The sequence below is a fragment of the Marmota monax genome, unplaced genomic scaffold (genome assembly GCF_021218885.2).
Source record: "Marmota monax isolate L192 unplaced genomic scaffold, Marmota_monax_Labrador192_F-V1.1 WCK01_AAM20220418_F8-fsc00999, whole genome shotgun sequence".
Lineage (NCBI taxonomy): Eukaryota > Metazoa > Chordata > Mammalia > Rodentia > Sciuridae > Marmota > Marmota monax.
Genome location: NW_026692344.1, coordinates 1 through 110029, shown reverse-complemented (window position 1 = coordinate 110029; position 110029 = coordinate 1). Strand labels below are relative to the sequence as shown.

General features: G+C 51.7%; 5 protein-coding genes and 1 pseudogene across 5 annotated transcripts; 3 read left to right on the top strand and 3 right to left on the bottom strand.

The window, feature by feature from the left end:
- The first annotated feature begins 8715 nt into the window (after window positions 1–8715).
- On the top strand, window positions 8716–13615 carry LOC131424093 (dual specificity protein phosphatase 10-like; annotated as a pseudogene).
- A 5004-nt stretch (window positions 13616–18619) lies between these two features.
- On the top strand, window positions 18620–47912 carry LOC124090918 (nuclear pore membrane glycoprotein 210-like). The gene is made up of 27 exons (XM_058578489.1): window positions 18620–18665; window positions 19367–19512; window positions 19798–20019; window positions 21510–21683; window positions 22296–22488; window positions 22894–23000; window positions 23219–23323; window positions 23409–23510; window positions 30006–30134; window positions 31524–31651; window positions 31762–31926; window positions 33345–33390; window positions 33555–33734; window positions 35688–35768; window positions 37200–37358; window positions 38494–38585; window positions 39907–40081; window positions 41175–41350; window positions 41932–42152; window positions 42555–42661; window positions 44128–44251; window positions 44490–44636; window positions 44759–45162; window positions 45513–45729; window positions 46514–46609; window positions 46703–46786; window positions 47812–47912. Exons 1-27 carry the CDS (start codon window positions 18620–18622, stop codon window positions 47910–47912), a joined length of 3927 nt encoding a protein of 1308 aa, XP_058434472.1.
- A 9452-nt stretch (window positions 47913–57364) lies between these two features.
- LOC131424096 (uncharacterized) lies at window positions 57365–58226 on the bottom strand. The gene is made up of 2 exons (XM_058578488.1): window positions 57828–58226; window positions 57365–57736 (listed from the first exon to the last, which is right to left on the bottom strand). The coding sequence occupies exons 1-2, from the start codon at window positions 58224–58226 to the stop codon at window positions 57365–57367; spliced, it is 771 nt and encodes a 256-aa protein (XP_058434471.1).
- Window positions 58227–58723: 497 nt separating this feature from the next.
- LOC131424095 (basic proline-rich protein-like) lies at window positions 58724–60508 on the bottom strand. Its single transcript, XM_058578487.1, has 2 exons — window positions 59623–60508; window positions 58724–59493 (listed from the first exon to the last, which is right to left on the bottom strand). Exons 1-2 carry the CDS (start codon window positions 60506–60508, stop codon window positions 58724–58726), a joined length of 1656 nt encoding a protein of 551 aa, XP_058434470.1.
- Window positions 60509–60785: 277 nt separating this feature from the next.
- On the bottom strand, window positions 60786–63002 carry LOC131424094 (uncharacterized). Its single transcript, XM_058578486.1, has 3 exons — window positions 62882–63002; window positions 62053–62526; window positions 60786–61939 (listed from the first exon to the last, which is right to left on the bottom strand). The coding sequence occupies exons 1-3, from the start codon at window positions 63000–63002 to the stop codon at window positions 60786–60788; spliced, it is 1749 nt and encodes a 582-aa protein (XP_058434469.1).
- A 5226-nt stretch (window positions 63003–68228) lies between these two features.
- Window positions 68229–107689, top strand: LOC124090919 (transport and Golgi organization protein 1 homolog; the record flags this gene model as incomplete). The annotated part of the gene is given in 7 exon segments (XM_058578485.1): window positions 68229–68261; window positions 69589–69804; window positions 71553–71602; window positions 98836–98969; window positions 101865–101951; window positions 103789–104086; window positions 107538–107689. Coding segments are annotated over 6 exon segments (888 nt in total), but the record flags the coding sequence as incomplete, so codon positions are not given.
- Between the last annotated feature and the right edge of the window lie 2340 nt (window positions 107690–110029).

Genomic DNA, 110029 nt, shown 5'->3' with positions numbered 1-110029 from the left:
GAGAAGAAAAACTTGGAAGTGAATATTCAACTCTCTGTACCAAAGTAAGATGACTTTCTTCTTTTTTTCAATCCTGCCAAATATCACAAAACCTGGACATTATGAAGGAAAAAGAATATAAAGGTTTTTTTTTAGTTTTTTTCAATGTAGTAAGAAAAAGTGGGAGCAAGTAAGTATTTTCTTATGCAATATCTTAGAAGAGTCTTCAAATCTTGTATAAAATAAGTGGTTTTTATCTTGAAATTGCATATAGACACTGTCTTTTTCTTATTAGACTGCAAGTGCTCCTGAAACCCCTCTAATAAATAAGCACTGCCCAACTTTTTCGAGGTCCAATACTATTTCCAAACCATATGTTTCAAACATCCTGCCATCAGATGCACCCAAGAAGAGGCGTGCTCCATTGCCTCCAATGCCAGCATCTCAGAGTGCCCCTCAGGACCTTACAAACATACAGGAGAGGCCAGCTTCTTGTGTGGTGAAATCCACAAGTGTGGAGGAGACTGATAAGGTGGGTAGGTTTGTTTTGTTTTACAGGATGAGACAAGGTTACGTAACTTAGACCCCCAAGAAAGTTAGTAACAGTTATTAATATGTAATAACATGAATAAGTACTTAACTAAAATTGGTACTGGAAAAAGATTATATGTAGTTTGATTCAATGAAGAATAAGTTGCTATTTTATGGAGCTTTTTTTTTTCCCAAGCAAATAGCTGGTCTATAAACATTATGTCTTACTTAATGCATATATTACAGATGAAAATGCTTATTTTCCAATGAAAATGTTTTTAAACAACAGTCTTTGTGCTAATTCATGGGCTTCTAATTTGTATGTCTTCTTTACCTAATTTTGAGATTCTGCAGAGGAAATACTTGTGTCTACCTAAAATCAATACTAAATCAACATATTGTGATTACCTTTATGTGTTCTTATGTTCAAATCATTGTTCTATGTGTACGTTTTCCTTTAAGTTTTACTTTTATTCTTCTTCTTTATTGTCTTATTTTTACTCCCCTATTATTATTGGTTCCCTTTAATCCTAAATTTGGGAATCTATTAGCAAACAGCTTTTTATGACTAAGCAATCTGTACATTCTTGCTTTATTCATGTGGAAAGTAGATGATTTTTCAAGTAAATGTGATTGAACATAAGATGATGTATTATGTTGCTTGTAATCACACTATGATTTAAATGACTTTGAGAGCAATTTTTATTTTGAAGTATTCAAGACAACAGGTCGTCTTCTCATATCTGGTTGAAGGATTTTATTTCCTCCTCAGAAGTTTAGTAAATTCTAGCCTCAAGAAATGAACTCTTCCCATCACCTAATATGCATTTGGGTACTTTCTTAATTAAAAAAAAATCCCAGCAACTTGATTATAGTTTTTTTTTGTAAACTATCATGTGTGTCTTTAGAACATAGCAATTTGAATAGAAACACATCTTTAAAGAAATGCTTAATGAAGTTGTTACTTAGAAAATCAACTCTCTTATTTCTATTAAGATGTCTAATTTAATGTTTGTGGTATAAAATCTCATAAATCAGGAATTTTTTTCTGTGATGGAGTCATTTTTCTGACAAAGTTTTCCAAGGTTACTGCTTGGTAGTTGAGTGAAGCTTTGCAAAAAAGGTGATCGTTGAGTTCAGTCTTAAAATGAGTGTGGGAGTCCATCAGTCAGGTGGAGGACCCTGTCCAGAGATTCAGTTCCTGAATACAATAGCTTGCCTGGGTGTGTGCAAGGATCAGATTGAACCAGCAAGGAAATCTAGAACCAAGTCAGGGTCAGAGACTTCATTTTGTGCTTGTAGCTCCTTTGCATTTCTTCATAGCAAAAGCATTTTCAGGATTTTTTATACTTGTATTTACCCTAAAATTACATCCTAAGTATGTAAGTTATTATACTCTCAAGTAGTTACCAAAGCATCTTTTTCTGTATATAGAAGAACCATTTTTTATTTATTCATTACAAAAGTGCATGTATGCACACATGTGAATTCTTGGTTGCCTAGGCATCTTAGTGCCTTTTCCTTACATTCCTGGCCATATTTGATGTGAATAGTCACCCTTTGGTCCTGATTTTTTATCTTCTGCTGCATCTCACTGTGTACCTCCATACCTTGCACAGATCCAGGAGGAGTCAGTTTTTGTTGTTGTTGTTTTTTTTTAGATGGGGATTGAACCAATGATGCTTTATCACTGAGCAACATCAAAAGCCCTTTTATTTTTAATTTTGAGACAGAGTCTCGCTAAGTTGTTGAGGCTGGCTTTGGACTTGCAGTCTTCCTGCCTGAGTCCCTGGGATTACAGGTGTATACCATGGTACCCTGCTAGGAACCAACTTCTTATACTTTAACCACATCCTATTTTTATTTTCCTTGCTGTCACTCTTTTACCCATTGTCTGAATTGGAGATACCTGAATTCATGATTCACTATGTTCACTCTACTCTTTAAGAGGCAGCACATCTGTTCTTTTGTTAAATCCATGGGCTGATAATTTTCACTATGTGATTTTAATAGTGTCCCCCTATGTCCAGGTCTTAAATAAATGAAGTCATATTTAAAACTAGTGTTTTGTGGATGTACTTATGGGTGTAGAGATGAGAGCATCTTAATTTTAAGTTAGACCCAAATCCACTGGTGAGTATGCCAATGATGAGTCCAGAGAGAGGGCACTTAAGGTGAAGACAAAGCAAAGGTGATGTCATGCTGCTGCATGCAGCTAAGGAGCACCAGCAGCCAGCAGAAGCCATGGGATCATGGCCTTTCCAACACCTTGATTTCCTTGATTTCAGGTTTCTGGCCTTAGAAACCATGAAAGAAGAACTTTGGGTTGATCTAAGCTACTCAGTCATGGTAATTTGTTATAGCAGTTATAGGAAACCAATATATCAGTAACTCCAATTGTAACTCCAATCCTGGTATTCTTCTGGTTGTACCTTGACCTCACTGTTACTTAGTGACTCATTACACCTATAAATCAACATATTTAAAACCAAAATCATTTTTCCCTGCTAGACTGAAAAGCTAAAGATCATTTTTTACTTTTTTCCTTATTCTTTCACATCTACTTAGAAACCAATTCTTCACATAGTCACCCTTCATAATGTCTTCCATTTCCTTTGCTGAAGTCATTCCTAGGAAAATCCAGGCAGAGTAAGGTGAGAAATAGTATTGAACTTATCCTCAGGATGCTCTAAATGGAGCAAGCTGCCACAGTTCTATTTGTTAATTATCACTTCCCAGTTCAGAAACCTCAGTTTGCTGTGATTAATTTTCTGGGTCTCAAGTTTCTTTACAGACTGATCATAAGTTTTAAACTTTTAATCCTCATCATTTTCAGGATGCTTTTAACTCTGACCACAAGATTTGACTTATTGTCTCTCATGTGAAATCCTGCTTCCTTTCCTTTCATAATTGAATGGCCCGATTGCACTTACAAAAGTGCATGTATGCACACACGTGAATTCTTGGTTGCCTAGGCATCTCAGTGCCTTTTCCTTACATTCATTCCTACTATCCCATTCAGTGGATCCTGTTTTTTTTAACTTAAGAATTTTTTTTTCAGATTTTAGCATAGAATACTTTTTACTTTCTCTTAACATGTCTCCCTTGTGCCTTTTTATTTTTTATGTATATGTTTAGGTAGTATGTTCATATATTACATAATGCTAAAGATAAAAAGGGGAATACAGTGAAAATCATCCTTTTCTGCTTTGTCCTCAACTAAATTCTTCTGCCCAAGGGCAACCAATATTGACAGTTCAAGTCCCTTTCAAGAGCTAATGAATCTATGCAAATTCAAGTCAATACTCATACTACCTATTGTTCTTTTCCCATGGTCATGTGCTACCTATACCATGTTATTCCTCACTTTTGGTACTTAATGATTCATTTTGGATATCCTTATTAGAACATAAAGGGCTTCCCTTGTTTAAAGATTGAATAATATTACATTGATGGATATAACAGGATTTACTTACCCTGTCATCTAAAGATAAATATTAGGGTTAAATTGCTATTGTTCAAAGCTTAAAGCTCTGTTAAATTTTCCTTTTGTCCTCTTCCAGCTATAGGGCAGGAATTGTATTCTCCAGCAAAATCCTATAACACTGTAGGTATTCAAGAGAATTGGTGGTATAGTACAGAGAATTGACAAACATTAATAAGTAGAGCTTCCACGTATCCAAGTATATTATATACAATGAGAATTTGTCATATCACAAAATGTTAGTATTTATTTCAGTTTTGTATTTGTTGAATTTTCTGAAACACTTGGATAACATAGGTTGCTTATATTTAGTTTTATGGTAACTGGACCACATGGCTTTTAGCAATGTTTTCTTAGGCTTTTATAGAAAATCCAAAATTTTGACAACCTTATATTTAAAAATCAAGGATGAACACCTAAAACATTATATTATATATTACACTGTGCATATAAATATAATTAACCATTGGATTGACATTAGTTATATACAGACATTCAGAAAATTCAGCAAAGCATATCAATTACTTAGTTTACTGATTACTTGCTGAGGCTGGTCTTGAACTTGCAATCCTCCTGCCTCAGCCCCCTGAGTTACTAGGATTACAGATGCCACCACTCCTGGCTGAACTTTGAATTTTAACAAGTCACTATTTTATGTGATTGAAAGTATAGGCATGTTGGGGAAAATGTAACTGGAAGAAAAAATATTTGTACAAATCTGTTCTTAAGTATGCAAAGAATTTTAGATACACTTATATCCTATGATTTTCATTGTCTGTGATGCAAAATAAACTACAAGCGTGCACTGTTTAACAGAAGTACAGTGTTGTAATCTTTTCCATTTTTTTCTTCCAAACTATACTAAAGCAGAAAGCAAATGTTGGAAATATTTATGTTATATTAGAAATAAAAATGCTTACTTTGTATGAGTAAAGTGACAGAAAATAGAGTAAGAGAGATAAATACCAGTAATGTCTGACAGTGATTTATAATTAGCAGTTTTATCCATTTTGAGCTTTGAGTTCATTTTGGTGTTCTTTTAAAGTCACTAATACTATGTTTCCCACAGTCAAGGCTTACCAATAAGTTAGTTCATCTGTATCTTGAAAAAAATTGTTAAACACATCTCTTTTATATTTTTTTTGGCTGCCCGTATTTAATAATTTGCCTAATTCCTCTAAGGCATTTCTCAATATTGGCAAATTAAGATATTTGGATTGTGTTTTTGGAACTTATACTGAAATTATTCACATTACAGGCTGTTGATTTTCTGAGCTGATTTTGACAACTGATTGTGCAGTTTCCAAAAAAGATTCATAAAAGTTTAAAATTAGTAAAATAGTCTAAATTTTTCTTGGAATAGTTCTGTACCTAAAATTTTCCCCATTTAAGACTGTATTTTATAGAATATATATTTCACTGTCAATTTCATGTCCTTAAATTTTTCTGTACTTTTTCTCCATTATTTCAGGCTTCATGTCATTTTCCCTATAAAGGTGGATATATTCCTATCTACAAAAATGTTCATTTGAAAAGAAAAACTTTCCAATTAGAATTTTTCTGGCAGTTTTTAATGGAACTTTTGGAGCATTTTGTGGTTCTAATGATTCAAAATGTCAATTCTGTGACAAAATATAAAATATTTGACTCATTCTCTTATTTATGCAAACCATATCCCATGCATTAGTATAGAAAATGTATACAGTTATATATAGTAAGACCAAAATGTGTGAAACAGGAAGTCAGAATTGCAGTGACTTGACTCAAATTGAAAGTGACTTATAATTATGGAACTAAAACTAAGTTCAGAAATCTAGTTTCTGCACTGTATTCTTCTATTACATTAGAAGAAGAGGTAAAAGAGTTGAATTTGTGGATAATCTTGACTCAGAATTCATAGAACCTTTGGGAGAATTTTTCATTTGACATATTTGGTGTGTCTTTGCAGCTTAGAGCTATGTGTATACAACACCCACCAGCTTTTCCACTGACCACTAACATGGTATGCCATTTTCTTGGGATATTGAGTTGTGACTGAAAACACAGTCGGAATAATCTCTAGTGGATATTTCATTTTGTCTCCTTTAGCATTCTGCTACAAACACTCAAAGATTGAGCAAATGAGACTTTTGCCATCTAGTATTATGCAAGTGAAATTTAATACCTAGAGTATTCATTTTTAATAAGTAACTTAATTTTTTAAAATATGTGCTGTCTTCATCTTTTACTCACTTTTATATCAATGGCTTACAAGCAGATGATGTATGAGTAGGTATATATTTGTTTTCATTTTACTTAATTGATTTTAATCCTACTTTTCAACACCATTTTATATATGCTGAGATCATTTAAGGATCACAGCACCTTTTAACATAATTATTGTTACTTTTTATAGATGATGAGACTGAAGGTCACAGAGACAGTAAATGACACGTTTCTTGGTTCTGCCCCTAGTGTTGACCCCATAGTCCATTTTGGGGATCACCATTATGGTGAGCTATCTTCCAACATAAAAAACTTCTATGAACCTCCCTCTGGTTTAAAAAGATACACCTTCAGCACACTAGGTGATTGAATTCTGATCAGTGCAAAAGTACAGTTACTTAGAGACTATTGGGAGCGCATCCTGAAGGAAACAGGAGAATATATTCTAAATGGAAACTTGTGTATTACTTAAATAACTGGTAATTTAGGAAGTCTACTTTCTAGCTGTAAGTATTCCTGTGTTTGGAGCCTTTCCAATCTTTTGTATTAGGATATATATATATATATAGTATACATATCTAAATACACCCAGCTTTCTTGGCTACAGTCTAACCAAGAAATAAATACTTAAATGTTCTAATGTAAATACTCCATCTTTTCCTGCAAGAGAAGGATATGTTCAGTAGATACAGACCATCTTTTCCTCAAGACCAAGTACTCCTCCAGGTTTTCTTAGTAGTGATATTTTAGTCAACCCCAAAAAACTTCAAATTTGACTTTTAGTAACTTTCTTTGGCTGTTACCTTAGCTGACTGAAGCTCTTTTCTGAGAGTCTCTTTTTATAAAAACTGCCGCAGTCTGGCTGGGCACAAATGCCGCAGTCTGGCTGGGCACACAATCACGAGCCACCACACAGCTTGTAGATTCAAACAGCAACTCTTTATTCCCGAACTCACACCAGCCGTCTACAATCACGTTCTGGGGAAATCCACGTTCTCTGCCCAAATCCACGTTCTCTGCCCAAATCCACCTCCACTGGGCTTCTATCTCCAAAATATACTGTCTGAATCCCGTGAGAACTCAAGGGGAACTCAGCCAGCAGGATACACCCTATTCCCAGCAGGAATAATCTTAAACCTTAAACCTGGAACCTAAACTGGGAACGCCCTAAACACGATTATCTTAAAACCGGGAACACCCTAATCTGCCTTGGTCCTTGAGCAAGGTCACGTACATTCAATGTCACTGCAGCATGTCAGCAACATGGGGTACGCTGGCAAGGAAATTGTCATACCTACTTGGCTAATGGCTCCCAGCAAAAAACAACTAACCTCTTATGTATCCCATAGGACGACTGAAAATATAAAGCTATTTTTTAAATGCTATTACTGGTGTTACATCTCAAAATTTACATTTCTATTATTAATCTTGTGTTGATTATCTAATCTCACAATTCTTATTAATTCAGAACTCCTGCTTTTGGATCATCTTATACTAATTGTTACATTTATATTTTGTCTCTTTATTTAGCAGGTTTTCACTATTATAAGATGGAATCTAGTTATGACAGGCACAAGTTCTACCTCATATCAATTAGTAAGAATCATGTCTCTCCTAATGTCCTTGTTCTGTGGGTCTGTGTTTCAAACTGCAACTCTAGAAATGTACACCCATTTATACCAGTGTTTTGTAGAATGATTATACCGTATGTGCTTCCCAAGGTATCCATAGCTTTGCATTCCCTCAATTGTCTTCATAAATGCTATTTATTTATTCTCACAAGTTTTAAATTCCTTGTTCGTAGAAATATACATATTCTGTACAAAAATGCTAGCTTATTTTAGGATCTCCAGACTGATAAATATATGAATATGTGGGTATTCTGTATTTGAGTTATGGATATGTTCAGATGAATTTGTGAGTATAAAAATTCCTCTATTTTTAAAATTTCTATGCTGTCTGCTTTACTGTATTATGAAAGTCTTTAGCTCTTAAACACTATTGTCTGTGAAGTTCATATCATGACTGCTTTTAGCATGTAATAGGCGAGATCCATAAGTGACAGTGATTGAGAATATGGCCTGAGGTGGAAGTATTTTTATTATATACCTCATGAAAGCAATCAGTCAAAACATGAGAAACATGAAACTAAGGAGGAAGATCAAAGATGTCATTACTTGGTGTGCTTTTACTGCATTGTTACTAATAAACCAGGTCTGCAGTGAGAGTGATGCTTGAATAAGGCTAAACTGAAGTCAGTTTCTCAAGAAATAACATCTTTAGATTTTTAGACAAATATTTTAAAATGTAGTTTTAGCATTTAACAATCTCCTTGAGTTTCTCTGAATTTGTTAATACTATGAGAGATCAAGTGAAAGTTTCAGACCACAGAGGCTTTATAATCTACTCAAATCAGTAACAGTTAGTTTCTGGAATAGTACTCGCTCTTAAAAAAAATACTATGCAAGGGAAGAGGGAGGGAAGGGAGTGGAGGAGGTTGGAGGTTGGAGGTTGGAGGTTGGATCCTTTGCTCCCATCCAAAGGTGGGTGAGAGAAACCTGAGTCTATAGGGATATGCTGGCTGGCCGGCATGGTGGGTATTGCTCCTCTTCTTGCGTGTGTGGATTCTGCCTGTGACACTTTGGCTCTGTGTCAGAGAATGGTGAAGATTGTGTGTGGACGAATGATGGATGGCATTTTTCCGGGCAGCTCTTAAAGTTCGTTTTAAGTGAGCAGCTTGGGATTTGGTTTCTTTGCTGTGTGTATGTCTACTAGAAAGAGAGAAGCCAGAAGGGCTATGTTGTGCAGTGACCCTGTGCCTCCAGGGAGGAAGGAACTGTCCCTTTTCAGGCACCCTCTGAAGTAGACCCAGTGGGAAACACTTCCCAATGAGCCTGTCTCTGTTGAAGGGGGCACTGATGCCTCTATATGGAAGCCATACTCTCACCAAAAGCAGGGGTATCAGTTTGGGATTGAAATTGGTATAAATCAGCTGCTCCAAGTGAGAGGAGCTCTAGGGTACAAAGCCTGTGCCAAGGCAGGAGATGAAGAGGGAAGGAGACCCCCAGAGGTCCTTTCCTCAGAGGAAAGAGTGAGGCGAATGTGGGCAGGGGAGCAGTGGTGATGGATCTGCTAGGGTTGAGGCTTGCAGTCGTGGCTTTCTGGCTTGAGACTTCGTTTTAGGACACCAGTTTGTAGTAAAAGGGGGAAATGCAGACTGATAATAAGAGGCTAACAGGAAACATGTGGGGTTTTCATATGACTATGTTGTGCGTTTTCAAAGGACCTAATAGAATGGAAAGCAAGAACAGCTCCTAGTTAAAGAGACACTTATGGGGATAATTTCATTCTGATTTGCAGAAGGCTGACATCCGCCCTGATGTATATTTAGATGCTGTATATTTCTGTGAGCCATGCCAATGCTCTTGGTCATCTCTTTGCCTTTGCAGTGGGTAAAGGAATTAAGTGGAAAGCATGCAAGGGTGAACAGATGAGTTTTTTTCTCAGTTGCAGTATACTTCTGCCCAGGAGATGAGGCCCAGAATAGATGCCTCTTAAGAACCTTTCTTTCTGTCTTTAGCTTTTCTAATTCTTTATGCTTTTACCTTCTCTAAGGCTGAACTTTGATGTAGTCCAAGAAAGGTTGTTCATTAACATTTCCAATATTAAGGCTAATATAACCTTACACTCAGCAACCAAATAGACGGGGACCTCAGGTTTGCATCCTCTTTGAATTTATCTAAATGGGTTTGGAGCTTTGATAGTGGGATATAAAAGGGCACCTAGGACAACTTTGCTCAGAAATATGCAAAGACCTTTCTTCGGGATTGGATGAGACTGCCTTTTGTGTCATATGACTTTATTCTTTCTTTCCCCCTTCCCCTTCTTTACAGACTCTTGAGTTCTTCTTGAATTGCCGGTTTTCAGCCTCCTCATGCCTCCGTCTCCTTTAGACGACAGGGTAGTAGTGGCACTATCTAGGCCCGTCCGACCTCAGGATCTCAACCTTTGTTTAGACTCTAGCTATCTTGGCTCTGCCACCCCAGGCAGCAATAGACACCATCCTGTCATCGCCACCACAGTTGTGTCCCTCAAGGCTGCGAATCTGACGTATATGCCCTCATCCAGCGGCTCTGCCCGCTCCCTGAATTGTGGATGCAGCAGTGCCAGCTGCTGCACTGTGGCAACCTACGACAAGGACAATCAGGCCCAAACCCAAGCCATCGCTGCTGGCACTGCCACCACCGCCACGACCGCCATTGGAACCTCTACCACCTGCCCTGCTAACCAGATGGTCAACAGCAATGAGAATACAGGCTCTTTAAGTCCATCAGGTGGGGTGGGCAGCCCTGTGTCGGGGACCCCCAAGCAGCTATCCAGCATCAAAATAATCTACCCCAATGACCTGGCAAGGAAGATGACCAAATGCAGCAAGAGTCACCTGCCAAGCCAGGGACCTGTCATCATTGAGTACCCTTCATGGAGTACAACAAAAGTCACATCCAAGGAGCTGTTAACTGTGCCAATAAGATCAGCCGGCGGAGACTGCAGCAAGGCAAGATCACTGTTCTAGACTTGATTTCCTTTAGGGAAGGCAAGGACTCTTTCAAGAGGATCTTTTCCAAAGAAATTATAGTTTATGATGAGAATACCAATGAACCGCGCCGAGTGATGCCCTCCCAGCCGCTTCACATAGTCCTCAAGTCCCTGAAGAGAGAAGGCAAAGAACCTCTGGTGTTGAAAGGTAATGCCCCTGTTCTGTCCCAAGCACAGTCCCATTTAGCTGGGTTCACTTTGGGGTTTCTCTTAGCAGTGGCAGCCTTCTCCTTACCCTGGCTACCAGAGAACAAAACAGACTCTCTTCTTGTCTTCTCTGCCATGCCCTTTCTTTATTATTTTGGTATAGTGAGAAAAACCCAGCAGCACTGAGTTGGAAGTCAGAAGATCTGGGTGCTACCCTTGATTCGGCTTCTGATTTGCATTGTGCAAGTCATTTCACCTCTCTGAGACTGTTTTGTCATCCTTCTAAAAAGGGGCTTTATACCACCAGATGGTGTCTCAAGTCATGCCTGGTCTGGTGGCTTTCTGTTCCAGTCCATAACTAATTGGAAAGTTGCTGTCTCTCAGACCTAACCAATGCTGATGAAACAGAGGAAGCAACTCTGGTGCACTACAAGTAAACCTACAGGTACCAGCTCTTTTTGTGGGAGATTCTTCCTCTTTCTCACCTCTGATCAGCTTGACTTTTATATAGCTTATAAAATGACCTTCAAGAAGGGCAGAGATTTATTTGTAAAATGGAAGTGTAAATTCATCGAATACCTCCATTCCTTTGCCAAAGCTCCAAGGGGACAGAAAGATTTTTATGAAACACTTTCCAACTCATTGTACTTTTTTGGCTTCACCTGATAACAATTGGCATGGTGGTTCCTCCCAAGAGGGAGTAGTAGGTCACCTTGCCAGTACACTGAATGTAGAACAACTCTGAGGTTAGTGAAGCTGAGCCCCAAGAGGAGGAATTAATTGTCCACTCTTCTCTGAGCCCCTTCCATACAGTATTATCTAACCTAGCAGAGGAGCCCTGATCTTGTGTCCAGCCTAGTTGCAATTCTTTGCTCTCAGACACTGCACCTCGTTTCTCTTTGGCATCTTCTACTTGGTGACAGTAATGAGAAATAGTCATCCTTTTTCTTCTCTCTTCTTGTGTTTTGAGCCAAGGTACACAGTTTCTGGGTCACATCTCCAACCTGTCTCCGGAACTGTGTTGATCAAAGGTGTTGCTGGGTTCTTTTGAACACTTTGCATATTTAAATTGCAACAGGTGATTTAGGTGAACAAATTACTTATTTTAGCTTTGTGGGACAGCTCTGCCACCATTCTTCTTGTTTTCCACGAGAGGTTTTCAGCCTTTTGGTACGCAGTGTTCTTGGAAATATGGTCCTGAATTCCTTTGCTAGTAGTCCCCTCCCACACCCACTTAACACTTTATTCTCAAGTTTTTTCTCATTGGGCTCAGATATCACAAGGGCATATCTTTCAAGGTTTACTTGGAGTCACAAATACGTTCAGGCTTCCTCTGTGTAGCTCTGTATTTTGTTTTTGTATTCTTGTTTGGTTGACTTTTAGTATTTCCCAGTAGGTTTACCTTTCTTCTGTTCTCTCACCACAATCCTGGTTTGTCTTTTTCAGATGAGAAAATACCATCTACAAATTTCCTATTTCCCATTTGTAATAGTTTGTCTTGGGGAACAAAGACAAATGCTCTTGCTGGTCTCTTTTCTTTTATAGACATTCTTAATTTAAAAAAAAAAAGGCATGGTTTTGTGTCAGCGTGACCAGAGGAGAAATGCCAAGCAACAGAAAATAAGATGACCCTGAACTTGAACATGGGGATGATCAGGAGGAGTTGTAGATCTTACCCTGCATTTTTCAAGGGGCCTTGTTGGGTAGAAGGTTGGCTTGTCAATTACTGATAAATCAGTCTCTTGAGGGCGGCTGATGAAATGGGGTTCCTCTCCCCCTTTCCTGTGGATGCATCTGAGACTCCGGGCAGCCTGGGCTTGTTCCTCAATGTCTGAGAGCAAGGTTGCCTCAGTGGGGCGGGGCAGGACACGCTGCTGACCTCACCACCAGGCGCCCTGGGTGTCCGCAGCGGAGGGCTCATCATTTTCGGGTTGGTGAGACAGCACAGCGGTGAACTTGGAAGACGCTCTGGTGGTAGAGGTTGGATTATTTGTAATTTGGGGGGGGGGGATTTTTCTTCAAACACCTGGAAGTTTGGTTGAATTCACATAGTTCAGGAGCAAGTGGGTCTGTAATGTACTCTCTTTATTATTGTTTTGTTCATTTGATATCTTTTGATGGAATGGCCTAAAATTGGGACCCAAGATAAGAATGAGAGAAAGGGATGAATCCTCATTAGAATGTCCCTGTTGTCCTTTCATCTAGGCAAACCCGAGGTTAATATCAGAGCAGCATTGAGGTGAAGAAGGGGGTGGGCCTTTCTCAAAAGAAATGGTCAACAACTTCCCCCAGGTTCTTGAGTGGGCCAAGAAGACCATCCTGATGTGGCTTCTCTTCTGAGATTTATTTTAGGAATCCCCTTCCTCTGTGATTGTATTTCAGCAAGAGTAGTAGTGGTACCATTTTGGAATGAGGGATTTTTCCAGGGAGGATATGTGTGTGTTGGGGGGGGGGGGTAGTTAGAATATAAGGTAGAAACTTCTTTGTAGGTCTTGTAAGTTTATTTCCAGAGATTTCAGTGACCTCACCCCTGACAGGACGGAGGGGTGCACATGCTCCCAGTGCCCGTGTGGAGCCAGCAGGAGGTGGACATCCACGTCCCCATCACCCTCCACCCCAGCATCTTGACGTTCCCGTGGCAGCCCAAGACTGGCGCCTACCAGTACACCATCCAGGTACCTGGGCTTCCCGGGCATGTGGCCTCTGTCCGCTCTGTGACTTTTTTTGGTAACCAGAGATTGAACTTGGGGGTGCTTGGCCACTGAGCCCCATCCCCAGCCCTTTTATATCTTATTTAGAGACAGGGTCTCGCTGAGTTGCTGAGGGCCTCACTAGGTTGCTGAGGGGCTGGCCTCTAACTTTTGGTCCTCCTGCCTCAGCCTCCCCAGCTGCTGGGATTCCAGGTGCAACATGCCTGCTGTTCTGTACCCTTGGCGTTGCTCTCTGTGGTACTACCAAGTATCAGGGGCTGTGGTCCTGTGTTCCCTGAGGTCCCTGTCACTGCAGTGTTCTGGGTTGCCAGGGAAGCAGCCCACAGTGGACACTAGCTGGAGACCACAGTGAGCCCTGGAAGGGCCTCGAGTCCCACTCGGCAGTCACTTGTGTAAAACATGTGGAGCAGCATAAGTGCACCAGAGAGAACTTTGAGATTTTAAGGGAAAACTCTCTGCAACCCTGTCCACGCCAAGCGTCTGAACTCGCTGGCGTCCATGTTCCCTCAGGGCATGGCCTCGGAGGGGGCTCACACCCTGTGGTCAGCACAGTCCCAGGGCCTTGTGGGTCCCCTGGTGATGACAGGTGGCCTGTCTCTGCACCAGAATCTGTCCCTGCCCACCCAGACCTGGTGCCATCTTGGCCTCTGGGGTTCAGGATCCTAACCCCTGACCTGGCCACAGCGAGTCTGGCATTTGTCCCCAGCAGGGGGTCAGGACCTGGCCAGGGCCTGTGCTCATGTCTGGTCACAGAAGCAGCGTCTGCTGGTGACTCTGGGGCCAGGGCCAGGGCCAGGGTTCCGTGTTTGTGTCTTGCAGTCATGAGTTCCGTAGAGCATGAGGTCTGCAGAGCACAAACGTCCCCAGAGCACAGATGTCCCCAGAGCAGGAAGTCCCCAGCACACGAGGACCAGAAGGGAGATGGGAACAAGGGTTCAAGGGCCCATGGGCACCTCCAGCCCCCGATTTCCACGGGTCCGTGGATCTGTGTGTGTCCCTGTGTGGGGCAGAAGGGTGCGAGCAGGTGGCGTTCCCGGGGGTCGGTGGCACGCATGGGCAGGTGCAGGTGGGCTGGGAGAATGTGGTGGCCATGGCGTGACTCAGTGATATGTGGACATAGCGTGGACATGTCCCTGGCCAGCACGGCAGTGGGCACCTCATCCCCCACCTGCCACTTCCCAAGGCCGGCCGGTGACTGCATGCTCCCTGGTGGCTCTTCTCCCCAGGCCCACGGGGGCAGCGGGAACTTTAGCTGGTCTTCCTCCATCCACCTGGTGGCCACCGTCACCGTCAAGGGCGTGATGACCACAAGCAGTGACACGGGCCTCAGTGTGGTCTGGGCACAGGATGTCCAGAACCCTCTGCATTTCGGTGAGATGAAGGTGAGACCCCGGGATGGACAGTAGGCCAGGGGTGGCCGGGAGGCCAGGAGTGCCCAGTCTGCCCTGTGGGACCGCGACCTGGCACCCTCGCCCCAGCCGGAAGGGCCAGTGCCCCGGGGCTGGGGTCCTGGCGGGAGACCAGAGCACCCTGAGGACCTGGAGGGTCAGCCGGTCCAGAGAGGGCCACCCTGCCCTGGGCTGTTGGGTCACGGGGAGAGGCCCTGGGGCCCGAGACCCCAGAGCCATGCTGCGCCTGGGACTTTCTCCCTGACACGCAGGGCAGATGGCCATCCCTCTGCCCCCACGGCCTCTGCCCCCAGCCCCTCCTGACCACCGCTCTGAGCTCCCCTTCTTGACCCACTAACAGCAGAGGATACAGGCTGTGTCCCTGTGGTTGGGACATGGGTGGCAGGTCCTTCCGCCTCCTGCTGGGAACCACACACCCACTAGACAGCCCAGGCCATGTGTGGACACCTGGACAGAGGCCCTGGGGGGGCAGCCCCATTGTGCAGTGTGGTGTCCACTGTGGCCACTCACGGCCTCCCTCCTCCCTGCAGTTCCTGTGCCACCTGGAGCCCCAGGACAGCTCCTGGGCCAGGCAGGTGGTCCCCTCCTGGACACCCCCAGAGAGGGCTGGGCTGTCAGAGCCCCTCCTGGTCCTCGGGCTACTGGGGCTGGTGGCCCTGGGCTTGCCTGGCAGGAGACAGGAGGGACAGGTGAGCGAGCCAAGAAGCTGCAGGCAGTGAGTGGCCACTTTGGCCTCCCGCCCTGCCCCAGGCCACCTGAGCTGTCCGTCCAGGGTCGCCCCTCAGATCTGCCACTGCTGCCCACCAGCAGCTTCCCCATTAGTCGCCTGGTGGCCGATTTTTGCACAGGACCCAGAGTGTGGCGCCCTCTGCAGCCTCCCCAGCTCAGCCAGAGTGAAAATGGGGTCAGGCCCTGCCCATGGCCTTCTGGGCCTCCTCCCCCTGTGGCCACACTGTCCTTTCCATGGGGCGTTCAGGGGATTGAACCCAGGAGCCCTCAACCCCTGAGCCCCCGTCCCAGCCCTAGTTTGTAGTTTATTTAGAGACGGGGCCTCACTGAACTGCTTAGGGCCTCGCTGAGTGGCTAAGGCTGGCCTCCAACTTGCGATCCTCCTGCCTCAGCCTCCCGAGCCACTGGGATGACAGGGTGCACCACCACGTGTGGTCACACTGGCCTCCTTTGTGTGCCTACCAGGAGCTGAGCAGCTAAGTCCATCTCAGGACCGTCTCTTGGCCTGACTGTTCCCCAGGGAGACATTTCTCTACCTGGCAGGGCTGACGGGCTCATGTCTGTGCACCTCTCAGAGACCAATCCCCTTCCTAGTCAGCTCTGTGCTTGCATCCTCCGTGCCCAGCCTGGTTGTCCTCTGGTGTGTCCTCAGGGCCACCACAGCACACCTGGCACACTGAGCCACTGAGCCGCAGGCTGCTTCCTGCAGAGGCTGACAGCCCAGGCCTGGCCCTCCTGCAGGTGTATGTGATCGAGCCCAGCAGCATGGACTTCGCCCCATGCCGGGTGGAGGCTCGAGTGGGCCAGACCCTGGAGCTGCCCCTGAGGATCAACGGCCTCATGCCCAGTAGGGACAGCAAGGTGGTCACCCTCAGCGACTGCTCCCACTTCGACTTGGCGGTGGACGTGGAGAAGCGGGGCGTGTTCCAGCCCCTCCCGGGCGGGGCAGCTGGCCGGCGGGGCGGGGCCGAGGCAGCAGAGCGCCAGCCTGGGGTGGCCATGGCCGCGTCCTCATAAGCTGCGGTCTGTCTCAGCCTCATGGGCAGAGGTCCTGGCCAGTGCTGCCTGCCGTGGCCGGGTCTCCAGGCCTGGCTCTCACCCCAGGACGCTTGCGTCTTTAGGGGGATTCTGTTGAGACAGGAGTCCTGGGGTCAGGATTTCTCTCAGAAAGTTCCTGTAGGCTCCCAAGTGACTGCATGCAGGACTTTGTGTGGCCTTGGGGACGACTCAGTTGGCTTAAGGAATAGTTATCTTAGGCAGGGACTGCTGGTCAGTGCAGAGACATTCACAGGGATCTGTGGGACCCTGTCCCCGGTCCCTCCGCCTGCTGTGGCAGAGTTTCTTAAACTGGGTAAGTTTTGTCAACGACGGCCTTGTTTCTTCAGAAGCTCTTAACTGTGCGGTGACACATGCCTGTCATCCCAGCAGCTCAGGAGGCTGAGGCAGGAGGATCGCAAAGTGGAGGCCAGCCTCAGCCACTCATTGAGGCCCCAAGCAGCTCAGCGAGAACCTGTCTCTAAATAAAATACAGAATAGGGCTGGGGACGGGGCTCAGGGGTTAGGGCCCCTGTGTTCAGTCCCTGGCACCAAAAAAAAAAAGCATTTTTAACCAGTGTTGCCCTTGGTGACCTTGAGAGGCCTCTAAGTCCTGCCTGCTTCCCTCCTGAGCGCGTCCCCCACCGTGAGCTCAGGGCCCTGGCTGACCACTTCAGATGCAGGGAGACTTAGAAACACACATGGACACCTGCTGTGCCGCTGCAGCTGTCTCCCCTCTATCTGACCCTTTGTTCCCTGTGACTAGGGACACCCCTCCCCGCCCCATCCCTCCCACGCCCTGTCCCTGAGCACCATTATCCTGCTTCCCCTTTCTAGAAGTTCCACTGTTAGACGCCACAGAAGGGCGCTCTTGGGGGATTGATGTGTTAATTCGTCCTGTTCAGTCACTCTTGGTGATAGATGCCACTGTCACACTGTCACACTGAGAATGACATTGATGGGGATGTAGAGAAAATGCAGGGTCTGCAGCGCTTGCCCCTCTGAGGTCTCTGTGTCGGCTGTCGGCTGTCACCGGGCCTCTTTGGTTCCGCCTCTCAGTGTGACTGCACCCTCCAGTGTCTCCTTGGCCACACCAGGCCACACCAGGCCACCGGTGGGAATCCGGGACAAAAAGAAAACTGGCTTGTTCACACAGTGGATCAGCCAGTGAATGACGGGGGAGCAGAGAGTCCTTGGGACAAAAGAAAATAAAACAGGGACCCAAACTTGGAAGTGTGGCAAGAGCATTGGGTTCCAGGGGGCGCAGAGCTGCGGCTGCTGAGTCAAAAAGACTGAGAGCTCGACTCAGCAACTAAGTCCAGTACTTACAGAAACAGAAAAAGAACAGGCTAAACCCAGTGCCGTCTCGCAGAAGAAAAGCACTCAGATCAGATCAGAGGAGAGCCGGGCGCCAGGGCCCACGCCTCTCATCCCAGCGGCTCAGGAGGCTGAGGCAGGAGGATGGTGAGTTGGAGGCCAGCCTCAGCAATGGCCAGGCCCTACAGATCTCAGTGAGACTCTGGCTCTCATAAAATACAGAATAGGGCTGGGGATGTGCTCAGGGTCCAGGGCCCCTGAGCTCAATCCCTGTTCCTCCCCCAGCAAAAGAAAATAAGAGGAAATTAACGAAACCAAACGTTGGATCTTTTGAAGGATCAATAAAACTGAGACCCCTTTGGCTAGATCGTCTCAGATAAAGGACTGGTCGCTAAAATCAGGTGTGAGCCACAGGACGCCATTGCTACAGAGATAAACAGATCCATGAGAGTCTTTTTCCGGGGACATCATCGTCCATGGAGAAAACCCCCCGAGGTCCTAAAGAGGAGCCAAAGGACCAAAGTGAACCCAGCCGAGGGGCAGGAATGTGGACCGTCCAGGACCCGAGTGGGCCAAGCCCTCTTGGGAGAGGGCAGACGTGGCGGGCTGGTGACTGCTGTTTCCAGGCTGTGGAGCTGCAGGCCACAGCTCGTGACAGTGGTCGTGGCCAGGCTTTAGAGGCCCACGGGGTAAAACACCCGGCCTAGAAAAGGACCCTCGTGCCCATAGTGAAATGTCATTTTTGTGGGGTGTGGGTACCGGCCATGGGACTCAGGATACTAGACCCCTGAGCCCCCGTCCCAGCTTGCATTTCTTGTTTATTTAGAGACGGGGCCTCACTGAGCTGCTTAGGGCCTCGCTGAGTGGCTAAGGCTGGCCTCCAACTTGCGATCCTCCTGCCTCAGCCTCCCCAGCCCCTGGGATGACAGGCGTGGGCCACCACCCTGCTATCTTATGCTTCTTGACCTGAGTCTTAGCTACAGGCCATCTTAGGTCTGTGGGGTAAAGACAAGACCGTGAGTCGTTCCCTTAGGACAACTTGGTGGGTGACTTGTTTGATTCTTTGTCTGTTTTCGGGGTCGGGTGTCAGGCACTGAGTTACACCCCAGCCCCAAGGCTCTTAAGTTGGCATCAGCTGTGTGTCCAGCCAGGTGGCGGGGCCCTGAGCTAGCCATGTGCCCCTCCAGCTTCCCATGGTGACCGCAGTTCTCTCCTTGGCACAGGGCGGCTGCCCCAGGGGCCTGAGCACTGTGGTGGCGTCCGGGTGAAGGCCGAGGCTCGGGGCTCCACCACACTCCTGGTGAGCTACACGCATGGCCACGTCCACCTGAGCGCCAGCCTCACCATCACCGCCTACCTGCCCCTCAGGGTGAGCCGGCTGCCCTGGGCCACTGTGCCCACAGCTCCCTGGGGCTCTTCCCGCGGATGTCCCAATGGAGGCCAAGCCAAGGGTCCCTCAGAGGCCAGGGGGGAGCGAGGCTGGGTTCCCTCCAGAGCCCGCTGCGTCCTGGGGTCTCCCAGACACGGAGGGTTGCACGGGGGATTCAGGCACTGGGCTGTCCCCACAGAGAGGGCAAAGACGTGGCCCCGAGGCCCTGCCCCACCTGTCCCCTGCCCTGCCTGGGGAAGGCTGAGGCCCCCCTCTCCCTCCCAGGCCGTGGACCCGTCCTCCGTAGCTGTGGTCACCCTGGGCTCCTCAAAGGACATGCTGTTTGAAGGAGGCCCCCGGCCCTGGGTCCTGGAGCCTGCCAAGTTCTTCCGGAACCTCACCTCTGAGGACGGGGACAGCATCAGCTTGGCCCTCCTTGGCCCGCCCGCCTCCCGGAGTCACCAGCAGCACAGCATCTGCTCCACCTGCCAGGCCCTGGGCGAGCAGGTGAGTGGCTGCTGCTCAGGGCCTCCAGGTGGGGGACCTCGCAGAGATTGGGTGACCCTGGGGGTGCTGTCCTGCTGTGCCCACGTTGCAGAAGGGAAGTGAAGGCCAGGTGAGGGGACGGCGGTGTGCCCCGGGCAGGCTGAGTGGGGACCGAGGCCACCAGCTGTCCCAGAGACAGCCCCCGGGGGTCCCTCTCAGGGCCGCAGAATCCCCCACCCAGCCGGAGTCGGGGTCAGGGCAGAAAACCTGACGGTCCCAGAGTTGGGCCTCATGGGTGAGGAGGCTGTATACCAGGGGGGTCACCTGGGGCTCAGCACGCGGCACAGCCTGTGTTCCTGCCCCTGGGATCCCTGTTGGGGGGGGTACACCAGGGAGTGACCCCAGGGGCCCTCACCCACTGAGCCCTGTCCCAGCCTTGTCTTGTATTTTATTTAGAGTCAGGGTCTCACTGCGCTGCTCAGGGGCTCGCTGTTACTGAGGCTGGCCTCCACCTTGTGATCCTCCTGCCTCAGCCTCCTGAGTAGCTGGGATGACAGGCGTGGGTCACGTGGGTGCCTGGCTCTTCATATTTTTTTTTTTAAATGTGAAAATCGAGAAATATCAGAAGACTGAGTGGATGGTGTGGCCTGAGCCCCTGGGCTGGCCTGGCGGGTGGCGAGGTGCAGGTCCTCTGGTGCCTGGTACCTGCGCCCTCCAGCCAGGCAGAAGCTACGGGCTCTGCGCCCTTTGTCTTTCTGTGGGGTCCACCGCTCTGTTGCCAGGGTTCCCCAAAGAGGGCATGGAAAGTGAGCAGGAGGTCAGAGTGGACCCGGAGAGGCGGGGGTGTCCCCTGCACATTTAATAGTACAGAGGGCACCGGTGGAGTCCAGAGTCCCATGGGCAGCTCCCAGGATGCCCAGGACTACGCTTGTGTGACCAGATTAGTGCACAGAGAAGGAAGCCCAGGGGACCCACCCCCTCCTGCCTGGTGGCCCTACGGGGCACCTGGACCAGATCCGGGCCCTCTGCAGAGGGGTGTGGCATTGCAGTGGCCTAGGCGCCCATCCCGTAGGGCGTATGCACAGGGCCAGACCCCACCCCCGAGATCCCTCTTGGCCAGTGAGCAGGCAGCCAGGGCCCTGCAGGGTGACCCTCTGCACCCTCCTGTGTCCTGAGCAGCACCTCCCGTCCACCCCGAGGACAGGGTCTGTGAGCAGTGAGCGTGTCCCCTCCTCACATGTTGGGGACATCTGCATGTGCTGGGGCATCCTGGGGGCTCCTGGGTCCCGGAGGCCACAGTGCCCCGATCTCCTCGGGTCCCCTACAGAGGCCCTGGGATCCACAGCGTCCACAGCGCCCTGCACTGAGAAGGTGCAGCCGTGCCCCCTGGGTCCCCGGCCCTTGGCAGCCACTGGGCGTGGGTGTCCACATCACAGCCGTCCTGCAGAGCAGAGCACAGGAGGGGACGCGCCCTGGGGGACGTGCCCTGACTGCCATCCCCCCACCCCCAGGTCATCGCCCTCTCCGTGGGGAACCAGGCTGGCCTCACCAACCCTTTCCCCGCCGTGGAGCCTGCCGTGGTGAAGGTCGTCTGCGCCCCGCCATCCAGGATCAGCCTCACGCCTGTCCACACCGCTCCCCCGCTGGACCCGTCATATCCACGGCTGCAGCACGACAAGCAGGTGGTGCGTGGGAGAGGGGCTGAGGGAGGAGGCAGGCCTGGAGAGGTGGCCAGGGACTAGCAGAGCACAGTGCAGGTGGTGGGCAGGTTGGACTGCCTGCCTGTCATCCCCTGAGCTCACCTGGATCCCCGGGATGTGGCCCCGGCCAGGAGCCTTTGGACTCTGGTGTTGCCATGGGGGACAGGGAAGTCCCTGTTCCTGGCTGACTGTTTTGGCCTCTGCTCTTCATCCTCCTCTGCCTCCCTGGCCTCTACTGACCACTATTCTGCTCCTTAATTCCTTAGTACCAACTTTTTTTGGCTCTGGAGATCAAACCCAGGGGTGCTAACCCCTGAACCCCATCTCCAGCGCTCTTTGTATTTTATTTAGAGACAGGGTCTCACTGAGGTGCTCAGGGCCTTGCTGAGTTGGTGAGGCTGGCCTCCAACTTGCGATCCTCCTGCCTCAGCCTCCTGAGTGCAGGGTGCCTTGGTGGCCAGCAGCTGTAGAGTTTGGTGTTCAGCTCATCCCTTCCCCCATCAGGACCCCACAGGCAGCCCGCCAGCTTCAGGATAGACCATGTGGTCAGCCGTGGCTGTGCCCAGGCCTGGGTGTCCTGACCTCTGTTTCCTGTAGGTTCCCGTCTCCAGCCACCGCAACCCCCTGCTGGACCTCGCCGCCTATGACCAGCAGGGCCGCCAATTCGACAACTTCAGCTCCCTGGGCGTCCAGTGGGAATCCACCTGGCCCTTGCTGGCCAGCATCGAGCTGGACCTGCCCATGCAGCTGGTGTCCCGGGACGACGGGAGTGGCCAGAGGAAGTTTCACGGTGAGCCACGGCTGTGGGCCTGGAGCCCTGGACAGGAGGCTGGGGACCAGGGAAACCCCGACAGATGAGTGTCCCAAGCAGCGTGGCACCTGTCAGAGCCTCTGCCAGCTGGGGCGCCCCTTGGCCAGCTGGGGTCCCCTCGTCCAGCACCGAAGCTCGGGCAGCTCCCTGGGCTGCAGTCGTGCACTGGAGCTAGAGGTCCCAAGTGGGGAGTCCCCGGTGGCCCCTGTGTGTCCCCAGGCCCCTCAGCAGCCAAAGCTGGCCCGTCCCCTCCAGCCCTGCTCCCTGGGCCCCACTCAGGGTCTGGCGACTCCCGACTCCCCCCGACTTTCACACTGGGGCTTGCCATGATGGAGGGGTGGGTGACCACAGAGGCCCAACGTCGGTGTCCTCCTCTGGACCCAGGATTGCAAGCCATTGCTGTCCATGAGGCATCAGGGACCATCTCCATCTCTGCCACGGTGACCGGCTACCAGCTGTCCCACCTCAGTGCAGCCACAGTGAAGCCACTGGTATGTCCAGAGCCACCCGTGGGGGTGGACAGCTGCCCGCTGGGCACCGGGAACGGCTCCTCCCAGCTCTGGGGTCTGGGGCCTCATGGGAAGGTGGCTGCCCTGGGCCCAGTGTGTGTCCTGGACATCACGGGGGCCTGGGGCAATGCCAGGACTGGGATCCCGCCCCTGTCCCAGGGGTGGCCTATGGGTCTGATGGCCCTTCCCTGTCCCTGCAGCCTGGCCCACCTGCGCCCGTGTCCGCCTCGGTGGAGCTGGTCCTGGTGGAGGACGTGCGTGTGGATCCGGACATGGTGACCCTCTACAACCACCCTGATGTCCAGGTGGGTCCCCCGCCAGCCCCGCCCCGCCCGGGAGACCCTGGGCCCTGGCCCTGCCTGACCGCTGCCCCTGGCCTCTCGTCCCCAGGCAGAGTTGCACGTCAAGGAGGGCTCCGGCTACTTCTTCCTCAACACGAGCGCTGCCAACGTGGTCAGGGTGGCCTACCAGGAGGCCAGGGGCATCGCCACGGTGAGCGGGGCCTCGGCCGGCACGGGGTGGCTTCTTCAGTGGGCCGTCCCCTGGGCTTCGTGGCCGATCGTTTCCAAAGCTGGGACTGAGCAGCGCCAGTGCGTCTGGGTCACTCTGGGACCTTTGTCACTGCAGGGCCACCTGGGGATCTCTAGTCCGTGTCCACAGCTGCGTGCCCTGTCAGCAGTGGTGTCCCTCAGTGTCCTGCTGAGAGTGACACAGCCTCACACGGGCAGCACCTTAGCAGCCATCGTGCCTCTCGGACCCAGGACACACCTGCTGCTCCCTGTCCCCACGTCTCTGGGGTCCCTGCCACGGGCCACATCCCCAGCCCTTCGTGGTCCTTAGAGACAGGGTCCTCCTGAGTTTCCCAGCTGGCCTCGAACTTTCCATCCTCTGTCCCAGGCCTCCCAAGTCCTGAGGTGACAGGCAGGCGTCACCTGGGCCCGAACCTTCTCTAGAAGGAGCCCGTTTCCTGCTGAGTGAGTCAGACACAGGGCGGCCCAAGGGGACACAGCAGGGGTGTCCAGCCAGGCAGCGCCGCTGAGGGACAGCTGGCCGGTTGCCTCTGGGCCACTCGGAGCCCAGGCACTGCTCTCCCTGTTCTAAGGGACGGTTCCCACAAGGCGGCCACCATCAGGACCAGGCCACGGACCTCAAGGAGGCCAGGGTGGTCGCCTGGCGTGGGTGCTGGTGCAACTCCCGGGGCCCTGGCCCAGCGGTGGCACCTGCCTGGGGGCCACCTGCAGTCCCCCCGCCGGTCCCTGCCCTGGGCCTGGCCTAGGGAAGCAGGCGGCCCTCCTAGGCCAGCAGACGTCCAGACCCAGCCTGCGTCCAGGGCCTGAGCCGTCTGCCCGCGAGGTGGCCTCACCCACTGCCGCAGAGAGTCCATGGTGTCACCAGTGATCACATGTGTCACCCTGAGCGGTGTCCAGTGAGCCCCGGTCCGTTCACCTCCTGACCGTCTCAATGTGGGGGTCCCCAAGTCACGGCCTGTGGGCTGGGACAGGTACAAAGTGAGGGGCACTAGCCACTGTCAGGGACACACTTGGAAGTGTCAGCTAAGGGGACCTGGGTGTGACCTTGGTGCTAGGTGATGGGACGGAGGCAAGTCGAGGAGCAGGGAGGGCCTGGGGGCTGCACCGTGCCCCTGGCTGGTTCCTATCACTTGGTGACGTCTAGACCACAGTGCGACTCGGGTACCGTGGGCGTCGCCCCCTGAAGGTAGGACTTGGTGGATTTTGGTGTCCACACACAGGCCCGGCCACCACGACGGTCAGTGTCGAGAGTGTTGTCATTATCTCCAAAAGAAACCGGGGCCCTGTGGCCACCACCTTCCTGTCCTCACCCGCTCTCTCACGCGGCCCACTTCAGTGACCGTTCTCACTTCTGTCGTCCCTATACCCAGGAATGCAGTCCCCGAGTCTGCAGGGACTGTGGAAACCATCCAGGAACTTCCTGGCGGATTTCCCGAGTGGCTCAGCAACCCCGTTCCTGCGGTGGAGCCTAGGGAGGGCCCCGGCTCCTCATGTCCCCTACCTGCGTGAGGGCCCTGGCTGCCCCACATCCTTGTCAACACTTGTACTTATCAGACTTAAGTTCTAGCCATCTTTGGACAGTGGTTTTGCACTGCGGTGACCGTTGGCATCTGCCTGATGGCTGATGGTGTGGTGACTGTTCCTGTGCTCGTCACCCGTGTGTTTCTGTGGCTTTGTTAGACAAATGTCTGCTCAGATCCTGGGCCCATATTTCATCTTTTTTAAAAATATTTTTATTAGTTGTTGATGGATCTTTACTTATTCAGGGGCCGTGCTGGGAATCGAGCCAGTGCCTCCCACATACTGGGCCAGGCCCTGCGGCTCAGCCCCAGCCCCAGGTTTACTGTCACGCTTTCTTGATGACACCAGCCCTCTGTCTCCTGTTCCTTAGGTCATCTTTTGATTTTTTGGTAGCATCGTCTTGCGCTCACGGCTTTCATTTTGAGGGGTGCGGTGTCTCTGTTTCCTTGTGTCCTTGCTCCTGTGTTTGATGTGAGATCTAAGAATCTGTTAAAAATCGAGGTCGTGAAGATCCATGTTTTCTTCTAGACTTAAAATTCCAGCTCTTGCACTTCAGTCTTTGAAACAATACGCTGGGTTTGTGGGGTGAGGTAGGACTCCATTTTCTTTCTTTCTCTCTTTTTTTTTGGTACCAGGGATGGAACCCAGGGCCGCAGGCGTGCTAGGCAAGCGCTCTGCCACTGGGCCACATCGTCATTTAAAAAAAAATACTTAAGTATTTTTAAAAATTTTGAAAAAGAAAGGAAAAACCCCTCCCAGTCAGCCTGAAGATGTAGGCAGCTGGTGCCTGTCTCCGTTACGTCCGGAGGCTGAGGGGAGAGGCCACTGCAGAGCCCTAGCCGCCTCTCCCTGGAACATGCACTGGTCACTGGGCCATCCCTGTGTCTTCCCTTCTGTGGGATCTTGAGGGGAACAGTGTCCCCTTGCAGGCAGGACCCCAGGTGGGCCCACCCAGCCCTCTGGCAGAATAACCTGTGAGGCAGGCCCCCTGAGAACAGCTTTGTCCCCAGAAGTTCTCTGGAATAACCTCCTGCTCCTCCTCCCCCTCCTCCTCCTGCTCTTCCTCCTCCTGCTCCTCCTTCTCCTTCTCCTCCTCCTCCTCCTTCTCCTCCCCCTCCTCCTCCTGCTCCTCCTCCTGCTCCTCCTCCTCTTCCTCCTCCTCCTCCTCCTCCTCTTCCTCCTCCTCCCCCTCCCCCTCCTCCTCCTCCTCCTCCCCCTCCTCCCCCTCCTCCTCCTCCTCCTCCTCCTCCTTTTCCTTCTCCTCCTCCTGCTCCTTCTTCTCCACCTCCTCCTCCCCCTCCTCCTCCTCCTCCTGCTCCTCCTCCTCCTGCTCCTCCTCCTCCCCCTCCCCCTCCTCCAACTCCCCTCCCCCTCCTCCTCCTCTTCATCGTCCTCTTCCTCCTCTTCCTCCTGCCTCCTCCTCCTGCTCCTCCTCCTCCTCCTGCTCCCCCCCTCCTCCTCCTCCTGCTCCTCCTCCTCCTCCCCCTCCGCCTCCTCCTCCTCTTCGTCCTCTCCTCCTCCTCCTCCTCCTCCTGCAGGGACTCTCGAGGCTCTAGAGGGAAACTGGGCCCTGCCCTGTGGGCCTCTGTGGCCCTGGGAGGGATGTCCCCTTCAGTGCTGACCGTCTGAAGGTCCTCCCAGCCTCCTCCAGAGGACACTTCACACATTTCCTTGGTCTTCAGCTGCTAGTTCGGGGACCTGCTGGGTCTCACCCCTGCTGGGACACTTCCTCTTCCTCCTGGACACTGAGAATTCAGGGACAGCCCTTGGCCCCTGGAAGGGAGGCGTAGGGCCTGTTGTCCTGTGCTCGGGGCAGCCAGGCTGTGCAGGCCATGGCCAGCTCAGCCACTCGGCCCCGTGTCCAGCGGGCACACAGAGGGGCACTTCCCTGACATGAGCTCGGGTCCCTCTCCAACTGACATATCCTGGTGGGTCAAGATGAGCCCTCCAGCTGAGGCTGCGAGGTCACAGGAGCAGGGCCAAGCGTCCCCTGCCACCTGAGCGACTGCCACTTCTCACTGCTGTGTCCCTTCTGCGGGGCTGGCGTTCCTGTCAGGCCAAGGGCTCTGCTGGGTGTGGGATGACGTTGACAGGGCAGCAGAGGACACAGTGGTGCCTCTTGGTGTCTCCTAGGCCCTGGGAAGCAGTGCAGGGCCTGGTGCCACTGCTGCTGGGGACACAGTTTGGGGAGCAGGCAGGGAGCAGTGGCAGCAGCTGGGCCTGAGCTCAGGTGGCCCTACTTTTCTGTGACACTGGTCTGTGGACAGAGGGGCACATGCCCAGCACCCAGGCCAGGACTCCCCTCAGAGCCTGAGATTGTCACGCGAGCCGAGGTCGTCCTCTGGGCTGAGGGTGACTCCTGGGGCACAGGAAGAGACACAGTCCCCTCTGTCCCGCATGCTTGGCCCACCATGGAGCCTGCACAGGTTTTCAGGGAACAGGAGCCCGCGGCCGCGGAGAGGCAGAGATATCCCCGTGTCCTTGGTCTCTGCGAAGGCCACCTGTCGGGGGACTTTAAAGCAGGGTGGGGGCCTGGGGAGGAGGCGGGGGCTGGGATGGCAACTGGTTCTTCAGGGCAGCACTGCATTCGTCACCTGCAAACAGGTGACACAACTTTGCCCTGGGCTCCGTCTGCCAATGTCCTCGGGTGACACTCCAGCTCTTGGAATCCAGGGCTCACTCCAGGCCTGGCTTGTCCCCAGCTCTGTCCTTCCAGCTTGGCCGAGGAGCCCGGGACCCAGGCCATGAGAGGCAGGGGCTGTGGTCCTGGTAGGGTCAGGCGCAGGTCCCCACAGCCACCAGTTTGTCCCCAACGTGGCCTGTGAGGCCCCAGCGTCATCACAGAGGTGAAGGGAGCCAGGGCACCCCAGACACAGGGCAGGCCAGCCTCCAGAAGATGGCCACACGTCCACCCTCTGACAGCTGAGCGGAAGGGACAGTGACCTTCCCACTGTCCTTTTCTGCCTCTGTTTAAAATGTGCAAAAATTGAAGTTTCTCGTTCTTCTCTGCGGTTCCCAATGGGCTCTCCTTGGGGGGCAGATGTACCCACTGGCCTTTCCCACTGGCTGCCCATCCTTCCCCCCGACACCTCCGTCCTGGCTGCCACAGGCATCCCCCGACTCTTCTGGCACCAGGAGCCCCGACGGGGAGTACTTCCCGCATGAATGGGGGTGCACGGGTATTTTTCCGGAAGTTCCATGTCTTCACTAGGCAGGTTCAGACTTTGGACAGCCAGGCTGGCTCAAGGACCAGGTGTCTGTGCATCTGGAGAATCCCTCAGAGCCTCTGTCTGATGAGGGAGGTGCCCAGGGTCCAGGCTGTGCCAGGCACCAGGCCCAGCATAGGGTGGAGAGGCCAGGAGGGGAAGGAGGTGCTGAGTGGTGCTCTCCATTAAGGCTGTGTTAGAGACGGTGACAGGAGCCCCTGGGAGAAGTCAGCAAAGTAATGGAGGGGCCTCCCCTGTATGGGGTGGAGGCTGAGTTGGAGTCAGAAGGCACAGCTCAAGGGAGAAGAGCTTAGGGCCTCGCTTTGGCTGAGGCCAGCCTCCCACTCACCATCCTCCTTCCTCAGCCTCCCAAGCTGCTGGGATTACAGGCATGCACCACCATCCTGGCTGTATCCCAGACCTCCAAGGTGGACTATAAGGTCACACGGCAGGTAGGCGGGCAGGAGCCTGCTGACCGTGAGGACAGGAGAGAAGGTTGATGTGGCTGGGGCTTGATGGTTATGAGGGATGGTGCAGTGAGACTGTGGCCCTGCGAGTGTCGTATTGCTTAGGCGTGTATTTCAACTGAGTGGTTTTCAGCCAGGGCAGGCAGTGCCAAGGGGGGTTGCGGCCTTGGCCACCGCAGTCTCCAGTAGGACACGTTGAGGATTCGGGCTCAACCTCAGAGCACTGGAAAGCCGTGGACGTGTTTTAACCAGGGTGCGATATGATCTTGGCTGCTTGTCTCCTTTTGAGTCCAAAGCCTGATTTTTCCCCCTCCAGATTCTTAGTACTGAAAGTCCTCTTAGCAGATACTGACCTGTCGCTGTGCACATCGCCCTTCCCCTGAGTAGGGGATCCCAAAGAGCAGGAAGCAAAGTGAGCTAGAGACGGGCCGCAACCCCCCTTGGCCCTGCCCGCCCCAACCGAAAACCCCCAGGTGAAATACTCACCTAAGCACTATGACATGTTGCAGCTGGTCCATGTTCAGCTGAGAAACGTCCAGTGTGGGGATGCCCATCATCTGGCAGCACAAGAGAGAGACTGGGGTGCCATTTGTTAGGGGGGAGATTCTGTAGAAAGTGGGGTCCCTGGAAGGGGTTGGGAGAGAAGAGTTAAAATGGGGACATTGGCAGCTAAAAGTCCAGAAAACACCAGCTCAGGTTTGCTCCTTCACTTGGTGCGTTTGCTGTGGTCACTACCTCAAGCAAAGCCAGGGCGTAGAGATGGATGAGCCTCTAGGAGCATCTGCCTGAGTGACCTCTGGGGTCGGTCCCCAGGTTCTGTGACGCTGTGAGCTCTAATGGGGGTTTCTTAGAACTCACTTTTGAAAGCACCTGTCTCCTATTCTGCTGGCTCCTGGTTGGCAGCCTCGCCCCATTGAGTCACAGAAACAGACGGCCAGAACAGGACCTGGCCTCCTGGGGTTAAATCCTGACTCTGCCTTCAGGTTGCTGTGTGTCCCAAGGCCGCCCGCTGCCCCTCTCTGAGCAGCTTCCATTTTCCTCTCTTTGTAAAATGGACAAAGTTGAGATAGACGCTCTTTCTGAGATCCCCAGCACGGACATTTTACATCCCCAGCTCCTCTGCTGGCTGGCCATGGGGCCCACGGAAGTAGACAGAACACCCCTTGGGTTGTGGATGTCCTTGCCCACTGCCTCCAAGCACTGGTCTCAGGCAGCGGCACCCCAGAGATGGGGGCCTGACTCCACCCACACCACATCTTGCAGGTGCACCCTTTACTGCCAGGCTCGGCCACCGTCCTGATCCATGACCTGTGCCTGCCCTTCCTGGCCCCAGCCGAGGCCACCGTCTACATCTCAGACATCCACGAGCTGTATGTCCGCGTGGTTGACAAGGTCAGTGGACATGTCCCCTCAAAGCTGGCCTTCCCACTGCCCTTGGGCTGCTCTGAGCTCCCTGGCTGGGTGGGGAGGGGCAGCATCTCCACTGCTGTCCGGTTTCCTCATCCAGCCGACATCCGCGGGGCTCAGCCATAGACCCTGGCGAGGTCAGCTAAGCCAGCCTGGCCTGGGACCCGTGTCCTCCAGCACCCGCAGGTCACACAGCAGCCGGGCCCCCCATCCCGGGTGCAGCTGTGCTCCTCTGGAATTTCACCACCCTGGGGAGAGCTCAGGGCCTCCAATTGCTCTTGCAAAATGGTAAATAATAGATCTGGGTTTTCTTTGGCCTCATCAGGAAACTTTTTCTTTTTATTATTATTATTATATTTTTTTGGTACCAGGACTGATCCCAGGGGCACTCGACCCCTGAGCCCCGTCCCCAGCCCTTTTGGTATTTTATTGAGAGACAGGGCCTCACTGAGTTGCTTAGGGCCTCACTGTTGCTGAGGCTCACGATCCTCCTGCCTCAGCCTCCCGTGCCACTGGGATTACAGGCACCCAGCTCATCAGGAAATTTTTATGACTCCCAATATCAGAGGTAACCCATGCCAGGCTTCCAGGGGGTGCTGTCAGCCTCTTGTTTGACCCAGTGGGTGTAACGGTTGGTAATTAAAAGGCAAATATTCAGGCAGCTTAGGCTACTTACCTACAAAGTATCATTAGCTAAAGTGCTAACATTCCCGACCGGGTCTTAAATATTCCTCCCATAATGTGATTTCTCTGCTCATTTCCTTACTAGATTCCTTTTTTTTTGCTAAGCATTTCCAGCCCCCACTTGCTATTATGCACTGCCAGATGTGAACTGTTCAGTTGGTGAGCACTTATTGAGCTCCTGTTGAATGCATGATGGAGTTATAAGCTATATATATTTTTTTCTTTCTTTCTTTTTTTTGAATGAGCGTACCAGGGATTGGACTCAGGGAAACTCAGCCCCTTAGCCGCATCCCCAGCCCTATTTTGCATTTTATTTAGAGACAGGGCCTCACTGATTTGCTTAGGGCCTCACTGTTGCTGAGGCTGGCTTTGAACTCACGATCCTCCTGCCTCAGCCTTCCGAGCTGCTGGGATGACAGGCGTGGGCCACCTCGCCTGGACTAAGCTATACCTTATTTTCGGGGTTCTGTGGTTCATCCATTAAGAGTAGGGAGTGGAATTTTTGTCTCTTAGTGTCCCCAAGCCCTGTTGTATACAATAAGTACTTAATTGGTGTTCGTTTGTTGATTGACCTAGTCCAGAGAGAGGTCATCCTGGGCGACTCATCGCCAGCTCCTAGGGCATTGGTTTTGAGGTCACTGTCCCCACCTGAGGGAACTGGTCCTTCAAGCCTCTGTCCCCCCGACACAGGTGGAGATTGGAAAGATGGTCAAGGCCCACGTCCGAGTGCTGGACTTTTACAAGAAGTCTTTCCTGGCCAAGTACTTTGCCTTCATGGACCTCAAGCTGCGGGCGGCCTCCCAGATCATCACCCTGGTGTGAGTCCTCCCGGGGGTCAGGCGGGCTTCTCAGGGACAGTGCTGGACCGACTGCGCCCTCCTTGGCAGGTCTGACCCGGAGGTGGAACCCAGCGCCCCGTCTGTTTCAGGGCCCTGGACGAAGCCCTGGACAGCTGCACGGCTGCGTTCCTGGTCCATGGCATGGCCATCGGCCAGACCAGCCTGACCGCAAGCGTGACCGATACCGCCGGACAGAGGATCAGCTCGACCCCGCAGCAGATTGAAGTAAACCGGCCCTTCTCACGCCCTCTGGGGTCTGCCCCTGCTGGGGGAGGGTGTCTTCTTGGTGACAGGCTGGACGGTCCAGCAACAGCCCAGGAAGTCACCACGGAGAGGCCCTGTTAAAATGTGTGCCCGTCCTGGCTTCTGAGGAGAGGGTCTCCACCCGGCCCCGGGGCCGGGAGGCAGGTCTCAGTGCTGGAGAGAGGTGGCTGGGGGTTTTGCTTTTTGGTACCAGGGCTTAAACCCAGGGGCCCTCGACCACTGAGTCCTGTCCCCAGCCCTGTTTTGCATTTTATTTAGAGACAGGGTCTCACTGAGTTGCTCAGGGCCTCACTTTTGCTGAGGCTGGCCTCCAACTGGCGATCCTCCTGCCTCAGCCTCCCAAACCGCTGGGATGACAGGCGTGGGCCCCTGAGCCCAGCCTGAGTGTTTCTAATCTCCCTCTGTGACACAGGGGGTCTGTGTGGCCCTAAGGAGAGGCATGCCTAGTCACATGGCAAGGGGACGAGCAAGAGCTGTTCCCAGAGAGTGGCCCGTAGGGAAGTGGCAGATGCACTGTGTAGACCTGACCTGAGCCTCCGCCCAGGCGCCTGGGGGCTGAGCTCCTGCCATGGGGCTGTGCGGGCAGAGGGGTCACTGAGCCACCCGGAGCCACCCAGGGCCGGCCGCTCTGGGGAAGGCAGCCCTGAAGCCCCTGTCTCCGTGTGACGCTGGGCTCTGTCGGGTCCTTAGAGTCTTACTGCCAAGGCCACCGGGGCCAGGGCACCCTGTTGTTTGGACCCTCCAAGGGATTTGGCCCCGCAGGGGCCAGTGGGCTTTGTTGACCTGCGTCCAAAGCTGGCAGGGGCCATGCCTGCCTCCAGGGGACAGTGCAGAACTCCAGGGGACAGAGTAGGCTTCCAGGGGATGGTGCTGGCCTCCAGGGCACGGTCACCTTCCTCCCCCTGGCACAGCCCTGGGAGGCTGACCCTCCTACCATGGGCAGCATCCTGGCAGCTCCCATGGCCGCGGGGACTTGTGGGGCTGCCCAGGGGGTGGGGACCTGCCGTGTGGGGGGGTGCGCTGTGTCCCTTCTGCCTGCCCCTCGGCCCCTCTTTGAGCCTCAGAAATCTCGAGGATGCTGGAGTAGATGGCCTCTGGGCTCCTCACGTCCTCAGGGATCTGGAGGGACCTTGGGAGCCAGAGGTGGCAGACGGTGACGTGTGTGAGCCCCCAAGGGCTGTGTCCCCATCACAGGACCCGCCTTGGGCTCTGTAGGTCTGTCCTGGGCCAGAGGACGCGTGCCCTACCAAGGCCCCCACGGTCACCCATGGCTACCGGTCCACTGTCCATCATCGCCGCCCGACCTCTGCCCACCAGCTCCTGAGGCGTGGGCGCTGTGCCCCATGTGACCCACGTGACCGAGGCTCACCCGTCCTCTCCGGTGCCCTCAAGTCTTCCCCCCATTCAGGCTGATTCCCAGGAGGGTGACGCTGATCATCGGGGCCACGATGCAGGTAGGAGCCGAGGCCTGTCCCTCCCACTCATGTCCCCAGCGGGTCCCAGCGAGGAGGCCACCGCCCCGCCTCAGGACAAGCCCGCCTGTGGCCTCTGCTGGCCCGAGGGTGGACGTTCCTGACGCGTGTGCAGGTGCCCACGAAGCCACGCGTCTGCCCCGCAGGTCACCTCTGAGGGCGGTCCCCAGCTGCAGTCCCACATCCTCTTCTCCATCAGCAATGCCAGCGTGGCCACCGTGGGCAGCACAGGGCTGGTCCGTGGCCTGGCCGTGGGCAGCAGCACCATGTCGGGCGTCGTGCAAGCGGCGGACGCGGACACTGGCAAGGTCATCGTGGGCTCCCAGGTATCCCTGAGCCCGTGGTGGCCGGCACCAGCCACGCCTGGGGTGGGGAGCCCTGCGGGTTGGTGCCCTGGGTCCAGGCAGCCCCGTGTGGCCAGCGGTGCCAGGCACTCCTGGGGACCTGCCCCTGAACCTACTGTCCTTATGTGTCCCCTCCTGGGACAAACTGCCCATGTGGGCCCCGTCCCCGGGTGCCTCCTGCAGGCCGAGGCTCCCAGGTCTCCTGTGGCGGGCCAGGCCACCACCCCACCCCGTGCCCCCAGTGGGTGGACACTGTGCGGTCCTCTCCTCGGTCCTCAGCTCTGTGCCTCTGGCTCCCATTTGCATAGAGCCCCTGGAGTGACCAGCCAGTGGCCCTGTCCTCGTATGGCAGGTCTGGGATGTGGCCAGGCTCTTGGTCTTGCTGGCTCGTTCCCAGTGGGGTTTGATTATGTGCCAGGGACAGAGGAGGGGACACTGTGTGGGTGACAGTGTGCGTGCGCTCAGGGTCGTGCCCCAAGTGTGGCAGATTGAGAATCAGTCACGGGTGGCACCTCCAGGAGGGACCGTGAGCCACCTGCCACAGTCAGGTGTCCCCAAGCCTCTGCTGGGGGGACAGGCCTGATTGCTCCTCCTGGTCACCAGACAGCTGTCCCTGCTGGGCGGGCCTCCTGCCCCGCCTGCATGGGGGGCTCCAGGCCGGGGGTCAGCATCCGAGGTCCGCTGCCTTTCCCGGGGGTCGGGCACCTCCATCTCCTGGAGTGGAGGCCGGGTCATCTCCACGGCTGTGAGAGGCTCAGGGGTACCCCAGAGGCCCTGGTGCCCCTGGCATCCTTCGGCCGTGGTGACCCAGGCCCTCAGGTGCAGGTTGGGGTCCCGCTGCCGGCCACACTGAGCGCTGGGGGCTGAGGACAGCCCCGTGGGCACGCAGGGCCACCAGGGAGGAGGGCCTCTTCAGATCTCAGCCGGCGTCCCTCGCCCAGAAGCGGGTCCCCTCCGAGCAGCCCGAGCCCTCTGAGCTCAGGGCGTGTGATCCTGCTTCCCAGGCGGACTTTGATCCAACCATGAGTCCACTGATGGACTCCTCTGCCCGCAGCTTCAGTGCGGGCTTCCAAGCATCCGGGTGACCACAGAGGCTTTGTGAGCACCAGGGGACGCCCTCACCCTCTTCCGTGCCAGCAGACGCAGGGCAGCCCTGAGCGCCTGGAAACTTCCACGGGGTCCAGAGGCCCCGGGTGCCTTGCTGGCTTCTCTCTCTGGGGGGGACCCGGCTCCTCCTCTCTGGGGCCAGGCAGAGGACGACAGCCCTGTCCCCTCCCCTCTGCCCTTCTTCCCTGTGGCCTGGCCTTGCTGGCCCCCTTGCTCCCTGGACCCACATCCATGTCGAGCTGTGTCTGGTCAAAGCGTCCAGGACCAGCTGTCCAACCCCAGCTCAGAATCAGCACCCCAACCTGCTGGGTGGTCCTGCTGGGTGGCCCAGGCCTCTTAGTGGAAATGGACCAGAGAAGGAGGACCCGGGGCAGGTGGGAGAGTGAGTGCTTTTCAGGACCAGCTGAGTGCCAAGGATTGACAGCAGTCAGGAGGCACAGGGTCCCCTTGAGCCTGTCAGCAGGCCTGGAGGGGTTAGTAGCCTGAGCACAGCCCAGGTCAGCTGCGCAGGTCAGCAGGCCACTGAAGTGGGCATTTGGTCAGATCAACAGAAGCATGGAGATGAGAATGTGGGAGTATATGCAGTCTGTTCTCACCGCACCCTGTGGCTCCTGTGTGCCTGCCTGTGTCCTGAGTCAGGGAGAAGGACGAGCTGGATTTGGGGTTGAGTGGACCTAGAGACCTGTCCTGCGAGGGCCACCCGCTGAGAGAACAGGCCCCAGCAAGCCTGCCATGCTAACATGGGTCAGCTGTGCCGCTAGGCCTCGAGGCTCAGGGGCCAGATGGGGACTTTGAAGGGCCCGCAGCCTGAGCCCAGTCTCTTCCCAGGACCTGGTGGAGCTAGAGGTGGTGCAGCTGCGGGCGGTGAGGATCCGCGCACCCATCACGCGCATGAGGACGGGCACCCAGGTGAGGACCAGTCGGGATGGGGCTCCGTGTTCTGGTTCTGACGAAGCCATTGTGAGGGCACTTCCCTGGGCCAGAGCCACGTGTCCATGGTGCCCAGCTTAGGCTCGGTTCTGGGCCTGGAGTGGGGTGGGCATGCAACACAAGCATAGCGTCTCCCCTTGGGGTCCACCTGGCCTCCTCCCTGAGGGCGAGGCTGCCCATCCCCCACCTTGGGTAGCACCTGGATAGCAGGAGCCCCTACCCCGTGCACCTGTGAGGTTGGCCGGTGAGCGATGGACGTGGATACCCCAAGTCCTGTGCACAGCCAGGGCTGCTGTCCTTGGCACCCAGGAGGCCTGCTTCCCAGAGCCCCTGCCAATACCAAGACCTAAGAGTGCCCTCGTCCTTCATGTGAAGCGCCCCGTGGGTGCAGGGGCCTGTGTGTCCTCCCATGCACCTGGGGTTGTCCCCAATGTCCCCAGCATCCCCAGGGCGAGTCAGACAGTTCTCAGGCCTGTGCAGCTGGTTGTGGGTGTGGCTAGCACTGCGTGTCCCCAGTCTGCCACCTGGAGTCGGGCTGGGGGCCAGCTGGTGGCCGGCTCACCTACGCCTGCCCACAGGCTGAAGGAGCCGGGCTGCCAGTGTCCACGCCCCACAAGGCCTGGGAGGGTCAGCAGGAGGGTGCGGACCTCGGCAGCATGGGCTGAGTGGCCAGGGGTGTCCGCAGGCCTCCTGCAGCCCCAGGGGTCTTTCCAGAAATGGACCTGGCCATGCACAGCCCCTGGCAGGGAGGGACAGGCCGGTCCCCGGTGGTTGGACTATCTGGTGTTTGGTCATGGCTCCCAGAACCTATGTCCGGCCTGGGGTGGACATGGGCAGATAGGCAGAGCTCCAGGAGGAGGGTCCCCAGCCTGGGTGCGTGGGTGCTCACAGGCCCGGCTCTCTCACCGCCAGATGGCCGTCTATGTCACTGGGATCACCAACAACCAGAGCCCTTTCTCCTTTGCAAACGCCGTGCCAGGCCTGACCTTCCACTGGTCGGTCACCAAGCGCGACATCTTGGAGCTCCGCGGACAGCACCACTAGGTAGGGCCCAGTGTGCCTCCCGGAGGGCGGGCGGCCTCATCGCCCCGGGGGCCTGTCCCAGGGCAGGGGACACAGGGCCCGCTGCAGGACACACTGTGGCTTATCACAGACGTCCTGCAGTGGGCCCTGTGGGGGACCCCACAAAACCCAGCAGCCCCCACATAACACTCCCACGCACACACAGGGCTCCAGGCCCCGCTCAGTGACCCCGCGTCCCAGGCACCATGCAGAGTGGCCGGTGGCCTTGTGTGGGTGACTGCCGTCTGTGTGGCCCTGGGTCAGCAGATCTGACCCCGGCCGAGGGCAGTGGCCTTGGGGAAGAGGGTGCCCCCAGGCCTGTCCCTGAGCCCGCTCTCTGCCTTCCAGGCGTCCGTCCAGCTGCCCTCGCAGTACAACTTCGCCATGAGCCTGCTCGGCCGGGCGAAGGGCCGCACGGGGCTGAGGGTGGTGGTCAAGGCCCTGGACCCCTCAGCGGGACAGCTGCACGGCCTTGCCAAGGAGCTCTCGGACGAGATCCAGGTCCAGGTACTGACGGGACACAGCCGTGAGGGCAGCAGACAGCGCAGGGGCCTGGCCCAGAGCTCCTGGGCCCCTGGTGTGGGGGACCCTCGCTGCACTGAGGGGCTGCGCCTGCCTGGGGAGGACGGGCAGAGGGGGTGGTGTCACCCTGGGGGGAGCCCAAGGGTGGTGTCGCCAGACTGCATGGAGGGACTCTGCCGGTGGCAGGGTTGGCTGCAGATCTGAGCAGCAAAGGCCTGGTGACCGGGAACAGCCTGTGGGTTCCAGGAACAGCAGCTGGGCCTAGTTCAGGAGAGGGCGGGGCCTGCTCAGGGGAGGGTGGAGCCTGCTCAGGGGAGGGTGGAGTCTGCTCAGGGGAGGGCGGAGCCTGCTCAGGGGAGGGTGGAGTCTGCTCAGGGGAGGGCGGAGCCTGCTCAGGGGAGGGTGGAGCCTGCCCATGGGAAGGTGAGGCCTGCTCAGGGGAGGGCAGGGCCTGCTCAGGGGGAGGGTGGAGCCTGGCTCAGGGGAGGGTGGAGTCTGCTCAGGGGAGGGTGGGGCCTGGTTCAGGGGAGGGTGGAGCCTGCTCAGGGGAGGGTGGAGCCTACTCAGGGGAGGGCGGAGCCTGCTTAGGTGGTCAGGGGCCCTGCTTGTGGTCAGGGGTCAGGCCTTGGGTGGGGCCTCATGACACAGGACCAGCTGCCTGGAGGGCAGGGAGCCAGCTGCCCTATGTGGTCTGGAGAGGGAATGTAGGTGGTGGGCTCCCTAGGAGTCCTGCTGCCCCTGTGTCCTCCAGGAGCCCTCGAGCATGGCAGAGGGGAGGGAGCTGGATGGGCCACAGCAGAGAGAGAGGCTTGTTCTGAGATGGTGACAGGGACAGGATGTCTCAGTGGCGGGGGTCCCCTGAGCAGGACGCCGGGCCTGATCTCCCTGCTGTGGAGTCTCCTGTGACGGGGGCCGAGGCCGAGGCCGAGGGTGAAGCCGGGTGGCCCAGCTCCCACGGGGTGCAGACAGCTGCTGCTCCTGGGCTGGGCCACCAGCCCCATCGTGTCCCCAGCCATGGGGCAGATAGTCTGCAGTTGGTCTCGTCCTGGCCCCCAGCCCCCACTTGTGGATAAGGGGACTCAGGCGTGCCGTGGGAGACCCAGCTCACCCTCTTTCCCAGGTTTTCGAGAAGCTGTGGCTGCTGAACCCCGAGATAGAAGCAGAACAAATATTAATGTCCCCCAACTCGTTTATCAAGCTCCAGACAAACAGGTACGTGTCCCGGCTCCTGTTCACAGCAGGGCTGGGAGCTGCCCCCCCATGCCCATCTGGACACCACGGGGCCTTCTGGGCACTGGGCTGGACCTGGGCGGCCACTGCCCATCTCTGGCCTCCTCCGGGGCCGCCCGCCTACCGCAGTCTAGAAACATCTCCCACTCACGGGGGAAGCTCGGGGTTGAAAAGGGGAACAAGTTCCAACTTGGACTGTTAAATATTTCAAATGACTCAGAAGCGGAGCCCATGAATTAACCAGAGTGGCCTCACCTGGGACCAGGTCAAGTGCGCCTCGCAGCCTTGCCCAGACCCGCAAGGACAAAGCTGCCCTGTAATGAGGTCCCTGGGCAGTGGCCATGCACATTAACGTCTGAAAAGTGCACCTTTAAAGGTTCTGAGCAGGCGTGATTCCCACCTGACCCTCACAGGGACAGGGACACTTTTCCTAAGGAGCATTTGCGCTTAAGTGGCAGTTGCTAAGGGCCCGGGGGCCGAGTTCCATGTTTTATGAACGCACACCCAGGGAGTGTTCAGCCGGAAGTAACTCAGTGCCCAGCACTGTGCTAGGCCCCAGGAATGCAGGCAGAGGTGGATGGCACGAGGTGACATCAGGTGACAGCAGGCGTCCTGCAGGAGCCCACCAAGAAAGGGGCCACACGGCCAAGCCAGGGCTCAAGTAAGAGCTGCTGGCCCCCAGATTTAGGGGAGCCGCGGCCCAGATCACCTGGAGGGCTGGCCGCAGAGGAGAGGGCACAGGACACCACAGGACGTCCCCTGGCTCAGTGCCTGCTGACGCTGTCCGTGACCCCTCTCAGGGTCCAGTGAGCAGCCCCAGAAATAGGACGGGGCACTCGGCCTCCCCTTTCAGAGCTGACGAAACCGAGGCCAGAGAGAAGGCGGAGGAAGCTCTAGACCACCTCGGACCTGTCCCCACCTGGATCCTGTCCCCACCAGGGTCCTGTCCCCGCCCCAGTCCTGCCCCCGCCCCGCACTCTCCACCGCACCAGGCGGCCTGACCTCAGTGACCGTTAGCTGCAGAAGCCATCTTTACCCATAAATGACCGTGTCGCTGATGCAACCGTCCTCAGGGTCTGTCGCCCGCTGCCCGCTGACCCCACGGCCACTCTGAGGAGTGCGTGGCCATGTTGTCTTCAGAGCCACAGGCTTTCTGGCTTAGGTCTCCTGGGGGTGGCTGACGAGGCTGCCGACGGCGACAGCACACGCTGCACTGCAGGCAGATGGTCGATCTCGAGGCATCGACCAGGGCCGTCCCCCACCCCCGCAGCCATCTGCAGAAACAGATGTCTTCTTCCCCAAGGGACGGTGCCGCGGCTCTTTGCTACCGTGTCCTGGAGGGGCCTGAGAAGGTTCCCGTCGTGCATGCCGATGAGAGGGGCTTCCTGGTGTCCGGCTCTGTGATCGGGACGTCCACTGTCAAAGTGACCGCTCAGGAGCCTTTCGGGGCCAACCAGACCATCATCATTGCCGTGAAGGTGGGTGGCACTTGGCCCTGTTTTGGATAACAAAATCTAAAGCTCAGAGGCACGTTTTTCCTCTTTCTGGTGTAAAACTGGTTCACCCAGCCGGGGGCCTGCGGTGCACATCTGTGATCCCGGGAGCTCAGGAGGCTGAGGCAGGAGGATCGCCAGTTGGAGGCCAGCCTCAGCAACTTAGCAAGGCCCTGAGCGACTCAGGGAGACCCTATCTCTAAATAAAATACAAAAAGGGCTGGGGATGGGGCTCAGGGGTTAAGCACCTCTGGGTTCAGTTTCCCAGTACCAAAAAAAAAGAAAATGTGTTCACTCTCCAGCTGTAAACCGTGGGTAGGGATTTACGTAAGAGTCACCCAGGGACAAATCCTGGGCAGGTGTGTGGCTGTTGGAGCCAAAGACCCCAAGAGGTCACCGATTCTACCCACCTTGTTTCATAGATGGGAAACAAGTCCAATGAGGGCCTGGATCAGCCCGGGGGCCCAGGGCTGGTGCCCCGTCCCCCCGGCCCAAGGGTACACTGCCTGACGTGCCTGATCCCTAACGTGGCCACCCCTGGGAGTGGAGCCCCTGCGGGGGCCACCCAGGGAAGAGCGAGGTCGATCCTGGACCAAACACTGTGCACTTGCCGGGGACCCCCCACGATACTTTCAAGCTCATGAAAGTGGTTAAGTGCTCATCCTGTTTCAGCACGCACGTGCTGAGCGCTAACTATACCAGCCACTGCCTCCCGGGACTTTGCGGTGACTTTGGACTGGGGAGGGGTGGCTTTGTGACCAGGAGGTTTCTGCCTGGGATCCAGAGAGATTTGTTGAGTTGCGATTTATGGGACTCGGGTTCCTCCGTCACCTGGGGCTCCTCTCTGACCCAAGGGGCATTGTTCCTGCCTCACGTGCCCCAAGAGCCAGGTGACAGCCGGTGGTGCTTAAGCAACGAGCACAGCACTCTGGTCTCTCCAGGTCCTGATGTGGGTGTCCTGGGTGGCACCCGGGGGACTTGGCCTGCACGGTTGGTGGCGGGAACTGGGTCATAGGCCTGGCGCTCTGGAGGCCCGTCCCCGGCTCAAGGGTGTCATCATATTGCACCTGTCCTCCAGGTGTCCCCCATCTCCTACCTGAGGATGTCCATGAGCCTGGTCCTGCACACCCAGGACAAGGAGGCCCTGGTGGCCCTGCCTCTGGGGATGACCGTGACCTTCACCGTCCACTTCCATGACCACTTTGGAGATGTCTTCCACGCGCACAGTTCGGTCCTCAGCTTTGCCACCAACAGGTAGGGTGTGGGTGACACTGTTGTCACAGCCCCACCCGGGGTGCCCCTGGTTCCACCCGGTGTGGCGACAGGTGGGGACTTGGGCTCAGCCACCAACAGGACCCAGTGCTGTCCAATTCAAATCTGTTTTTATTTTGGGGTCACTCGTGGTTTCCCAGGGAGGGGCCACCTTGCCTGGCGGAGGGAGCAGACCGTCTCCAGGGTCTGGGGGAGCAGAGGGAGCATCCTGCCGGTGGTGACCACTGCAGCCTGGGCTTCCCACGGCCGGTGGCCGAGCTGGCAGAGTGGGGCCTTAGGAGACACGGGCACCAGCTGCCCTCTAAGCGCCAGCCGTTTAGCGCGCCCGTCACGCCACGTGGCAGGCACAGTGTCACCGGTGCACAGAGGGGACGTGGCGAGGCTGTCCCACAGCAGAGGCCTTCTCTGGGGGTCACTCTCCTCCTGGCCGCGGCTTCCCTTCTGGGTGTGGGGTGGCGGTGCTGGCCCTGGGTGGCCAGGGGCTGTGGCCTATGTCCTGCAAGGCGCGAGGAGGCCTGCGAAGCCCTGGGACTCCCTCCAGCTGAGCGCCTCCCTGTCCCCAGAGAGGACTTCGTGCAGGTCACCAAGGGCACCACCAACAACATCTGCGTACTGCGCACGGTCAGCGTGGGCCTGACGCTGCTGCGCGTGTGGGACCCCGAGCACCCCGGCCTCTCCGACTACGTGCCGCTGCCCGTCCTGCCGGCCATCGCTCCAGAGCTGCCCGGCACCGTGGTGGTCGGGGATGTCCTCTGCCTGGCCACTGCGCTCATGGGCCCCAAGGGTGAGAGTTCCAACCAGGGCGGTCTCGGGGTCACCGCGCCTGCCAGGGTGGGAGGGGGACCCTGGGGTGCCCTGAAGGGGTCAGGAAGGCCACCAGAGGGCCACATAGGCCATGTTGGCTTTGGAGATGTACCTGCCTGGTAGCAGGGCCACTCCCTAGTGGGCGCCTGGGGAGGGTGGCCCTGGGGACAGTTCCCCTGGTGACGGCACCCCTGGGGACGGTCTGCTGGGCAGCCACAGTCCATAGAGCAGGTGTGCCAGAAGGGGCCACCAGGACGTGGCCACGGAGGCGGGCAGGGAGGCTGAACCACAAGGCCCCTCGTGGGCAGGGGTCAGGAAGAGGTCATGGGCGGCCGGTCCTCTGTGGGGGGGGGGACGGGTGACATGGGGCCTCTCCTCCCAGGTGCCCCAGGAACCTGGAGCTCTTCAGCCGACAGCATCCTCCAGGTCGACCCCAAGACGGTGATGGCCGTGGCCCGGGACGCGGGGTCCGTGACGGTGCACTACGAGGTCCCCGGGCACCTGAGGACCTAAAAGGAGGTAGGGCAGTGGGCGCCGGGCCTGGCCCACCCTCCGCGGGCAGCGGCGCCCTGGCCTATGGCTGGGAACGCCTGTCCTTTAAACCAGTACCGTGTGTCCAGGGGTCGGCCAGGACCTGGGTCCCCAAACCTGCAGGTGCTCAGTCAGGTCCCTCACGTGCTACGGCACAGTGTGACCTGTGGCCTGTGCAGCCCTGCGTCCACTCTGAGTCGTCCCCGGGTGGCTGGTGACAGCAGGGAAGCACTGTGTGCCCTGTGACCATGCTGTGCTGTTCAGGGGGGACAAGACCCCCGGGCCTCCTCCCCAGAGGCCGCTCCTCTCAGGGGAATCTTAGAAAGACACGCAGGCCACCGAGGCCGCCTGAGTCACCGAGGCCACCTGAGCTGCCTGAGGCCACTGAGGCCACCTGAGGCCACCAAGGGAAGCTCAATGATGTGACGTCACCAACAGAGTGAAGCCACAAGGTCACCTTCAGAGCCTTCTAGAGGCAGCAACCCTTTGGCTCCGTGTTTCTGTCCGGCTGAGGACAGGTCAGCGTGGACCCCGGTGGCACATTAGTGCCATGCCTGGGTGGCCAAGGACTGGGCGTGTCCTGCCTCCTGGAAGGGCCCAGCAGGCAGGTCCCGGGGCGCAGGGCCCTGGGTGGCTGCTGGAAGGAGGGCTGCACGTCCTGGGCCTGGCCGGTCTCTGGTCAGATCCTGGAGGCGTGAGGTCTGGGCAGCTGGTCCCGCGGCTGAGCGCAGGTGGCCTCAGGGAGCAGGGCTGGGGTGACCCTGTCCACGTGGCTGACCAGGCGCCCACGGCCCTTCCTGAGGGGAGCCGGGGCAGGGGGTGGGCACCACAGTGGGGGTCACAGGGGGTCCAGGTGGGGTCGCACCTCCACGTGGGGCTGCCAGGAAACCTGGGGCCTCCTGTGTCCCCGAGGGTGGGCGGGACACGGGCTGGGCGCAGGGCTGGGGACGAGGCCCAGCCACAGGCATCAAGTGGGACACGGACTGGGGCGGAGCCAGGGCCAGGAGTGCTGTCCGGGGCTGTGGTGGTCAGCCCTGTCCAGCTGGCCCCTGGGGACCTGGAAGGAGGCAGTGCCTGGGCTCTGGGGTCAGTGTGGCCTCTGCCTGTGGCCTTCAGTGGGGGTTGATGACTCCGAGTAAAGGACAGGAGACTAAAGTGGGTCCTCTTTGCTGCGAGGTCAGGTCAGGAGCTCCTGACTGGTGTGTCATCTGGGTGTCACAGGTGCCATGAGGTCGAGAGGGGCGCAGGCCGGGTCATGAGGTCCAGCGGACTGAGTGTACGCTGTGCTGGCCGGGTGGACAGGCCTTGGTCCTGTTGTCACCTGGGGCCAGGTGTCCTCAGGCCGCAGGCTCAGGAGGGGTCACGGGGGGCCCAGCATGGATGGCCAGCGGGCGGCTCTTCACCAGCTGCCTCGCCCTCCACAGATCGTGGTCAGTGTCCCCCAGAGGATCGTGGCCCGGCGTGTCCACACAGCCCAGGCCAGCTTCCAGGAGGCCACAGCCTCCAGAGTGACCATCACCGTGGGAGACAGAAGCTCTAACCTGAGAGGTCCATGCCGTGGGGAGGTGGATCCCAGTGTCCCTGAACCCAGAGGCCACCCAGAGCCTAGGACCCCACGGCTGGGCAGGTGCTCTGCCTCCAAGCTGCGCCTGGCCAGCTGTTCCCACCCAGGGGACACTCTGCTCCTGGCCGACACCTTCGCCTCCCTGGGGCCCACCTGTCCCTTGCCTTGGGTGGCCGGGTGTGGTGGCCGCTGGCCAGGCCTCCTGACTCCGCCCGTCTGCAGGCGAGTGCTCCGCTGCCCAGGGGGCGGCCATCCCGGCTCTGGGGCCCGAGGCCCTCCTCAGCTGCCATCTTCGGTTCCAGCAAGACGTCTTCGACCTCCCAGTGACAGACGTGTTCTCGGCCGAGCCGGACTTCGACGTCACACTGGGTGAGCCAGGGCTGAGGGGCTCTGCCCACCGCCTTGGGCTGCCCAGTGGTCATGGCCTGGCTCACCACTGTCCAGCCTGGCCCAGGGCCCTCCTGGGAGTCCGTCCTGTGTGGTGCCACCAGGGCCAGGCCTCTGTCGCTTCTGGGCCCACAGGAGGCTGGCCTTCAGCCACCGCCGCACCCGCAGGACGGTGCAGGGTCAGGAGAGTCAGGGACAGGGTGGGGTGTCAGCGCAGGTAGGGGACAGGGACAAGCAGGACACCCCTGTCTCCGCAGGCCAGTACCTCTGCTCGGTCACCATGCACAGGCTGACCGACGGGCAGCTGAGGCACTTGAGCTCGAGGAGGACACCCCTGGTGGTCACAGCCTCGGTGGCCGGGGGCCAGACGTCTGTGGAGCAGGTGGGGGCCGAGGTGCCCTTCAGCCCTGGGCTCTACGCTGACCAGACTGAGATCCTCCTGAGCAACCACCTGTCCAGCCGCGAGGTCAAGGTCTTTGGGGCCGCGGAGATCCTGGACAGCTTGGAGGTGAGCGGAGGGGTCGGGGCGGACGCAGGGACCACAGTCGGACTTCACGTTGACTACCCGGGTGGTGACCGTCCCCAGCCCTTTTTATATTTTATTTACAGACAGGGTCTCGCTGAGTTGCTCAGGGCCTCACTAAGCTGCTGAGGCTGGCCTCCACCTTGCGATCCTCCTGCCTCAGCCTCCCGAGCTGCTGGGAGGACAGGCGTGGGCCACTGCACCTGGCTTGGTTTTGCAGAGTTTTTAAAAAATTTTATGTATTACTCGTTTGTTGGTTGGTTTGTCTGTCCATGTGCTGGGTCCCCCGGCCAGTGGCTCTGTGGAGCGTCCCTGCAGCCTGACGTCTCTCCCAGGTCAGGTCCGGGTCCCCCGCTGTGTTGGCCTTCGCGAAGGAGAAGAACCTGGGGCTGCCCAGTTTCATCACCTACACGGTCGGCTTCTCGGACCCCAGGGCGGGCAGCCAGGGCCCTCTGTCCACCGCCCTGACCTTCTCCAGCCCTGCCACTAACCAGGCCCTCACCATCCCGGTGACGGTGGCCCTGGTGCTGGATCGCTGTGGGGCTGGTCCTTGTGAGTGTCGGGACGGGACGTCACGGGAGGGACCTGGGGGGCAGGGGCAGGGACGGCCAGCGTGGTCTTGGGGGTCAGTGGAAACCTGTGGTCAGATGCAGACTTGGAGGGTCCTAAGTGCAGGGTGTCCCTCGAGGTGACAGTCACCTTTTTAGGGTACCGAGGACTGAACTCCGGCCCCTGCGACCCCCCCCCCAGTGTTTTATCCAGAGTCGGGGTCACTAGGTGCCTGGGCCCGCTGAGGCCCTTGGTGGGCCTGGGTCCCCGCAGTGGCCATGTGACCCCACAGGCCCTGGCTTCTTGTCCACCTGTGACCCCCCACGGCCCCCACTCCGGCCACAGCATCCTCCTCCCGGGGGGCCCTGGCCAGCGTCCTCCCCTCCTGGGACCCGCCCTCCTGAGCCATTTCTGGCTCCCAAACCCCTCGACCCTCTTGTCCCCGGACACCATTGCCAGAGCCGCCTGTCATGGGCAGCGTGACGATGGCTCGGCTTCCCACGGGTCTCGCCAGCTGGCCAGGCCTCGAGGCTGGACTCCTGGCCTCCTTGCCTCCCTGCCTCCTCAGCCACGAGGTGCGTCCTGGGCCGGCCCTGGGCCAGGTCACCACGGGAAACCTCCCACCTAGAGGGGACGCAGGGTGGACTCTGAGCGGGTCTCCTGCCCTGGTGGCCCTGCTGGACATCCTGGGGCCGGCAGACACTGGCAGGCCACCCTCCAGATGGGCGGGGCTGGCGGGGGCCTGGGGTGGCCCTGGCCTGGCCTTGCTGACGGTGTCCCCGCGCAGATGGGGCCGGTCTCTTCCATCACCTCCTGGACTCCTACCAGGCCCTGTTCTTCTCGCTCTTCACCCTGCTGGCCGGGACGGCCGTCACCGTCATAGGTGAGCCGGGGGGTGCCGTGGGGTGTCGCGGGGGTGCCGCCTGCCCTACCCTTGCTGACCGTACTGACCACGCTGACCCGCCTGCCCTCGCAGCCTACCACACGGTCTATGGGCCCCGGGAGCTCACTGGCCCCGTGGTCCTCACGCCCCGAGCCAGCCCTGGGCACAGTCCCCACTGTGAGTAGTCCCCGCCATGGGCAGACTGGGGGGTCCCTGAGCCCCAGGGCCGGGCTGTGGGGGTGTGGGGGACAGCCCCGGGCTCCTGCCCATGCTGGCCCAGGTGTCCACTCTGGGACTGCCTCGTGGGACCCAAGTCAGGCAGGGGGTCCGGGCAGTACTGAGGGGTCCCCCAGAGGGAGAAAGGGCAAAGCCTATTCCTTTGACAACCCCTCCGTCTCCGAGGGACCTGAGACCTGGTGGCCCTACAGGCCTGGTGACCCCACAGGCCTCCAGAGGCACATCCTTTTGGGAGCATCATCTAACGGGGTTGCAGTGCCCATCCTGTGCAGCTGTTCACGGCACCCCTTTCTGGGTCCAGGCTCCCCTTCGCCGCCCAGGGGCCCCCGTCCAGGCTTGGCCCTGGGCAGCTGCGGGTGGAGGCTGGGGAGTGGACTTTTTGAACGAGGGCAGAGTTTCATAGAGAGAAGCATTTTCCTTGGAAGTAAGATGCCACACATGTCCTGGCCCCTGGAATCACAGCCCCTGCCCTGCCACGCCTCTCACCTGTGACGCGGGACCTAGGAGAGCCACCGAGCTCTCGATGACACACTTCCCTTACAGCCATACCTGCAGTAGGCTCTCACCTCTTCCCACCTGGAAGAGTGCTTCTGTCTACAGAAGTACATCCTCTTCCAAAAACCCAGGGACCCCTGGAAGCCTGTCCACACCCCAGCGGGTTAGTGGGGAAATAAGCCAGGGGCTCCCTTTACAGGGGGTGAGCCCCTGAGTAGGAACAGGAGACACAGGGGCACCCTGCACAGCTGCACAGGTTGGGCACTGCACAATCTCAACGACCGCCCTCTCCACATCATACCCCTGAGGATCTCCCTTTGCTGCCTCCTGGAGGCCTCAGGCCTCATCAGGAAAGTGTCCTAGGCATGCAGCAGGCACTTCATAAATGCTTCTTTTGGCTTAAGAGGGTTGAAGACATGTCTACTCCCCCAGAGGGTCCCTTGCTCACTCTCTCTCTCCCTCCTCCCTAGATCCAGCGGCCTCCTCTCCGGCCTCCTTCAATGCCCTGCCTCCTGGTCGCAGAGGCAGCCCCCGCTCGGGGCTCTGGAGCCCAGCCTACGCCTCCCACTAGCTCCTGAGCGCCCCGTGGGTAGGAGCCCGCGGTCAGTGTGCTGTGTCCCTCCTCCTTCGAGCCCCGCGGCCCACTCCGTGCAGCCACCAGGAGCCTGTACACCCTCGTGTTTGTATTCCTTGCCGCTAAAAAGCGCTGCGTCCTCAGAACCTTGGGCCGTGGCAAGGCGAGTCACCCGCGTGTCACCCTCGTGGTCTCAGGGAAGGGCTCTCTGGTGACGCTGGGGCTTGTGGGGCGCCTGGCCTGTGTGTCTCCTCCCCGTGAAGACTCTCCCTGTGGCTGCTGCTACGACAGGCCGGGGACAGCAGTGTCCTGGGCCAGCCCCGCCCACCTCAGGAACTGTCCCCAGCCACGACCAGGAGCCGAGCCAGTTGGACGCCTGAGCCCAGAGCCAAGCACCTGGGGCGGCTCCGTCCCCTCCGGGGGCCACTGTGACAGTGGCTCTGCGTCTTTGTAGAAACTCCTGGTTCCGCGTGACCTCTGCCCCCCAGGACAGCCTGAGCCCGTCCCTGGAGTGTCCTTGAGCCCCCATGGGGCCTTCTGCTGTCCCTTTAGCACAGAGACCCAGCGTCCCTGCCGCTCCTGTGCCACGCTCAATACCTCGGCCCACCCGAGCCAGACACAGCTGCGGTGTCCCCAGCTGCAGTGTCCCCCAGCTGCAGTGTCCCCCCGCCATGGTGTCCCCTCCTGCCTGAGATCCCCTCCCCCGCCCCGCACTGCCGCCGGGCAGCCTCCTGGAGGCCCCGAGCCCACCCTGGCCTCGAGGAGGCTGGGCGGCCACCCAGGACCTGCCCTCCAGGAGGGGACTCCACCAGAGGACAGCTCAGACCCTGCTGTACCCAGTGCCCGCTCCAGGTCTGGGGCCAGGGAGGGCAGGCCCTGGATCCAGGCTGTGCACCGTGCGCCTGGAGCCAGCCACACCTGCACGCCACATGTCTGCTGAGTGCTCAGCCTCTGAGGCCCACCATGGGGCTGGGAACAGCACTGACTGCTCTGCAGCTGGGGACGGAGACCTTTGTGCCTTGCCTGTTACTTGAGCTCACACTGACGACCTGGATGTCGCGGAGCCCGGCTCCTGGTGTGGTCAATAAAGTTCTGTGGTTGTTCTCACGAGGGCTGTGGTCACTGCGGGGCTGCCCGCGTCCTGTCGCCGGAGCCCGGGCGAGCCCAGGCCACTGTGGCCAGGGTATCCTTCCTTAGGGAACCCAGCTGGGGACAGGAGCCAGCGGCTCTGCGCGGGGGGACGGGCCTGCCCTTCTGCCACCACGTCATCCAATGTCAACTGAGCATGTCCCCTTGCCATGGCCCCCGCCTGCTTGGCCCCTGCTGATCTCCATGGCCTGGACATCCCCGGCCACGCTGCCCTCCTCGCCCCTGACCCTCGGCAGCTCCTGGGCCCTCCTGCTCCCCGCCTGGCCAAGGGGCCTCTGCTGCCCACTGTCCCTGAGGTCCATCCCCATTTCTTCCCAAGGGTCTGAGCTCCACCTGCCTTGGAGCTGAGCCAAGATCCCCAGGACACCTGGTTCCCCACCCTCTTTGCCGCTAGACGTCAACAGGTGACCACGTGGTGGTCACGGTGAGCAGAAGTGACCATGGACATCTGGCGGAAAGACGGTGTCCTCACCTGGCGCCCACCTGGCAGCCAGTCCCGGGAGCCCTCTCTGGCTTCCCCACGGCCTCCTTCAGAACAGCAGCTGGGGTGCCACCGTCCTCCTCCTGGGCTGGGTCTGTCCCCGGGCTGAGTGCTGCCCTACCGCCTCCCCGGGCCCATTTCACAGAGGAGAAGACTGAGGGTCAGAGTGGGCAAGCGCCCAGGCCAAGCAGCCAGGCTGGAGGGTCTGAGGGACCAGCCCTGCCTCCTGCCCACTCCCGGATGGGGGTGGGGAGCGGAACTGCTGGGGTCACAGGGGCCTCCCATGGAAGGGGCCCCGCTCAGACTCCTGGGCAGCAGGGCTGCCCCTCCACCCGCCTGCACTCGCCATCCCACGTCCCCTCCAGGCGGGAGGTTCCCTCCGTGACCTGGCACAGGGCCGGCCCAGGACGTGCCTCGTGCCTGAGGAGGCAGGGAGGCCTGGTCAGCAGCCCAGCCTCGAGGCCAGGCCAAGTGCCTCACACCTGTGAGGCAAGCACTCTGCCTCTGAGTCACAGCCCCAGCCCCAAAGTTTTTATAAGAAAAAAATATTTCATCAGGTGACGCTCACCTGTCATCCCAGTGGCCCGGAGGCTGAGGCAGGAGGATCCCAAGTTCAAAGCCAGCCTCAGCCACTTAGTGAGGCGCTGAGGCAACTCAGCGAGACCCTGTCTCTAAATAAAATCTAAAAAGGGCTGGGGATGGGGCTCCGTGCTTAAGCACCCCTGGGTTCAATCCCTGGTACCAAGAAATAAAAGAAAAAGAAAAATTATTTTCCTAAGAAAAAATGCTCTCACGTCACGACCACCTCCCCAACCCCTTTTAATTTATTTTTTTCAATTTTGAGACAGAGCCTCGCTAAGTCGCTGAGCTTTCAATCCTCCTGCCTCAGCCTCCCGAGTTGCTGGGGTGACAGGTGTGCACCCCCCGTGCCCAGCAAGAAAATAATTTCTAAGAGAATTTTCCCATAAAGTTATTTTATAGGGTTGGGGCTGGGGCTCAGTGGTAGAGTGCTCGCCTAGCCCATGTGAGGCCCTGGGTTCAATCCTCAGCACCACATAAAAATAGATTAATTAATTAAAGGTATTGCATCCAACTACAATTAAAAGAAAATAATTTTTTAAAAAGGGACTGTGGGACCCTGTCTATCCTCTCTCTTTGCTTTTGAACTCATGATGTAACCAGGAAGCCATTCCATCTTGGCCTGGGCCCTCCAGAACCATGGGCCCAAATAAACCTTTTTTCAATTTTCTCAGGTAATCCATTACAGTAATGCAAAGCTGACTAATAGAGGTGCAGAGGCGGGAGTTTCTCTAGAAGTAGAATTACTGGGTCATGGCACATGCCCATTACCAATTTGGTAGATGCTACCACATTTGCAAAGCATTGTATCAGTCTGCACACCCACCAGCTGGGGACGAGATTTTGTTTCTACCACTCTTGCCAACACACAATATCGCCATATGTGTGTGTTTATCTTTACTGGTTTGGTAGATGGAAATTAGAATTTTATGAGTGATTTAAATTCCTTGATGGTACAAAAAAGGATGAGCTTTTATTTGTTTATTGATCATTCCTGTTTCCCTCTGAGCGCTATCTGCTCTCCATCCAAATGTTTATTTTTTTAAGCTATTTCTTTGTCAGAGCCAAAGAGAGATCTAAAACAGCTTCACGTGCCCGGCTTAGCATTCGATGTATCAGTTAACTATCGCCGTGTAACAAATGTCTCCCCCAAATCAATATCTGGTGTCAGCTGACATTCAGGCCGAGTTTCAGCTGAGAGCACCTTGCCCATGTGTCCCTCCTCCTCCTGTCTCCCATGGTGACGACAAAGGTGCCAGAGATTGTGTGGAAACACTGGTCACCTCTGGAGGGTGAGGCCGGGAGGGGCATGTTGTCCTCATTCACAGTGAAGCCCTTCATTCAACTGGACAATGGGAGCCATGCGTCTGAATCCAGAACCAAAGGTTGGAGGGACAGAGGCCACCTGTGAGGAGCTATAGTGTCACAGGTAGATGGTGCTGAAGGTGGGTGAAGACTCAAGGTCAGGGCTCTCGTGGGTTGGCATCTCTTCCTGGTTCATGGATTTATATATATATTGGCACCAGGGATTGAACTCAGGGGCACTCGACCACGGAGCCCCGTCCCCAGCCCTATTTTGCATTTTATTTACAGACAGGGTCTCGCTGAGTTGCTCAGGGCCTCAATCAGTTGCTGAGGCTGGCCTCCAACTTTTGATCCTCCTGTCTCATCCTCCCGAGCTGCTGGGATGACAGCCATGAGCCGACATGCCCGTCTCCTGATTGATATGGATTTGTGGACTGTGTTGGACCCCTCTGGGAAAGGATGGTAGAAGATTTGACAATGATTGAGCACCATGTTTGCTCATGACTGTGCTGGAGCTTATTACACCCACAGAGCAAACTGATGGAGGCTACTATTTGATGTTTTTATATAGAGTTAGTTGCTGATTTTATTTAGAGACAGGGTCTCCCTGAGTTGCTTAGGGCCTCGATGTTGCTGAGGCTGGCCTCCAATTTGCGATCCTCCAGCCTCAGCCTCCAGAGCCGCTGGGATGACAAGCCATACCACTGTGGGCAGCCAGCATGGATCTTAGAAGCCCCCAGAGGCCCATGTCCTAAGGGCTCGGTGGCCGTTCTGGGGCACTACTGGGAGTTGGTGCTAGTGAGAGGACTGTCCTTGGGGATGTGCTTTCAAAGGGCATAGTGGCCCTGGCGGGAGCATGAGGTGTGACAGAAGGGGGCTCTGCCGTGGTGCTGTCCCGCAGGCTCAAACAGGAGGCCTGGGGACCCTGGACCAAGTCCAGGAACCTGTGAGCCCAAATTAGCCTTCGTCCTTGCAGCTGGTTAACTTGGGTCTCCCTCCTGTGGCAGGAGGCTGGCTAGCAGATGGAGTGGGCATGGGGACCGGCGTGGCTCAGTGCACGCGGCCCTGGGCTGGATCCCAGGACCAAGAAAAAGCAAAAAAAACAGCGACAGCAACACAGTGGTCAGCTCCTGTGTCGAGGACCCTGGGCAGTGTGGTCAGGAGCAAGTGCTAGGTGCTGGATGCTCGTGAACTTGGGCGGGGCTGGGCGCGGGTCAGCGCTCACCTAGCCCATGATTCCTGGGCTCCATCCACCAAGCCACGCGGGGCGGGGGGGGGGTGGGGGGGGGGGAGGGGGGTGGTCGGCTTGTTGGGGTGGGGGTCGGCGTCGGGGTCGGCGGGGGGCGGGTCGGCGTCGGGGTCGGCGTCGGGGTCGGCGTGGGGATGGCAGCCAGGGTGGCTGCGGCCGCCTCGGCCTCGTTCCCGGCCGCCACGGCCTTGTTCGCCACTTCGTTATTCCCCCGAGGTATGGCAGCGGCGGGGGTGGGGGTGGGGGGTCGGCGGGGGGCGGGGTCGGCGGGGTTGGTCGGTGTCGGCGTCGGGGTCGGCCTGTGGGTGGCAGCCAGGGTGGGTGCCTTGGCCTCGTTCCCGGCCGCGGCGCTTCGTTGTTCCCCCGAGGTAAGGCAGCAGCGGGAGGGGGGTCGGTGGGGGGGGGTCGGGTTGGGGTGTGGTGTACGGTGTCGGCATCGGTAGGGGGGGTCGGCGGGGGCGGGGTCGGCGGGGTGGGTGGGCGGCGGAGTGGGGGTGGCAGCCAGGGTGGCGGCCTCGGCCTCGTTCCCGGCCGCAGCCGCTTCCTTATTCCCCTGAGGTAAGGCAGCGGCGGGGGGGGGGGGTCGGCGTGCGGGGGGGGGTCGGGGGTCGGAGGGGGGGGTCGGGTTGGGGGGGTGTTGTTCGGTGTCGGTGTCGGCATCGGTGGGGGGGGTCGGCGGGGGGCGGGGTCGGCGTCGGAGTGGGGGTGGCAGCCAGGGTGGCAGCCAGGGTGGCGGCCTCGGCCTCGTTCCCGGCCGCGTCCGCTTCGTTATTCCCCCGAGGTAAGGCGGCGGCGGGGGGGGGGGTCGGGGGGGGGGGGGTCGGGTTGGGGGGGGGGTGGTCGGTGTGTCGGCATCCTTGGGGGGTCGGCGGGGGGCGGGGTCGGCGGGGTGGGTGGGCGTCCGCGTCGGCGTCGGAGTGGGGGTGGCAGCCAGGGTGGCGGCCTGGGCCTCGTTCCCGGCCGCAGCGGCTTCTTATTCCCCCGAGGTAAGGCAGCGGCGGGGGGGCGGGTGGGGGGGGGCGGCGGGGGGGGTCGGGTTTGGGGGGTGGTGGTCGGTGTCGGCATCGGTGGGGGGTGTCGGCGGGGGGCGGGGTCGGCGGGGTGGGTGGGCGTCGGCGTCGGCGTCGGAGTGGGGGTGGCAGCCAGGGTGGCGGCCTCGGCCTCGTTCCCGGCCGCAGCCGCTTCCTTATTCCCCTGAGGTAAGGCAGCGGCGGGGGGTCGGGTGGGGGGGTCGGGGTTGGGGGTCGGGTTGCGGGGTGGTGGTCGGTGTCGGCATCGGTGGGGGGGTCGGCGGGGGGCGGGGTCGGCGGGGTGAGTGGGCGTCCGCGTCGGAGTGGGGGTGGCAGCCAGGGTGGCAGCCTCGGCCTCGTTCCCTTCCGCCTGCGTTATTCCCCCGAGGTAAGGCAGCGGCGGGGGGGGGGGGGGCGGGGGGGGTTCGGGTTTGGGGGGTGGTGGTCGGTGTCGGTGTCGGCATCGGTGGGGGGGTCCGCGGGGGGCGGGGTCGGCGTCGGAGTGGGGGTGGCAGCCAGGGTGGCGGCCTCGGCCTCGTTCCCGGCCGCAGCCGCTTCCTTATTCCCCTGAGGTAAGGCAGCGGGGGGGGGTCGGCGGGGGGGGGTTCGGGTTGGGGGGGGTGGTCGGTGGGGTTGTCGGCATCGGTGGGGGGGTCGGGGGGCGGGTCGGCGTCGGAGTGGGGTGGCGCAGGTGGCAGCCAGGGTGGCGGCCTCGGCCTCGTTCCCGGCCGCAGCCGCTTCGTTATTCCCCGAGGTAAGGCAGGGGGGGGGGGTCGGCGGGGGGGGGTTCGGGTTGGGGGGGGTGGTCGGTGTCGGTGTCGGCATCGGTGGGGGGGTCCGCGTGGGGCGGGGTCGGCGTCGGAGTGGGGGTGGCAGCCAGGGTGGAAGCCAGTGTGGCAGCCTGGGCCTCGTTCCCGGCCGCAGCCGCTTCCTTATTCCCCCGAGGTAAGGCAGCGGCGGGGGGGGGGTCGGCGGGGGGGTTCGGCGGAGGGGGGGTCGGGTTGGGGTGTGGTGTACGGTGTCGGCATCGGTGGGGGGGGTCGGCGGGGGGCGGGGTCGGCGGGGTGGGTGGGCGTCGGCGTCGGAGTGGGGGTGGCAGCCAGGGTGGCGGCCTCGGCCTCGTTCCCGGCCGCGGCCGCTTCATTTCCCCGAGGTAAGGCAGCGGGCGGCGGTGGGGGGGGTCGGCGGGGGTTGGGGTTCGGGTTGGGGGGGTGGTGGGTGGTCGGTGTCGGCATCGGTGGGGGTGGTCGGCGGGGTGGGTGGGCGTCGGCGTCGGAGTGGGGGTGGCAGCCAGGGTGGCGGCCTCGGCCTCGTTCCCGGTCGCGTCCGCTTCGTTATTCCCCGGAGGTAAGCAGGGGGGGGGGGTCGGCGGGGGGGGGGTCGGTTTGGGGGGGGGGTGGTCCGTGTAGGTGTCGGCATCGGTTGTGGGGGTCGGGGGGGGTCGGCGTGGGGGGGTTCGGGTTGGGGGCGTGGTGTTCGGTGTCGGTGTCGGCATCGGTGGGGGGGTCGGCGGGGGGCGGGGTCGGCGTCGGAGTGGGGGTGGCAGCCAGGGTGGCTGCCTTGGCCTCGTTCCCGGCCGCGGCCGCTTCGTTTTTCCCCCGAGGTAAGGCGCGGCGGGGGGGGTCGCGGGGGGCGGGGTCGGCGGGGGGGTGGGCGTCGGCGTCGGAGTGGGGGTGGCAGCCAGTGTGGCGGCCTCGGCCTCGTTCCGGCGCAGCGCTTCTTATTCCCCGAGGTAAGGCAGGCGGGGGGGGTCGGCGGGGGGGGGTCGGGTTGGGGGGGTGGTGTCGGTGTCGGCATCGGTGGGGGGGTCGCGGGGGCGGGGTCGGCGTCGGAGTGGGGGTGGCAGCCAGGGTGGCAGCCAGGGTGGCGGCCTTGGCCTCGTTCCCGGCCGCGGCCGCTTCTTATTCCCCCGAGGTAAGGCAGCGGCGGGGGGGGGGGGTCGGCGGGGGGGGGTCGGGTTGGGGGTGGTGGTCGGTGTCGGCATCGGTGGGGGGGTCGGCGGGGGCGGGTCGGCGGGGTGGGTGGGCGTCGGCGTCGGAGTGGGGGTGGCAGCCAGGGTGGCGGCCTCGGCCTCGTTCCCGGCCGCAGCCGCTTCCTTATTCCCCCGAGGTAAGGCAGCGGCGGGGGGGGGGGTCGGGGGGGGGGTTCGGGTTGGGGGGTGGTGGTCGGTGTCGGTGTCGGCATCGGTGGGGGGGTCGCGCGGGGGCGGGGTCGGCGTCGGAGTGGGGGTGGCAGCCAGGGTGGCGGCCTCGGCCTCGTTCCGGCCGCAGCCGCTTCGTTATTCCCCGAGGTAAGGCAGGGGGGGGGTCGGGGGGTCGGGTGGGGGGGGGTCGGCGGGTGGGGGTCGGCGTCGGTGGTGGGCGGCGGTGGCTGTTCCGGTGTCGGCAGTCGGTGGGGGGGGGTCGGGGGGGGGTCGGGTGGGGGGGTGGTGTCGTGTCGGCATCGGTGGGGGCGGGGTTGGCGTCGGAGTGGGGGTGGCAGCCAGGGTGGGTGCCTTGGCCTCGTTCCCGGCCGCGGCCGCTTCGTTATTCCCCCGAGGTAAGGCCGCGGCGGGGGGGGGTCGGCGGGGGGGGGGTCGGGTTGGGGGGTGGTGGTCCGTGTCTGTGTCGGCATCCTTGGGGGGTCGGCGGGGGGCGGGGTCGGCGGGGTGGGTGGGCGTCCGCGTCGGCGTCGGAGTGGGGGTGGCAGCCAGGGTGGCGGCCTCGGCCTCGTTCCCGGCCGCAGCCGCTTCGTTATTCCCCCGAGGTAAGGCAGCGGCGGGGGGGGGGGGTCGGCGGGGGGGGGTCGGGTTGGGGGGGTGGTGGTCGGTGTCGGCATCGGTAGGGGGGGTCGGCGGGGTGGGTGGGCGTCGGCGTCGGAGTGGGGGTGGCAGCCAGGGTGGCGGCCTCGGCCTCGTTCCCGGCCGCAGCCGCTTCCTTATTCCCCTGAGGTAAGGCAGCGGCGGGGGGGGGGGTCGGCGGGGGGGGGTCGGGTTGGGGGGGTGGGTGTGCGGTGTCGGCATCGGTGGGGGGGTCCGCGGGGAGCGGGGTCGGCGTCGGAGTGGGGGTGGCAGCCAGGGTGGCAGCCAGGGTGGCGGCCTTGGCCTCGTTCCCGGCCGCGGCCGCTTCGTTATTCCCCCGAGGTAAGGCAGCGGCGGGGGGGGGGTCGGCGGGGGGGGGTTCGGGTTGGGGGGGTGGTGGTCGGTGTCGGTGTCGGCATCGGTGGGGGGGTCGGCGGGGTGGGGTGGCGTCGGCGTCGGAGTGGGGGTGGCAGCCAGGGTGGCGGCCTCGGCCTCGTTCCCGGCCGCAGCCGCTTCGTTATTCCCCCGAGGTAAGGCAGCGGCGGGGGGGGGGGTCGGCGGGGGGGGGTCGGGTTGGGGGTGGTGGTCGGTCGGCATCGGTGGGGGGTCGGCGGGGGGGGGTCGGCGGGGTGGGTGGGCGTCGGCGTCGGAGTGGGGGTGGCAGCCAGGGTGGCGGCCTCGGCCTCGTTCCCGGCCGCAGCCGCTTCCTTATTCCCCTGAGGTAAGGCAGCGGCGGGGGGGGTCGGCGGGGGGGGTCGGGTTGGGGGGGTGGGGGGTGTCGGTGTCGGCATCGGTGGGGGGGTCGGCGGGGGCGGGTCGGCGGGTGGGTGGGCGTCGTCGGAGTGGGGGTGGCAGCCAGGGTGGCGGCCTCGGCCTCGTTCCCGGCCGCGCGCTTCGTTATTCCCCCGAGGTAAGGCAGCGGCGGGGGGGGGGTCGGCGGGGGGGGGTCGGGTTGGGGGGGGTGGTCGGTCGGTGTCGGCATCGGTGGGGGGGTCGGCGGGGTGGCGGGGTCGGCGTCGGAGTGGGGGTGGCAGCCAGGGTGGCGGCCTCGGCCTCGTTCCCGGCCGCGGCCGCTTCGTTATTCCCCCGAGGTAAGGCAGCGGCGGGGGGGGGTCGGCGGGGGGGGGTCGGGTTGGGGGGTGGTGGACGGTGTCGGCATCGGTAGGGGGGGTCGGCGGGGGCGGGGTCGGCGGGGTGGGTGGGCGGCGTCGGAGTGGGGGTGGCAGCCAGGGTGGCGGCCTGGGCCTCGTTCCCGGCCGCAGCCGCTTCCTTATTCCCCCGAGGTAAGGCAGCGGCGGGGGGGGGGGGGGGGTCGGCGGGGGGGGGGGTCGGGTTGGGGGTGGTGGTGGTCGGTGTCTGCATCGTTGGGGGTTGTCGGCGGGAGGCGGAGTCGGAGGGGTGGGTTGGCGTCGGCGTCGGAGTGGGGGTGGCAGCCAGGGTGGCGGCCTCGGCCTCGTTCCCGGCCGCAGCCGCTTCTTATTCCCCCGAGGTAAGGCAGCGGCGGGGGGGGGGGGGGGGTCGGCGGGATTGGGGGGTCGGGTTTGCGGGGTGGTGGTCGGTGTCGGCATCGGTGGGGGGGTCGGCGGGGCGGGTCGGCGGGGTGGTGGCGTCGCGTCGGAGTGGGGGTGGCAGCCAGGGTGGCGGCCTCGGCCTCGTTCCCGGCCTCAGCCGCTTCCTTATTCCCCCGAGGTAAGGCAGGGGGGCGGGGTCGGCGGGGGGGGGTCGGGTTGGGGGGTGGTGGTCGGTGTCGTGTCGGCATCGGTGGGGGGGTCGCGGGGGGGGGGTCGGCGTTGGAGTGGGGTGGCAGCCAGGGTGGCAGCCAGGGTGGCGGCCTCGGCCTCGTTCCCGGCCGCGGCGCTTCGTTGTTCCCGCGAGGTAAGGCAGCAGCGGGAGGGGGGTCGGTGGGGGGGGGGTCGGGTTGGGGGGGTGGTGGTCGGTGTCGGCATCGGTGGGGGGGTCGGCGGGGGCGGGGTCGGCGGGGTGGGTGGGCGTCCGCGTCGGCGTCGGAGTGGGGGTGGCAGCCAGGGTGGCGGCCTCGGCCTCGTTCCCGGCCGCAGCCGCTTCCTTATTCCCCTGAGGTAAGGCAGCGGCGGGGGGGGGGGGTCGGCGGGGGGGGTCGGGTTGGGGGGGTGGTGTGGTGTCGGCATCGGTGGGGGGGTCGGCGGGGGGCGTGGTCGGCGGGGTGGGTGGGCGTCGGCGTCGGAGTGGGGGTGGCAGCCAGGGTGGCAGCCTCGGCCTCGTTCCCTTCCGCCTGCGTTATTCCCCCGAGGTAAGGCAGCGGCGGGGGGGGGGGGCGGCCGAGGGGGGTTTCGGGTTTGGGGGGTGGTGGTCGGTGTCGTTGTCGGCATCGGTGGGAGGGTCCGCGTGGGGCGGGGTCGACGTCGGAGTGGGGGTGGCAGCCAGGATTGCGGCCTCGGCCTCGTTCCCTGTCGCAGCCGCTTCCTTATTCCCCTGAGGTAAGGCAGTGGGGGGGGGTCTGCGGGGGGGGGTTCGGGTTGGGGGGGTGGTGGTCGGTGTGGTTGTCGGCATCGGTGGGGGGGTCCGCGGGGGGCGGGGTCGGCGTCGGAGTGGGGGTGGCAGCCAGGGTGGCAGCCAGGGTGGCGGCCTCGGCCTCGTTCCCGGCCGCGGCCGCTTCGTTATTCCCCCGAGGTAAGGCAGCGGCGGGGGGGGGTCGGCGGGGGGGGGGGCGGGTTGGGGGGGTGGTGGTCGGTGTCGGTGTCGGCATCGGTGGGAGGGTCGGCGGGGGCGGGTCGGCGGGGTGGGGCGTCGGCGTCGGAGTGGGGGTGGCAGCCAGGTGGCGGCCTGGCCTCGTTCCCGGCCGCAGCGCTTCTTATTCCCCGAGGTAAGGCAGCGGCGGGGGGGGGGTCGGCGGGGGGGGGTCGGGTTGGGGGTGGTGGTGGTGTCGGTGTCGGCATCGGTGGGGGGGTCGGCGGGGGCGGGGTCGGCGGGGTGGGTGGGCGTCGGCGTCGGAGTGGGGGTGGCAGCCAGGGTGGCGGCCTCGGCCTCGTTCCCGGCCGCAGCGGCTTCTTATTCCCCCGAGGTAAGGCAGCGGCGGGGGGGGGGGGGTCGGCGGGGGGGGGTCGGGTTTGGGGGTGGTGGTCGGTGTCGGCATCGGTGGGGGGGTCGGCGGGGGCGGGTCGGCGGGGTGGGTGGGCGTCGGCGTCGGAGTGGGGGTGGCAGCCAGGGTGGCGGCCTCGGCCTCGTTCCCGGCCGCGTCCGCTTCGTTATTCCCCCGAGGTAAGGCAGCGGCGGGGGGGGGGGTCGGCGGGGGGGGGTTCGGGTTGGGGGGGTGGTGGTCGGTGTCGGTGTCGGCATCGGTGGGGGGGGTCGGTGGGGGGCGGGGTCGGCGTCGGAGTGGGGGTGGCAGCCAGGGTGGCGGCCTCGGCCTCGTTCCCGGCCGCGGCCGCTTCGTTTTTCCCCCGAGGTAAGGCCGCGGCAGGGGGGGGGCGGCGGGGGGCGGGGTCGGCGGGGGGGGTGGGCGTCGGCGTCGGAGTGGGGGTGGCAGCCAGGGTGGCGGCCTCGGCCTCGTTCCCGGCCGCAGCCGCTTCTTATTCCCCTGAGGTAAGGCAGGGCGGGGGGGTCGGCGGGGGGGGGGTTCGGGTTGGGGGGGTGGTGTTCGGTGTCGGTGTCGGCATCGGTGGGGGGGTCGGCGGGGGGCGGGGTCGGCGTCGGAGTGGGGGGGGGTGGCAGCCAGGGTGGCGGCCTGGGCCTCGTTCCCGGCCGCAGCCGCTTCGTTATTCCCCCGAGGTAAGGCAGCGGGGGGGGGGGGGGTCGGGCGGGGGGCGGGGGAGGGGGGGTCGGGTTGGGGGGTGGTGGTCGGGGTGGGTCGGCGGGGGGGTCGGTAGGGGGGGTCGGCGGGGGCTGGGTCGGCGGGGTGGGTTGCCGTCGGCGTCGGAGTGGGGGTGGCAGCCAGGGTGGCGGCCTGGGCCTCGTTCCCGGCCGCAGCCGCTTCTTATTCCCCCGAGGTAAGGCAGCGGCGGGGGGGGGGGGGGGGGGTCTGCGGGGTGGGGTCGGGTTGGGGGTGGTGGTCGGTGTCGGCATCGGTAGGGGGGGTCGGCGGGGGCGGGGTCGGCGGGGTGGGTGGGCGTCCGCGTCGGAGTGGGGGTGGCAGCCAGGGTGGCGGCCTCGGCCTCGTTCCCGGCCGCAGCCGCTTCCTTATTCCCCCGAGGTAAGGCAGCGCGGGGGGGTCGGCGGGGGGCCGGTTGGGGGGGTGGTCGGTGTCGGTCGGCATCGGGGGGGGTCGCGGGGGCGGGTCGGTCGAGTGGGGGTGGCAGCCAGGGTGGCGGCCTCGGCCTCGATCCCGGCCGCAGCCGCTTCCTTATTCCCCTGAGGTAAGGCAGGGCGGGGGGGTCGGCGGGGGGGGGGTCGGGTTGGGGGGGTGGTGTTCGGTGTCGGCATCGGTGGGGGGGTCCGCGGGGGGCGGGGTCGGCGTCGGAGTGGGGGTGGCAGCCAGGGTGGCGGCCTTGGCCTCGTTCCCGGCCGCGGCCGCTTCGTTTTTCCCCCGAGGTAAGGCCGCGGCAGGGGGGGGGGTCGGCGGGCGGGCGGGGCGGTCGGGTTGGGGGGTGGTGGTCCGTGTCTGTGTCGGCATCGTTGGGGGGCCGGCGGGGGGCGGGGTCGGCGGGGTGGGGGGGCGTCCGCGTCGGCGTCGGAGTGGGGGTGGCAGCCAGGGTGGCGGCCTCGGCCTCGTTCCCGGCCGCAGCGGCTTCTTATTCCCCCGAGGTAAGGCAGCGGCGGGGGTCGGGGGGGGGTCGGCGGGGGGGGAGTCGGGTTTGGGGGTGGTGGTCGGTGTCGGCATCGGTGGGGGGGTCGGCGGGGGCTGGGTCGGCGGGGTGGGTGGGCGTCGGCGTTGGAGTGGGGGTGGCAGCCAGGGTGGCGGCCTCGGCCTCGTTCCCGGCCGCAGCCGCTTCGTTATTCCCCGAGGTAAGGCAGCGGCGGGGGGGTGGGTCGGCGGGGTGGGGTCGGGTTGGGGGGGTGGTGGTCGGTGTCGGCATCGGTAGGGGGGGTCGGCGGGGGCGGGGTCGGCGGGGTGGTGGGCGTCGCGTCGGAGTGGGGTGGCAGCCAGGGTGGCAGCCTCGGCCTCGTTCCCGGCCGCGCGCTTCGTTATTCCCCGAGGTAAGGCAGCGGCGGGGGGGGGGTCGGCGGGGGGGTTCGGGTTGGGGGGTGGTGGTCGGTGTCGGTGTCGGCATCGGTGGGGGGTCGGCGGGGGCGGGGTCGGCGTCGGAGTGGGGGTGGCAGCCAGGGTGGCGGCCTCGGCCTCGTTCCCGGCCGCAGCCGCTTCGTTATTCCCCGAGGTAAGGCAGCGGGGGGGGGGTCGGCGGGGGGGGGTTCGGGTTGGGGGGTGGTGGTCGTGTACGGTGTCGGCATCGGTAGGGGGGGTCGGCGGGGGCGGGGTCGGCGGGGGGGGGGGGGGCGTCGGAGTTGGGGTGGCAGGCAGGGTGGCGGCCTGGGCCTCGTTCCCGGCCGCAGCCGCTTCTTATTCCCCCGAGGTAAGGCAGCGGCGGGGGGGGGGGGGGGGTCGGCGGGGGGGGGTCGGGTTGGGGGGGTGGTGGTCGGGGTCGGCATCGGTGGGGGGGTCGGCGGGGGGCGGGGTCGGCGGGGTGGGTGGGCGTCGGCGTCGGAGTGGGGGTGGCAGCCAGGGTGGCGGCCTCGGCCTCGTTCCCGGCCGCAGCGGCTTCTTATTCCCCGAGGTAAGGCAGCGGCGGGGGGGGGGGGGGTCGGCCGGGGGGGGGTTCGGGTTGGGGGGTGGTGGTCGGTGTCGGCATCGGTGGGGGGTCGGCGGGGGCGGGTCGGCGGGGTGGTGGGCGTCGGCGTCGGAGTGGGGGTGGCAGCCAGGGTGGCGGCCTCGGCCTCGTTCCCGGCCGCAGCCGCTTCGTTATTCCCCGAGGTAAGGCAGCGGCGGGGGGGGGGTCGGTGGGGGGGGGTTCGGGTTGGGGGGTGGTGGTCGGTGTCGGGGTCGGCATCGGTGGGGGGGTCGGCGGCGGGGGGGGCGGGGTCGGCGTCGGAGTGGGGGTGGCAGCCAGGGTGGCGGCCTCGGCCTCGTTCCCGGCCGCAGCCGCTTCCTTATTCCCCCGAGGTAAGGCAGCGGCGGGGGAGGTGGGCGGGGGGGGGGGGGGTTGGGGGGGGGGGTGGTGTCGGTGTCGGCATCGGTGGGGGGTCGGCGGGGGGCGGGGTCGGCGGGGTGGGTGGGCGTCGGAGTTGGGGTGGCAGCCAGGGTGGCGGCCTCGGCCTCGTTCCCGGCCGCGGCCGCTTCGTTATTCCCCCGAGGTAAGGCGGCGGGGGGGGGGGTCGGCGGGGGGGGGGTCGGGTTGGGGGGGTGGTGGTCGGTGTCGGCATCGGTGGGGGGGTCGGCGGGGGCGGGGTCGGCGGGGTGGGTGGGCGTCGGCGTCGGAGTGGGGTGGCAGCCAGGGTGGCGGCCTGGGCCTCGTTCCCGGCCGCAGCCGCTTCTTATTCCCCCGAGGTAAGGCAGCGGCGGGGGGGGGGGGTGGTCTGCGGGCTTGGGGAGTCGGGTTTGCGGGGTGGTGGTCGGGGTCGGCATCGGTGGGGGGGATCGGCGGGGGCGGGGTCGGCGGGGTGGGTGGGCGTCCGCGTCGGAGTCGGGGTGGCAGCCAGTGTGGCGGCCTCGGCCTCGTTCCCGGCCGCAGCCGCTTCCTTATTCCCCCGAGGTAAGGCAGGGGGGCGGGGGCGGCGGGGGTTCGGTGGGGGGGTGGTCGGTCGTGCGGCATCGGTGGGGGTCGGGGGTCGGCGTCGGAGTGGGGGTGGCAGCCAGTGTGGCAGCCTCGGCCTCGTTCTCGGCCGCAGCCGCTTCCTTATTCCCCTGAGGTAAGGCAGGGCGGGGGGGGGTCTGGGGGGGGGGTCGGGTTGGGGGGGTGGGGGTGGTGTCGGTGTCGGCATCGGTCGGGGGGTCGGCGGGGGGCGGGGTCGGCGTCGGAGTGGGGGTGGCAGCCAGGATGGAAGCCAGGGTGGCTGCCTTGGCCTCGTTCCCGGCCGCGGCCGCTTCGTTTTTCCCCCGAGGTAAGGCCGCGGCAGGGGGGGGGTCGGCGGGCGGGGGGGTCGGGTTGGGGGGGTGGTGGTCCGTGTCTGTGTCGGCATGGGGGGGGTCGGCGGGGGGCGGGGTCGGCGGGGTGGGTGGGCGTCCGCGTCGGCGTCGGAGTGGGGGTGGCAGCCAGGGTGGCGGCCTCGGCCTCGTTCCCGGCCGCAGCGGCTTCTTATTCCCCCGAGGTAAGGCAGCGGCGGGGGGTCGGGTGGGGGTGGTCGGCGGGCTTGGGGAGTCGGGTTTGCGGGGTGGTGGTCGGGGTCGGCATCGGTGGGGGGGTCGGCGGGGGGCGGGGTCGGCGGGGTGGGTGGGCGTCGGCGTCGGAGTGGGGGTGGCAGCCAGGGTGGCGGCCTCGGCCTCGTTCCCGGCCGCAGCCGCTTCCTTATTCCCCGAGGTAAGGCAGCGGCGGGGGGGGGGTCGGCGGGGGGGGGTTCGGGTTGGGGGGGTGGTCGGTGTCGGTGTCGGCATCGGTGGGGGGGTCGGCGGGGGGCGGGGGCGGCGGGGGGAGTGGGCGTCCGCGTCGGAGTGGGGGTGGCAGCCAGGGTGGCGGCCTCGGCCTCGTTCCCGTCCGCCTGCGCTTCGTTATTCCCCCGAGGTAAGGCAGCGGCGGGGGGGGGGGTCGGCGGGGGGGGTTCGGGTTGGGGGGTGGTGGTCGGTGTGGTTGTCGGCATCGGTGGGGGGGTCCGCGGGGGCGGGGTCGGCGTCGGAGTGGGGGTGGCAGCCAGGATTGCGGCCTCGGCCTCGTTCCCGGTCGCAGCCGCTTCCTTATTCCCCTGAGGTAAGGCAGTGGGGGGGGGGGTCGGAGGGGGTGGGTTCGGGTTGGGGGGGTGGTGGTCGGTGTGGTTGTCGGCATCGGTGGGGGGGGTCCGCGGGGGGCGGGGTCGGCGTCGGAGTGGGGGTGGCAGCCAGGGTGGCAGCCAGGGTGGCGGCCTGGGCCTCGTTCCCGGCCGCGGCCGCTTCGTTATTCCCCCGAGGTAAGGCGGCGGGGGGCGGGGGGGGGGTCGGCGGGGGGGGGGGCGGGGGGGTCGGGTTGGGGGGTGGTGGTCCGTGTCTGTGTCGGCATGGGGGGGGGGGCGGCGGGGGGCGGGGTCGGCGGGGTGGGTGGGCGTCCGCGTCGGCGTCGGAGTTGGGGTGGCAGCCAGGGTGGCAGCCAGAGTGGCGGCCTGGGCCTCGTTCCCGGCCGCAGCGGCTTCTTATTCCCCCGAGGTAAGGCAGCGGCGGGGGGTCGGGTGGGGGTGGTCGGCGGGATTGGGGAGTCGGGTTTGCGGGGTGGTGGTCGGGGTCGGCATCGGTGGGGGGGTCGGCATGGGGCGTGGTCGGCGGGGTGAGTGGGCGTCCGCGTCGGAGTGGGGGTGGCAGCCAGGGTGGCAGCCTCGGCCTCGTTCCCTTCCGCCTGCGCTTCGTTATTCCCCCGAGGTAAGGCGGCGGCGGGGGGGGGGGTCTGCGTGGGGGGGGTTCGGGTTTGGGGTGTGGTGGTCGGTGTCGGTGTCGGCATCGGTGGGGGGGTCCGCGGGGGGCGGGGTTGGCGTCGGAGTGCGGGTGGCAGCCAGGGTGGCTGCCTTGGCCTCGTTCCGGGCCGCGGCCGCTTCGTTTTTCCCCCCGAGGTAAGGCCGCGGCAGGGTGGGGGTCGCCGGGGGGCGGGGTCGGCGGGGAGGGTGGGCGTCGGCGTCGGAGTGGGGGTGGCAGCCAGTGTGGCGGCCTCGGCCTCGTTCCCTGTCGCAGCCGCTTCCTTATTCCCCTGAGGTAAGGCAGGGCGGGGGGGGTCGGCGGGGGGGGGTTCGGGTTGGGGGGGTGGTGTTCGGTGTCGGCATCGGTGGGGGGGTCCGCGTGGGGCGGGGTCGGCGTCGGAGTGGGGGTGGCAGCCAGGGTGGAAGCCAGGGTGGCAGCCTGGGCCTCGTTCCCGGCCGCGGCCGCTTCGTTATTCCCCCGAGGTAAGGCCGCGGCAGGGTGGGGGTCGCCGGGGGGCGGGGGTCGGCGGGGGGGTGGGCGTCGGCGTCGGAGTGGGGGTGGCAGCCAGGGTGGCGGCCTCGGCCTCGTTCCCTGTCGCAGCCGCTTCTTATTCCCCTGAGGTAAGGCAGGGCGGGGGGGTCGGCGGGGGGGGGTTCGGGTTGGGGGGGTGGGGGTCGGCGGGGGGGGTCGGCGTGGGGGGGTCGGGTGGGGGCGGGGTCGGTCGGTCGGAGTGGGGGGGGTCGGGGGGGGGCGGGTCGGCGTCGGGTGGGGGTGGCAGCCAGGGTGGCTTCATTATTCTCCCGAGTGAAGGCAGCGGTGGGGGGGGTTTCGGGTTGGGGGGGTGTTCGGTGTCGGTGTCGGCATCGGTGGGGGGGTCGGCGGGGGGCGGGGTCGGCGTCGGAGTGGGGGTGGCAGCCAGGGTGGAAGCCAGGGTGGGTGCCTTGGCCTCGTTCCCGGCCGCGGCCGCTTCGTTTTTCCCCCGAGGTAAGGCAGCGGCGGGGGGGGGTCGGCGGGCGGGGGGGTCGGGTTGGGGGGGTGGTGGTCGGTGTCGTGTCGGCATGGGGGGGTCGGCGGGGGCGGGGTCGGCGGGGTGGGTGGGCGTCGGCGTCGGAGTGGGGGTGGCAGCCAGGGTGGCGGCCTCGTCCTCTTTCCCGGCCGCGGCCGCTTCATTTCCCCGAGGTAAGGCAGCGGGCGGGGGGGGGGGGGGGGGGGGGGGGGGTTCGGGTTGGGGGCGTGGTGGTCGGTGTCGGTGTCTGCATCGTTGGGGGTTGTCGGCGGGGTGGGTGGGCGTCGGCGTCGGAGTGGGGGTGGCAGCCAGGGTGGCGGCCTCGGCCTCATTCCGGGTCGCGTCCGCTTCGTTATTCCCCCGAGGTAAGCAGCGGGGGGGGGGGGGGGCGGCGGAGGGCGGGGTTCGGTTTGGGGGGGGGGTGGTCCGTGTAGGTGTCGGCATCGGTGTGGGGTCGGCGGGGGGGGTCGGCGGGGGGGTTCGGGTTGGGGGGGGTCGGTCGGTGTCGGCATCGGTGGGGGGGTCGGCGGGGGGCGGGGTCGGCGTCGGAGTGGGGGTGGCAGCCAGGGTGGCTTCATTATTCTCCCGAGTGAAGGCAGCGGCGGGGGGCGGTCGGTGGGGGGGGTTTCGGGTTGCGGGGGTGTTGTTCGGTGTCGGTGTCGGCATCGGTGGGGGGGTCGGCGTCGGAGTGGGGGTGGCAGCCAGGGTGGAAGCCAGGATGGGTGCCTTGGCCTCGTTCCCGGCCGCGGCCGCTTCGTTATTCCCCTGAGGTAAGGCAGGGCGGGGGGGGGTCGGGGGGGGGGGTTCGGGTTGGGGGGGTGGTGGTCGGTGTCGGTGTCGGCATCGGTGGGAGGGTCCGCGGGGGGCGGGGTCGGCGTCGGAGTGGGGGTGGCAGCCAGGGCGGCAGCCAGGGTGGCTGCCTTGGCCTCGTTCCCGGCCGCGGCCGCTTCGTTTTTCCCCCGAGGTAAGGCCGCGGCAGGGGGGGGGTCGGCGGGCGGGGGGGTCGGGTTGGGGGGGTGGTGGTCCGTGTCTGTGTCGGCATGGGGGGGGGGTCGGCGGGGGGCGGGGTCGGCGGGGTGGGTGGGCGTCCGCGTCGGCGTCGGAGTGGGGGTGGCAGCCAGGGTGGCGGCCTCGGCCTCGTTCCCGGCCGCAGCGGCTTCTTATTCCCCCGAGGTAAGGCGGCGGGGGGGGTCGGGGGGGGGGTCGGCGGGGGGGGTCGGGTTTGGGGGGGGGTGGTCGTGTCGTGTCGGCATCGGTGGGGGGGTCGGCGGGGCGGGGTCGGCGGGGTGGGTGGGCGTCCGCGTCGGCGTCGGAGTGGGGGTGGCAGCCAGGGTGGCGGCCTCGGCCTCGTTCCCTGCCGCAGCCGCTTTCTTATTCCCCTGAGGGAAGGCAGGGGGTGGTCGGCGGGGGGCCGGGGGTCGGGTTGGGGGGGTGGTGTTTGGTGTGGCTGTCCGCATTGGTGGGGGGGGTCGGCATGGGGCGGGGTCGGCGGGGTGAGTGGGCGTCCGCGTCGGAGTGGGGGTGGCAGCCAGGGTGGCAGCCTCGGCCTCGTTCCCTTCCGCCTGCGTTATTCCCCCGAGGTAAGGCAGCGGCGGGGGGGGGGGGGGGGCGGGGGGGGGTTCGGGTTTGGGGGGTGGTGGTCGGTGTCGGTGTCGGCATCGGTGGGGGGGTCCGCGTGGGGCGGGGTCGGCGTCGGAGTGGGGGTGGCAGCCAGGGTGGCGGCCTCGGCCTCGTTCCCTGTCGCAGCCGCTTCCTTATTCCCCTGAGGTAAGGCAGTGGGGGGGGGTCTGCGGGGGGGTTTCGGGTTGGGGGGGTGGTGGTCGGTGTGGTTGTCGGCATCGGTGGGGGGGGTCGGCGGGGGGCGGGGGCGGCGTCGGAGTGGGGGTGGCAGCCGGGGGGGTGGCAGCCAGGGTGGCGGCCTCGGCCTCGTTCCCGGCCGCGGCCGCTTCCTTATTCCCCCGAGGTAAGGCAGCGGCGGGGGGCGGGGGGTGGGTCGGCGGGGTGGGGTCGGGTTGGGGGGGTGGTGGTCGGTGTCGGCATCGGTAGGGGGTGTCGGCGGGGGCTGGGTCGGCGGGGTGGGTGGGCGTCGGCGTCGGAGTTGGGGTGGCAGCCAGAGTGGCGGCCTGGGCCTCGTTCCCGGCCGCAGCCGGTTCTTATTCCCCCGAGGTAAGGCAGCGGCGCGGGGGGGGGGGTGGCGGGGGGGGGGGTGGCGGGGTGGGTGGGCCTTGGCGTCGGAGTGGGGGTGGCACCCTGGGTGGCGGCCTCGGCCTCGTTCCCGGCCGCCTGCGCTTCGTTATTCCCCCGAGGTAAGGGGGGGGGTCAGCGTTGGCGGGAGGGGGGTGGGCGGGGTCGGCGGGGGGGGGGGTTGGCGTCGGCGTGGTGGTGGCATCCAGGGTGGCAGCGGCGGCGACTTCGGTGGCCTGTTTCCTGCCGTGGCCTGGTTCCTGCCGTGACCTGGTTCCTGCCTTGGCCTCGTTCCTGCCGGGAGTGAGGTCGGCTTTGGGGGCAGCTAGGGCTGTGTTAGCGGCGGCGGTAGCTTCGTTCCCGCCAGGAAGTAGGGCAGCGGGGATGGTGTCCGCGTGGGCTTCAGCCGGGGTGGTGCCGGCGGCAGCCTCATTCCTGCCGCGGGGTAAGGCGGTGGGGCTGGGGTCCGTGTGGGGGGCAGTTAGAGCAGCGGCGGCGGCAGCTACGTTCACGCTGGGCTCCGCACCACCCGGTGTCCGGGAGCTGAGGGTCCTTTTGGCTGCTCCTATTGCTTGGCGGCTGGGGCGCCGAGCTGTCCGTGGGCGGCCCTCCCCACAAAGGGCAGCGGAGCTGCGTGGTCGCTGGCAGCAGCAGCGGCTGGCCTATGAGGGCACAGACATTTGTTGCAGTTCTTGGGGCTTTGTTGTTTTTCCTTGGGCTTTTACCCTTCTTTTCGTTAATTTTGGATAAAATGTCCCCCGTGATGTAAAGATTGAGCAAGGAACTTTCGTGATGTGGGGAGCTTTGCCGAAAGTGCAGGTTGGATTCTGCTTTTCCTATGATGGCGGCTGGATGAATCTTCACTGCTGGCCGTGGAAAAGGATAGAGCAGCTTGTTAGTTGAGTTTTAAATTTCCCAGTGTTGTTTTTAAAGGTTTTACATGCATAGAAGAGGAATGTTCACCTTAAATAAGCATATGAGCGATTAACAGGGTATGTTTTCCTCTGGGAAAGGGAATTTGGTAGCTCTGACCCATGTCAGTCTGTGAATATTTAGACATGCAGTGACTTTTTAACATTTTTTCATAAATGTTATTTGTGAAACATTTCATATATGTTATTTATGAAATTGTTATTTACAGTTATGTTGTTAATACTCCTTGCCTTTAGTTCCCCGGCAAATCTTTTTCATTCCTTGTGAGAAAGTAGACAATTGATAGATTATCCAAGGAATGGAGAAAAATGTGAGTGGGTGATTTCGGACAATCCCTGAGAGCTGGCATTGTAAGATTCATCCTATCCCCAGTAATATTTTCATACAATAAATGTGAACACTTTTGAAGACTTTTTATAGAGATACAGTTTGGGAATGATATTAAGATAAGGAAAAGCTGTTGATTGATTTCTTAGATTAACATTTCTTCCCTCTTCTCTTTTCTCTTTAAAACAGTTTTCCAAGTGATAACTTCATCAAATGGCCAGTGATAAGCAAATGTCCGATGATGACAGCCCCAGCACCAGCAGTGGCAGTTCAAAGTCGGACCAGGAAGACCCTGCTGCTCCAGAGCCTGAAGATCATGAAGAAAGAACCTTCTGCCACCCAGCAGAAGAAGAGCACCAAACTCTCTAGCAAAACCACTGCTAAGTTATCCACTAGTGCTAAAAGGTAACATTGTCAGGTTGTCTTCCAAGCAATTGGATGCTTTTATTTTTACATCAAGAACAATACTCCAGAAATACTTCATGACCAATTTTATTTGTACTTGAATGAATTGTCATCCTTTAGGGGACATGAAAACGTCCTCACTAAAATTATGCTTCTAAGCAAACTTATTCTGTACTTTGGTAATTTCAGGAAGAGTCCTAGAGACTGAATTCTCATCCTGACAGTTTAAGGAGTTGGCCAGGAAAATTTGTGAAACTGAATTAGATGGTATATTGGGGATGTTTCCTTTTGTGAGTTATACTCTTGAGTGAAATTAGCACGTGTCCACGTGGGTGTCAGTCCAGGCATCTGTGGTGGCAGCTTCATAAAAGGAAATGTGTCACTTTTCATGAAAGGAAATGATCAAAAAAGTTTATATTTGCTAAAAAATGTTGAATGTCAGGCCTTGGCTTTTTTTGAAAGCAGATTTTAAATTTGCTTAGTTTTACAAACAAGTCTTTAAATCCTTCATAATAGGTATAATTTTTTTGTAGTTATAGTTATCCCTCCTTGTTCTTGTGAGAACAAATAAAACTGAAAAGTAGCCATTAACAATCTCAGGAGTCACTTTGCTGTTAAAACTTTGCACATCTTTAAAACTCGTGGATGTTCTTGACATAGTAGTGAAAAACAACAGCAGGAAAAAACATTTTGTTGGTTGTAAGTGAAAGATTATTTGTTTCCTGCTGACTTTTATTTTCTATTGATGGCAAAAAAAAATCCATCAATGGGACTCCATTAGTGATAGTGGTTGTATTGAGTAGAACTCTTGTATCAAACATAAAATGTACCTATAGCATTACCTAATGTTGATGTTTTGTTGTTTTTCATTGATCACAACTAAAAGAAAAAGAAAATATAAAAACTGATCAATTATTGCATTTTATTCATGTTCTTATTTTTCTATACATTTTCACCGTCATTTCGCCATTAATCAAACATTAATGAACTTGAGAATATTATATTGAATAGCAGCAGTCTTTGAAATACTTTAAAATTCTTCTCAGTGTGTTGTAATCTTGTGGAGAGAACAATAAACAACTTTTGAAAACATTTTAAGTTTCAAGAAAATCAGAGAAATGCTCTTTTTCCCCTTACCTCAAGGCCCTCTTTCCTCCAAGAGTATGAAATTTACATTTACGGGCTGTACCTAAGATCAGAGAAAAGAAATGGTTAAGTAAGATTGCTAAAATAGTCCTTGGAAGTTTTTCATTGGTTAAATGTATTTGTAAATTTTAAACTCTTTTTAAAACAGATAAAATATTGACAAAACTATTAATGTGCTCTTGCAATAGCTTTCTAATTTTTAGCACACTAAAAGTGTATTGAAGTCATTGTCAAAAATATTCTAGTGCTTTTCCTCCTTCTGTTTTGTCTCGTTTGCATATAAGCTTGAAAAGAGAATTTCTTTGGTAAAAAGAGTTTTAAAATAGATTTTATATCCTTTTGTTGAGTAGTAGTGGAGGACTTTCTCAAATCAGGTGTAAATGACTTACCTATTTCCAGTAGCAAATGAGAAAAAAGCTGAAATTTTCTGTTAAGGAGTTTGGATTATGCCTCTGAGAACAAAGAGGAAGCAGCCATGTTAGCATTACTGAAGGCAAAACCAGCCTTGCATTTACCTGCATGATGGTAGAGGGCATTCTGATTTTCTGGTTATTCTGTAGACTGTCTCAAATCCTTTTTGTCTGTTCCTATTTCACTAACAGAATTCAGAAGGAGCTAGCTGAAATAACCCTTAATCCTCTCCTAACTGCAGGTAAGAAACAAATTTTGTTATTTTGATTTCTAAATTGTGGAACGATATCAGGAGATTAATGTATTATCCTTGTATGTATGTGCAGCAGAAGAGGCTAGCTAGCTATGTTTGCTTCCTTAAAGCTTTGCAAGTTCTTTAAACAAAAATTGCCTAGGTGAATTAAGTTAAATTAGGAGAAAATACTCTTTAGCATGTATCATATATTCTGTACTTATGAATATACTGATCTTGTGCTTCTTGCTGAGATTTGAGTGGTGTTGATTTTTCTGTTGTTTTTCTGTGGAATACATTTATTCACAAGTATTTTGTAGAAACCTGTAAGGTTTTAAGTTTTCAAGTTAGTGCTTGTGTGCAATCTGAACTGATTTTCCAAATTTAGAAATTGTTGAATATGGTGTTACAAAATGTAAAAGCATTAAACAGGAGTATAGTTGTTTCTGTTTGATTTATTCAGTAACTTGCCTAAAGGACAAATTTTATGTGCTAAGCTATGGTTGTAGTTGTTATTTTCTAGAAAACACATAGTTGGAATTATTTACATTTCAAGCAAATATCCTAATGACTTGGGAAAATTCTTAGCAGTAAATTAATTGGAATTGTGAGAAGAATCAAATTCAGTGGAACTCAGAATTTAAGATTGGTTGACAAATTGTATTAAAAGTAGCTGGTTGATTTTTTTTTCATTTGTGTCTTATATAGTGTTCTGTTTATTTTTGAATGGTGACTGTATGGTTGACAAAATTTATCAAATTTAGAGAGCAATATTATAAATAAATTGCATAGAAGTATGTGCTTAAGAATGAGAGGGGAAGGGATGCTAGAATTAAGGCAGTGCTATGATTTGATATAAAAATGTTTTGGTGTTTAACCTGTGTTTTTGGTACAAATTGTGTTTGCTCATGTTGATCAGCACCATCTCTGAAGTCTACTTGAGACATAATAAGGAATAATCCGTTTGCTACTTATTGTGTGTGTTAACCACATCCCCAGATAAGGGGGATCTGATCCTGATTTATCCAGTGAATTAACAGTTTTGCTTATATTTGTAGTCGCAGCCATTTCAGTTTAAAAAGGAGACATGAATGTGAACTAATTATAAACAGAGTGGTATGTCAGATCTCAAAATATTACTTAAAAAGTATACTGCTCAATAGTGTAGCCACTAGCCACATTCTGACTATGGACCAGGTTGTTGTGGTTAGTTGAAAATATGATATGCTGAAAGTGTGAAATGCATACTGGATTTTGAAAACTTAGTACAATTTGTAAAAGAATAAATATTTTAATGATATTTATTACATCTTGAAATAATATTTGGCATGTTTAGTAAGTGTTTTAAAAATTGTATTTTTTATCATTTTAGCATAGATATTAGAAAATTCAAAATTACGTGTGTAACTTGCATTATAATTTCGTTGAACAGTATTGCTTTAGAGAAGAAGTAAATCAGTATTTCTTTTAGCCTTCTAAATGGTGTGTCAAATTTGTACCATTTAGGAGGTCAAGTTAAATTTGCTCTGTGGAAGAATCACTTAACTTTCAGAGTATATTCTGATAATTTCCATTACGAAAGATGTAAAGATCTGTCAATTTAAAACTCACATGTCTTAAAGTTGCATGTCAGGTCAAACGTTTTTAAGGGTTTCTGTTGATTTTCTGCAAATGGCTTAAACCAGTGTATAAATATACATCTAGAGAACATAGTAGACATATTGAATGCTTTCAGAGCAGTAATGTACTGGTACATTTGGTAAAGGAATGTACTTTAAGTGTTTAACCCAGGACTGTTTCCACAAGGTCACAGGATTATTTTAGATGGAGTAAAATAATCTAAAATAATAATAATATTTCTGTGAAATAGAAAGTAAGTTTCACTTCTCGCGTATTTTTTCTCTTTATATACCAGATTTCATTTAAGTTCATGAAATAATGCTTAACATTTAGTGATTTAACTAGTGAAGCAGTAAAACTTTGGGCTTGCTTGTGCATAGTAACATGGAATACTTATATCTATTTTCTTTTGTCACAGTCTTTGGTGACTGTTGGCTATTGAAAAGGACATCTTTTAACTTCTCTAGTTCTTTAATATCTGAGTTTCTTTGTGGCTGCGTAAGTGATTCAGGAAAAAAACAAATGTAAAATACAAGTTTCTTAGGAAATCAGAAGTTGTTTCTTACTACTTTGGGGAGAGACTTTTTTCCATATACCTCATATGTAAAATAATGCAGATGCTTTTCTGTGTCTTTGGATTCTTCTGGGTAGAAGGTTAGTTCTTGTAATTTTGATAGAAAAGCCTAAATTTGTATTGTGTTTTTGCTTTCATGCCAGAAAATGCAATAGATTGTGGTATTATATTTCTTTTAACTCATAGCTGCATAAATGAGAATTTTAGCTTTATGGTAGTTGTATTATTTAGATTTGTTAATTTATGTTGTAATTAAAAATGGGATTCCACAATCATAAGTACATTTAGAATTTGTGGGTTAATATTGCATGAGACCTTTGAAACCTTATGCTTGCTACTTCCAGGTGCAATTATTTAATTATGGCTTTTGGTACGGTGTGTGTGTGTGTGTGTGTGTGTGTGTGTGTGTATGTATGTATAAACTTGTCAAAGTATGTGACAGTGTTAATTATCCCTCAGGGAAGAAATGTTAAGTGTATCTGGGTACATTCAGGAAAATGTTGAATGAGATATAGGAAAACCAGAATTACTTGTACTAGGGAGATTTATCTTAAATCCCATCTTTTGTTTTAATTAATTAATTTAATTTCTTCCCTTTTCATGAGGTATAAAAATATAACCAAAACCCATCAGGACAGATTTTATATGGCTAAAAATTCATGCTCTCATGAAAATAGGGGAGAGTTTTTCTGATTTTTCTTGAAGTTCTCAAACACATCTAAATAGTAGATAGAAAAGACAGTGGAATGAGATTACCATCATTACCCTAAGTACACATATAAAGACACAACTAGGGGCTGGGGATGTGGCTCAAGCGGTAGCACACTCGCCTGGCATACCTGGGTCCCCAGGTTATATCCTCAGCACCACATACAAAAACAAAGATGTTGTGTCCGCGGAGAACTAAAAAATAAATATTAAAAAATTCTCTCTCTCTTAATAAAAAAAGGCACAACTGATGTGACTATACTTTGTGTACAACCAGAGATATGAAAAATTGTGTTCCATATGTGTAATATGAATTGTAATGCATTCTGCTGTCATATATAACAAATTAGAATTAAAAATAAATAAACTTTTAAAAAAGGTAAAAAAATGGGAAAATTAGAAACTAATATCGTTCCATGCTGTACATATCACTTCCCTTTCTCAAGTACAATCTGGCACAAAATGTGTTGAGAAGAGATTCCCCTCTAAAGGAAAAAAAAAATCCACTGGGGTTGGGGATATAGCTCAGTTGGAAGAGTACTTGCCTCCTATGCACAAGGCTCTGGGTTCAATCCCCAGCACCACCAAAAAAAAAAAAAAAATCTATGATATTACATGCAATTGCATGAACAAGATTTAAAGAGCCACATAACCATAATGAGAGCACAAAGCACACAAAAGTCTTTCTAGATTCCAATCTAGAAAAAAAAAAAAAACACATATCCCAAGGGAGGAGAACAATGTTCTTGCAATTACTTTTCTCTAAGGTGTATCTTAGTATGGTGATGAATGACCTTCCCCCCTCCCCCAGCACTGAGGATTGAACTGAGAAGTGCTCTACCACTGAGCTACATCTGCAGTTTCATTTAATGTTTGTTTTGTTTTTGTTTTTCTTGAGACAGAGTCTCACCAAGTTGCCCAGGCTCTCCTCAAACTTACCATTCTCCTACCTCAACCTCCTGAGTAGCTAGGATTATAGGCATGCACTATTGTACTGGCTACAAATTATATGTTTTAAATCAGGAAATTGTCATTTAGAGAATATTATTCCCATGAGTCCTTTCTGTATAAATTACTATAGAGCAAGCTTCACACAACCAATTGAAGAGACATTATCATTAATAGGTTATCCTATATTGTAGTTAATTGTATGGAAAAGAAACAATGTAGCAAAAATGAAATCATAAAAACAAAGACATTTCACATAGTAATGTAGATTAAAATGTCATCCAACTATAAATTCCCCCAAAATGCATGGACCAAGATCCTACCCAAGATTGAGACTTGAGGAAGGACTGACTGTATCCTTTAAAGGCACAAACTCATTTTTTCTTCTCTTTGGTACCCTGTGCCACACTGTAAAGAAGCCCAGGCTATCTTGCTGGAGGGAGAGTCCATATGAAGAAAGCCCCTGACATATGAAAGACCACATGGAAAGGGAGACTACATGAAGCCAACAGTCAGCACCTTAGTTCGGGACATAAAAAGCCATTTCAGACCTTGTAGTCTAAATCAGGCGTTCGCTGTATGAGTGAGCCTAGGTGACACTAGAGCAGAACCTTGGTTAAAGTCTTGACTTACAAAATTATGATAAATAAAATGGTTGTTTGTTTGGTAGTGGGGATTGAATTCAGAGGCTCTCGACCACTGAGCCACATCCCTAGCCCTATTTTGTATTTTATTTAGAGACAGTGTGTCACTGAGTTGCTTAGTGCCTCGCCATTACTGAGGCTGGCTTTGAACTCGCGATCCTCCTACCTCAGCCTCCTGAGCCACTGGAATTACAGGTGTGCACCACCACTCCAGGCAAATGGTTATTTTTTTAAAGCTACTAAATTTTGGAATTTTTAAAAATATAGCAATAGATAACTAAAATACTGTTTATTGATGATTTGCAGGGCTTTTATTTAATGACCAGTTTTATTAAAGAATACCCCATTTATTTCTACTGTGATCAGAAAACAAACTGAAATTCAATATTTAAAATTTTTTGAAACTGGCAAAATAATCAATCTTGCAAATTTCCATGAGGACTAGAAAAGAATATATATTCTGGAGTTGTTGGGTATTGTCTGTCAATGTCAATAAGGTTAAGATGGTTGATAGTTTTGTTCAGACTCTTGTATCATTAGTGATTTTTTTATAGTGTTACTGTCAGTTATTAAAAGTGTGTTAAAAATTCAAAGTATGGATTTGTCTCTTCAGTTTTGTCAGCTTTCATATATTTGGGGCATATAAATGTTTGGTTGTATGGTGTCATGTTTCTGTGTTCTTAAAAAACACATTATGATATTATGAAATGTCTTTCTTATTTCTTATAAAACTCTTTATCTTGAATTTAAATTCATCTGATGTTAGTATAGCCTCTGCATTCTTATTGGCTTACTATTCATGATGTATTTTTATCTATTATCTATTTCTTGTTTTCGTTCTATTCATATTTTTATTTAATGTAATTAAATAAAATTACATTAAATAAAAATTAAATTTTATTTAATTTATCCATTTGCTTTTAGCTGTATTGCTTTACATTATTGTTTTAGCAATGTTTCCAGGAATTATGAAATGCATTCTTTAATTTATCACAGTTTTCATAGTTTAAATTGTGATACTTTCTCACATCTCCCCAAGTCTTTTGTGCTTTGTCGTCATACATATTACAGCTGTATACATTTTTTACCTTAGTCATGTTTCCAAGAAATTAAAAGAATAAATATGTATACATATTGCCTTTTATATTTACCTACATTTTACTATTTCTAGTACTTTTCATTTCTGTTTATGGTGCATTGTCTTTAAAAATATCTACCCCAAATTCTTCACATTCCTGTATCATGTTGCTTCTCTCATTATGAAGTAATATCTATTTTCCTACCTGCTGAGTCTGGGCTGGTATTTTGTCTTGTTTTAATGAACAAAATATATTTTTGGTGAAAGTGATGCCATGCCAATCCAAGACCTAACACCTTGGGAAGGTGTATACCTTCTACTTTTATCCTCTAGGAATCCAATCAACAAATAAAAAATTTTAGAATGACTGAATGACTAAAAGCATTTGAGGAGAAAAGCCTGACCCAACCAGTTGAGCTAGCAGACATGTAAACGAAGCTATTTTGTCAGTTCTACCTTTGGTTAAACAATCCCTGCTAAAGGAAACCACATAAGCAGTAATAAATACCTAGAGCAAAGGACCCATCAGGTTATGTAATGCCAAATTATAGAATAAGGAGAAATAACAAAGAATTTTTATTTTAAATCATTAAGTTTATTACACAGTGAACTAAAACACACAGTGCATCTGTTTCTAGCTGGTGGATCATCTCCTTTTATCCTGAAGAGGTTCTTTTAGCATTGTTCATAGTAGATATCTATTGGTATTGAATTTTCTTACTTTTTATTTATTTGAAAATGTCTATTCTGCTTTCAGTTTTGAAGAGTATTTATCCTGGATTAGCAGTTTTTGTCTTCTAGCACCTTAAACCTTTCCATTAACTTTAACCTCTCATTTCTGATAAGATGTCAGCTATTATTTTAGTCATTTTTACCAATGCATAACACACCACTCTTTTCTAATTGCCTTCAAGACCTTTTTCCTCCTAATTGATTATTTACAGTGGACTCTGATGCATCTAGATGTGATTTTCTTTGTAACTAACCTTTGTATCCACTGAGTTTCCTAAATCTGTTAACATCTTTTTTGTTAATTTGGGATAATTTTAGCCATCATTATCTTAAATATTTTTTTCTGTACAACTTATGCCTCTATTCTTTTAGAAATCTAATTATATGTATGTTAGGTCACTTTGTACTGATAGTAACCACGTCTCTATTTTTTTCTTTCTGATTTTTAGACCAGATAATTTTTATTGGTCTATCTCCAAGTTAACTTTTTGTTGTTTTTGCACTATACAATCTGATGATAGATTTGCTTCATGAATTTTTCATTTCAAATACTATACTTTTTATTTCTTTTAAAAGAAATTTTTCATTTATATAGTGACACCCATATCTACTTATTCATTATGATTAAGCTTTTCTTTAACTCCTTGAAATTAGTTATAAAAACTATTTAAATTTTTTTTCTGCTAATCCTAACATCTGGGTCAGCTCATGGAACTTTTTTTATATGTGATATTTTCTCTTGTTCTCATTTTTCTATCTTCTTTGCATTCTGGCAAAATTTAATGATATTCTACATGCCTATAATCCCAGCGACTCAGGAGGCTAAGGCAGGAGGATCAAGAGTTCAAAGCTAGCCTCCGCAACTAAGGGATGCACTTAGCAACTCAATGAGACCCTGTATCTAAATAAAATGCAAAAAAAGGGCTGAGGTTGTGGCTCAATGGTTAAGCACCCCTGGGTTCAATCCCTGGTACCAAAAAAATTTTTTTAATTATATTCTGGTCATTTATAGATGACACATCATAGGAAGTCTGGATTATGTTGTCTTCCTATAAAGGATATTCTGTTTTATGTGTCATGCAGGCTAATTACTGGTAAATTGTTTTGATCATATTAGATTTGGTATTATTATTATTATTATTACTATTATTATTATTATTATTTGGTACCAGAGATTGAACTCAGGGTACTCAATTACTGAGCCACATCCCCAGACCTATTTTGTATTTTACTGAGAGACAGGGTCTTGCTGAGCTGCTTTAGCACCTCGATTTACTAAGGCTGGCTTTGAGCTCGTGATCCTCTTGCTTCATCCACCCCAGTCACTGGGATTATAGGCATATTCCACCGCGCCTGGCTAGGTTTGGTATTTTTCTTTTTTTCCATATTTCAATGGTGCATTATACTTGTACATAATGGTGGGATTTGTTGTTATGTTTTCATACATATGTACAATATAGTGATAAAACTTAGCCAATATCTTTCTCGAGTATTTCTCTTTTACCTGCTTTCCTCTCTCCCCTGATCCCTTTCCTCTATTCTACTGATCTCCCTTTGATTGTCGTGAGATTCCTTTCACACACACACACACCTTTCTTTTCCTTTTTCCTTTCTGGCTGCCACATACATTTTTAGCATGAATCAATTTTGGTTTCAAATTTAGGTCTACCATTTTCCCTTTACTCTTTTGTGTGTGGTTCTTTTTGCTAAGGCTTATTTCTGAACTCTTAATTAAGTACCTGATATACTAGTGAAGCTGCTGCAACCTGACTCTGCTGGGAACCTAATTTCTTCCAACATTGCCATTTAGCATCATCTTCAGTCTCCTTTATAGCAGTCAAACTCTGCTAAGCCTTAAAGAGTCTCATCTGGTACATTCATATCAAAAATGAATTTCCTCCAGGTTTTTAGTATTCTCTCTCTAACACACACACACATAATCACATTGCATACACCATACATAGCTCAGACATTCTTGTCCACAAAATTCCAACCACTATGATAATCTTGCACTTTGATAATTTTCTCCTTAACTCAGTATGACCACCATCTTACTTGAGCTTCATCCCCCTAATTAAGTGTGTTTTGTGCACCAGGCCTACAGTCATGTCTGAAATTAATACCTGAAAATGTTTAGTGTTTCTAGTTTTATACTCTTTTGTGTCAGGAAAACAAATCCAGTACAGTTGATCTATAATAGTTTCAAGTAAAAGTACTAAATTACTTATATCCTTGCCCATCAATAGTGGTAGAGACACTTAGGTGAACTTACATAGAAACTGCAACATCTTACATACTCAACAATTTCATTGCCCATGGGACCCAAAATTAATTGAAAGAGTAAACCCCAAAATGGATATCTGAAAAATAAACTGGTCAAAATCAGTAAGGCAATCAGACTTAAATAAAGTATGGGTCTACAGTAACTAGAAAAATACAAGTTAATGGCTAGAGTCATAAAAGTTTCTATTACAATCCAATAGACAGTCTGTTATGATGCTTTAATATTATATGATAGTTGTGAAATGATTACAAACTAATAATGAACATAATCTATTTGCAGATTAAAATGTTCTTCCCTGTATTATCTACAAAGTTTAGACCTCAAAATGCCCTGGAAAATAAATTTCTTAAGTCTCATCAAAATGAGCTGCCAGGTTTTTTCCTACATTTGACATGACACAGTGCCAAGATTTCTAGTCCTGAATACACACTTTCTATAGGGAAGAGACATTTATCTTGGCAACTAACAGATCATTTATCTCATTTCATACAGCCAATTTTAGTTGTAAGAAAAGAAATGTTTATGTATTTATTCTGCTGACTTTAATCTATAATCTAATCAGGGATCAACAAACTTTTCCTGAAAAGAGACTGATAATAAATATATTAGACTTTGTAGGCAAGTCTTCATTGCTACTCAAGTGCCAGTGTAGCACAAAAACAGCCTAGACTGTGGGTAAATAATATAAGCTTCTGTGTTCTAATAAAACTTTGTTTACAAAAGCAAGTGTTATTGTTGGACACCTTGGTGTGCTTGCAACTACTCAGAAAGCTGAGGCAGGAAGATTACTTAAGGAAGGAAGGAAGCAAGGGAGGGAGGGAGGGACGGAGGGAGGAAAGAAAGAAAGAGAAAAAAGCAATAAAGAGAATAATGAAAAAAAAAAAAACAGTGTCAGGCTGACAGCTGTGATTTGCTCATCACTGTTCCAGAGTATTCATTAATGTTTATGCTCACAACAGATGTTTGGCTAGGCTGTATATATACATACATACATGAAGGCAATTTTGTTCTTTTTGTTTGCTTTCTTTTATTTTTTCCATTTCTTTGTTGATACATTACAGTCGTAAATCATGGCAGTATTTGTCGTTACATATTTCCACATGCACAATATAACACTACAGTTTGGCCAATATCATTCCCCAGTATTTTCCCTTCACTCCTCCCTCTCCTGGTCCCTTTCCTACACTCTATTGATCTTTTGATTTTCACTTTTCTTTTCCTTTTTCCTCTCTTGTTTCCACATACGAGAGAAAACATATGCTCCCTTGACCTTATGAGTTTAGCTTATTTTGTGTAACAGAGTGTTCTCAAGTTTCATCCGTTTTCCAGCAAATGACATAATTCACCTTTATGGCTGAATAAAGCTCCATTCTGTGTATATGCCACATTTTCTTTATTTATTCATCCTTGATAAGCACCTAGTTTGGTTCCATAGTTTGGCAACTGTGAATTGTGCTGCTATAAACATGGGTATGCATGTACTACTCTAGTATTATGACTTTAATTCTTTAGGATAAACATTGAGTAGTTGTATAGCTGGGTTATATGGTGGTTTCCTGCCTAGTCTTTTGAGGAACCTCCATACTGATTTCAATAGTGGTTATATTCATTTACAATCCTATCAACAGAGAAAAAAGTGTCCCTTCTTTTCCACATTCTTCTAGCATTTATTATTGTTCATATTTTTTTAAGTAGTTGGACACAATACCTTTATTTTTATTTATTTATTTTAATGTGGTGCTGAGGATCGAACCCAGGGCCTTGCACGTGCTAGACAAGCGATCTGCTGCTGAGCCACAACCCCAGCCCCATATTGTTCATATTCTTGATGCCTGCTATTCTGACTAGAGATAAAAGCTCACTGTAGTTTTGATTTGCATCTCCCTAATTGCTAATGATGTTGAATATTTTCATAGATTTGTTGTCCATTTTTATTTCTTCTTTTGAGAAGTGTCTGTTTAATTCATTTGCCCAATTAAGCTAGGTTATTTGAGGTTTTGGTGTTAAGTTTTTTAAAGTTTCTTATATAGTCTGGATATTAATCCTGTGTCAAAAGAGCAGTTGGCAGGGCTGGGGATGTGGCTCAAGCAGTAGCGCGCTCGCCTGGCATGCATGCAGTCCAGGTTCGATCCTCAGCACCACATACAAACAAAGATGTTGTGTCCACCGAAAACTAAAAAATAAATATTAAAAAAAATTCTCTCTCTCTCTTTTAAAAAAAAAGAGTAGTTAGCAAATATTTTCTCCCATTCCGTAGGTTCTTTCTTCATGTTACTATTTGTTTCCTTTGCTGTGCAGAAGCTTTTTAATTTGATGCCATTCTGTTTATTAACTCTTGTCATTATTTTCTGAGCTTTAGGAATTCTAATAAGAAAGTCATTGCCTGTACCTATATGCTGGAGTCTCAAACCTATATTTTCTTCCAAGGATTTGCATAGTTTCTGGTCTAATTCCTGGGCTTTTGATCTCTTTCAAGTTTGTACAGGGTCTAGTCGTATTTGTCTACATATGGATAACCAATTTTCCTGGCACCATTTGTTTAAAAGCCTGTCTTTTCTCCCAATATGTTTTTGGCACCTTTGTCAAGGATCAGATGACTGTTAACTGTGTTGGATCTTTTTCTGTGTCTTCTCTTCTTTCCCATTGGTCTATGTATCTGGTTTTATGACAGAGACTTGCAGTGGTTATTTCAATAGCTTTGTAGTATAATTTGAAGTCAGGTATTGTGATGATGCCTCCAGCTTGCTTTATTGACTTATAATTGCTTTGGCTATTTTGAATATTTTATTCTTCCAAATGGGTTTCAGGACTGTTTTTTCTAGTTCTGGAAAAATGAAATTTATTATTATTATTATTATTTTAAATTTATATATGACAATAGAATGCATTACAATTCATATTACATATATAGAGCACAATTTTTCATATCTCTGGTTGTATACAAATTATATTCACACCAATTCATGGGTATTTTGATGGGAATTGCATCAAATCTTTATGTTGCTCATAAAATCAATTTCAAACATATACAATCATATTAGTAGTGATTTTAGTGTCCAAAAAGAGATCTACTAAACAATAATTACTAGGCTGGTTTGGTGACTTGTAGTCCTAACTACTCAGAAGACCAAGCCAGGAGGATTGCTTGAGTCCAGGAGTTGGAGATCAGGTTAGGCAACATACCAAGACCCCCATCTTAAAAATAATAATAATTACTGATGTCAAAACACATCTCAATCATTATGATAGTCACTAACTCTTCATTGTTTTCCTTGAAACTCTAATATACAATTAGTGAATGTCAATTTAGGACTAATTGTGCTGTTTTATAGAGGAGAAAGCTGATTATAATGGTAAATGAAATCAGCTAGCATGAACTGATTTGTGTTTATTTAATTACAATTATCATGCTGATGACTCTACATATTAAGTCTCCACCTATAGTCCCCTAGGTGCTAATTTTAAAAACATGAGTTTTCATTAAAAATAAGAAAAGAAACCCCTCCATATGCATTTCAATAATTCAAATTGTATCGTAATTTGACTATTAACACAAAGGAAAATCAATGCAACTAATTCAGATTTAAATTTAAGATTACACAGTGCAAAAGAGGAAATAGTCTTGGAAAGGGAAGTAGAAAAATGTAAGATCCCTCTTAGAGGTCAGAAAAAATAAATTCAAAAATGTGATTTTTTTTTAAAGGTAGTGTTAACTTGAAGTGGAAAACAAAAAGCAAAAAACCTTTGAAGCAAAGTCAGTTGTGTTTACAAGGGCCTTTGGGTTTTTTTGATGTTTTAGTGCTTCTGGTTTTTAAAATGTTGATTTGTGGAGGATGGGCACAGGGGATTGAATCTAGGTGCTTAACCACTGATCCACATCACCAGCCCTTTTTTACATTTTTTTTTTATTTTGAGATAGGGAATCCATAAATTACTTAAGGCCTTGCTAAATTGCTGAGGGTGACTTTGAACTCAAGATCCTCCTGCCTCAGCCTCCAGAGCCACTGGGATTACAGTGTGCATCATGAAACCGGGCCTTAAATGTTGATTTTATAATCCTTTCTTTTTAGCTGATAAGAGAAATTACAAAATACAGAATACTTGCAAACTACAAAATATAGGATACTTACAACTAAAGGTGCTTTGTTAAATGATCAGAGTTTAACTAAAGTTTCAAGCAGTGACTCTCAAACTGGGAGAGTGATTCTAGTCTTATCAAGAGAAGTTTAGAAATGCCTGGGGGCATTTTGTTGTTGTTTCACCATGACTGAGGAAACTACTAACATTATTTGGCCAGGCCCATGGATAGTATATAACCTTCAGCTAGTAGGAACAGTCCAAACCAAAGTACCAATAGAGTTCTATCAAGAAACCCTGGTGCAAAGAAGCAATCTACCAAGGTCTCTTACTTAACAGCAAGGAAAACACAGTTGCAGTTAAGTAAGAGAACAGAGCAGGTGCCTGGTGCAGTGATGCATGCCTGTAATCCCAGTGGCTCTGGAGGCTGAGGCAGGAGGATTGTGAGTTCAAAGCCAGCCTCAGCAAAAGTAAGGCCCTAAACAATTCAGTGAGACCCTATCTCTAAATAAAATACAATGTAGGGCTGGAGATGTGGCTCAGTGGTCTAAAGCCCTTGAGTTTAATCCCTGTTACCAAAGAAAAATAGACCACCCAGGTGACTCGTTTGTACCAGTAGGTCTACCTAAAACGAAAAGGGATTTTATGCAATCAAATTGTTTTATTATCCATTTAAATATAATTCTTTATTTCTTTATGTTTGTCAAGAAGTAAATATATTTAAGATAACAATGAAAAATAATAAAAGAATGACAAGTATAGGAACCTAATGATGACTTACACTTTTTGATTACAGACTTGAGATTCATCTGAAATGACAATGCAATCCCTAGCTATTGCAACAGAAATCTTAACCTCTCAGTGAAAAAAAAAAAAAAAAAAAGAGGGATGTTGAGACACCTTCAATCATCTTTTCTCACTTCTGCGTAAGTACCAAGAGAGGTTGGCCAAAAATATTTTAAAACCTAACAATACTTTTAAACTTGACTTTTCTTTAAAATAAGTGCAAGTATATGGTATGGCCTAGTGTTAATTTACAATCCCTACTTTCTTATGCTGTGACTGTCTTTAAATGTGCCCAGTTTGAACTGAGATGTGCCATAAGTCAGATATCAAAGACTTATTGTGAAGAATGTAAAATAACAGTTATATTTTTATTTTGATTACAAGTTAAAAGAATGACATTTTGAATATATTGAATTATGTAAAATGCATTATTAAATGAAGCTCGTCTGTCTTTTTAAAATATGACTTCTAGAAAATTTAATTTACATGTAGAGTTAATATTATATTTCTATTGGTGGTTCTAAGGGATCAGTGAGAAATAAGAGAAAGATCATGTTCAGATTCTCTATTTCATCATTTGGGTTTGATGTCATTCACTGGTCCTCTTATGTATTCCAAACCATTTCAAATTTCATGTGCATTTGGGTAAGGCTGAGCTTTTCATACTAATCGCAGAGAACTTACTTTCCCATGTATGTTTGTTCAGTGTCCCCCACTGAGTATAGTGTTCATAATAGTGTTTATGGTCCTGTTTCTAATTTTATTTTATTTTTTTAAAGAGAGAGAGAGAGGAGAGAGAAAGAGAGAGAGAAATTTTAATATTTATTGTTTAGTTTTTTAGGCCGACAAAACATCTTTGTTTGTATGTGATGTTGAGGATCGAACCCGGGCCGCACGCATGCCAGGCGAGCACACTACCGCTTGAGCCACATCCCCAGCCCCTGTTTCTAATTTTATACTGCATGCATCAATTAAAATGCTGAAGATTCAGGAGGGCTTGCTTTGCTTCAATGTATGCTCTGGTAGACTATATGTTATCCCGAAGAACATATTTTCTCCTCCACTCTCCCTGTCTCCTCCAAGAGGTGCTTGTGATCTTCCAAGCACACTTTGGGAGGATGTTATCAGCCTTACTTTGTTTCAGTGAGAAGAGGACAGTTTCCAGAGTAGGCACTATCTAAAAATGTCTCCTTAGTGATGAAAGCATTTATTGCCAAGACTTTTGTTGCTTTGTCAATTGTCTATATTGGCTGTAACAGCCAGGATTTTGCTGTATAATTATTTAAGCCACATAAATGGGCAATCTTTCATATATTATCTCATTTTCTTCTTAAAAAATGAACTATAAAATTTTTAACTTTGACCCATATTTGTATAGATGAAATATCTGAGACTCAGAAAATTTAATGATTTGCCTATAGTCACACAATTAGACTTTTGACTCTTACTACAATCCTTTTGGCTATATTCCTTACTTCTGCTGTTGTTCCGGTAAGGAAGTAATTTATATTTCTGAAAACTAAATGGATAAAGCCCAACAGTGCACTGTGGAAACTGAGATGTACAGGCCACATGTCCCCAATATATCTGTTCTGCATTTATTTCAACACACCAAATATTTGACCTCCATAGAAAGAATGCCAAGGTAAATTAGGCAGAACCAGAAACAGGAACTCATATACATGCCATATATTAGTGGCAATTTCAGATGTTTGAGTTTCTTTCTTTGTACAGTTGAAAGTGGAATAATATTTGTCAGGGCTAGATAAACAGTAGATGCTGGCAGAAGACCTTGCCTTGTATATGACTCACTTCCATTAGTACAGTACACTTCAACATGACTTTTTAATTGTGGGGAATGCCTCAGCCCTACTGGTCATGCCCAGCCTAAACCTCCGTCTTCCCTGGATTTAAGGACAAGATACTTGTTTAAATTCCACTTAAGTTATATGATCCCTTTACTTAAAGTCTAATACTTTCTGCATTTTTATTCAATTAAGTCTAAATCCTTATGCTTGATTTTCAAGGAATTTCATAATCTGACCTAAGCACACAAATATGTCTTCCTTTATAGAATCCTTTCCTCTTAGCAAAATGAGGTGTCCTTACTGTCCTTTAAACATACTTCTTTCTGCTGAGTCTTTCTTATGCTGTTTAATTCACTTGCCTTTTATTCTCTTTTTAGAATCTGAATCCTATGTACTTACCCAGGTCTAGCTCAAATCCCAAGACTCATCTCTTACTTTTAACTCTTTAATGTTTACAATTTGTACCAAAATACATTTTAGCATTTATTTTGCAGCAGGGTAGGGCCCTTGCCACCCTCCCATTACACTAACTCTTACCAAGGAGGAAACTGGTGTTACCAAGAAAGACCTATTTATTTTTTTAGGAGTTCCCACTCTCGAGATTATAATGAGGAGCTAGAATCACCTCCACCCTTGGAGATAGATCCAAGATTGGGGTCCTTAGGCACAGGTGTAAAGGTTGATCCATTGCCTAAACCTCTTACACTGGCACAGAAGATGATGTACACACACACACACACACACACACGCCAAAACTCAGAGAGGAAGGAAGGGAGGGAGGGAGGGAGGGAGGGAGGGCAGGGAAAGAAGGAAGGAGACCCTTTGAAATCCATTGAGAAATGATACTGTTCTGGTCAACCTGACAGAAAATGGATATTTGTTGTCATTTTCTGACTTACCATATTATGACCAAGCATAGTGCTTTTATTTTTATTATTTTTTTATTAAGACCTTTACTAGGATTCACCTGGTTTATAACTTTCTACCTTTAAATATAACTGAATCTGCTGGGAGGTGGTGGCAGTGTCTGTAATCCCAGATATTCAGGAGGCTGAGGCTGGAGGATCGCAAGTTTGAGGTAAACTTGGGGAACTGAGCCAGACTCTGTTTCAAAATAAAAACTAAACTGGGCATGGTGGCACACACCTGTAATCCCAGCGGCTCAGAATGGTGAAACAGGAGAATTGGGAGTTCAAAGCCAACCTTAGTAATTTAACGAGGCCCTGAGTAACTCAGTGGGACCTATCTCTAAATAAAATACAAAAGAGGGCTGGGGCTGTGGCTCTGTGGTTGAGTTCCCAAGAGTTCCATCTCTGATAGCAAAAAAAAAAAATTAATAATAAATGAATAAATAAAATAAAAGGGCTGGGGATGTAGCTCAGCAGTAGAGCACCCCTGGATATTTGTACTAGGGAGTACAAAAAAAAAAAGAATTTTCAATGCATATTACTTTTTGTCTAGTTTATTTCATTCAGAATCTCCCTGTTTTTGCTATTATCAATAGTTCTTTATTCTTTCTAAGTATGTTTCCAAAATTTATTATCTATTTTCCTATTGATATACATTGGGGATTTTTTTTAAGTAAACCAGGTTATATTTATACAGTGGAAAATTATTAAGCAATGAAAATAAGAAGTACATTCACATTCAACAACTTCGATAAATCTTATAAAAATACATATGGAGCTAAAAAAGCCACACACCGAAGAACACATGTGTATGATTGCACTGTATAAAGTAACAAAACAGGCAAAACTAATCCTTGTTATTAGAAGTTAAAATACTGCCTAACTCTGGAGGAGCAGAGGGAATAATTAGGGAGCAATGAGAGAGGGCTCATGAAGGTGCATTTGATGTCCAATTTCTTGACCTGGGTTAGGGTTTAGTGGATATGTTTACTTTGTGATAATTCATTGTGCTATACGTGATTTTCTTTTGTCTGTTATATTTAATAAAAGAGAAGCTCTATTAACAGTAAAAAAAATCAATCTCTACATTCATGGAATAGTTAATAATCAAATGCCTACTATATGTTTAATATGAGTATAAGGGTTCTGAGGCATGTAAGACAGACATGTTCCCACAATCCAACATTGGGGATTTTTTGACTATTACAAATAAAACCACCATGAATAGTTGTGCACAAGTCTCAGTGTGGATGTATGCTTTTATTTCTCTGGAGTAAATATCTCGACAGATGTGATTTAATTTTTTAAAGCAACTGCCAAACAGTTTTCTAACAGTTTGTGCCATTGTTTGTACTACATGTTATACTCTGCAGTTCTAAGAGAGATACCATAGTCTTCATCTTTGTCAACATTTGTTATGATCAGTCTTAAATTTTGTCCATCTTACTGTATGTGTAATAACATTGCAGTTTTGATTTACATTTCAGCTTATGTTGGATATTCTTTCATGTGCACATTCACCATATTTGTATCTACTTTGGTGAAGAAAAAAATCTTCTGCCCATCTTTTCAAATTGGGTCATTTTTCTTATTAATAAGATGCAAAAATCATTTGTATATCCTAGATATCATTCTCTTGAGAGATATATGTTTTGCCAATACTTTGTCCTAGTCTGTCAGCTTATCTTTCCATTTCCATAACAATGAATATAGAATAGACAAAGTTTGTTGTTGTTGTTGTTGTTTTTGGTACTGGGGATTGAACTCGGGGGCATACCACCACTGAGAGAGCTAGTTAGTTTTAAAAGTCTCTGCCGAACAGCTTTTTATATTTTCTTCCAGAAGTTGTATAGGTTTAGCTGCTACATTTAGGTCTGTAGTCTATTCCTACCAGTAGTGTGTGAGGGATCCCATTGAGTCACATCCTTGCCAACTTATTATTATCTTTTTTATTATAACCATCTTAATAGATGTGAAGTAGTATCTCACTGAGGTTGTACATTTCCCTAATGGTGCTGGGTATCCTTTCATTTGCTTATTGGCTTTTGCCTATTTTCTTTGGAGAAATGTCTATTCTAATTTCTTGCCATTTGTCTTTTCATATTGAACAATAAGAATTGCTTATATATTCTAGGTAGTTATATTCTAACTACATGAATTGTAAATATTTTCTTCTATGATTGTGTTTTCACTTTCTTCGATGGTAGCCTTTAAAAGTTTTAAATTTGATGAAGTTCATTACTTTATTATTTTTTCTTTTGGTGCTTGGGCCTTTGGTGTCTTAACTACAAAGTCATTGTCTACTCCAAGATTTACCTATGCTTTCTTACATTTAGTTTTGGTTCTTACATATATATGTGTTGTCCATTTTGAGTTCTTACATTTATGTCTGTGGTCCATTTTGAGGTAATTTTTATGTGGGGTAGCGTTTAACTTAATTCTTTTGCATTAAAGACTACATCATTTTGAAATATATTTTCATTTGGAATGCAATTCTAGGATGTCAATGTTTTTTTTCTTTCAGAACTTGAAAATGCTGATGTACTGTTTTCTGGTATGCATGGTTCTTGAATGAATTTTGACATTTTACTTTCACTCCTTTGTACATAATGCTATCTGATTTCTGTAGATGCTTTTCAATTTTTTTCTTAGCACTGGTTTTAAGCATATATTTGTATATTTGTGTTATCTTTATCATTTTTCTTATTTATTGAGCTTTTTGAATCTGAGTGTTCATCAGATATAGAACATTTTTATTTATTATTTCTTGAAATGTGTTTTTCTCACCTCTTTTTGGAACTAGCATAACATATATATTGGACTGGTTGAAGCTGTGCATACTGATGCTCTGTTCAGTTCAGTCTCTTTCTCCGTGTTTGATTTTGGAGAGTCTTTATCACTGCATATTCAGTTTGCTGATATTGACTTCTTCAATGTCGAATCTGCTGTTAATCTCATTCAGTGTAATTTTCACCTTAGCCATTGTTTTATCTGAGCTTGAATTAGACATTTTTATATCTTCTTTTTTCTCCTTTAAATGCTTATGCTTTTCCATAGCATCTTGAACATATGGTATACAACTGTATTAATGTCCTTGTATAATAACTCTATCACAGTGTAATTAATGATCATTTCTATTAATTTTCTTTTCCACATGGGTTATATTTTCCTACCTCTCTGCATGCCTCATACATTTTTATTGGATTCCAAATATTGTGAATTTACCTTGTTGAGTATTGGATATTTTGTATTCTTTTAAATATTCTTGAGCTGTGTACAGCTTTTTGCTGAACTATCTTGGAAACATATTTTGTATTCTTTTAAATATTCTTGAGCTGTGTACAGCTTTTTTCTGCACTATCTTGGAAACATTTTTGTCTTTTTAAGATTCTGCTAGACAGGAGTTACCTTCAATCTTGGGCTAATTTTTGCCTTTTACTGAATGTGTTACTTGATGCCCTTTTATTACAGATTTTCCATTCCAGCTGGTGATTACAAAAATTGATCTCCATGCCAACAATCACCACCACCTTCTATCCTGTTCCTTTCTGAAGGTTCTTTCTCTGGCCTTACATGTGCACCCATTGTTACTTAACCACAGACTTCAGGGGAACCCTCCATGGATATCTAGAGAGCTAGTGCATGTACACACTCTCCCTCCCTCTGCAGTTCTCTACTTTCTCCTTTATTCTGCTCTGTGACTTCTAGCTGCATTGGTCTCTTCAGACTTTGAAATCCATCTCTTCAACTCAGGAGATTTTCTATTTGAATTTCCCTTCTCTGGATGTGACCTGAAAAATTCTTTCCAGGGAGTAAATTGGGATAATCCTAGCACTCATCTCTCATGCTTAACTTTATCTTAGAGGTCACGCTTATGCTGCTTATTATCTAATATCTGAGAACTGTTGTTGTTTGTATTTTGTCCACTTTTTTTCCAATGTTTCATATGCAAGGGTAAATATGTTGCCCCTCTCGGAGAGATTTAGTCCTCCATAAATGTTTAACACTATTCTCTGGCACATCATTTACAATAGATGAGGTTCTTCCTGGTAACAGCAGCGTTAGGCCTTCTGAATGCTCCTAGGCAAGTGCCTTCACAAGTTTCCAATGGTGTATGTTATTATGTTGCCAATTATTTGTTTCAGATATGTTTTTCTTGTCTCATTTAGATTGTACTCTGACATTAGGAACCCTTCATATCTTAGAATTTTATGTCCCCTCCACCCAAACTGGATACATTTACCTTTAACAATTACTCAACTCTTACCCCGTAAGAATTCCCTTTGAGGTATTAAAGAATAATGCACTTGAGATTATTTATCTCCATGCCAACAATCACCACCACATTCTATCCTGTTACTTTTCTGAAAGTTTTTAACATAACCTTATATTAAACATCAGTGCCACATATTTAAATGCTATAAGTAAAAGTGAATGCTGATTCATCCACTAATTGTATGTATCCTGGTAGAAAGAACTACCACTACCTTATTCTGGCCAGTTGAGAAATTTTCTTCTCATTATCCACCAGACTAGTTAATATGTCTTTAAGGCAATAAGTTTAAAAAATAATGCTGATAAATCAAAATATTGAAAACTCTACAAACTAGGCAGCTAGTTCTTCAGTAACTGGAAGCACTGACTATGCATATAAAATTATATCTGATTATGAGTCAAAGTAAATATCAAGAAGATAATATGCAATTAGATCATTTTGCTATTCTGATTTTTCCACCAATGAATTGTCATTAATTTCTATTCTATAATAAGAAAAATTCTACAACATACCATATTCTATAATAAGAAAAATAAGAAAAAAATGAAAACTAGTTTTTAAAGATCTGCTTAAATATTCCAGTATCATGTAACCAAACAACTACTCTCCACAACAACTATGTTTTTATTCAACAACAAACACATTCAGGGGTACATTCCTGGAGTTGAGGATGCATGCTGCTGAGAGGTGGACCTTAAATGCCTTGTTCTCATAGCTTATTTCCTCTCAGTACTATTTATATACGGGGGCTTAATAGTTAATATGTGTGTTTAGGTTAATAGTGTAGTATATTTATAATATCATTGGAACCATGAGTTTATCCAACAAATCATTTGTTAACTCTCTCATACATTCTAGGCATTTCCCTAGTCACTGATGTAACAGTAGTGAACAAAACAACTAATTTCCTGCTCGTGTTGGAAATTGTGTTTGAGGTTGGGTTGGAGCAGTCGAGTAGATAAACAAATGTAAGGCAAGTAGTAAGAGAAGTCTAAAGTGGTAAGGCAAGTCTGAAGAGAAAGAAAGGCAAGGTGATGGGCTTGATAGTCATGGCAAGAGGCTCTATTTTGTGTAGGGTGGCCAGGGAAGGCCTTTATCACATGAAATGCCACTGTTACAGAGACATGATAAAGTGAGGGGGTAGTTAGCTAGTCAGATGATTTGGGGAGTTAAGGTTGAGGCAAAGTTGCAAGTGTAAATGCTCTGAAGCGCAGGGGTGGGCTTGGTGTATTTAAATGGAACTAACAGAGCAATTGAAGAATGTTAGGAAATGGGGAGAAAAGGATGAGGGGAGTCACATTGAATAAGAGCAGTCCATAATAAGGCAGGGCAGTCCATAATAAAGTCATGGTTTTTTTTCCTTTTTTTTTTTCCTGATACCAGAGATTGAACCCCCAGGGGCACTTAAACACTGAGCAACACCCACAGTCCTTTTTAAAATATTTTATTTAGAGATAGGGTCTCACTGAGTTGCTTAGGGACTCGATACATTTCTGAGGCTGGCTTTGAACTCAGGATCCTCCTGAGAGCCTCCTGAGCTGCTGGGATTACAGATGAGTATGACCAGGCCTGGCTAAAGTCATTGCCTTTTATTTGGAAATGGGAAGCTATAGGACGATTTTCAGCAGAGAGACACAGTCAAATTTATATTTAAAAATATCACTCTAGTTGCCATCAGGACAATAGATATTGGGGAAAATGAGGGCAGAAGCAAGGACAGAAGAAGGCTATGGGAATCATTCAGGTGACTTATGATGTGGATTTGGCCTGTATATTGGCTTAGCAGATGCAGAGGAGTGGTAAGATTCTGGGCATGTTTCAAATGCTTATTTGGAAAGAAGGAAGTCAGAAAAATAAATAAATAAAATGCTGTATAATTTATATCAAATTCTAGAAAATGCAAAACAATCTATAATGACAGGAGAGGTTTGGAGACAGAAAAGGAGAGGGGAGGGATTACAAAGAAGGATGAAAGACTCTTTTGATTTTGGTGATAGTCTCATGGGTATATTCATGTCAAAACTTATCAAATTGTACACCTTAAACATGTGCAATTTATTGTAGGTCAACTATATCTCAATAAAATTATAAAAATAAAGACATAATATTGTCTAATGGACTGGAGTTGGAATGTGAGAGAAAAGAGATCAAAGATGGTTTGTAAGTTTTGGGCTTTGAGCACCTGGGTAATGGGAATTAAATTGTCGTTCTTATTTCTGAGATAGGGAAGACTGAAAGGAGCAGATTTTGAGAGAAAAATGAATTCAGTTTTCAACATGTTATTAGAGATGCCTACTAGATACATTTTATAACATAATAAATACATGGTAGAAAAGAAATGAAGAATGACTCAGACAGTTTCTCTCTATGATCCACTGGTTCTCATGGCCCCTGTAGACAAATGTTTGTGCACACCTTTTTTCCAACGTTTTCTTTATTTAACATTATGAACATGGTGGACTACATTCTTTTCTCTAAGTTTTAAAGATTCAGTTAATTTGGGGAAACAACTGATGGGTTCATTGTTGGAGGTTGATGAATAACTTTAGCAGAGACTATAGTAACAAATGAGAATGGCTCCACCAAGGATGGGAGCATTGCAGACACTCTTCCTTGGGCTGGCTAGCTTGTGCCTTCCCCCCCTTAACTGTACATATCAGTAATTCAGCTATATTATGATTTAAATCAGATTTTGCTCCTCTTGTCAGAAAGTACAACATTTGCTTGTTAGTTGATAGGTTGTGATGAAAAGGAGTCTACTCCTTGGGTTTGAAACTTAGCTCCATTACTCACTGGATGTGTGACTGCTTCAGTTTACTCTAAAATAAGGATTGGAATAGGACCTACTACTACTGTAAGGTACTATTGTTATGAAGATCAAATGAATTGATATGTATAAAACCTTCAGAATAACAACTGGACATAAAGCATTCAAGAAATGTTAGCTACTAGCTTTCTTCTCTGACAATCGGTTTTGTCAGTTGGTTCCCACTAAGTTGTGGACTTTTTCGGACCAGGACCAGATATCTTGTCTTTTGATTTTCATCCACTCCCACACCATGCTAGGGCTTTGTCCAGCGTCTGGCATGAATGGTAGCACAAAATGAAAGTTAAAAATATGCTGTTGAATTAAATGATTTCTTCCCTTATGGATAAAGATAAGAATCTCAAGATCTTAGCCCCAAGACTACTGTCCATCTCTCTGCCCTCACCTGTCCCTGCCTTAAAAAAAAGCAGGCCATTCATTGTCTCCAGTTTACACCCTCACTCACAGTTCCATTCACCTTCCCCTTTCCTAATCAGACGGATCTTGGGGTGGGGCTTCAAGGAACCTCTAGGAGTTTGAAGGGGAGGGAGCCTGGAACCATAGACTAGCTGTGACAAGTCATGGGTGGGATTTGGTAGTTCAGAAAAGGAGGTACCCGACCAGGAATGGGGGATGGGAGTGATGGTGAAGTGGAGTAGGCTAGTTCAGGATGGACCAGAAATGAGACGTTGAGGAAAGCCAGAAAGGACTGGTTGGCGGAGTGGGGGGGGATGGGTGGGTGATGACTGGAATCATGCGGAGGGTCGCTTGTGAGGTCGCAGAAGCAAAGGCAGGTGATTGGACGAGAAAGAGAGTCCTAGTTTCCCCGGCAACGACTGGAGGAGAAGGTCTTCAGTTGAGGAGAAGGTCTCCACTAGAGAAGGACGGAGCTCCGGCTCCCTGCGTTCTCCAGTAGAGTCTGTGCATCGACCCCCAGATATCCCTGCTGACGAGTCACCTGGGAAAGGCTTAAGCCTTCCCAGGCGCCACCCCCACCTGCCCCCTGAGGCCCACCCTCACCTCGGGGAGCGTCACCGGCTCCCCGAGGTGACCACAACATGGCTGAGGCGCCGGGGCTGCTCTTCTGGCTGTTCGTGCTCTGTCCGACCTGGCGAGTGCCGGGCCAACCGGACTCGAGCACCGGCCGGCGCTTCTCGAAGCACAAACTCTGTGCAGACGACCAATGCAGCCGTGAGTGCACAGGCGGGCGGGCGGCCCGGGGTCTCCGCGGTGGCTCTTCGGGGCTGCATGGGGCTCCAATCCCGTGGTCCCCAGCCCCGCGGGCTGGGCTAGGGGGTCGCTGGAAGACGGGTGGGGCGCAGGAGTGACAGAGCCTCGGGACCCTGCGTGTGTCCCCTCCGGCTCTGCCGGCGCCCCGGCCACTCGACTCCCACTTGTTGCCAGCGTTTTATTTTTCTCTGCTGAGTGAGGCGGGGGTTGGGAAACACGATTCCCCAGGGACAGCTCTCAGTTTATTCCCTTCCAGGATTCGCCTAGGATCTCAGTGGGTGATGGGGTTGCGCGCCGCGTGCCCCGGGGGGCTCCCCACGCTGTAGCAGAGCGCTTTTCTGCCCCCACCACAGGGACCTGGGCCGGTGAGGTATCAGGGCAGATGCTCTCCAGGGCTCGGTGGCCCTAATCCCAGCGGCAGGTTGATGGTGGGGCTCCTTGGGAAAGGCTCACTGGCCCCTTCGTCCTTTTGCTGCACTGGGGATTGGGCTGGTTTTGCCTTTTAACAGGGACTAGAGTTTAGGCTTGGGAAGAGCCCCGAGTCCAGGCACGCAATGTGTTCCGAGGTCTCGGCCCCGACTCTGCTTCAGTCCTGTCATTTCTGTGCATAGAAACCTCCCTTCATATTTGAGGTAGGGTAGCAGGTGGGCCAATAATCTTTTGCTTTTGAAAGAGGCCAAGGATCTGCACCGGCCACCTGGGAACTGCAGCCTCTTCTGTGCGCAGGAAGCGCACCGAATTGTTTCCCAGTCCTGGATTGGAGGTGGGCGGTGGGGAGGATGTAGCCATTCAGATTCAGATGAAGAGGTTTGTTGCAATAACAATAATAAATACTCCAAGATTTTTATAAGCCAATTCAGTTTTAGACTCAGTCGCTAGTGTTGTTGGAACCTCTTTCCTCTGTATATTTACTGGCCCAGAATACTTCTTATGGCCTCCCGCTTGGTTTCTAGTAACCTTGTAACTTGATGACCGTGTTGTCCATAAATTGTAAGCAGTACATATTTTAAAATATTCATGCTAAAAAGGCCAAGAAGTTTACCATTGAGCTCTTTATGCCTAAATTGGTGTTACCAAAAACAAATTTTATAGTTTGAATTGTTTGTTCCACTCCAATAAAGAAAAAAGTTGTCTCCAATATATGTTAAGCAGTTCCTAGAGGTAACCCTAAGGCTGGAGTAAATAAACACTCAGAAAAGCAAAGCAGCTGCCATGATATTTCCTTTCAGTTTTGGGTGAACAAAATCAGGCTTCCAGCATGGTAAAATGTTTGCTATTCTTTGCTATCAAGCGCTATCCTACATGGGCTACCTGGACAATATCATCACTGATGCTTCCTCAGTACTAAGACATGGTGTTGGTAAGGTTCAGTGGGGTAACATAACTTGAGAAATGGCCTGTGTCCAAACAGATGTGACCAAACACAACAGGTGGGTCTGTGTTGTGTTGTAGGAAGTAGTGAGGTGTGGATGTCAGGTGTCCTTTTGTGTGCCTTCCAAATAAGTGCTCCAAAAAAAAAAAAAAAAAAAACTAAATAGGTGCTCCATAGTATGCATTATGTTGTCACCTAATATATTACTGATTTGTAAATCCTCTATGACCTAAGGGGGAACAAGAGAAACATTGCCATTTCCACTTGTGATGAGAATTCCCCACCTTAAAGTGTCTCTCACCTTCAACTTGGCCTCTTAATTATATATGAATTAGGATGCTGACAGTTCTGAAAATAGTCCTATTTTAGCTTCAAAAAAAAAAAAAAAACAAAACAAGTTACCCTCTCCAAATCTGTTTGTTCCTCAGACATATATTTTTATAAAACACACATTCTTGTGTATTTTACTGCTAATTGGCTTTTAGAAAAAGTGTTATTTCCATTTCTTCTTTGTGATTTTTACATACATCTATTGTCCATTTCATCTTAAATCAGAAACTGTGTATTTGGTCAACCAAAAGAAAAATGTTGCTTCTACCAGTTTCTAGATCAATTGTGATTCTAGTCCTGCATTTTAAGCATGAAGGTATTGCCTGACCTTTTCTCATGGTTAAACTTGTTCCTTGTCAGATAGGATACCCACTTTTGATTTTGTTTATTAAAAAAAATACGAATGAGAATGTTTTGAAACAATGTTGAATATAGTCAACAATATTTGCTCAGAGAAAATACATTTCCTGGTAATTTACCCAGATCCTGAACACAGAGACAGCAACTCTGCTGCAAATGAAATTTACAGTGTTTACGGCTGCATAGTAGCACTTGCAGCCACTTAAAGGTAATGTCTTTTAGTGGTTAGTTCAAGTTAATTAACCCCTTGGGGGTTCCTGGATATTCTTCCCTCTTCCCTATTACCTCTGCATGAAGCCATACTTAAGCCTGTCCGTGTCTACACTTGGATTTACATATTTGCAAAATGAAGCTTTTTATGATTATGAAACAGAAAAAAATTGAGGCCTGCAAGAACCAAGAGTTTCACTGAAACCAGCCATGGTTGGTGGTAGCCACTTTGGTTTTTATTTCTCAGCACAGAGAAAAATAGAGAAGCTTCCTTTTCCCTTGTCTAATTGCAGGGAATATTGTATTTTATAGCAATAAAATCTCTAAGGATTTTAGATACTTTGAGCAGGTGAATTAAAAGTGATTCCAGAGAGTACTGGAAAAACTTGATTTTTGTTCATAGTGGGATTCATATTTCCTGATGAGTCAATATGGACTGTGAAAAATCAAATCCTAATGTTTGTTTTTCTTTTTTAAATGTTCATATACAGTGTTAATGTATCGAGGTGAAGCTCTTGAAGATTTCAGAGGCCCAGATTGTCGTTTTGTGAATTTTAAAAAAGGTGACAATGTATTTGTCTACTATAAACTTGCAGAGGTATCACCAGAATGTTGGGCCGGAAGCGTAAGTAAAAGTTTGACAGGTGTTATATTCTTACTTTTGATGGGTTTTTCAGCAGTGTAGATTTAAATGACTGATTTCTTGGGGTCTTTGTAGAGTTAACCTGACCTCTCTGCCAGGCCCTGTGCTCCTAACACGCCTTGGGCCTGGCACAGCATAGAAAGTCAGGAGACTTTCTGAAACAGAACTGAACTGGTTGTGGTTGCTATCCCTCACATCAAGTTCCAGAAGGCTCTACACATTATAAAGGTTGTCATGGTGAAAACCTGACAATTTTTAGCTTTACTGCTTCAAAAGGGAGGGATTCATGGACATTAGAGTTAATCCTGTAAATTAAGTCTGAGATAGTAACTCAGGCATGCATATTTAAAGTTGATTTTTTGTGTATTTTACCTAATCATTTGTGCTGTTTTTACTCTAAAAAAGCAGAGTATTATGTTCATTATGTGCTTTTTTTTCTCCCCTTTTTTTTTTCTTTTTTGCAACTTCTGGGCCATCCATTTCCTGCTTTTCCTATATTCTATGCCTGAAGGTTCCCCCAGGGGTTCTACTTCCAGCCAGTTGTATGGATCTTCTGATGAAAGACATGACATTGTTTATATCATTCTTTGATATTTTAAATGGGGAGATTCACTAGGAGTGACCTCATTGAGAGACTTATGAGTATTGTCCTTTTCATTTAAAAAAATGTGATATGTGGATTGTTTACTTAAAATAGTAGCAAGGGTCTTTGATGACTGTAGGAATGTTCCAGTTTAGAGACATTCCGGGTTGCATCCCTGAAAGTTCTCACCCTAAATAAAACACCACACAGCAGAAAATAAGAGTAATCCCTATGGGAAAACTAGTTTCATTTTGTTGCCATTTCTGATTCTTAGGGAATGATCTTGAAACATGGTGGCTCTAGGTACAAACTTTATATTTAGACAGAGTCCCAGTTGCAGTACTCCATATAAAGAACCATCTATTGTTTCTTTCAAGTATACCAAATAGGATTGGTAATCTTTAAACTTGGAACTGTTTTTCCATGTACCTAAGTGGCATTTTTCATATAGTAGTCATCTTTCTCCCCTTCTTTGAGCTTTTGGATAAATGGGCTTGATTTACATTTTCTTCTGTCACATTGTAGCCTGTTAACTATGTTCATCCCTAGGACTCTGGCCATTCTGGGTGGCAGCACTCATCTTGTCTTCCTGAGGAGCCCTGCTTTCAGCACCTGACCAGAAAGGATCTTTGCCGACTGATGAGTATTTGGGTGGCACTTTGTTTGCATTGCTCCTGTGGCATTCATTTGTCTTCTTTGCCTTCAGTCAGGTTGTGTTTTATCTTAGCTCCCTATAAAGTAAAAAACTCAGTTAGGAAAGGACCCCTGTCTAATCCATCTTCCTTTTGAATATTTCCTTTCAGGGCAGTGGCACTTAAGTACATTTGTTCTGATAGTAGCTTATGCAGAATTTGTTCTCTTGTGGCAGTTCTTTGCTCCCCACCCACAAATCAAATCAACAGCACCTTGGCAGGGATGATGTATGGAAGCAAAATTAGATATAAAAATTATTTCCAGTCATGAGCTTCCATGATTCTGCATCATTTCTTTTTCATATCACAAGAAATGGGATACCACCCAGTGTGTAATTATGGAGCTTTATATAATCTATGGTCTCAATTGACACAGATTAAGAAGAGATAAATGTGTTTCCTTTCTCCATACATCTCTGGTTTCTTTCCCTTTTCCAAATTTAACCTTAATAGAATTTTCAACAGAAGGGAAATTGTATTTCCCCTCAGACTCGCCTCTCATGTCATGAGTGTTATACTTAGGAAATTAAAAACTCTTTATTTAGTTTTCAAAATGATTCTCCTTTCGAGTTTTTAGTTTTCATTCTGCAATGTTGTTGGTTTTCTAGAGTCTCAGACTTTATCTGCAGTGATGAAGCTTTTAATTGCTCCGTCTTATCTAATCTTCATGGCAGTATTCTACCACTAATACTGGCTCTCAGATGGTTTCTAGATATAACAAGAACATTCATGAATGGGGATATTTTAGAGGTAGTGATAAGATGCCTTTTTTAATTTTCTTTTTTGGGCATTTGATTTGCCTATCAGTTTCCTTTAATTATTGGCAAGAATCTTCTGTTCCTTTTAGTCAGTAGTTAGTAATAAGAGTGTCTTTCTCAAGGGGAACTTTATATACCTTTTGTACACTTTATGTAACTTCATATAATTTAGCTGTTGGTGCTGAAAATAAATGGCGTTCTTTTCTGCAGAGGATTTATTTTCGGTGAAACTGAAGCTTGATATGTGGTTTCGTATGCATTATATTGTAATTTTATTTTCTCCCCAAGTACTTGTAAAAGTAGATTTGGAAAAAGCTAGGAAAGCATATACTATCAATACATTTGCTATAGTGGTAATACATTTTAGAGATTTTGTATTGTTTTTACTTATTAATTTTCATGACTGCTGTGTATTGGTTAAGAAAGACATAAATATTGGTTTATGAGCAATGCTACAAAATGTACAGGTAAATTCTTGCTAGAGGTTATTTGGAATTGCATTTATAACCAGCTTTGATTTACATAGTTTTAACCATATAATATACAGTAATCTCCTATGCAGATCTTTTATTTACTTCAGAAGTCTTAACTTTATGTGCTCTGTGTTGAGAATTAAGCTAAATGTAAAAAAGAAAACTTCAGTGGTTGGAAATGTTGTTTTAACAGTTCTGTACTTAATTTTTATTTGGAATAATAATCTCAGTGTAATTGTTATAGCAACTTTCTTTCTTGGTTATACCATATACCTATCTATTATGTGTATATTTCCTGCCACTTCTGAGAAATCTCTTATTTATATTCCTTGTACAGAATTTATTTGATATTTGTCTCTTTTGCACTATAGGTTGGCCATAGTTTTGGATACTTTCCAAAAGATTTCATCAAGGTAGCTTGTGAATATACTAAAGTAGAGCTACAAATTCCAACAAATGTAAGTTATGGATTTCTTTTTTGTTCTCAATTGTAAACTGGCTTATAAATCCACCAGTTATATTCAGTTAACTGCTTCTGAAAGTTTTATAATGTGTTTGGGGGGCAATCTAACATTTGTGTATCAGATTTTCATTTGAAATCAGACTACCTGTAAAAAAAAGTTTGAAAGGCATTCAAGGGTGATTATATTATAATCTGAAAGTTGTCTAATATGTTGAAACAGATATTCTTGTAGAAGGCTGTTTACTCAACTATGGGGCTTTTCTCTTCTGTTTTATATGTGAAAAATAATTTAATATATTTGTACTTGGCTATTAAATTTAAGAGGTAAATAATTTCATTTTACAGGCAAAACTCATTGGATAGTTATTAGACATTTTAAGTATATTTAGGTTAAATTAATAAACTCTAACTTTTATACTAGGCTAGAAATATGTACTTACAAAGGTTTTCTTATTCTTAGTCATATATGGGATCAGTCATGTTATAGATTTGGAAAAGGGGACCTGAGCGTTTCAGGTGATGTTCAGTCTCAGATCTTTTAAGGCCCCAACTGCTTCCTTTATACAGCATTCCTGTATGGTGCTCTGACTTAAATTGATTTTGTGACTGAAAGGATTTTGTGTTCTAGAATTCTCACTTCAGCTGATTATTTTCTAAAGTTTTAAATTGTATAGTAATGGATGCCCACCAACATTGAAACATCTTTGGGCAGCTCTTTGTCGTGGCTGTAGAATATGCAAGCTGCTAGGCTAGGACAGTTCTTAGATTAGATGGGCTGAATGGATAAAGTCATCCTGTTTGTTGCTGTTGTTCCTAAAATTTCTTCATAATCTCGGGCCATAAAATCACTTCTGTTGCTTGTTGGACTTCATTGTTGGTAAAGAGAGTTCTTGGGATTTAAGCTGTGACAGCAGTTCACTGATTACAGAGAACTCATGTGTTTTGAACTCTGCCTTCTCATTATATTTCCCATTACATGCATCCCTCATGGCTTAGAAATGCATGTGATGGGGAGAGGAAATCACTCATCCCTCCTACATTGAACTGCCTCCCCCACCCCCGGAACCCCCGCAGAATATTATGAAGATTTAATTAGGAGATGGAATTTTTTTTTTTAATTTCCATTCATACTATGGCTCCTTTTATATCAATTTGCTTACTAGTGGCAAGAAGGAAGACTAGATAAATATATAGATAGTCCTGAGAGAGATCTTAGTGACTGTGAAACCCTGATGAAGAGGAAGGTGTATACCTTGTTGAATCTTGTTTTCAGTTTGTTCTTGTGGTAATAATAATGTGAGGAGCCTCCTTAATATCATTCTTTATTCCATCAAATGTACTTGTATCTCAGTAAGATACTTTAAAACTGATTCATCTTTCTCAGTGCTGCAGGATCTTCCAGCTTTTCCTGAGCAAAGGATTAAGAGTTAAATTTCTGAAACATAGGTGTAGATATTAAGAGCTGGAGGATCCTATAAGTGATACCTTGCCTTTCCCTACTTATGCTCAGAGCAAATTGAGAGAGACCCAAGAGTCAGGCAGTTGGAGACCAAATTGTCACCATTTTTACTCATTATGCTTTTTAAAGAATATGACGAGAGAGAGAGAGAGCGAGAGAGAGAGAAAGAGAAAGAATAGACTTTTTAATACTGTAGTCTAGAAAAAGACAGATTTACTCAGCCATAGATGGAGTGAGCCAATGGGGGTTGGAGGAGGGTAATCTGGTTGATCCTAAAGATTCTTTAGAACCAATCCTGTATTTGGGAGCGTGGATGAGTTTGCTTTTGTGACTCTTTGTTATTGACACACTAATGTTTTTCTTTTCCTTACAGGAGACAGATTTTGTCTGTTTTGATGGTGGAAGAGATGATTTTGATAGTTATAATGTAGAAGAACTTCTAGGATTTTTGGAATTGAATGATTCTGCAAATGAAGATTCTGAGAAAGCTATAGAAAAAGTGGAACAATTTCCTGAAGTCTCCCAGGACGTTGAACCTGAACCTAAACCAGTAGTAGCAAACTCAGAGCAAATTGAAAGTGCATTCTCAGAAAACACTATGGATCTTGAGGAACAATTTTTGGCTCAGAAGAACCATCCTCATTCGGATAGTCAAACAGATAATGCTAAAGGTAAATCCCTGCCTTCGGCTTGAGCTGGAGAAAAGGAGTTGTTCCATCCAGGTGTTTTCGTGTATTATTGTAAAGTTCTGTTCAGTTTCCATGTGCCTAAAGGAGAAAGGAGGCTGACTCAGGGGCCCCATATGTTCCTTTATTCATTCTTTTGGGCTAGAGCGTGAAAGGACATTGCTTATTCTTTTTTTCCTTTAGGACAGTTGGGATTGGTTAGCATGTTCAAAAAGAAATTTTATAAAAAGCTAAAGAGGAAGATATAAATGAGAAACGAATGCACAAAAGTAGACCTGTTAACAGTACAGATTTTATGTTAAAATTATAAAAGGGCTTTATTAAACATAATTTCTTAATCATAAAATACCTGTACTAGATCATGTGGGTGTGGAGTGACTAGCATAACTTTTTTTTTTTTTAGAATTTAATCTCTTTTTATGTGGTGCTGAGGATCGAACCCAGTGCCTCACCTGCACTAGGCAAGTGCTCTATCACTCAACCCTAGCCCTAGAATAACTTTTAATGGATAGCTTGCCTGAATTCCCCTCCACAGCATTCATCTTTTGTGGATACCATGCTATTTCCAGTCTCTTGGGGTTCTAAGGTCCTTGCATTCATATTAATCAAGGATGGAACCAGGATGACAAGCCTTGTAATGTAGTGCTTGACACATAGAACTGTCTTTCAATTAAATATTTGTCAAACTGACAATGAGCCAATATCCTGATAAAAGCTTTCTCTTTCCTGGTTTCATATTTGATCATCTCTATCCATTGTTTTTCAAAATGAAATATTTCAACTGAGAGTATATGATAAGAATTCCAGAAGGACATAAAGCCATTGGAAAATTTACTTCCCAAGAGTGCTAATTTTACCTGATAATTGGGGGAAGAAAACAGTTGTACATTTAATCAAAGCAGATATATTTTGGATAAGAATGCAAAGTACAAGTGAATGTTCAGGGTAGAGTATGAAGCTGTAAAGAGATAATCTTTGCTCTGGATCCTATTGGTCTATGTCCTGAGCTCAGGAAGGAGACAGGTTCACCATTTGGCTCCTAGGTTACTTTGAATATATTTGAAAGGCACATTAGCAAGCTAGACTTACGGAATTCCCTTCTCTATACTGGCTCAGTGAGACCAGCACACTTGTAGATGAAAGAGTTCCTGTTATTTCTGAGCAGAATAGACATTTCACATTTTTGTTCTGGACCAGAATTCTCTTCTGCACATTTATTCATGTGGGTGTATGTTGGTTTGCCAAGGGAAGGTAAGTTATTGAAGCCTCTATCATAATAGGACACCCATAGCACAAAAGTTAATAACTAGAATCAACAAATGGGACTTACTCAAACTAAAAAGTTTTTTCTCAGCAAAAGAAACAATAAGAGAGGTAATAGGGAGCCTACATCCTGGGAACAAATCTTTACTCCTCACACTTCAGATAGAGCCCTAATATCCAGAGTATACAAAGAACTCAAAAAATTAGACAATAAGATAACAAATAACCCAATCAACAAATGGGCCAAGGACCTGAACAGACACTTCTCAGAGGAGGACATACAATCAATCAACAAGTACATGAAAAATTGCTCACCATCTCTAGCAGTCAGAGAAATGCAAATCAAAACCAACCTAAGATACCATCTCACTCCAGTAAGATTGGCAGCCAGTGGGAGATGAGAAACAATTTTTCAAAAAAATCCCCAATAATGGCATCAACAGCATTCTACTTTTGTGTTGCTCACTCTCATTTTATCAGTAAATTAGATGATGATTAAATGTTTTATTTTATCCATCCAGTATGGTGCTATGAAGCCATAATTACTGTATTTTGTGTTTTTAAAGGTTCTGGTCTGTAAGCATAGCTATAGCATTATCCTGCACCAGTGCAGGGCTTGGCAGCACTGATCTGACCCCCGCCCCCCGCCCCATCTACACAAACAGAGTGTAGGAGAACTCATAGCAGGGGGGATTCAGTTAATTTGAGAAGGAATAACATATCAGTTCTCCCATTTTCCAGAAGACATTGCATCCATATATGAACACTACTGACTTCTGAACTGTCTTTAACTCCATAAGGTTCTGAAAATGAATCATGCACCATTAAGATTTGTTATTTTCATGCTCCAAAACTTTCAAGATTAGGGAAAACTTGGCTTACAAAATTAAGAATGAATTATTTCCCTGGCCTTTTAGGTTCCACCACAAAATGATGTCAATGACCTTTATGGGTAAAATCTTCCCAAATGTCATTTAATGTGTCTCGGGTGCTGAGATGCTGAGCCAATGGGTCAGACTTCACCAGCAGTCAAATTCATAGACCAATAGTGAATGGAGGGCCTGGGGTTGTAGCTCAGTGGTAGAGCGCTTGTCTAACATGTGAGGCACTGGGTTTGATTCTCAGCACTACATACAAATAAATAAAATAAAGGTCCAACAAATAAATAAAACAAAGGTCCATCAAAAACTAAAAAGAAATTTTAAAAAATTAGGCAAAAGCTTAAAAAAATAGTAGTGAATGGAATCTCAGGGTTGAGAAAGACCTTAGAGGCAACTACTGGTCCAACATCTTTTTTTAGAGGGGGGGGGGGGGGGGGGAGAGAGAGAGAGAGAGAGAGAGAGAGAGAGAGAGAATTTTAATATTTATTTTTTAGTTATCAGCAGACACAACATCTTTTTTTTTTTTTGTATGTGGTGCTGAGGATCGAACCCTGGCCACACGCACGCCAGACGAGCGCCCTACCGCTTGAGCCACATCCCCAGCCCAACTGGTCCAACTTCTTAATAACTGCATGTTGGACTCCTAGCTGTTTAATCAAACGTACCCCAGGCTCATGTAACTCATACTGAAATTCCACCCCTACAAGCTCTCAGGTCTAACTGGAATTCTACTTCATTCACAGAGCCTCAATGCAGGTCTGTACCCAATTCCCTTTAGTCTCTCTTGGTATTACTGTGTTCTTTTTAAATAGCTGTCATCTGTCCGTTCAATAAATAGTTGTTGAGTATCTCTGCCAGGTGCCAGATGCTGTGTTAAGCCTTGGCTCATTCCACCTGCAAATCTGCAAACCAAGACTCCCTCTCTTTCAGCTTTCCTAAAATTTTTAACACAAAGTTTCACCAGCACTAAATCCATGTTTGTTGAATGTGACCCTGTCTATATATCTCTGGTTTTAAAAATTTTCCTTGAGTAAATATTGTTCTGATAGCAGTTGTATGGTCATGGAAGTATTGGAGAATAGACTGGAGATTGTTCATTTTATAATTGAAGGGTCTGACAGCTCTAATTAGGATTTTGAAGTTTTCTTCTCTGTGTTAATTGTCTTTAGGAGAGCCACATATTCCAGGCACTCTGACTCATATATTTAGTGAAACACTCGGTGAATATTGAAACTGAAGAGAGACAATTCTTATTCTATAGCATAAAATAAAACAGCCATTCCCCCTTTCAGTTTTAGAGCTACTTATTACAGAAGATACTCCTGTTGATGCTGCTGATACAGAAGACCATCTAGAGATAAAGGTGGAAGAGCCAGCAGATGCCACCCCTTTGGACAACATAGTTTTCTTGTTATATTCATTCTTGCTTTATTTCTCTAAGACGGTAAGTTTGATATAGTTTCTTCAATTAGAATGTTGATTATTTATTAGTTTTTAAGTGGCTTCTGGTCATGAAGTGAAGAACTTAAAATGTCTTTATGAAAATGACTCCTGACCCTTTGAGTAGATAGCTCCTGAAACAAAAGCCATAGGGGTGTGGCTTAATGGCTACTTAGTTTAGCATATGAGGAAGATTTGCTGTCTACCAAGGCTGGACATTTGTACACCTGTAAAAACTTGGTTCTTCCCCTCAGAACCTTTCATTCTGGCAGGGAGATAACAGCATTCACTTGAAACACAGTAAGATAATGGCAGAAAGAGAGGTATTTATTTGATGGTAGAACATTATTGTCCATAAATGCATTTATTCTGGTTGGAAGGGTGATCAATAAGGTCAGAAAGTAGTTGAGATGTGTTTGAAGCACAGGCAAAGGGCAAACAGGAGTCTGACATGTGGTTTGTTGTTGATTAGACAGGCTGGGGTGGAGGATGGTGGGGGAAGCTGGCAGTCAGAAGAAATGTGTTCAGAGAAATGGAAACATGAAGAAAAGGGTATTTGGGGAGGCCAGGAGAATGTGAATAGTTGGTATTGTAAAGTGTAAAGTTGGAGGGGGATGGTCTGTTGGAGAGGCCAGCAAATCTTAAAGGAAGTCATGAGCCAAAGTAGCATTAGACCATTAATAGTGGGGATCCTTAGAAAGTTTTAAGAATGAAAGGAATTAGGTTAGATCTGTTTCTTAGAAAGAGTCACTTAAGGCTGATCTTTCTAAAGAAAATCATGATCCAAACAAGACATTTAATATGTCTAGAAGCTTATCTAAGCATTTTAGGACTTACCTCCCCCTCATGGTATTTGTTGATATTGGACTTTTAGAGTTTAATTATAGGAATGAGAAAGCTTTTAGAGATTGGAGGATAAGATGGTCCTAGGGCCATTGTGACAGTAATCCTTCTCAACTGAAGTTGTTTCCTATAGGTTGTGTTATTTCAAGGCTTGTGTAAGAAAGATGATGTTGTTGTTTTCCTTGTAAAATGTATAGATTTTGAAGCCAGGTAGATCTGGTTTCAAATCCCAAGGTTATCATTTAGAAGTTTGGGCAAATAACTAAACTTTTGAATATCAGATTCCCCATCTGAAAAATGTAGATAATGCTTACTCCAATCATAAGAATTAAATGATTTGACAAGGTAAAGTGTCTGGTGAGGTGTCTGGCATTTTGTAGCGTTTTACCCCCACGCACCCCCTAATTCTCATGTAGGCAGTCAGAGGTGGTATAAAGACAATGAATACCTGGGGAGGAAAGACCACCAGGGTGGAAAAGATGTGGTGGGGAGAAACAAGTCATTTTTCAGTTGGCTCCATGTTTGTTCATGGTGGTGGCAGCCACCTGGGTAAGGGGTATGTACAAACCAGGCAGTTAGAATAATGATATTTCCAGTGATTAAAGCAGTCTTCCACAGTCATAATTTGATTATCAGAATGAATCAACATCACTTGGAAAGTTTACAGCCTCACGATATGGGAAGGATTTCTTTATTCATATTTTTAGGTATGCACAGAGCCCTCCTCTAGGTCTAGGTCGGGGGACACGAATGTGGTGCAGGTATGGTCAGTGATTGTACGGTGATAGGTAAGACATAGACGTGAGTGGCAAAGAGGAGGCACAATGTTACGAGACTGATTTGAAAGGAGCCTTCAAAAAGGCATTTTGATGGCCCAGTATGTATGGGACATTGTGCGAGGACTAAAAGAGTCTAACAGGTGTAAGGCATGATTGTGATTTTTGAAAGCCTTAAGAAAAGGACTTAACAAATATATGCAAAAATTATGAACAAGTCAATGTAAAATCTTAAACAAGTAGTATGATATCTGATAGGACTGGAGAGTAATAGGTTCTGATGTGTTTGGGAGATGTGCACCAATCAGATTCATTGATCAATGGAATCTTAGTAGAATCTTAGTGTTAGAAGAAACCTTGGAAGGCTGTTAGTCTAGTTTCTCACTCATTGCTGTCATTTTCTTTACTGTGGCCCTGATGAGTAGTTATGAGGCCTGTACACCAGTATTTCCTAGCATGAGTCACTCTCTTACAAGGCTATATGTTCTTCTGTTGTCTAGTTCATCCTTGTATTGACTCCAAATTTTCCTCCACATGATTTCCTCTATAAAATTGAATTCTTTTCTACATAGAAATCCTTTAAATATTTGAAGTTATATCTTAATTTAAAAATTATTTTTAGTATTTTTATCATGGAAACTTTCAAATAAGAGCAGAGAGAATAGTAGGGGACTATAGGTAACCATAACATACTGTACATTTCAGAATAGTAGAAGAAAAGATTG

Excerpts from the sequence above, each read along its gene's own strand:
- LOC124090918 (XM_058578489.1), top strand. The coding sequence starts at position 18,620 with ATGGAGAAAACCCCCCGAGGTCCTAAAGAGGAGCCAAAGGACCAAA. Across the intron at positions 35,769-37,199 it reads GCATGAGGACGGGCACCCAG|GCGTCCGTCCAGCTGCCCTC; the intron begins GTGAGGACCAGT and ends TCTGCCTTCCAG. Across the intron at positions 46,610-46,702 it reads GACGGCCGTCACCGTCATAG|CCTACCACACGGTCTATGGG; the intron begins GTGAGCCGGGGG and ends CTGCCCTCGCAG.
- LOC131424094 (XM_058578486.1), bottom strand. The coding sequence starts at position 63,002 with ATGCCGACCCCGACCACCACCCCGCAAACCCGACTCCCCAAGCCCGCA. Across the intron at positions 62,527-62,881 it reads CGGCCGGGAACGAGGCCCAG|GAAGCGGCTGCGGCCGGGAA; the intron begins GCCGCCACCCTG and ends CGGGGGAATAAG. Across the intron at positions 61,940-62,052 it reads CCACCCACCCCGCCGACCCC|AAGCGGCTGCGGCCGGGAAC; the intron begins GCCCCCCGCCGA and ends CGGGGGAATAAG.
- LOC131424095 (XM_058578487.1), bottom strand. The coding sequence starts at position 60,508 with ATGCCGACACCGACCACCACCCCCAACCCGACCCCACCCCGCAGACCC. Across the intron at positions 59,494-59,622 it reads ACCCCCACTCCGACGCCGAC|AAGCCGCTGCGGCCGGGAAC; the intron begins GCCCACCCACCC and ends CGGGGGAATAAG.
- LOC131424096 (XM_058578488.1), bottom strand. The coding sequence starts at position 58,226 with ATGCCGACACGACACCGACCACCACCCCCCAACCCGACCCCCCCCCGC. Across the intron at positions 57,737-57,827 it reads CGCCGACAACCCCCAACGAT|GAAGCGGCTGCGGCCGGGAA; the intron begins GCAGACACCGAC and ends CGGGGGAATAAG.